This window comes from Lagenorhynchus albirostris, chromosome 2 (assembly GCF_949774975.1).
Source record: "Lagenorhynchus albirostris chromosome 2, mLagAlb1.1, whole genome shotgun sequence".
NCBI lineage: Eukaryota > Metazoa > Chordata > Mammalia > Artiodactyla > Delphinidae > Lagenorhynchus > Lagenorhynchus albirostris.
Genome location: NC_083096.1, coordinates 22,969,814 through 23,107,769, shown reverse-complemented (window position 1 = coordinate 23,107,769; position 137,956 = coordinate 22,969,814). Strand labels below are relative to the sequence as shown.

Genomic DNA, 137,956 nt, shown 5'->3' with positions numbered 1-137,956 from the left:
CACAAGGATCATGTAGGCTTTCTGCCTGGGGATATTTCCCAGACTGCTGTCCTGGAAGAAGAGAGTTTCACTGAGCTGAAGGATGGATTGGTTTCAGGAGGCTATTGGTTTCAGGATGGCTGGAATTTGCAAGGCAGAGTAACAGAGAGAAAGGAGCCCAGAGAAAGAGCCGGTGCAATAAATCTGCACAGATCCCTTTGAGTCTCATGCAGGAGACTAAGCTGTGTATATCTAACATGAGATTCTACAAAGTCAGGCAAAAAATAACCATGAGGAAATGTAAGTTGGACAATTACCAGAGCTCACACTGAGCTGAGAGACGCTTGAGTTCTGTCTTAGTCTGTTCATGCTGCTATAACAAAATGTCATAGATTTGGTGGCTTATAAACAACAGAAATTAGTTTTTCACAGTGCTAGAAGATGGGAAGTCCAAGGTCAATATGCCAGCAGATTCAGTATCTGGTGAGAGCCTGCTTCCTGGCTCACACATGGCTGAATTCTCTCTGTATCCTCACATGGTAGAAGAGGCAGGAGAGCTCTCTAGGGTCTCTTTGACAAGGGCACCAATCCCATTCATGAGAGCTCCACCCTCATGAGCATATCACCCCCCAAAGGCCCCACCTCCAAATACTATCACACTGGGGATTCAGTTTCAACATTTGCATTTGGGGGAGAAGAAACATTCAGTTTATGGCAACTTCCAACCAATCAGAGTGAAAAGTATTGATTAAACACCTAAGATATTTAATAGAGATCCCCAAAAGGTCACACCTTAAGAGTAGAGCTAGGACTTCCCTGGTGGTGCAGTGGTTAAGAATCTGCCTGCCAAAGCAGGGGACATGGGTTCGATCCCTGGTCTAGGATGATCCCACATGCTGCAGAGCAACTAAGCCCATGTACCACAATTACTGAGCCTGAGCTCTAGAGCCTGCAGGCCACAACTACTGAGCCCAAACGCCATAAATACTGAAGCCCACACATGCTAGAGCCTGCACGCTGCAACTACTGAGCCCATGCGCCACAGCTACTGAAGCCGGCACACACTAGGGCCCGTGTGCTGCAACTACTGAAGCCCGCACACCTAGAGCCCGTGCTGCACAACAAGAGAAGCCACCGAAATGAGAAGCCCATGTACTGCAACAAAGAGTAGTCCCCGCTCACCGCTACTAGAGAAAGCCCACATGCAGAAATGAAGACCCAATGCAGCCAAAAATAAATAAATAAATTTAAAAAATAAAAAAGAGTAGAGCTAAAATAGTCCTAGAGCAGTGGTTCTCACCCAGGAGTAATTTTGCTCCCCAGTGGACGTTTCATAATATGTGGAGAAAATTTTTGTTGTCGTGACTAGGAAGTTTCTACTGGTATCTGGAAGGTAGAGGCCAGGGATGCTGCTAAACATCCTACAATACACAGGGCAGTCCCATAATAAAGAATTATTTAATCCAAAATGTCAAAATTACCAAAGTTGAAAAACCCTGCCCTAAAGTAAAATTTCTCTAGAGCCATCCTAATGGAGCTTAAAAATAAGATTTGAAAGGATCAGACGAACCCACAGGTTATATACCTGTTTATTGAAACAAAATTCAGCATTTTTTAAAGGAAAACAAAAACCCATACATTCAGCAATATAATATTTACAATGACCAGCATCCAATAAAAATTACTGGACATGCAAAGAGACAAGAATATGTGACTCATAATCCCTGGAGAAAAATCAGTCAGTAGAAATAGACCCACAAATGACAGAGACAAATGAATTAAACAAGGACATTTAAAAAGCTATTACACATATGTGTAAAGATTTAAAGAGGGGCTTCCCTGGTGGCACAGTGGTTGAGAGTCTGCCTGCTGATGCAGGGGACGTGGGTTCATGCCCCAGTCCGGGAAGATCCCACATGCCGCGGAGCGGCTGGGCCCGTGAGCCGTGCCTGCTGGGCCTGCGCATCCGGAGCCTGTGCTCCACAACAAGAGAGGCCACATTAGTGAGAGGCCTGTGTTCCGCCAAAAAAAAAAAAAAAAAAAAAAAGATTTAAAGAAAAACAGAGACATAATGCAGAGAAAAATGGGAAACATAAAAAGCAACCAATCTAGAGCTCAAAAATGAAATGTCTGCTGAAGAAAATATCAGTTAACTTGAAGACACTATCCAACAAAACTATCCAAATTAAAACACAGAGAGAGAAATAACTGAAAACATGAACAGAAACTTAGTGGCCTCTGTCCCAATATCACACAGTCTAATATACGTATAATTGGAGTCTGAGGTGGAGGGCAGGAAACAAAGTATTTTTTAAAATAGTAGCCAAAACTTTTCCAAATTTACTAAACCATAAACCCAGAGATCCAAAAGGCTCAATGAACCTGAAGCAGGAAAAACACAAATAAACAACATGCCAAAGGACATTATAATCAAATTGCTGAAAACTAGTGATAAAGATCTTAAAAGCAGACAAGAAGAAAAAAGGCATGTTACATATAGAGGAACAAACAGTTTTTAATCAGAAACAAAGCAAGCAAGAAAAAAAAGAATGCCATCTTGAAAGTGCTGAAAGAAAAAACTTCCCAGTCTAATGAAATAAAGGTATTTTCAGATAAGCAAAAGCTGAGAGGGTCATTTCCAGCAGAATTTCATTATTAAGAAATGTTTTTAAAAGAGTGCCTCAGGGTGAAGGAAAATGATACCAAATAGAAAAATCAGAGCTGCACAAAGAAATTAAGAGCAGCTGGGCTTCCCTGGTGGTGCAGTGGTTAAGAATCTGTCTGCCAATGCAGGGGACACAGGTTCAATATCTGGTCCGGGAAGCTCCCACATGCCGTGAAGCAACTAAGCCCATGAGCCACAACTACTGAGCCTGCGCTCTACAGCCCGTGAGATACAACTACTGAGCCTGTGTGCCACAACTACTGAAGCCCATGTGCCTAGAGCCCATGCTCCGCAACAAGAGAAGCCACCACAATGAGAAGCCCATGCATCACAAGGAAGAGTAGCTCCCCACTCACTGCAACCAGAGAAAAGCCTGCGTGTCAACGAAGACCCAACGCAGCCAAAAATAAAATTAAAAAAAATTTTTAAAAAAGAGTGGCTGAAATGGTAAATACATGGATAAATACAAAATACTTTTTAAAATCTTTAAAAGACAATTGATTATTTAAAGAAAAATAAACATATATTTTGGGTTTTAAAAGATATACAGAAATAAAATGTATTACAACAGTAGGCTAAAGGTTGTAGGGGAAAGTGGAGGTATACTATTAAAAGTTACTATATGTAAAGTGGGCTAACAGTATTTAAAGATATGAGGTAAATTAAAGTTTCATATTATAAATCCTAGCGTGAAGTTTTTTAAAACAGAAGAAAAAGAAATAAAAAAGAGGTATAGCTAATAAGTCAATAGAGAAGAAAAAAATGGAACCCTAAAAATAATCAAAAGAGGGCTTCCCTGGTGGCGCAGTGGTTGAGAGTCCGCCTGCCGATGCAGGGGACGCGGGTTCGTGCCCCGGTCCGGGAGGATCCCACATACCGCGGAGTGGCTAGGCCCGTGAGCCATGGCCGCTGAGCCTGCGCGTCCGGAGCCTGTGCTCCGCAACGGGAGAGGCCCGGGTACCGCAAAACAAAAAAAGAGCAAGACCAAGGACTTCCCTGGTGGCACAGTGGCTAAGAATCCACCTGCTAATGCATGGGACATGGGTTTGATCCCTGGTCTGGGAATATCCCACATGCCACGGAGCAACTAAGCCCATGCACCACAACTACTGAGCCCGCACTCTAGAGCCTGCGAGCCACAGCTACTGAAGCCCACGTGCCTAGAGCCCATGCTCCACAACAAGAGAAGCCACCACAGTGAGAAACCCACCCACTGCAACAAGGAGTAACCCCCGCTTGATGCAACTAGAGAAAGCCCGCATGCAGCAGCGAAGACCCAAAGCAGCCAAAAATAAATTTTAAAATTAATTAATTAATTAATTTTAAAAATAATAAAATGAAAGAGCAAGACCAAACTGTACACTGTCTAAAGAAATGTACTTTGACACAGATTAAGAATAAATGAATGAAAAAATACAAACACTAATCATAAGCAATCTAAATTAATATCAGATAAAGTAAACTCCAGAATAAGGAGTACTACCAGAGATTTTTTTTTAATTTTCATAATGGCAAAAAGGACGATTCATCAAGAAGATAAGAATCCTAAGTATGTGTATACTTAGTAAATGAGGTTCAAAATGCAGGAAACCAAATATTACACAACTGAAACGAGAAATAAACAAATCCACAGTTACAGTTGCATACATCAACAATTCTCTCTCAGCAACTGATAGATTAAGTAGAGAGAAAATCAACAGGCGCAGATCTGAACATTATCAGTCAACTTGACCTAACTGTTATTTATAGAACACTCCACCTAACAATTGCAAAATATACATTCTGCTGAAGTGCAAATGTAACATGCAACAAGATAGTCCATATCCTGGGCATAAAACAAGTCTCACATGAAACAATATAGAGTATGTTCTTTGACCCCAAAAGAAGCAGAACGGCAACAACAACAAATCAGAAAAATGACAATACCCTCACCTTCCAGGGTACATCTCATCCAAGTAGACGCTCACGTGACCTTTTCTATCTCAACTCAGTTCAGGCAACCTCACTAGTGTGAAGCATTTCCGTAGTTTAGATCACCAGGTAGAACTAACCATTCTATCTCTTTTGCCTGCACTGTATTTGGTGTGAATGTTTATATATAAATATGAATATGTACCATGCAATAAATATAATGTTGATATTTTATGTACAGAAACACATACGGAATCCTCATTCCATAGTCAACCTCATCTAATCCTTTTATTTTTGATAAAGCACTGACTCTAAAATGAAATTAAGAAAATACCGTAGAGCTTCCCCGGTGGTGCAATGGTTAAGAATCCGCCTACCAATGCAGGGGACACGGGTTCGAGCCCTGATCCGAGAGTTGCTCTGGTCCATGCGCTGCAACTACTGAGGCTGCGCCCTAGAGCCCATGAGCCACAACTACTTAGCCCACGAGCCACAACTGCTGAAGCCCACATGCCTAGAGCCCATGCTCCACAACAGGAGAAGCCACTGCAATGAGAAAGCCATGCACTGCAATGAAGAGTATCCCCTGCTCGCCGCAACTAGAGAAAGCCCGCATGCAGCCAAAAATAGAATAAATAAAAATAAATAAATTAAAAAAATAAAATACGGTAAACTATAATGGAATATAATCTGCAAAAATACTGAGTCACTGTGCTGTACTGCTAAAACTAACACAATACTGTAAATCAACTATACCTTTGTTAAAAAAAAAAACAAAACCAAAATTAGCTAGAAAGAAATGACAATACCAAGTGCTGACAAGGATACAGAGCAATTGGAACCCTCATACATTGCTGGTAGGAACATCAAATGGCATAATCACTTTGGAAAATTATTTGGCAGGTTCTTATAAAGTTAAATGCACACCTATCAGACACTCTACTCCTAGGTATTTACCCAAGAGAAATGAAAACACGTGACCACAAAAAAGACTTGAAAACACATGTTTATGGCAGCTTTTTTCATAATACTCCAAAACTGGAAACAATCCAAATGTGCATCTATGTGCAAATAGATAAGCTAACTGTGGTATATCCATACAATGGAATACTACCCAGCAATAAAAAGGAGCAAATTACCAGTGCATGCAACAACATGGATGAATTTCAGAAACATTATTGCTGAGCTAAATAATCTGGGCTCCCAAAAGTATTCATATATTTATATTTATATATCTATTATATATATACATATCTTTTATATAAAATTCTAGAACAGGTAAAACAACTATATAGTGACAGAAAGCAGATCAGTGGTTGCCTCGCATTGGAAGGGGGTGGGATTGACTGCAAAGGAGTATGAGGGAACTCCTGGGGGAGGCCTCTCACTGTTGTGGCCTCTCCCGCTGCAGAGCACAGGCTCCGGATGCGCAGGCGCAGCGGCCATGGCTCACGGGCCCAGCCGCTCCGCGGCATGTGAGATCCTCCCACACCAGAGCACGAACCCGTGTCCCCTGCATCGGCAGGCGGACTCTCAACCACTGCGCCACCAGGAGAGCCCAGAGGGAACTTTTTAATGATGAAAATGTTGTGTATCTTGGGAATTCCCTGGCGGTCCAGTGGTTAGGGCTCCGCGCTTCTACTGCAGGGGGCATGAGTTCAATCCCTGGTCAGGGAATTAAGATCCTGCATGTGAGCAGCACAGCTGGAAAAAAAAAAAAAAAGAAAATGTTGTGTATCTTAACTTTGATGATGTATACACAGGTGTCAAAATTCAAACTATACACTTAAAATGGGTACATTTTATTATATATAAACTTTACTTCAATAAAGTTGATTTAAAAAGAAAAAAATTGTCAAGATGTTATAAATTTAAGATGTGCATTTTAGTAAATGTATGTTATGCTTCAATTTTTTAAAAAAATCTAAAAATTGGTTGTGATGCAAATTATTCACAGACATAAAAATAAACGCCAACATTCACCCATCAAATAAATTAAGCTGTTCTCATTTTCCTTCTTTGCCTCTCATCCTTCACTCATATGCAGTTTAGTTTAACTACAGTATAGAAATACAGGATAGTGAGGCATTGGGTTGAGAGAAACCCCAGGGCGGGAGTGCAGCCAGGCCTCAGAAGCAAAGAAATGGAAAGAGGCCTGGGAACACGGCTGGTGTTCAATCCCTCTCTTCTCTCTGAGCCTCCTGTGAGTCCACCACTTTCTTTTCTCTGTGGACGGGCTTTTTCTAGCCACAGGACAGAAAACATAGACAGAGAAAAGGACAAATTTGTGCTCTACTGTGTAACCATTTGGAAAGTGACTAAGTCCACTCTTATGGATCCCATTCAGCAATCCCTACAGGAGAGAATCACTGATTCAGTTTCCCATCCTTGAACCAATCACCTGTGGCAAAGTGTGAGAAAGAAAATCTTGGGTAGGAGTTACCTTTGAACCAATCAGCCGTGACCTGCAGGTCCTGGAGGAGCAAGGATATTCGGGACAGAACAGACATGTGCTAACAATGCCTGAAATAAATATTGACAATTTTGATGAGCAACAGTTTTCATTTCTGGCAGCAATGTATATTCTTATCCATGAAAATTACAACAAAATTGGACCTAGAACCAAAATGAATTCTCACTTGAAAGAAAACATTGAGAAAAGACTATTGCACTGAGCCTTAAGTGTCATCGTATTCAACACAGAAAATAAGCTACTGCTACAGCAGAGGTCAGATGCTAAAATTTCCTTTCCAGGTTGTTTTACCAACACTTGTAGTTATCCATTGAGTCATAAAGGAGAACTTGAAGAAAATGATGCAATTGGACTAAGGGCAGCACAGAGGTCTTTAAAAGCTGAATCAGCAATTCCCATGGCACAGGTTTCCCCAGAAGACGTTAATTTTTTAACACAAATTCACTACAAGGCTCAATCTGATGACATTTGGGGTGAAATTGGGTACATTTTGTTTGGGAGGAAGAATGTAGCTTTGGATTCCTATCCCTGTGGGATTAAGAGCTATTGTTACGTGTCCAAGGAAGAACTAGAGGACTCTTGAGAAAAGGAGCCAATGGTGTAATCAAGATAACTTCGTGGTTTAAAATGATCGCACAGACTTTTCTCCTTACATGTTGAGGTAATTTTTTTGAATCAGTTCGTTGAACTGACATGGACATGAAAGTGTGGCTGAATGGTTTTACAAGTACTGAAAAACTGGTCTCTATTAAACTTAGATTAAAAAGAATAAAATCTGAGACTTGACATCCTTTAGATCTTTCAGATCTTTGATGGTGACACAATCTTCACCATCCTCTCCCCCAGGATTTGATTCTGGTTTTGATTTCATATCCTGTGGGGAGAAACAGAGGGTAGTTTCACAGGCTCCACTTACCCTTTTAACCTTCCCCACTACAGTAGCTCTTCTTATCCCACAGGCCAAGGACCCAATGAGGGGGATCCTCTAACTGCCAACTTCTACTCTCAGGGACTGAGGAAATGATCACCAAGTGAGTCCACAGGCCCACTGGACTTACTGGAAGCCAGGACTCCGTTTATGACTTCCTGTCTCTACCCCATATACCCCAACTTTAAAGGAGGTTGATGATGACTTCAGGCCTATGACTATCAAACTCAGATATGTGTTCGATAGTCCTTGAAACATCTGGGTATCCCCCTTTCCTCAGCGTACAGTCACCTGAATATATAGGTCCCTTTGAGGAACAACTAGGAATCATTCCAGTGTACACTTGCCACACTGCTCCAGGGCGCTCCCTCCTAGGGACCTGGCCAGCTCTTCAATCAATGAGTTCCAGATCTGAAATTTGACTCAGGTCTGGGAAATGAGCAAGGCATCAAGGCCTTTCATTAGGGTGACTGCCCTCCCATTCCTACTCCTCCAGTCTTGTCTTGATTGTAGATATTAAGTACCTGCTTTGCTGGCTACCCATCTATTTTGCCCCTAGAGACACCATGTCCTATTAACTATTTCCATTTCCACATGTCCCTGTGGGTCAACTCCCCTTGGCTGTCCCTTCAACCTTGACAATTTTTTTTTTTTTTTGGCGGTACGTAGGCCTCTCACTGTTGGCGGCCTCTCCCGTTGTGGAGCACAGGCTCCGGATGTGCAGGCTCAGTGGCCATGGCTCATGGGCCCCGCCGCTCCGCGGCATGTGGGATCTTCCCGGACCAGGGCACGAACCCGTGTCCCCTGCATCGGCAGGCAGACTCCCAACCCCTGCGCCACCAGGGAAGCCCCAACCTTGCCAATTTTTATGGTAAATGCAGCCCCCTGCTTTCCCATGATTAAGCACTGCCATCTGGCCTCTGTTATTTTCAATAGGCCATGCATCATTCCCATCACTCCTGAGTCAGAAACTTATTGTTTTGTCAGAGAGAAGATTCTGCAGTGTCTTCCTGCATGGGAGGAGTGGTAGCTCTTAAAGGAGGGCTGGACACCTCTGCAACTCTGAAGGTTCCGGAGAGTCTGCAGAGACAGATCCTCAGGGGCATCCCCCTAAAAGTCTCCTTTCCATGTGTCCCTGTCAAAGGACCTCAGGTTTTCTCAACTAGGACTCTAACCTTAGCATAACAAACCTGCCTTGGCAGAGAGATTAAATGTCTCTGAAGCTCAAGCTATTAAGTCCTGCTCTTACCTCTTAGCTGTGTTCACGCTTCAAGGAGGTGACAAAGGCCTCCTTATAAGCTACCAAAGAGGCCCTCTGGCTCTCCACTGAGTGTTTAGGTGTTTGATAACTCTTTTTTTTTTTCATTATCCCTATATAGGACGTCAGTGCAATTTAGTAATAACCAGCCAACTCCACTGTCCTCATAAGCACTATTTTCCCCTTTTCTTTCAATGTCTGAGTCATGGCACCAGCAAAGGTGTGTTCCCCTGCCCTGGGATATTTCCCAGGACACCACAGGTGGAATCTTCAGTCACCATGTGGCAGGCATTACGCTCCACATTCCACTTGGGTTGGGATAGTCCCTGCCAGCCAGGTGATGAGTTATCCAGTTCAAAATCCATTGTACCACCTGCTTTTCCAGACCATTTCCTAATACCTACTGTTCCAGTTCAGATTCTCTGAGAAGCAGATGTCAGGATAGAATCAGATGTGCAGAAGATTTATTTGGGGAAACACTTTTGAAAGATATAGCAGAGAGGGATCATGAGGTTGTGGGGAGAGCCTCAGACCAGATTGCAGGTCTGACACTTATAAAAGAGAAGGGAAAGGAAGGGAAAAGAAGGGAAGGGAAGAGAAGGGAAAGGAAGGGAAAAGAAGGGAAGGGAAGAGAAGGGAAGGGAAGGGAAGGGAAAGGAAGGGAAGGAGCATCTCATAGGAGGAGCTTCCAATTGCAGTGCAGCTCTGAGGATATCTTGGCCAGGCCAGTGGGGAGGCTGTGCTAATTATGCTTTAAACACCTTACATGTTTGATTGCTGAAAGGACTCACAGAACTCCAACGGTTTATACTCATAGTTTTTTGTTTGTGTGTTTTTAGACTTTAATTTTAGTAGCAAAATTGAATGGAAGGGAAGAAGGTTTCTTATATACCCGCGTTTTTGTTTTGTTTTGTTTTGTTTTGTTTTGCAGTACGCGGGCCTCTCACTGTTGTGGCCTCTCCCGTTGCGGAGCACAGGCTCCGGACGCGCAGGCTCAGCGGCCATGGCTCACGGGCCCAGCTGCTCCACGGCATGTGGGATCCTCCCGGACCGGGGCACGAACCCACGTCCCTTGCATCGGCCGGCGGACTCTCAACCACTGCGCCACCAGGGAAGCCCTTCCTGCATTTTTTGTTTGTGTGTTTTTAGACTTTTTTTTAAAGAACAATTTTAGTAGCAAAATTGAATAGAAGGGAAGGAGGTTTCTTATATACACGAGTCCCACAGCACGGCTTCCCGTTTTCAGCGTCCCCCACCAGAGTGGTACATTTGTTACAGCTGATGAACCCACGTGGACACATTGTTATCACCTGAAGTCCACAGTTTACATTAGGCTCCACTCTTAGCACAGAACAGTGTTTCTGTTTGTTTGTTTTACAGGCAAAGGATACAGTAGAGTAACAGCAGGAGAAGTTATGCAAGGAAGGGGGCTGGAGATCTCAGGCACAGGCTTCTTTGTCCTCCCACTGCTGGATCGCACAGGATGCGCTTTGTCTCCAGGTCTCAAACCACCATTGGCTTGTGTACCAAGGAGTCCAAAATTGACTCATTGTGGGAATCTGTTGGAGTGAGCTGACGGTGTAGGCATATTCTAGCTCCACTACCAGCCCCAATCATTGAAATCCCTGAGGCTCCACCAAAGAAACAACTATTAATGCTGACAAGCTGGTATATCCTGCACCCCAAACACAGACCAATGGTCACAGAACATCCTTTATTGTGTTCAACAGTGTTGCCGAGGGTCACATGCTGCAGGCAGCTCTGTACGTAAGCACGCAGCCAATCCAGACCATGCCATGCAGGAGCCCCAGAGCCAAGATTGTACATTATGGGAGGCCCATGTCGAGGACAAATGGCCTGGCGCTAGCAGCTCTGCCATGCTCAGTCACTGGCTAGGAGCAGCAGCCTGGGGAGAGCATGGCATCAGCACAAATGCTGAGCACATCTTAGGGTGCGGCAGCTGGGGCCGTCAACCGACGGCCTGGACATCTGTGAGGCACCTACCTCCATAGCTAGCAAAACCCACTTCAGGAAAAGTTTCTCAAAGCTCCCCCTGACTCTTGTGTGACCCCAGTTTATTTCTCAGGTTTTTCCTCTTGCCATATCTTACTCTCCAGCCATCCTGAGCTACTTAAAGTTCCTGGAATAAAAGTCATTTACATTCTCACCTCTGGGCTTTTGCACATGACCCTCTGCGAATAATACTACTTTCTTCTTCCACTTCCTTTCCCTAACTTCTACTCATTCTTCAGGTCTCAGTTTAGAGACCATTTCCCTGAGAAAACTTTCCTGCTCCCCGCCCCTCCCTACTCTATTCTCTTATAGCATCCTGTCCTCAACCTCAAGGTAGCACTCATCATGCTACTGTAATCTCCTAAAGAATCTGTGTTTTCCATTAGACTGTACAATCTGTAAGGGTAGGCACTATGTCACATTGAATGTTGCCTAATTTATGCCACACAGTAGGTGCTTAATAAATATTTGCTGATCAACTGATGGATAATTTCACTCTGTTGAATTGCTTAGAATCTGGGGGTTAAGAAGAGAAAGCAAAATCAGTGATTATCCAATTCAATGTTTTCTTACATGCCATGGACACATACATGTCCTGAAGGGGCAGTCTTTCCGGGTTGGAATCCATAAATCCACTGCATGAAGCCATCTTTCTGGCTGGGGAGCTTTGATGACAAGGCACTCCTTCTTGGGTAGTCTGGTCTCATGTGCTCCTTAGCTGATGCCCCCCAATTCATTTAGAAAATTCTGGACAATGATGGAGTGTGTTCATTTGTGTGGGGAATATGTCTTTCTACATTCCCTCCCATGGTTTGATCTATTACAACGTTTTCATAGTTTGTTACTAAAGGTACCTGGTGAAAGAGGTTGCTCTTATTCCTTCAAGGAAGTGATGGTTTTCCTTAGGCTTGGCTCCATTTTGCAGACTGAAAAACAGAGGCCTCCTTAAATAACCTGGGATACACCACTAAACTTTGCTGAGCATAATGTCTTTAGAAGCAGTTTCTCAGAAATACAACTAACAACACTTAGTTCCTTCTTGGTACAATTTAGGGAAACAAGACGTAGGAAAGAGTGGCAGGGAGCTGGTGTTTATGTGCTGGGATGTGGGCCAGGTGTTTTACATAAGTGATCTCATTTAATTCGCACTACAGTCCTGGAAACAGGCTTAATAATCCCCTCCTCTGTTGTTGCTGTTGTTGTTTTTTAACCAAATGACACTTTCATCTGGGTCTGAGGAGAAACTGGTGTTTGATGACCCCCCTAAGGTTCATTCTAAAAAACAGGATCTGTCAGGAATTCAGTCTGCACCTTCCTGTAGCCACTTGGGTCCAACAGGAAAAGCAGTTTCTTTCCAGCATAGTTTGCAGAATAGTAAGTAGAATGTTTGGCAGAAAAGACAAAGTGGGAAGGAAAGCAGTTTGATATCAGTCTTTTGTTTGCAGCTATCATTTAAAATTGCCCAGCACAAGATGGTAATAAAGATGCAGACATACTAGAGAATGAACTTGAGGACACGGGCAGGGGGAAGGGTAAGCTGGGACCAAGTGAGAGAGTGGTATGGACATATATATACTACCAAATGTAAAATAGATAGCTAGTGGGAAGCAGCTGCATAGCACAGGGAGGTCAGCTCGGTGCTTTGTGACCACCTAGAGGGGTGGGATAGGGAGGGAGGGAGGGAGATGCAAGAGGGAAGAGATATGGGGATATATGTATATGTATAGCGGATTCACTTTGTTATAAAGCAGAAACTAACACACCATTGTAAAGCAATTATACTCCAATAAAGATGTTTTAAAAAAAAGATAAATTCAGGGCTTCCCTGGTGGCGCAGTGGCTGAGAGTGTGCCTGCCGATGCAGGGGACACGGGTTCGTGCCCCGGTCTGGGAAGATCCCACATGCCGCGGAGCGGCTGGGCCCGTGAGCCATGGCCGCTGAGCCTGCGCGTCCGGAGTCTGTGCTCCGCAACGGGAGAGGCCACAACAGTGACAGGCCCGCGTACCGGAAAAAAAAAAAAAAAGATAAATTCATTTAAAAATATATAAATAAATAAATAAAAATAAAATTGCCCAGCAGAGTGCGGTTGATTTTGCATCTTCATTAAGTGACCAAGAAAAGGATTCTACAAAAAGTGACTACCAAAGATTTTAGATTGAGACAAAACCCAAAAAGTCTAAAAGTAAGATTTTTCACGTAACAGCTTTATTGAGATATAATTCACATAGCATAAAATTCATCCGTTTTAAAATTCAGTGGGTTGTAGTACATGCACAGAGGTGTGCAGCCGTCACTGCAATCAATTTTAGAACACTTTCCTCACTCCAAAAAGAAACACTGTATCATTTAACAGTTACTCCCAACTCTCCCCCCACCTCCCCCACCTCCCAACTCCAGCCCTAGGCAGCAATTAACCTATTGTACTTTCTGTCTCTATGGATTTGCCTGTTCAGGACATTTTATATAAATGGAATCATACAATATGTTGTCTTTTGTGTCTGGCTTCTTTCACTTAGCATAATGTTTTCAAGGTTCATCTAGTCGTAGCATGTATTAGTACTTCATTTCTTTTTACGGCTGAATAATATGCCATTATTATTATTATTATTATTATATTATATACCAATTTTTTCAACAACCACTTTTATTATGAAAGTAACAAAAATCTTACTGTAGAAAAATAATAACTATAGATATAAAGAAAAAAATCACCCATAATCCTACCACCCAGAGACAGCCACCACTGTATATCTTTCGTTCTGGATTTTAGTCTATGCATATATACTTGTAAATGAGATCACATTGTGCGTCCTGTTTGTGCAATGTGTACTTTTTTTTTTTTGGCTGCACTGCGGGCAAGGCTTGTGTGACCTTAGTTCCCCCACCAGGGATCGAACCCGGGCCCTCGGCAGTGAAAGCGCAGAGTCCTAACCACTGGACTGCCAGGACTGTATTTTTTTTATAGTGGTAAAGTATACATAATGTAAAATTAGCCATTTAAACTATTTTTAAATGTACATTTCAGTAGCATTATGTACATTCACACTGTTATGCAAACATTACCATATCCATCTCAGAACTTTATCTTTCCAAAAGAAACTCCATACCCACTAAACGGTAACTGCCCATTTCCCCCTCTCCCAATCCCTGGCAACCACCGTTCTCCTTTCTGTCTCTATGAATGTGACTATTCTAGGTACCTTATGTAAGTGGAATCATACGATATCTGTCTTTTTGTGACTGGCTTATTTTACTTAGTATGATGTCTTTAAAGTTAATCCATATTGTGCATATGTTAGAATTTCCTTCCTTTTTAAGGCTGAGGAATAATATCCCATTGTATGTATATATCACATTTTGTTTATCCATTCACCATTGATGGACACCTGGGTTGCTTCCACCTCTTGACTATTGTGAATAATGCGTCTATGAATATGGTTGTACAAGTATTTCTTCAAGACCCTGCTTTCAATTCTTTTGGCTATATACTCACTCAGAAGTGGAATTGCTAGATCATATGGTTATGCTGTTTAATTTTTTTGAAGAACTGCCATACTATTTCCATAGTAGCTGCACCATTTTACATTCCTACAAGCTATACACAGATTCCAATTTCTCCACTACCTTGTCAACACTTGTTATTATCTGTCTTGTTGATTATAGCCACCCCAGTGGGTGTGAAATGGTATCTCATTGTGGTTTTGATTTGTGTTTCCCTAATGACTAAAGATGTTGAGCATCTTTTCATGTGCTTATTGGCTTTTTTATCTTCTTTGGATTCTTTGCCCATTTTTGAATTGGGTTGTCTTTTTATTAGCAAATTGTAAGATTTCTTTATATATTGTGGCTACAAGTCCCTTATTAGGTATACGATGTGCAAATATTTTCTCCCATTCTGAAGGCTGTCTTTTGCTTTCTTGATAGTGTCCTTTGAAGCACACAAGTTAACACAGAAATAACTCAATATTTGATAAATGGGCCATGGGACTGAAAATGACCAAATAAGTCCCTAAAATGTGGCTATGTTTATTTCCCTTATGATTTATTTTCATGACTTTAGTGACCTTGTCAAAATTTTAGTTTTTTTTTTCTTTAAGCAAACAATGACACATACAATCATGTCATTTTAAATTGGAATACACAATTCGAGGAAATTTAACAACCCTGTGATGGATGTGTTATCCTAACGTCACAGAGGGAGAAACTGAGGCTCTGAGAGGGGCCGGATTCCTGATTCTATCACCCGGTCAATGTTGCCCTTGAACAAGTTACCAGATTGTTGGGAGGATCAAGTAAGCCAAAGATTATAAAAATCTCCCTCATAAATATCCAATAAAGACCCTCACTGAAAATAATAAAGTGCTTTGTTTGCAGTCACACAGCTAATAAGTGGTAGATCTGAGGCTGGGATACAGCTTCAGGCTTCAGAGTGTGAGAAGACTCATTTAGGGTCCTTCTTTAAAATGCAGACGATCAGAGAAATAGCGTAAAAATATCTGTTTAAACAGCAGACCTGCTGTTGTGTGTGTATGAAAACTGCCTTAAGATAAAACCTGGTTTGCCATCAGTTGTTTTTCATCGTCACATAAGATAGATCAGAATGTGATTAGAAGGCACAGGAGGGGTTAAGTTACCTATGAAGGATTACTTTGTAAAATTTAATTTTTCATCCCCCTCTCCTTCACACCCTGCTTCACCTCCAACCTCAGTAAGTGGCGGTACCCAGTTACCCAAGGCACGAAGTTGGCATCCAGTGATACTTCCCATTCCAAAGTGGTGGTGGCAATAGCTAATATTTGAGCCAAAATGTGTTCTAGGAACTATTACAAGGTCTTTATGTTTACCAAGGCATTTATGCTCAAAACAACCCTGTTATTATCTGCCTTTTACACGTGAGAAACTGAGGCACAGAGAATTAATAAACAAACTTGCCTGAGATTATATAACTAGCAGCCAGAATTCCAGCCAAGGCTTGGGGCTTCAGAGTCCATCCTCTGAAACTCTAGGGTGGCTGGTACAGATCTCTCCTCTCCTTTGCCTGCCTGCCCCAACAAGCTTCCTCCTGACTGGTTTCCAGAACTCTCATTTTGTCACACTCCAATTCGTTTCCCACATTTGTGTTCTACAACACAAATGGAAACATGCCAGTCCTATACTTTAAAACCCCACCACCCATTGCTCCAGTGCTCTTAGCAAGTTCAGCTCCTTAGCCTGGGCCGGCCTGTGTGTTCTGCTGTCCTCATCTGTCTACCACCTTTTAACTTTTTAGTTCCTGGAGTTCACCCGTGTTGTACTCTCATTGCTTAACTATCCCCCCCCCGCCCCGCCCGCCCCCTTACATCCCTGGAAAAAAAGGACTGGAGCTCAATAACATTTGTCAGATGAATTGCTGAAAAGCAAGAGTGGTTTATTACTGGACGCTGTTATAGACAGGAATTGTGAAATCTTTCCCTGGGCTTCTTTCAAAACTGGATGAATTCTCATTGTGTTCTCATAACATTTCGATCAGGGTACTTCATCATCTTTAAGTGTCACTCTCGGTTTTTGTTTCTGTAATTCTCTCCCAGCTCACTACATGGTCTAGTGTGAATGGGTGAAAGAGCCGACCTAAATGACTAACTTCATGACCTCTCAAGGTCTCTCCTCCGAGCTCCACGCAACTCCGGTTCCGGCATTCGGGAGGGGTGGCCCAGGCTCCCGAGGGGCTGCGGGCACCGCGAGTCCTGGGCAGGCAAGCTGTGGGGTTGCCGCGGCCTGAGCCCTCCTCCCCGGCCCTCCCCCAGCTCTCCGGAGAAAGGAGGGGATGGAGACGCCGGAGAAACGTGGGCTTGGAGAGCCGCGAAAATTTTACTTCGGGTAGAACCCCCTAGGGAAATGAGGCCGAGAACCTGGGGCTTCTCCCCGCGCCGGGCCCACGGGTGCCGCCTCCCTGCCCCCCTGCCCTCTCCTCAGCCGGCCGGGGCCTCCTTCCCACCTTCCCTCCTTTTCCCCACTCGGAATAAACAGCCTACAGTTCCCGCAGCTGCAGCGCGAGACTCGAAACGCGCGCCGGGAGCGAGCCCCGGAGGGGGCGGGCGGCGCGGACCGGGAGCCGGGCCGGGCGGGACACTGCAGCTCGCGCCGCTCCCCCCGCTCTCCCCGCGCTCCGGCGCCGGGCCCAGGTAGGGGCGGCGCGAGACGGGCCTGGCGGCGCGGCCTCCCTCCCCCTCCCTCCGGCCCGGCCGGGGGCGGGAGCGGAGGGGCGAGGCGCGGCCCCACTCGGCTGCACCCCCTCCCAGGGCAGGCGCGGGCGGAGCCGGGCCCGCCTCAGCCAGCAGCGGCGGGAGTAGCGCCGCGGTGCGCCGCACCGCGGGCAGCGAGCTCCGCATTCGAACCTCCCTCGCAAAGACAGTCTCCGCCCCACAATGCACCGCGGCGGGCAGCCTTTGAAAAAGCGGCGCGGCTCGTTCAAGATGGCGGAGCTCGACCAGTTGCCTGACGAGAGTGAGTAGCACCTCAAAGCACCCCCACTCTTCCCGCCGTCCGCCTGTCCCCGGGTTGCATCCGGCCGGGACGGGCGGCCGTGCCCTCTGCCGGGCAAGTGGGCTGACTGCCAGCCCCGCTGTGGTCCCCTAGTCCTTCCACCCCGGTGTTGCCGCCGCGTCGCCGCCTTTGTTATGGTGTCTGTGTATTGGTTTGTGGGGTTGTGTGAGAGCCAGGGCCGGAAACCGAAAGCCCGGGGGCCCAACCCGGGCGGGGCGGAGGCGGTGGCTGCTCTCCTGGCCCGGCTCGGGCCCCCGGCCGCGGTGGGGGAAGAGCGACCGCCGGCCGCGGGGGCTGTCCTCCCCGCCTGCACCGCTCGCCCGGCGCGGAGAGACGCCTGGCGGGGTTATGTAACTCGCTTTTGGGGGCCGGGAAGGGCTCGGGCTGGGGAGGGGGTGGTCACAGCTCGCCTTCTTGTCCCGGCCTCTGATCCTGTCCTGTGACAGTTCCTGCCGCTGTAGGCACTTATGATCATCACTGCCCTCCCCTCCCTCCTCCGGTGTGTCCACCCCTGGAAGCATTTCCGTGTCAAAGGGCTGACCCCTTCCCCTGGGACCACAGGTGACTGTGGACCTTTCCAGAGATAATCCAGACTGGGTACACAAGTGTTCAGGCAGCCCCCATCCCGCAGACTTTCTTCTCTGCGTATGTGTCTTAGGAATCACGGGGGTACCTTTACGCATGGATGTGACCATCACCACAGGCATATTCAGTACTCTTCCTGACACCCACCCTGTGCATTGCCTCCTTTAACCACGTTTACTCATTCTGCCACCTCAGACGTGGATGCTCACTTGTGTTTAGTAAGTAAAAGCACTAATTCTGTAGTTTAAGCACAATAGAACTTAATTTTGTAATTTACAATATTGTATTGATATAAAGTATAAAAGATAAAGGCACATCTTTCAGTTAATTACAGATGGGTCCTGATGCACACTCACTATTCGGTTTATGTATATATATCATTTGTGAGAGTTTTTAGTGTAATAGAAACAACTGTTAAATTTATCTGTGCAAGACACTTTTAAAGTGAGAACTGAACACAGCCAATTCTGTTTTCCTTGTGGGGTCGTATATTCTTAATGTGCTGTAAGGTTGAAAGTTCAAGTTGCCAGACTGGTGAAAAGTTGTATTAAGAGAGTTTGTGTTTTAAATTTGCTCTAGACCAGCGCGGAATTCCAGTAGAACTTTCTCAGTGATGGAAATGTTGTGTTTTGCGATGTCCAGTAGGGTAGCCACTTAGCCATATGTGGCTATGGAACTCTTAAGATGTGGCCAGAATGACTTTTAAATTTCGTTTGATTTTTGTTAATTTAAGTTTAAATAGTCATGTGTGTCTAGCGGCTACTGTATTGGATAAGGCATAGCCGTAGACCACCAATGAATTTTATTGTTTCTTATTTGGAGAATACAGTCGATTGTGATTTAGGATGCTTCTAAATAAAGGTGGGCCTGCTAAACACAGTGTGCTCGTCATCTGGAAGTCCTTGATCTCTTTGTCGTAAAGATGTTTTATCACCTCTTGGAAGTCTCACCCACTAGATAACTGTCATTTAGAATATTTGCTCATTATCATTAAACTTTTATTGAGGATTTACTCTGGTTCTTTGCAGGCACTTGGGACTCATACTAGGGTTCAAATTACAACTATACTCTCAAGCTATATAAGATAATCACTTATATTGCTTTGTGACATCTCTGGTACACTAGGGTGTGTGTGGGCGTGCACCTTAGCTTGTGCGATATATGTCTTGTTTAGCTTGACCACAGCTGGTTGAAAGCAGGGATTGCTTTACCTGGTTTGTCACACAGTGCCATAAATCAGGTATATATGAATGCTTAATTTATATGGAATTGAATGTAGGGTAAGAGGCATGGTTAATGAAACTGCAGCAGAAGTGATTTCAGTTTGATACCAGAAGTAGCGATATGTCTCTTTGCCAGTTTTAGTCAAGGGGACTAGTTTGTAAGTTATCCAATAGTCAGTATAACATTAACAATAATAAAAGCTACTATCTATTTAGTACTAACTATGAACCAGGTGCTGTGCAAAGCATACTGTATACATTTGCTCATTTAATCCTCATTCCAGTTGAGGTAAGTACTCTTACTAATGAGGTAGCTGAGGCTATCTTCAGCCCAGATCTTTCCTCTGGGCTTCTGTGCTTAATATCTCTTGCCCATTTCACATCTTCTCTCAGATGCCTCAGAGGCCCCTCAGACTTTATGGGTTCAAGATCTACCTCATAATCCTACTGCAGTACAGAGATACTTCCAGTGGTTCCGGTCGTAATGAATGGCTCCGCTGTGCAGTCATCTAAAACCTAGATTGAGGTGGTCTTCCACACTTCCCATAATTAAGCCTTTACTGAATCTTGTAACTTTTACCTTCTAAATGTCTCTCGGTTTTACCTACTTCTCACCTTCATCCTGGTCCAAGCTGTCACCATCTCTTCTGCATTAATCGCTTCAGCCTCCCATCAATCCACCATCCAAACCCTCCCCCCCAACCTACACACAGCCAGAGTGATCCTTTCAGAATGTATGTTATGTCATCCTATTGCTGAAAACACTTTACTAACTACAAGACCCTTTGTGGTCTGGCCATTCCCCACCTCTCCAGCTACATTTTGTACCACTCTTCCTCTCATTCTATCCCTTTGAACTAAATTGGACCTTTTTCATTCCCTATACTCACTAGGCTTTCTTTTTTGCACATGCTGTTCTCTCTACCTGGAATGCTCTTCCTTCCTCTCACTTCCAGTTAAGTGCTGCTTATCCTTTAGATCCCATTTTAAGCTTCTGTCCTCCCTGACAAATAATACATCTTCTTATTAAATCTTTTCACACCACTGTGTAATTTCTTAGTGGCAGCTGTCACAGTTGCAGCTTTATGTTTGTTACTGTGATTGTTTGGTTAGCTTTGGTTAGAAGCCCCACCAGAGAAGGTGCCATTTCTGTTTTTCTTCATGCTTGCGTTCCAGTTCCATGCATGACAACTGGCTTACTTCTCTGTTCTTTCTTTCATAACCACCGTTCTCTTGCCAGTGACTTCCCAAACATAATGCCCCCACCCTTCCTAGAATATTCTAAATGTTCTACCTCGGGGCTTTTTTACCTGCTGTTTCTACCAGCCTGACTCATTGCTTTGCCCCCCTGTCCTCTCATGGCTAGACCTTTTCACATGTTACCTCCTCAGAGAAGCCTTCCCTACCCACCCTGTGTAAAGTTAGTTACTCCCCACGCTGCGATCCCTTGGTTATTTCCTTTACAGCAGCTGCCACCCGTGTAGCTGTCATTTTATATACTTGTTTATTGTATGTCTCCTCCCACTACAGTGTAAACTTCCCTGAGAACAGAGGCCTTGTCTAGCTTTTCCTTCAGTTAACCCCAGTCCCTAGAATAGTGCTGTGGTAGGTATTCAGTGAATATATGTAGAATGAATGAACATACCCAGTTAAAGCAGGAGTCTAACTTAATTGAATTCACCTGCCTGTAAAATACATGTTCTTAACCTAATCTTTTTTTTTTGATTGATCAAAGTAATACAAACAATAAGCATGGTCTAAAAATTAGTCCTGTACTATGTGCATTTTTCTCTAAGCACTTTTACATATACTAACTCATTTAATCCCCATTTTACAAAAGAAGAATAAGTAGCACAGAGAGGTTAAGTAACTTGCTTAAGATAACACAGTAAGACAGTGGCAGAGCCAAGATTCAAACACAGCTAGTCTCCATCTGTGTTCTTAACCACTATGCTATACTATCTCTCAAGAAGGGAAGAAGGTTAAAGGTGGTAGGTCAGAGTCTGCAAGATACAGTCCCTGCCTTCTTGGAGCTGGAATGAATATCCTTACAACTCACACCTCTTCCTTCAGATCTCTGCTCAAATATCACGTTTCAGAGAAGCTAATCATGAGCACCTTATAGAGAAATAGTCTTCCCTCCACCAACTCCCACCCCACATTCCCTATCCTTATTATCCTGCTTTATTTTTTTTCCGGTAGTGCTTATTGTCCCATGGTATGTGTGTGTGTCTATTTCCCCCTCGCTAGAATGTAAAGAGCATCAGGAGCATGGACTTTGTCTGTTTTGCGTGCTGTCCATACCCGCAGTGACTAGAGCAGGGGCCAGGATGCAGGCAGCACTCTACACATATTCACTGAATGAATGAATGAATGGTTACCACTTTTTCTCAAATGAACCATGTTTTTCTTGGTAGCTACACTGACACGTCGTCCCCTGTCTACTACTGCTGCTTTCCCAGTTGTGTTGTATTTTTTGAGGCTTCTTAGCAAGGCTTTATGGGCTCTCTCCCCCACTTTTCCCCCAACAACTTTACTGCCTTTGGTCATTAAACTTCACTTTGCCATACAGAAGCTGTTAACGTGTCCTGTTAACCATTCTCCACATCTAGGCAGGAGAGTAGGGGGAAAGCAAGAGTGGCTTTGATGTTGGTGGGTTGTCCGACAAGCCTCTCATACTGCCTTGCAGAGAAGTCAGTTGAGGTTTAGAGATCTGAGATACATAAAAATGTTTCATAGCCAGAACCATGATACTTTATCTGTTTCTTCTCGTTTAACGCCTGTTGTCCATTTATGTGAGTTGTAAATCATTGCTGCTTTTGTTAAAAACCAAGGAGAATTAATCTGTCGTCTCTGATTTTTGTACTTAGTTCATGTTCTTCTATCTTACTTTATTCCCTGAGATCATCTTTTATTTATTTATTTTTGTGTTTTGTGTAATGTCATACTGGACTGGCTCCTTACAGATGTTGACAGACATTTTTAACAAGCCACTTACAAATCTGTTTTTTCTCAATGTAAGTAAAAGGCTAACCTTTCAAATAACATCACTACTGCCTGGTTTTAGATTATATTTTTTTAAACATAAACGGATGTCAGAGTAACTGAGATGAGAAATAGCTGGTTCTAAAATAAAACAAATTTAAAAATGAGGAATGATAAATAATAATTTGACTATAGTAAAAGAAAAAAAAGGTGTTCTAAACAGTTTTTTAAATTTAAAGAGGGAGATTTTGCTCATTAATAATTATGTGAATAATTTCTATTTTGAAGCATAGAAAGGTTTTTTCCCATTAGTTTATTTTCTTTTATTGAGATATAATTAACATATAACATTGTATTAGTTTTAGGTGTACAGCACAATGATTTGATATTTGTATATGTTGCAAAACAATTGCCACAGTAAGTTTAGTTACTTACTAACTACTAATCATCACACAGTTACAATTTTGTTTTCTTGTGATGAAAACTTTTAAGATGTATTCTTTCAGCAACTTTCAAATATATAATACAGTATTGTTAACTATAGTTATCATGCTTTACATTACATCCCCAGAATTTATTTATCTTATAACTGGAAGTTTGTACCTTTTGACCCCCTTCACCTATTTTGCCTGTCCCCCACCCCCTGCCTCTGACAACCACCAATTTGTTCTCTGTATCTGTGAGTTTGGTGGGGGTTTTTTGTTTTTTTAATTAAAAAAATTTATTATTATTATTATTTTTTGGCCATGCCACGCAGCTTGTGGGATCTTAGTTCCCGACCAGGGATTGAACCCAGGCCCTTGGCAGTGAAAGTGTGGAGTTCTAACCACTGGACTGCCAGGGAATTCCCTTTTATTGCTTTTTTTAAGGTGTCACATGTAAGTGAGAGAGATCATACTTTATTATTTTTCAAATGACTTGAACTTCTTTGCAGTATACCTATGCAATTCTGAGATTTTCAATTTAGTGCTCCCCCTCTCTCATAAAAACTTCTTTCCCTATCAGTTCTCCTACTTCCCCTCACCTATAGATCCAATCCTTTATTTACATCAGAACCTGTAGCCCAGTGTTTCTCGAAATGGGCCTGAGGGGTACCTGCAACAGAATTCCCTGAGGGCCTTTATTAATTGCACAGTTTCTGCATGTATGGGGAGCTTCCTGGTTATTCTAATATGCACTGATGTTTTAGTCAGTGAACCCCTCCGGCTCCCTAATCCAGCTTGGATCTTTAAGTGTTGCACATACCTGCATTCTAGACTTCCAGGGGACTTATTGTCTGCTATGACAGTCCCTGGATCATTTCCATTTTCTGTTTTCTCCGCTCTATTACCACTTCTGATCTTTGCCTCAATAAATGTCAATTCCCTTTCTCTTTTCCTTCTCCAGCACACTTCTGGATGAGAATCCCAAATCACTTTTGTCCCTACTCTTCCTCTTACCTCTCTTTCTACACTTTTCTGTCTTGGGAAGGTTTCCAGTTCTCACAGCTTCAAACAAGACTCCCAAATATCTCCAGTTCTTCCTTACATTGTCTGAGTTTTGGTCAATAGCTTGAATTGTCTACTAGTTATTTCTTTTTCTTTTTTAATAAATTTATTTATTTTAATTAATTTATTTTTGGCTGTGTTGGGTCTTTGTTGCTGTGCACGGGCTTTCTCTAATTGCGGCGAGCGGGGGCTACTCTTCGTTGCAGTGTGCAGCTTCTCATTGTGGTGGCTTCTCTTGTTGCGGAGCACGGGCTCTAGGCACGTGGGCTTCAGTAGTTGCAGCACGTGGGCTCAGTAGTTGTGGTTCGCGGGCTCTAGAGCACAGGCTCAGTAGTTGTGACGCACGGGCTTAGTTGCTCCGTGGCATGTGGGATCTTCCCGGACCAGGGCTCGAACCCATGTCCCCTACATTGCCAGGTGGATTCTCAACCACTGTGCCACCAGGGAAGCCCTACTAGTTATTTCTAATTGCACATTCCACTGTCACTTCAACATTACTAAAACTAAATGGATCACTTTTAACCCTAAACCAAGTTTTTTTTCTCTCACTTTGATTATGAAGTAATACTGATTTGTTTTCATTGTAGGCTCTTCAGCGAAAGCCCTTGTCAGTTTAAAAGGTAAGAATCATAGCGTGATTCTTTTAGGTATGACACAAACTAGGAATTTATTTCATTAAATTTATTTGGATATAGTATTTCTCTTTTCTTTCTAAGTTATGATTCATTATAGCTTTTAAATATTGGTTTTCACTGGTGATAATAAGTTCATATGGGGAATCTGCCCTTGGTTTTCTCCCCCTAGAATTATTGATTAAAGAACTTTCTAACTAAATGTTCCAGACATTTCTTACTAGAGTTAAATCGTTTATTAAACAACTGGGCTAAGCTGTATTTTTACATAATTGTTTGTTTTTTAAGAATCTTGTCTTATAAGTAGTAATGCAAGTCTCTTGAAATAAAAGAATGATAGTATTTTTTTCTGAGAAAAAGTTAGACATGTTCCTTGGTCTTGCTGTTTCTTTGTGTAAGTACGTTAGACCTAACCTTTTAATATAATTTATTTTGAGATTTTACCTCTTGAGCAAGATTCTACTGCATAAGTAAATTTGGAACCAATGTAGATCTTCTCAAAGGTTCATTAGTACTTTCAGTTTCTAAAGCTACCGTATTATACTTTGGATTGGTGATCTACCAAATTAAGTCCTTCTGGCTTGAGAACACTTATCTTCCAGGATTACCCTAATTTATTTGCCTAGCAGGATCAACCCCATCCCATCTCTTTCCTTTTGTACTTATTAAAATGTATGTCTGAAAAAGTATTCCACTAATTTTTTTCTCCCAATATTAAAGCCATTTCTCTTTTTAAAGAAGTGATATAAATTTTTTATACAAAAATTAGAAAATGCTTTCAGGTAATTAGAAGGAAATAAAACTATCTTGTGTATATTCATTCCAGTTTTCTATATCTCTCTCTAAATAAACATATCCTTTTTGTAAACATTAAACTCGCCTTCTTTATTTTCATAACACGCTTAATCGGTAACTTGATCAGATTATTTCTGGTTGCATACAACTCTGAAGACGTTTATTTGAATTAAGGGAAAAACCCCTGCATATTTCATTTTTGGATATCAAGTGTTTTACACGTTGAAGCAGAAATATGTTCTAAATTCAAGGTTAAAGGAGCTTTTCGCATTTTTCCTTGCCTGCTTTCAGTCAGATTGTACTGAGGTAGTTCTTGGCAAGTAAGAATAGAGGAATTATTGAAAAACAAAATGAAATAAGCCACACATGTTTTAATATGAAAATGTAATACTTTGAAGTAGCATTGCCTTGTCAGATTATTTAGCGAGTTTGACAAAAAAATACAGAAAAGATTTTTTTTATTTGTAATAAACTAAAATTATTATGGTCAGTATATTTTTTCCGTATTCGTAAATATTTCAGATATATTGCTGTTATTAAAAAGGCCATGTTTATAGTATGAAATCCGTTGAACTAAACTTAAATATCATTAATAATTATTTATTACAGAGGGAAGCTTATCTAACACATGGAATGAAAAGTACAGCTCTTTACAAAAAACACCTGTTTGGAAAGGCAGGAATACAGGCTCTGCTGTGGAAATGGTAAGGAATTAGTTTTTCTTACTCTTTAGAATATGATAGCTAAATTGTCTGTATTATTGTCACGTGCACATTCTTACAGCACTACAAAAATTTTCCAAGGGTTTTCCCCAACTCCAAGCATTTGTGTCATTAAGTGTCATTGAACAGTATTTGATCATACCTAGATAAATAATCTATAGCCTGTGATAATCTGTTCATCATTAAGCATTTGTTAAGTAATTGTAGTTTCTTTAAGTAGGCAAACCCAAAAAACTCCAGCAACCCGAAATCTTACTTTTAATATAGATTTTTAATAATTTAATAGATTTTTTTAAAATAAAAAGATTGTACCTGGCTCTGGTCCCTACAAAAAGATATATAAATAAGTGGTAGGGTACTGAAATCTTGTGTAAGTCAAGGATAAATGCATTTAGGGCTGGGGAGTAGAGATGAGCATATAATTGGCGTGACTAACAATTTTCGGAGCCTCTCTTCCTCCCCTGCCCAGCCAGGTAGCCAGGAAATTTTAGGGGTCAATCATGAAACAAGCCTGGAGCTAGGTTAGACAGTAGCTGTCAGTAGCCTGGGCAGCTGGCCACAGTGAATGTACAGGACTCTCCACGCTGTTAGCATTTCTGTCAGCATCATTCTCTTCCTCCTCTCTGCCCATGGTCAGAGGAGGGGAGCAGGGTAGAAGGGACTTCCTGTCAGGGCTCTTCAGTGTTGAGACTCTCAGTGGGTTTAATTTCACCGGTCCATACCTCTAGCCTTGACCCAGTTGGATGCTTCCCATACGTTGCTAGCCCGCTGCACCGGCTTCAGTTCTAAGTAAGCATGGAACTGTCTTGAAGGGTGGGAGAAGGATTTGAAAAATGATGTGGGTGCTATTGGGATATTATTTCTGTTGTTCTTCCCTATTAAGCCTCTGAACCTAGGATGGACTGTAAAATTTTTCATATTATAAATCCTTAAGTGTGTGATGTACTTTGGATGCTTAAAATTTTTTAGTTCTGCATGCACTTATTAAGTATCTGTTATAGGTATCTTGTATTTTTATTTGCAAATGGAAATTTGTCAACAGTTTTTGACAGCAGATCTAGTATAATATTATATACATTTAGATTTACTCTCTAAAGTGATCTAGTAACTTTGTCCCAACCCAGCCCTATCCAATAGACCTATCAGGTGAAACACCCAACTGGTTGGTATTAATCCAAGCACCAACATAATGAGAACTAGAATTTCCAGAGCTTAATTTTCCTATCTTCAACATTCAAGACTGCCAGTGTACTATACGAAGAAGACTTGGGTTCTAGTTTTAATTAACAGCTAGGTGTTTCATTTCTAAACAAATTACCTACATATGTATCTTTCTACTTTCTAAAATCTGAAATTATTTGTGTGCTTTTTATTACCCGTTCTTCATCCTTCAATACTGCTGCTAATTCGGAGTTAGCTGTATTTTCGAAGTATAGAATTGTGTTTTGGAACAAAAATGGCAGGTGTTTGGCCTTTTCATTAAATAAAAAAATTTCTATCATAGCCTTTCAGAAATTCGAAACGAAGTCGGCTCTTTTCTGATGAAGATGACAGACAAATAAATACAAGGTCACCTAAAAGAAATCAGAGGGTGGCAATGGTTCCACAGGTATGTGTGTGCTAAAATTTTGCTTCATTGAAAGGAAGTGAGCAATCGCTCAGTATAATAAAGTTTATATTTATTGTTCTATGACATTTTGAGTAACAAGTTCTTTAAATCAGTACTTCAGCTCAGCTCCTATTTTAATTACCTAAAACAGGGCATTATTTTATTGATGGACTTTAAGCCAGTGTAGAAAGCCAGTCCTCAGTCTTAAAGATGCACACTCTTCTTCTTTTTTTTGTTTTTGGCTGCACCACAAGGCATGTGGGATTTTAGTTCCCCGACCAGGGATTGAACCAGGATTTTGTGCCCCCTGCAGTGGAAGCATGGAGTCCTAACCACTGGATCGCCAGGGAATTCCCATGCACACTCTTTTTTTAAGCATGGAGATAGTGGACATTCAGCAAATGGATTTGGCAAATTGGAATCAGCTTGGCGTTTGCATGGAAATCAGAGGGGAAAACTCATTTTACTTTGTCATTGAGTGAAGTATGTTGAAGACTTCCCTTATCCAAAAGAGGAAAATATAGAGCATGAAATCATATCTCCTTTTTCATTTTTGACATCTTTTAAAGAAAAATTATAGTGGACATGTAAGAATCAAAGCAATGAATGAAAATTAGGTAAGGAAATATTAACCTTAAGAATACAATAATTTTCTCCTATGCAATGTATAATTTTTGATATAGTTATTCCCTACTTCCCATTCATTTTTTTTTCAAAAGTGTTATAACATTTTCCAGTAGGATGTATCACAGTAGAGGTAATTTTCTCAACCAAGGATTTGGCATCAAATTAATTAAAGGTATTACCAGCAATATGCCCTTACCAAAAACAAAAACAAAAACAAAAAAAAACCCAAAGAACTTTTACATACCTTTATAATCATTTCAAATAGTAAAATATGTTCGTTCTCTGTAAAATGAACAAAAATATATGAACTTTTTGTTTGTTTGTTTTTTTGTTTTTTGCGGTATGTGGGCCTCTCACTGCTGTGGCCTCTCCCATTGCGGAGCACAGGCTCTGGACGTGCAGGCTCGGCGGCCATGGCTCACGGGCCCAGCCGCTCCGCGGCACTTGGGATCTTCCCGGACCGGGGCACGAACCCGTGTCCCCCGCATCGGCAGGTGGACTCTCAACCACTGCGCCACCAGGGAAGCCCCTGAACTTTTTAGCATCAAGGACAAGTGTGCATAAGCATCTAAAATTCAATTTAAAAATTTGACCCAGTTGAAACTAACACACAGTGTGCATTGCTTGGCTCAGTAGATGTCGGTTACAAGGTTGAATGAATACAAGAATAGTCAACAACTATTTCTTGTATTGATTTTAGAAGAGCTGTGTTATTAGGATAATTTGGATGCTTTAACGCTGTTTAGATTTTTTAAATTTCCAGAGGTGTGGATTTTTTTTTTTTTTTTTTTGGCGGTATGCGGGCCTCTCACTGTTGTGGCCTCTCCCGTTGTGGAGCACAGGCTCCGGATGGGCAGGCTCAGCGGCCATGGCTCACGGGCCCAGCCGCTCCGTGGCATGTGGGATCTTCCCAGACCGGGGCCCAAACACGTGTCCCCTGCATCGGCAGGCGGACTCTCAACCACTGCGCCACCAGGGAAGCCCGTGGATTTTTTTTTAAGTTCTTTTTTTTCCCTCCAACTATTTACTAGGAAAATTTTCAAACATACAGAAAACTCTGATCTTTGTGACTATGAAACCATCCTTCCCTAAGTCTATCCAAAGCCCTCCTCCCCAGGCGCATATCATTCCTTCTGGGACTATTTCACAAAGGCCTTTCTACTTGTGAGCAATAGAGAACAAATATAACGTAGGACAGACATGATATGAGACTTCTTTAACTATGTGAAAAATTTTTATATCCTCTGAGTTTTCTCTTTTCTAGTCTTAACATGCCTAGTTCTTTCAATCTTCAGTTACATGATGTGCGTTGTTCTCTTACTCTCCTAGTCACAGCCTCAAATTTGGTGTATTCTATCTGTGTGTTTGTTTAAAGAGCACTATTCAGAGCTGGAAAATTATTAAAAAACAACGTTTATTCAGTACTTAGCATGTGCCAGATCCTGTTCTAAGCACTTCATATGTATTACTTTGATTTAATCTTCAAACCCCCCATGAGTTAGGTTACTATTTTCTTATTTCCCATTTTTCAGGTGAGAAAACAGACACAGAGAAGGTGTTTTTTGTTTTAATGTATTTATTTTTGGCTGCACTGGGTCTTCGCTGCCGTGTGTGGGCTTTCTTTCTCTAGTTGCAGTGAGCGGGGGCTACTCTATATTGTGGTGCGCAGGCTTCTCACTGTGGTGGCTTCTGTTGTGGCAGAGCATGGGCTGTAGGCCTGTGGGCTTCAGTCGTTGTAGCACGTGGGCTCAGTAGTTGTGGCTCTCGGGCTCTAGAGTGCAGGCTCAGTAGCTGTGGCGCACGGGCTTAGTTGCTCCATGGCATGTGGGATATTCCCGGACCAGGGCTCGAACCCATGTCTCCTGCATTGGCAGGTAGATTCTTAACCACTGCGCCACCAGGGAAGTCCACAGAGAAGTTTCTTGTTCAAGATCACAAAGCTAATAAGTGAAAGCCGATACTAAATGGCAGGCAGCCTGTCTTCAGAGGTCTGCTTTTTTGTTGTAGCTTTATTGAGATACAGTTAACATAGCATACAATTTACCTATTTAAAGCATACAATTCAGTCGTTTTAATATATGCACAGAGGTGTGCAACTATCACCACAACCAATTTTAGGACATTTTCATCATCTTAAAATAAATCAGTAGCAGTCACTGTCCATTTTCCATTTGTTGAATAAACCCTTAGAAGTGTAATTGCTACAAGGGTATTTACACTTAAGCTTTGAAAGATACTACTTAATAACCTATTTATAAAAGTTGTAATAATTTATATTTCCACTAACAGATTGAATATATTTCCTCATACTCAACAGAGGAATCTTTAATACAGTTTTATATGCAATGAGCCACCAATATGCTATTTTAGAATTTGGGTCAATAACTCAGTAGGAATAAAAATAGCACTCTTTCTGATAATAATACTTTATAATAATTTGGTTATTATTTATGCTAAATGACTCATGACATATAATTTTTTTTTACATTAAAAAGTTAATTTTCTAAGTACAATGTGGTATCCTGAATTGGATTCTGGGACAAAAAAAGGACATTAATGGAAAAACTGGAGAAATCCAAGTAAAGTCTGTGGTTTAGTTAATAGTATTATACGAATGTTAATTTCTTGGTTTTGACAAACCATGGTTATATAAGACGTTAACATTAGGGAAAGCTGGATGCAGGGCACGTGGAACCTCTGTATTATCTTTGCAACTTTTCTATAAATCTACAATTTTTCCTAAGTAAAGTTTTATACTAAAAAATAAAAAGTTAATTTTGACCTTCACCCACCCTCCAGACCTGCTTCCCTCTTCCACTGGTAACCAACCACTGTAGTTTGATTATCCTTTTAGATCTTTTTAATACTTCTAAACCTTTATATATGTATTCATAGAAAATATATGGTATTGTTTGGTGTATGTAGTTTTAAAATTACATTAGTAGTATTATTTTCATGATATTGTATCAGGCATCATTCTTTATTTTTTCACTCAAAAGTGTTTTTTTTGTTTTGTTTTGTTTTGGTTTGTTTGTTCTTTTGGGGTTTTTTGCCTCACGGCTTGCAGGGGTCTTAGTTTCCTGACCAGGGATCAAACCCAGGCCCCCTGCAGTGAAATCAAAAGTCTGTTTTTGAGATCTGGCCATGCTGACTGATTTAGTTAGACACGCTTCAATATTTCATTTCTTTTTACTGTTTTGTAGTAGTCAGTCTTATACCATAATTTATTTATTTTATTGGCATTCAAGTGGTTTCTAAGTTTTCATTATTACAAACAATGCTGTAGTGAACATCCCAAACATATTTGTATAAATTTGCAAGTGTTTTTCTAGGGCAGATGGCTCAAATGTGGAATTGCTGGATCACAGGATATGCACATTTAAAGTTTTTAAAGTAGTGCCAAATTATTCTCCAAAGAAATTGTACTGGCTTATACTTTCAACCAGTAATATGTCACAGTGCCTATTTTACCTAATGCTTGCTAACTCAGTATATAACTAAACATCTAGATTTTTGCTAATCTCATAATAGCATCTCACTTGTTTTAGTTGGCATGTCATCTATGAGTGACGGTGAGATACTTTTCATATATGTTTACAAACTTTCTTTCCTTAGCTCAAAACTGTTTGTCTTTCTCCCGTTTTTTATTAGATTGTTGGTCATTTTCTTGTTAGTCTGTAAGAATTTTATATATATTAAGAATATTAGCCCTTTGGCTGTTCATACTGGTTATAATTTTTTTCACAGTTTGTAGTTTGTCTTGTGCTTTGTTTCTATATTTTTCACCATAGAGGACTGAAAAAAATTCTAAGGGTCAAATATAGCTGTGTTTCCTTTTAATGACTTTTTGATTTTATGATTAGAAAGACCTTCCCTAGTCTAACATTTATAGTTTTAGAATTCCCTCTATATTTCTTATTTCATTTTTTAAAAAATATGTTTAAATCTTCAATCCATCTGGAATTTATTTTGGAGTAAAGAATGAGGTAAGACGGCAACTGAATTTTTTTCCTAGAGGACTACTTATTTGTCCTGGGTAACATTTACTGAACAATCCTTCTTTTTTTTTTTTTTTGCGGTACACGGGCCTTTCACTGTTGTGGCCTCTCCCGTTGCGGAGCACAGGCTCCGGACGTGCAGGCTCAGCGGCCATGGCTCACGGGCCCAGCCGCTCCGCGGCATGTGGGATCTTCCCCGACCGGGGCACGAACCCATGTCCCCTGCATCGGCAGGTGGACTCTCAACCACTGCGCCACCAGGGAAGCCCCAATCCATCTTTTATACATTGGTTTATAATGCTGCTGCATGACAAGCTGTATTCCTCTATATATTTGGGATTATTTCTAGACTTTTTTTTTTTAAGAATTCAAATGCGGAAGACCAAGTTACTTTCTTTTTTTTCTTTAAGTTTTTGTTTGTTTGTTATTTTATGGTCGCGTTGGGTCTTTGTTGCTGCACGCAGGCTTTTTCTAGTTGCGGCTACTAGTGGGGGCTACTCTTCATTTTGGTGTGTGAGCTTCTCCTTGCGGTGGCTTGTTGCAGAGCACAGGCTTTGGTAGTTGTGGTACATGGGCCCTAGAGCACGAGGGCTTCAGTAGTTGTGGCACGTGGGCTCAGTAGTTGTGGCATGGGCTTAGTTGCTCTGTGGCATGTGGGATCTTCCTGGACCAGGGATCGAACCCATGTTCCCTGCATTGGCAGGCGGATTCTTAACCACTGAGCCACCAGGGGAACCCCTATTTCTAGACTTTCTATCTCTTTATGTCTAGCATGTCTCTGTATGTGCTTGTGTCAACTTTTTTTTTAAATTTATTTTTTGGCCACATTGGGTCTTCGTTGCTGCGCATGGGCTTTCCACTAGTTGTGGTGAGCGGGGGCTATTCTTCATTGCGACATGTGGACTTCTCATTGTGGTAGCTTCTCGTTGCAGAGCATGGGCTCTAGGGCACACGGGCTTCAGTAGTTGTGGCACATGGGCTCAGTAGTTTTGGCTTGTGGGCTCTAGAGCGCAGGCTCAGTAGTTGTGGCGCACGGGCTTAGTTGTTCCCACGGCATGTGGAATCTTCCCAGACCAGGGATTGAACCCATGTCCCCTGCATTGGCAGGAGGACTCTTAACCACTGCGCCACCAGAGAAGTCCTTCAAATTGTTTTAATGTGACTTTATATTGTGTTTTAATTTCTGATATAACATTATTACTTATCCTTTTTTAAGATTTTCCTAAGTATACTTGAACATTTATTTTTCCATATGAACTTCAGAATCAACTTGACTAGGAAAAAAATTCTGTTGGGATTTTCATTGATGTTGAACTAATACTATAAATTAATTTTGGGGTTATGACGTGTAACATTGGTACTACCCATCCAAGAACTGGTTGTAGTTCTACTTATTCAAGCCTTAGTACCCCTTAGTAGACTTTAACATTTTTTTCCATGTCAATCTTGCACATTTCTTAAGTGTATTCCTAGGTGTTTAATACTTTTTGTTCTTGTTATTTTTGCTGTCATAAACAGGATATTTCTTCTGTTTGATTTGTTCTCATTGATATATAGAAAAGATAATGACTTATTTATCTATCTATTTATTTATCTATTTATTTATTTTTGGCTGTGTTGGGTCTTTGTTGTTGTGCATGGGCTTTCTCTAGTGGCGGCGAGCAGGGGCTACTCTTCGTTGTGGTGTGTGGGCTTCTCGTTGCGGTGTGCGGGCTTCTCATTGTAGTGGCTTCTCTTGTTGGGCATGGGCTCTAGGTGCATGGGTTTCAGTAGTTGTGGCACTCAGGCTCAATAGTTGTGGCTCACAGGCTCTAGAGCTCAGGCTCAGTAGTTGTGGTGCACTGGCATAGTTGCTCTGCTGCATGTGGGCTCTTCCTGGAGCAGGGTTCAAACCTGTGTCACCTACATTGGCAGGTGGATTCTTAAACACTGCACCACCGAGGAAGTCCCGATAATGGGTTTTTTTTTTTTTTGGTTTATTTTCCATTATATTGAAAACTTAAAGTACTGTTGTAGCATCTCTTGTCATCATCAGTGGAAACAAGCCCTGTGATGTACTCTTGCAGGGAGTATACATAACCAATATCCCTTTTGAGGCAGTTTATCTCCTCTTTTGCTTCTTCAGGATCTGGGCTTTAGGGGTTCTGTGGGGCTGATGTTTGTGTAATGACCTTGATATTTCCTGTGTCCTTGGGCCTCTGGTCAGTCTCCTTCAGGCATTGATAATTTGATTTCGTGGCTGTAGGTAGGAGGCCTCAGTTCCTTGCCACATGGATCTCTCCTGAGGGCTGCTTGAGTATCCTCATGACATGGCAGCTGGCTTACCCCAGGATGAATGAGCTGGCACAACGTAGCCATCCCTGGTTTCACATCAACATGATCTCAGGCACAAACCTCCTTGTTTTTCCATTTTGTCTTTAAGTTACTTGTTGAAACAACTGGCCCCGGGGTCCCAAAGACTGTCGCGGCTTCGGCTGGTGGGGCGCCTCCAGAGCCTGCAGCTTCAGTGAGTCCGCCCTCCCCTCAGGCTCTGGGGCAGTTGAGTCGACAATGATTTTTTTTAAATAGAGATTTTTGTATAACAACTTTGTTTTCTCCCACTTTATTAATTTATTCCTTTTAATGGTTATAGTTGATTTTCTTGAGTTTTCTGGGGGAGTCATATCACCTGAAAATAATGGTAATTTTGTCTTCTCCTTTACAATTTTATTCCTTTTGTTTAATTGGCTAATTCCATCAAAACAGTGTCAAAAATAGGGGTATAGGGCTTCCCGGGTGGTGCCGTGGTTGGGAGTCCACCTGCTGATGCAGGGGACATGGGTTCGTGCCCTGGTCTGGGAGGATCCCGCATGCCGCGGAGCGGCTGGGCCCGTGAGCCATGGCCACTGGGCCTGCGCGTCCGGGGCCTGTGCTCTGCGGCGGGAGAGGCCACAGCGGTGAGAGGCCTGCGTACCGCAAAAAAAAAAAAAAAAATAGGGGTATAATCAACATCTTTGTCATATTCCTCACTTTAATGAGAATGTTTTTAGAATTTTAACATTGAATATGATACTGACCTTTTTTAAAAAAATTAATTAATTAATTAATTTTATTTTTGGCTGTGTTGGGTCTTCATTGCTGCACGCGGGCTTTCTCTAGTTGTGGCGAGCGGGGGCTACTCTTCTTTGCAGTGTGCGGGCTTCTCATTGCGGTGGCTTCTCTTGTTGCGGAGCACGGGCTCTAGGCGCACAGGCTTCAGAAGTTGTGGCACGAGGGCTAAGTAGTTATGGCTCGCGGGCTCTAGAGTGCAGGCTCAGTCTTTGTGGCGCATGGGCTTAGTTGCTTCACGGCATGTGGGATCTTCCCGGACCAGGGCTCAAACCCTTGTCCCCTGCATTGGCAGGCGGATTCTTAACCACTGTGCCACCAGGGAAGTCCGATACTGACCTTTTGATTGGAATGGGGAGAAATGTGTTTTGAAGGTTAAGAAAGTGTTCATCTATTTTTATTTTCTTGGTCAGTATTGCTAAAGGTTTGTCAATTTTGTTGATTTTTTCCAAAGAACTTTTGGTTTTATTGATTTTTCTCTCTTGGTTTTCTATTTTTTCTATTATTTATGCTCTAACTTTTATTATTTTCTTCCTCTGCTTTCTTTGAGTTTTCTTCTTTCTCTAGTTTCTTGAGGTGGAAGGATAAGTTATTTATTTGAAATTTTTCCTTTTTTCTAATATAAGCATTTACCCAATGAATTAAATTTCCCTTCAAGTACTACTTTAGTTGTATCATTTAACTTCTGGTATATCATGTTTTTTTAGTCATTTTGTCTACTTTTATATTCCATTAAGTGTTTTTTTTTAATGGATATTGAATTTTATCAAGTGTTTTTAGCATCAGTGGAGGTGATCATATGACTTACTGTTTGATTTATTAATAATGACAGATTACATTAATAGTTTTCTAATACTGACCCATCCTTGTATTCTTGACATGAATGAATTCCACTTGGTTGTGTTGTATTCTTTTGATGTTCTGATGGTGTTTTTTAAGCTTTTTAAAAAATGAAATGTAATTGACAACATTATATTAAGGTATACATGATGATTTCAGTATTTGTATATATTGTGAAATGATCATCACAGTAAGTCTACTATAGTTGACGTCCATTACCATAGTTACAAAAATATTTTTCTTGTAATGAGAACTTTAAACATTTATTCTCTTAGCAACTTTCAGGTATACAGTATGGTATAGTCACCATTCTGTACATTACATCCTCATGACTTATTTATTTTACAACTGGAGGTTTGTATCTTTTGACCTTTCTTTATCCATTTCATTTGCCCCCCTACCCCTGTCTTTGGCAACCACCAGTCTGTTCTCTGTATCTACTGAGTTGGGTTTTTTGTGGGGAGGGAGGTAATTTTTTTTTAGGTCACACATATAAGTAAAATTATATGGTGTTTGTCTTTCTCTGTCTGACTTATTTCACTTAGCATAATGTCCTCAAGGCCTATCCATGTTGTCACAAATGGCAAGATTTCCTTCTTTTTTATGGCTGAATAATATTATATATATATTTATACACCACATTTTCTTCATTCGTCAGTGGATGCATAGGTTGTTTCCATGTCTTGGCTATTGTAAATAATACTGCAACAAACATGGGGCTGCATGTATCTTTTGGAGATAGTTCATTTCCTTTGGATAAACACCCAGACTTAGAATTGCTGGATTATGTGGTACTTCTGTTTTTAATTTTTTGAGGAACCTCCATACTGTTTTGCGTACTGGCTGCACCGATTTACATTTCCAGCAACAGTTCACAGGGTTCTCTTTTCTCCACATGCTCTCCAACACTTGTTATTTCTTGCCTTTTTGATAATAGCCATTCTAACAGGTGTAAGGTTATATCTCACTGTGGCATTTGTCCGATGATTAGTGATGTTGAGCACCTTTTCATGTACCTGTTAGCCATTTGTGTCTTCTTTGGAAAAATGTCTGTTCAGCGTCTCTGCCCGTTTTTTAATCAGGTTGTCTTTTTGTTGTTGAGTTCTATGAGTTTCTTACATACTTTGGGTATTAATTTCTTATCAGATATATGATTTGCAAACATTTTGTCTCATTCTGTAGGCTGCCTTTTCATTTTGTTGATTGTTTCTTTTGCGATGCAGAAGCTTTTTAGTTTGATGTAGTCCCACTTGTTGATTGTTGCTTCTGTTACCTTTGCTTTTGGTATCATCCCCAAAAAATCATTGCCAAGACCAGTGTCAAGGAGACTTTTCCCTATGTTTTCTTCTAGGAATTTTATGGTTTCAGGTCTTACATTTACAGCTTTAATCCATTTTGAGTTAAGTTTTATGAGTGGTGTAAAACAGGAAGCCAGTTTTATTCTTTTGCACATGAAAACCATTTCCCAACACCATTTATCGAAGAGACTGTCTTTTCCTCATTGAGTATTCTTGGTTACCTTGTCAAATATCAGTTAACCATATATGCATACATTTATTTCTGGGCTCAATTCTGTTCCATTGCTCTAGTGTGTCTGTTTTTGTTTGTTTGTTTGTTTGTTTGTTTGTGATACGTGGGCCTCTCACTGTTGTGGCCTCTCCCGTTGCAGAGCACAGGCTCCGGATGTGCAGGCTCAGTGGCCATGGCTCACGGGCCCAGCCGCTCCATGGCATGTGGGATCTTCCTGGACCGGGGCACGAACCCGCGTCCCCTGCATCGGCAGGCGGACTCTCAACCACTGCACCACCAGGGAAACCCTAATGTGTCTGTTTTTATGCTAGTCCCATCGTGTTTTGATTACTGTAGCTTTGTAATATAGTTTATAATCAGGGAGCATGATGCCTCCAGCTTTGTTCTTTTTTCTCAAGATTACTTTGGCTATTCAGGTTTTTTTGTAGTTTCATAATAGTTTTAGTATTGCTTGTTCTATTTCTGTGAAAAATGCCATTGAAATTTTAATAGGGATTGCATTGAATCTGTAGATTGCTTTGGGTATTATGGACATTTTAACAGTATTCTTCCAATCCATGAGTACAGAACATCTTTCTAGACATTTTTAAAGTTCATACAAATGAGTGATATTTTCTTCAGGTTCTTTCTCTCGCTCTCACTCTGTCTCTCACAATAGTGTCAGAGTCCTTACTTGTCTTTTCTGGACCTAGAACTCTAGAAATATTTTTCAAAAGTATCTTCTTCCTACATACCTAAATTGAAATTACACTGTAGTGCAAACGTGGCGGGGCAAATATTTCACCCTCCTTGTCAAAATATGTTATGAAATTGGAGGCTTTAACTTTGTAAGAAATAATCAGAATGTATATTTGTTAAATAATAACAAAAATTTTCATTTTGTATATTGTTGAATCTTTTTGAGTACCTACCATAATCTGGCTTTTTACAAATGTATTCACTGTTATAGATGTTCATTTTTACTTAATGGAACTGTAATTAATCTCTTTTTTTTATTGTACAGAAATTTACAGCAACAATGTCAACACCAGATAAGAAGGCCTCACAGAAGATTGGTTTTCGATTACGTAACTTACTCAAGCTTCCCAAAGCACATAAGTGGTGCATATATGAGTGGTTCTACTCAAATATAGATAAGTATGTATCATGGTTCATATCACAAGTATCATTTAAACCAGAAGTTTAAGATTTTCAAATGTTAAAAGCCTCAACCTGGGCTTCCCTGGTGGCGCAGTGGTTGAGAGTCCGCCTGCCGATGCAGGGGACACGGGTTCGTGCCCCGGTCTGGGAGGATCCCACACGCCGCGGAGCGGCTGGGCGCGTGAGCCATGGCCGCTGAGCCTGTGTGTCCAGAGGCTGTGCTCCGCAACGGGAGAGGCCGCAGCAGTTAGAGGCCCACGTACCGCAAAAAAAAAAAAAAAATCTTTCAAAGCCTCAACCTTTTCTAGAGGTCTATTTTGATTCTATTTTTTTCCTGAATTTCTTTTTCTATTCCTCATTCTAGTTTGATCCATTTCCATTTTTCATAGTTTTCTTCCCTCCTCCCCCTTTTGGGGAAGAAGTTGTTATATGTTTTTCTGAAAAATCGAGTGAAAGTATAATCTCCATATTATAATTTACAAAGACTGTGGAGTGGAGATACCCTAAAAACAAAGCACCATTATTTGCAGTGAATGGAACTTGTTTTATAAATCTCGAGATTTTAAATGCTAGTATAATAGTAGAGAAATAGTTATTAATGGTAAAAGTGATTCAGGAAGATTTTAATGAGTCTTTCTATTTGGGGGATGATATTCATGCATTTTAGTTATATGTAAATGTTTAAGTAGAACATAGAGGTTTGGGTGAAATCCAATTATTCAACAACAGAATTTATTGAGGAAAAATTCTGATTTCTCATCCACCACAATCTAATCTTATCTAATCCATGCCAGTCAGTGGTGCTTCCTTTGCTGACTGCTTATCTTTATTTCCTTTCTCTGCTTTCACCAGTTGCATACTCTGAACCTTGTGAATCTCATGAACATTCATATTTAAGCCCAAGACATTTCATGTGTCATTGCTGAGACTGGTTCCTGGTTTGCCAAACTCATGAATAAAATTGTTTTATTTTTGTCCACAAATATTTTCATAGGCTTAAGACAGCTCTCAGGGTGTCCTAGTATGATCCGAGTCCTCGATTTCCCAAGAACTAATCTAACCCTCTGGAGTCCCCCAGTTTTCTAAAACGAATTTACTCTCAGAGAGAACTCCCTGGTGATGATATTACTTTTGGGACAAAGATACTTTGTAGCTAACATTGTTTATCCTCACCAGATATAATGATAATGCCAAGATAACCTCTGGAAGGATAGACTCCTATAGGAGATTTTTAACAAAAATCAGTGTCTCTTGGAGTCTCAAGCACAGACAGTATTTCTTGAGTAACTTTTACACATTATTTGTTTCATAAATGCAAAGGATCTAGTTTAATTTTAACATTTGGAATTTGTGCCTGTTTTGGGTAGAGGTGAAAGTTTGGCATCTTGTGATTAATATGTTGAAAATTGGAATGCATATTTTGAATTTTATGGCTCTTAAGTAACACATTGTATATTAACTATTAAAATACCATTTCTGTTTTACAGACCACTTTTTGAAGGCGACAATGACTTCTGTGTTTGTCTAAAGGAATCTTTTCCTAATTTGAAAACAAGAAAGTTAACAAGAGTAGAATGGGGAAAAATCAGGCGGCTTATGGGGAAACCACGGAGGTAAAAATAATGTTTTTATTTAAAATAAAATTAATAAATTAGTTGGTAGTATCATTACCATATTGACTTTTTCATCTTCAAAAGGACTAGTACCAAAACACAACTTTCCAGAATAGTTATATGTTAAATATATCCTACTGACCAACATTAATGTAGGCGCTTTTTATACTTATGTATCTTATAATTAAATGCACAATTTCATTTTTGTTTAGGTCACAGGCTTTGAACATAATTTTGTTATATTATCTATGCTCTACTATGTTCCAAAAAATATTTAAGAATGCACTAAAAATCATTTAATGAAGCTATAAGGTTATGCATACATTGTTTTTTTTATCCTTTGAAATTTTAATTTTTTAGTGAAAACAAAGAATTAAACAATTGTGAACTTTATTAACATTTTGTGGTGTGACAAACATAAATACGTTATATAATTTCTAGAAACATGCTATTTCATAGTACAATCTTTTTTTTTTAACATCTTTATTGGAGTATAATTGCTTTACAATGGTGTGTGAGTTTCTGCTTTATAACAAAGTGAATCAGTTATACATATACATATGTTCCCATATCTCTTCCCTCTTGCGTCTCCCTCCCTTCCACCCTCCCCACCCCAACCCTCTAGGTGGTCACAAAGCACCGAGCTGATCTCCCTGTGCTATGCGGCTACTTCCCACTAGCTATCTGTTTTATGTTTGATAGCGTATGTATGTCCATGCCACTCTCTCACTTTGTCACAGCTTACCCTTGCCCCTCCCCATATCCTCAAGTCCATTCTCTAGTAGGTCTGTGTCTTTATTCCTGTCTTACCCCTAGGTTCTTCATGACATTTTTTTTTTCTTAAGTTCCATATATATGTGTCAGCATGCGGTATTTGTCTTTCTCTTTCTGACTTACTTCACTCTGTATGACAGACTCTAGGTCCATCCACTTCATTACAAATAGCTCAATTTCGTTTCTTTAGGTGCAAGGTTAGGTTGTTAGGTTAGGTTGTTTATTTGAGATGTTTCCTGTTTCTTAAGGTAGTATTATATTGCTATAAACTTCCCTCTTAGAACTGCTTTTGCTGCATCCCATAGGTTTTGGGTTGTCATGTCTCCATTGTCATTTGTTTCTAGGTATTTTTTGATTTCCTCTTTGATTTCTTCAGTGATCACTTCGTTATTAAGTAGGGTATTGTTTAGCCTCCATGTGTTTGTATTTTTTACAGATCTTTTCCTGTAATTGATATCTAGTCTGATAGCGTTGTGGTCAGAAAAGATACTTGATACAATTTCAACTTTCTTAAATTTACCAAGGCTTGATTTGTGACCCAAGATATGATCTATCCTGGAGAATGTTCCATGAACACTTGACAAAAATGTGTATTCTGTTGTTTTTGGATGGAATGTCCTATAAATATCAATTAAGTCCATCTTGTTTAATGTATCATTTAAAGCTTGTGTTTCCTTATTTATTTTCATTTTGGATGATCTGTCCATTGGTGAAAGTGGGGTATTAAAGTCCCCTACTATGAATGTGTTACTGTCGATTTCCCCTTTTATGGCTGTTAGTATTTGCCTTATGTATTGAGGTGCTCCTATGTTAGTTGCATAAATATTTACAATTGTTAAATCTTTTTCTTGGATCGATCCCTTGATCATTATGTAGTGTCCTTCTTTGTCTCTTCTAATAGTCTTTATTTTATTTATTATTATTATTTTTTCAGTACGCGGGCCTCTCACCATTGTGGCCTCTCCCGTTGTGGAGCACAGGCTCCAGACGCGCAGGCCCAGCGGCCATGGCTCACAGGCCCAGCCGCTCCGCAGCGTGTGGGATCCTCCCAGACCAGGCATGAACACGTGTCCCCTGCATCGGCAGGCGGACTCCCAACCACTGCGCCACCAGGGAAGCCCTAGCCTTTATTTTAAAGTCTGTTTTGTCTGATATGAGAATTGCTACTCCAGCTTTCTTTTGGTTTCTATTTGCATGGAATATCTTTTTCCATCCCCTCACTTTCAGTCTGTGTCTCTAGGTCTGAAGTGGGTCTCTTGTAGACAGCATATATATGGGTCTTGTTTTTGTATCCATTCAGCCAGTCTGTGTCTTTTGGTGTGAGCATTTAATCCATTTACATTTAAGGTAATTATCAATATGTATGTTCCTATTCCCATTTTCTTAATTGTTTTGGGTTTGTTATTATAGGTCTTTTCCTTAACTTGTGTTTCTTGCCTAGAGAAGATCCTTTAGCATTTGTTGTAAAGCTGGTTTGGTGGTGCTGAACTCTCTCAGCTTTTGCTTGTCTGTAAAGGTTTTAATTTCTCCATCAAATCTGAATGAGATCCTTGCTGGGTAGAGTAATCTTGGTTGTAGGTTTTTCTCCTTCATCACTTTAAATATGTCCTGCCAGTCCCTTCTGGCTTGCAGAGTTTCTGCTGAAAGATCAGCTGTTAACCTTATGGGGATTCCCTTGTGTGTTATTTGTTGTTTTTCCCTTGCTGCTTTTAATGTTTTCTTTGTATTTAATTTTTGACAGTTTGATTAATATGTGTCTTGGCATGTTTCTCCTTGGATTTATCCTGTATGGGACTCTCTGTGCTTCCTGGACTTGATTAACTATTTCCTTTCCCATATTAGGGAAGTTTTCAACTATAATCTCTTCAAATATTTTCTCAGTCCCTTTCTTTTTCTTTTCTTCTGGAACTCCTATAATTCGAATGTTGGTGCATTTAATGTTGTCCCAGAGGTGTCTGAGACTGTCCTCAGTTCTTTTCATTCTTTTTTCTTTATTCTGCTCTGCAGTAGTTATTTCCACTATTTTATCTTCCAGGTCACTTATCTGTTCTTCTGCCTCAGTTATTCTGCTATTGATCCCTTCTAGAGTATTTTTAACTTCATTTATTGTGTTGTTCATCATTGCTTGTTTCATCTTTAGTTCTTCTAGGGCCTTGTTAAATGTTTCTTGCATTTTCTCTATTCTATTTCCAAGATTTTAGATCATCTTTACTATCATTATTCTGAATTCATTTTCAGGTAGACTTTCTATTTCCTCTTCATTTGTTAGGTCTGGTGGGTTTTTATCTTGCTCCTTCCTCTGCTGTGTGTTTTTCTGTCTTCTCATTTTGCTTATCTTACTGTGTTTGGGGTCTCCTTTTTGCAGGCTGCAGATTCGTAGTTCCCGTTGTTTTTGGTGTCTGTCCCCACTGGCTAAAGTTGGTTCAGTGGGTTGTGTAGGCTTCCTGGTGGAGGGGACTAGTGCCTGTGTTCTGGTGGATGAGGCTGGATCTTGTCTTTCTGATGGGCATGTCCACGTCTGGTGGTGTGTTTTGGGGTGTCTGTGGACTTAGTATGATTTTAGGCAGCCTCTCTGCTAATGGGTGGGGTTGTGTTCCTGTCTTGCTAGTTGTCTGGCATAGGGTATCCAGAACTGTAGCTTGCTGGTCGTTGAGTGTAGCTGGGTGTTGGTGTTGAGATGGAGATCTCTGGGAGATTTTTGCTGTTTGATATTACGTGGAGCTGGGAGGTCTCTTGTGGACCAGTGTCCTGAAGTTGGCTCTCCCACCTCATAGGCACAGAACTGACTCCTGGCTGCAGCACCAAGAGCCTTTCATCCACACGGCACAGAATAAAAGGGAGAAAAAGTAGAAAGAAAGAAAGAGGATAAAAGAAAATAAAGTAAGGTAAAATAAAATAAAGTTATTAAAATAAAAAATTATTAAGAAAAAAAATTTTTTAAGTAAAAAAAAAAACGGGTGGATAGAACCCTAGGACAAATGGTGAAAGCAAAGCTATACAGACAGAATCTCACACAGAAGCATACACACTCACAAAAAGAAGAAAAGGGGAAAAAATAATAAATCTTGCTCTCAAAGTCCACCTCCTCAATTTGTTATGATTGGTTGTCTATTCAGGTATTCCACAGATGCAGGGTACATCAGGTTGACTGTGGAGATTTAATCTGTTCCTCCTGAGGCTGCTGGGAGGGATTTCCCTTTCTCTTCTTTGTTCGCACAGCCCCCGGGGCTCAGCTTTGGATTTGGCCCCGCCTCTGCATGTAGGTCGCCGGAGGGCGTCTGTTCTTTGCTCAGACAGGACGGGGTTAAAGGAGCCGCTGATTCGGGGGCTCTGGCTCACTCAGGCTGCAGGGAGGGAGGGGTACGGGGTGCGGGACGAGCCTGCGGCGGCAGAGGCCAGCGTGACGTTGCACCAGCCTGAGGTGCACCGTGCGTTCTCCCGGGGAACTTGTCCCTGGATCCCGGGACCCCGGCAGAGGCGGGCTGCACAGGCTCCCCGGACGGGGGGTGTGGATAGTGACCTGTGCTCGCACACAGGCTTCTTGGTGGCGGCAGCAGCAGCCTTAGCGTCTCATGCCCGTCTCTGGGGTCCGCGCTGTTAGCCGCGGCTCGCGCCCGTGTCTGGAACGCCTTTAAGCAGCGCTCTTAATCCCCTCTCCTCCAGCACCAGGAAACAAAGAGGGAAGAAAAAGTCTCTTGCTTCTTCGGCAGCTCCATTCTCGGACTCCCTCCCGGCTAGCTGTGGCGCACTAGCCCCTTCAGGCTGTGTTCACGCAGCCAGTTCTCTACCTGGGCTCCTACCGAAGCCCGAGCCTCAGCTCCCAGCCCCGCCTGCCCCGGCGGGTGAGCAGACAAGCCTCTCGGGCTGGTGAGTGCTGGTCGGCACCGATCCTCTGTGTGGGAATCTCTCCGCTTTGACCTCCGCACCCCTGTGGCTGCACTCTCCTCTGCGGCCCCGGAGCTCCCTTCCTCCGCCACCCGCAGTCTCCACCCGCAAAGGGGCTTCTAGTGTGTGGAAACCTTTCCTCCTTCACGGCTCCCTCCCACTGGTGCAGGTCCCGTCCCTATTCTTTTGTCTCTGTTTATTCTTTTTTCTTTTGTCCTACCCAGGTTCGTGGGGGAGTTTCTTGCCTCTTGGGAGGTCTGAGGTCTTCTGCCAGCGTTCAGTAGGTGTTCTGTAGGAGTTATTCCACATGTAGATGTATTTCTGATGTATCTTTGGGGAGGACGGTGATCTCTGTGTCTTACCCTTCTGCCATCTTCCCCCTCTCTCCCCACATACATTGTTATTACCTTTTGTAAAACTCTTTTTATCACCTCAAGAGCCTTTCCACAAATGCATGTTTTACTTTATGTAGAAACAAATCAAGTGAATGTATCCAATATGTTACTTCCTGAGAATTACTTTTCGTGTTAAACTGCTTTTCCTTTTCTAGTGTTATCTTGCTTTCTTAACACATCAGAAAACCTTATATTACTTTTGAGAGAAATTTTACAATATACTACATCATTAGTCTCATGTCTGTCTGCCTAGTAAAAGCATGTGTAAGACTTTTTCAGTTTAAATGGTGGGGAAATTCAGAGAAGACTTGGAATTATAAAATGACTTGGACAAGTAGGTATGGAATTTAGTTTTCCTGATTTCTGTAGATAGTAATGAAATTCAAGGAGAACTTTTCATTGAACTGGTAATATTTTATTTTGTCCCATTGTATGGAAAGATGACATTGCTGCTGATGTTTTAAATATTTATATTTATAAGAACAAGTCAAAATGTGATATGTTAGTGTGTTTCATACAGGTAATTTATGGTCTTTGTTAATTACTTTAGGCTTTTTGGGGGCTTTTTGCTGTGACTTTACATGTTTGAGTAAATTAAGCCACACTGTTTCTAATTATTGTCAGAATGAGATATTAGTCACACCTTATTTTATTGTTTAGTTATAATTCTGCAGTTTGTTTGTCATAATATTTCTAATATAATATTTCATAAAATATAATATTTCATAAAATCATAATATTTCTCTTATTAATTTATCCTTTCTTATGTTACCATAACATTGTTGAATTTTATAGTCCTTTACTTCATCAAGGTAAATTAATAGTTGAAATGAAGTCTTTATTTTCAACAGAAGTTTATAGTTTTTCTTTTCTCTGAGGAAGTTGAGGTACACTACAAATTATTGATACAATGTACTTTTCCAAATATCCTAAAAAAAAGTAAAGTAAAATACCAAGAAGGAGCTTAACAGGAAATGTGCAGGATACAAATGAGGAAATGGCAAGACATAGATGATCTTGGATTAGGATACTCAGCATTCTAAAATCAGTCCCAATAAAAATATCAGTAGGCCCCCCCCCCTTTTTTTTACTTTAAACTAGATCAATTAATTCTAAAATTCACATATAAGAAGAGAAATCAAGCAGGAAGATCCAGGAAAATTCTGAAGAAGCAAGGTAATAAAGGGAGACTATGTAGTATCATACATATGTATGTAGTATGTATTATCACCTATTAAAATAGATATAATGTGATCATAATCAAAATGGTGTTGTAGTGGTACATGCATAGAAAGATGAATTAAAAAGGAGAGGAAAAAAAAAGGAGAGAAAGCCCATGAAACTAACACAACATTGTAAATCAACTATACTCCAATAAAATTAAAACTAAAAAAAAAAAAGAGAGAGAAAGTCCAGATAGAATCAGAGATGTCTATAGGAATTTAATACATGATAACAGTGGTTGCATCTCAAGCACATAGGGAGAGAGGGGTTAAATTACTTATTTAATGGATACTGAGACCACTCTGAAGCAATCTAAGAAAACACAAGTTGGTTTCATATCTCATACTTTATACCAGGAAACATTTGAAAAGGATCAGAGATTCACATTTTTAAAATGAAACAGTAAAACCACTAGGGGAACCTGTAGGAGAGTTTTGCTTAATCTTGACTTGGAGAAGATCTTTCTAACAGGCCCCAAAGCTAGGAACCATAAAAGAAAATATCGATAAATTTGACTTCATAAAAATGAAAACATTTTGCATTGAACCCCTACAGAAAATCCATAAACAAAGTCAAAAGACAATAACAGAAATATTTATAATTCTTACAACAAAGGACTAATTTCCAAATATATGAAGAACTATGTATGAATCAATTTAAAAAAGTCAAATAACCTATAATAAAAGTGTCTGTTTATATGACAGTACATAAGAAAGGAAAAAGAAATGGCTCTTCTGAACAGATGAAAACAGTTCAATCTTACTCATAGTGAGAAATATAAAATCAAATATAAAATCAGAATACTGTTTTTAACTATCAGATCAATGGAGTTCATAAAGTTTTAATATGTTGGGTTTGGCAATGGTGTGGTGAAAAAGTCACTATTGGTGGTGAGAGATTAAATTTATATAACCTCTGTGGAGGGCAATTTGGTAATATCTGTCAAATTTTCAAATTTCCATACCCTGTAACCTAGTACTTTTGCGAATTTAGATCACAGAAATACTTGTACATGGGTAAAATGACACGTACAGTAGTATTTGTAGAAGCAAAAGATTGGCAAAAACCTAAGTGTCCATAAATAGAGGAATGATTAATTAAAGTATGGTACCTCAAAATAGTAGAAAACTCTGAAATCATTTAACTTAAAATCAGAGGAAATTGGACTTCCTTGGAGGTCCAGGGGTTAAGACCCTGCGTTTCCATTGCAGCGGTCGCAGTTTCAATCCCTAGTCGGGGAACCAGCATCCCGCATGCTGTGTGGTGTGGCCAAAAAAACCCACCAAAAAACAGAGGAGTTTTCTAATGTACTGATATAGAAGTGATTGCTAAGATACTTTAAGAAAGCAAAATACACAACAGAGCATATTGTAGCTATTTGGGGAAAATAAGAAGGGAACATAAGCAGTTTTTGCTTGTGTATTCCTAAAGTATCAATGAAGGACATGTAGAAAACTTACAGTCATGATCCTCTGGAAGACAGGAAACCGAGGGACAGAGGTATTAGAGTTTTCAGTGCCTTTTGAACCTTTTAAATTAGAAGCCTATGAATGTATTACCTATGCAAAAATACTATTTAAATAAAAATTGATTGCTGAAAGTGTATATTATATCCAGAATGTATGAAGAACTCTGAAAATTCAGTATTAAGAATCAAACGGGGGCTTCCCTGGTGGTGCAGTGGTTGAGAGTCCGCCTGCTGATGCAGGTGACACGGGTTCGTGCCCTGGTCCAGGAAGATCCCACATGCCGCGGAGCGGCTGGGCCCGTGAGCCATGGCCGCTGAGCCTGCGCGTCCGGAGCCTGTGCTCTGCAACGGGAGAGGCCACAACAGTAAGAGGCCCGCGTACTGAAAAAAAAAAAAAAAAAAAAAAAGAATCGGGAATTCCCTGGTGGTCCAGTGATTAGGGCTCCATGCTTCCACTGCAGGGGGCACGGGTTTGATCCCTGGTTGGGGAACTAGAATCCTCATGCTGCACGGCACAGCTGAAAAAAACAAAAATCAAACAGCCCATTTAACAAATTGGCAAAAGATTTGAACAGATGATTCACCAATGATATAAGAATATCAAATAAACCAATGAGAGGATATTCAACATAATTAGTCATTAGAAAAACGCAAATTAAAACCAGTGTTGAAAATTTACTAGACCAAGCCTACCACGTGTTGGTGAGGCTATGGGGAAACTTGAACTCTTGTACACTGCTGATGGGAATATAAAATTGTATAACCACTTTGAAAAAACTGTTTGGCAGTTCCTTTCTTTCTTTTTTAAAAGACTTAATTTTTTAAGAGTCGTTTTAGGTTTACAACAAAATTGAGAGGAAGATACAGAGATTTCCGGTTTACTGCCCCCCCACCCGCCCACATACATAGCCTCCTCCACTATCAGTGTCCTCCGTCAGAGTGGTACATTTGTGACAGCTGATGAGCCTGCACCAACACATCATAACCACCCAAAGTCCATAGCTTCCATTAGAGTTCACTCTTGGTATTATACCTTCTGTGGGTTTTGACAAATGTTTAGTGACATATATCTATCATTATTATATTTTACAGAGTATTTTCATTGCCCTAAAAATCCTCTGTGTTCTACCAATTCACCCCTCTCCGCATCCCCACAACTGCTGGCAACCACTGATATTTTTATTGTCTTCATAGCTTTGCATTTTCCAAAATGTCATGTATTGGGATCACACAGAATGTAACCTTTTCAGATTGGCTTCTTTCACTTGGTAATATGCATTCAGGTTCCTCCATGTCTTTTCATGATTTGATAGCTCATTCTTTTTGGTACTGAATAATACTCCATTCTCTGGATGTACCAGTTTGCTTATTCATTTACCTACTGAAGATTAGTTGATTCCAAGTTTTAGCAATTATGAATAAAGATTCTGTAAACATCTATGCAGATTTTTGTGTGAATATAAGTTTTCAATTCATTTGAGTAAAAACCAAGGAGCGTGATTGTTGGATTTTATGGTAAGAGTATATTTAGTTTTGTAAGAAACTACCAAACTGTCTTCCATTTTGCATTCCACTAGAAATGAATGAATTCCTGTTGTTCCACATCCTCACCAGCATTTGAAGTTGTCCGTGTTCCAGATTTTAGCAATTTAATAAGTGTGTAGTGATATCTCATTTAATTTGCATTTCCCTGGTGGCATATAGTGTGGAGCATCTTTTCATATGCTTATTTGCTAATTGTATATCTTCTTTGGTGATATTTGGATTCTTTGATTTCTTAAAGTGTTAAACACACATTGACCGTATGACCCAGCCCTTCCACTACTTTAATCAAGAGAAATGAAAGCATATGTTTGTACAGAAGCCCACACACAGATGATCATATCAAGTTTGTCGTAATAGCCAAAACCTGGAAATAACCCATAAGTCCACTAACAGGTGAATGGATAAACAAATGGTGCTATATCCATAGAATAGGATGTGTCACAATAGAAAGAAATGAACCACTGATACATACACCAATATGGACAAATCTTAGAATAATTATGCTTAATGAAAGAAGCCTGAAGAAAGAGTATATACTAGATGATTCCATTTATATAAAACTTTAGAAGATATAAACTTAATACAGAAAGCAACTTAGTGATTGCTTGAGAAGTAGGAGTATAGAAATGAGAGGAAGCAAAGGAAGGATAGTAAAGTGGCACAAGGAAACTTTAGGGGGCTGATTAATGTCTTTGTATGTTCATTATCTTGACTGTAGTGACATGGATGTATATTTTGTGGCCTGAAAGCTTTGTTTAAATACCTTTGGTTCATCCTAGAATTTGAAAATAGAAATGTGACAGGCCCTAAAGGTAAGAGTATATTCAGTATTCATACTTCAAGACAGGAAATATGATTAAAAGTTTACACGGTGGCAAGTCTCATCTTTAATTCCTGTACAGATAGGTTCACTGGGTCACAGGGAAAATATCATGTTCTTTTGAATAGAGTATTGAAACTGAACATTGTTCTTAAGAGGAGACCTGGGATCCAGGTGCAGTTTTGTCAAAGGATGGTGAACAAATCCTCCTGCTTTGAGGAAGGAATAATCTAGACTTGCTTATGTATCTTTCAGTCTTGCAAGGTCCTGTTCTTAAAAAGATATAAAGGTAATTTACTTTGAAGAGAAAATTATTATTGCTAAGAACCCATTTTTAAATATAGTACTTAAAAGAATGAGAAGAATAAAGGGAGTAGTGAGATGAATGGTCTGACTTGAAGTTTTTATATAGGACAGTTATCAGTTTATATGATTTTTATAATTTATTCTAGATGTTCTTCTGCATTTTTTGAGGAAGAGAGATCAGCATTAAAACAGAAACGGCAGAAAATAAGGCTCTTACAGCAAAGGAAAGTTGCGGATGTTTCACAGTTCAAGGATCTCCCAGACGAAATTCCTTTGCCCCTGGTTATTGGAACCAAAGTTACAGGTAGGTGAAGATAAGCTTATTACTATTTTGACTTGCAGTTTTTCACCAAGATAACGTTTATTAGACAAATGGCTTTTATATTAGAAAGCTTAAACTATAATTCTATAGCAATATTCTGTAGAGGTTACTGTTTCTTAATCTGTGAAGTCTGTTTTTTAAAGAAATTGGATAAAAGTGTACCTTTTCAAAGCAATGTCTGCCACAACATAAAGTAAAGCAAACTGCCACAAAGATGAAATTTAAAATAAGTATAATGTTTAAATTTTAAACATTTTGAATTCTGTTTTTGCTTCCACTCATTGATTTTCTTTTCTAACCATTTTTACCTGGTTAGTTCACAAACACCATTGTTCTTGTGATCTTTGAGTTTAGAAGTACTCCATTTCTAATGACTGAATAAAACTAAATTATTCAGTAGGTAGTTTTGTCAAGATGTAAATTCTGTCAATTTGTAGGTGGTGATTCTATGTGTTCACTTCAGTTACAACACTGAGGGAAATTACCACCAAAACCTCAAGTTTAAGTTAATCCTTAATAATTTGGTGATCTAAAATTACAATTTATATAATACAAGAAATAACAAGGTGTTAAGTGGGTAGGTAGGGTAGTAATAGTACTGGAAGAGTTTGAAAAATGGTTGGATTAATCAGAGAATATTTTCTGGAGGAAAGGGAACACTGAATTACATATTTATATTATTATTTTCTGGATATAAAAGTGGTACATGTTTCCATTACATTGTAAAAATGGGTAATGAAAGGAAAGGTAGATAATAAGGAAGAGACTGTATCATGCATATAAAATGCATTTGGAAAAGAGAAGAATGCATTTAGTCATAACCTACCATGTATAGAAGTTACAGATGATATTTATGGTCTCTCTCTTTACAAAATTAGTCTGGGAGTGGGGGTGGAGATAGAGTGAGGGAGAGATAGCATTCCTGAAAAAATATATTAGTTCTAAAAACCCCATATAAATAAGTACAAAGTCTACAATATAACTACTAATCAGAGAAATGCTGGCGTGAATAGAGTGACACGTAGACCCAATTAGGAAATCCTTAAAAGTTAAGTGCTGCAGCATTTAAGGATTGGCAGTATTATTTGATAAGACTGAAAATTTTACAGTGTCAGTAAGTAGGTACTCATGTCACAATGCAGAATAGGTGGGACTGGATATGTCAAGATATGAGAAAAGTTTGTAGGAATCAATGACTACAGCTTTTGAAGGTTTCTGTTTGGTTTAGAGGAGGTGTCAGCATACAATAAAAAATTATTAAACCTATGAAGAAACATAAAAACAGGTTCTGTAGTAAAGACCAAAAGCAATCAATAGAAAACAGATGCTGGGATTCTGGAATTAGTTTCAAAATATCTGTTATAAAACATGTTCAAGACATGTAAATATGGTCATAATTAATGGGGATATCACAGTAGATAGATGGAAATTACTTCGATAAAACACATTTAAAATTGAAAAGTATAGTGTCTGAAAAGAAAAATTCTGAATGGGCTTAAAAGCATATTGGAAACAGCAAAACCAAGGGTAAGTGAACTTCAGAATAAATCAGTATAAATGATCCATTGTGAAAGCATGGAGGAAAAAATGGAAAAAACATTAATAGAGCCTCAGAGACCTGTGGGACAATATTATGCAAATAACATACATGTAATTAGTGTTCTTAAAAGGAGAAGAAAGGCACAATGGCATGTGGGAAAAAAAAGACTTGATTTTTTCTTTCAGTTTTTTCGAGATATAGTTGACATACACACTGTAAAGTGTAGGTCATAATGATTTGACTTGCATCCATTACATTTGCCGACCTTGGAGAAGTGGCCTCTTGTGGGAAACCTCCTGTGCTTCCCAGCAGCGCACTCCCCTCTGGTCACCAGAGCTATGTGCTCTAGGGGTGCCCCCCGTGTGGGCTGCCTGGGTCCTTCTGTTGTGGCGGCCTGACTACTGTGGGCAGTCTGATAGGTGTGGCTGGCCCTCCTTCAGGTTGGTTGCTAGGCCCTGCCTTGTGGAAGGCTTCCATCTGTGGGCTGGGGCACAAGGTGGCCGGCTGCAGGAGTGAGTGGGGGGTTCCTGGGACTAGTACTGGCCAGCTGGTGGGTGGAGCTGGGCTCCGAGTGTGTGGTTGCAGGCTGGGGTCCCAGATCTAGTGCTGGTGGGTGCGCTAGTTCCTGGCATGGCTGTCTGTAGGGGCCTGGGATATCCCAAAGCTGGTTATCAGCCCACTGGTTAGTGGAGTTGGGTCCTGAGGCTGCTGGCTGAGGGGCCCAATATGTCTGGTGGCCTGCTGTCAGCCTGCTGGTTGGCAGGCCAGAGCCCCCGCTATTCCCTGGGCTAGTGTCCCATCACTGGTGGACAGGAGCAGTTCCTGGGGCGGCTAGCTGAGGGGCCCAAGGTGTCCCAGAGCTGGCATTAGCCTGCTGGTGGGTGGGACTAGGGCTCAGTGGGTCTTGGAGCTAGTGCTGGCCTGCTGGTCTGTGGGCTGCATCCAGACACAGCAGGCTGTAGGTCTGTGGTGGTCCTGGGGCTGCTGTCCACCCAGTGGTGGGTGGGACAGGGCGCAGGGGATCAGATCCCTGCGCTGGTGCCGGCCCCCTTGTAGGCAGAGCTGGGTCCTGGGTTCTCTAGCCGCAGGGCCTGGTGTCTGCCTACTGGTGGGCAGGGCTGAGGCCCAGGGGATCTCCAAGCTGGTACCCACCCACTGGTGGGTGAGCCCGGGTCCTGGGGCTAGTGCCGGCTCACTGGTGGGTGGAGCCAGTCCCAAAGTCTCTGGCTGCAGGGCCCTGGAACTCCCTGGGTTAGTGCGTTGGTCTCTGTTGTGCTGGGCCAGGACCCAGTGGCTGGTGCCTGCCCAGTGATGGGTGAGGCTGATCCTGGGGCTAATGCTGGCTCACTTGTGAGCAAAGCCAGGTCCCAGGGTCTCTGGTGCAGGGCGCTGGGGACCTGGGACTAGTGAGTCTCGTTGGTGTCCGTGGCCGGTCCTGGGCCCTCTGGTGGATAAGTCCAGGTCCTGAAGCGGCTGTGGGCTCAGGGGCTCCCAGCCAGGCCAGCTGGTGGGTGGGGCTGTGTCCCCGCCCAGCCAGCTACTTGGCCTGAGGTGTCCCATTACTGGTGCAGACAGGCTGCTGGGCGGGGCCGAGTCCCAGCCCTAATAAGCTAGAGGGAGGATTAAAAAATGGCGCTTGCCAGCACCAGTGTCCTCGTGGTTGAACAAGCTCCCAGAAATGGCTGCCACAAGTGTCTCTTTCCCCCCGGTAAGCTCCACCTGGCTCCTGCCTCTCAGGGAGGCTCTCCAAGATCAGCAGGTGGGTCTAACCGAGGCGCCTTTTGAATTACTGCTTCTGCTCTGCATCCTAGAACTTGTAAGATTTTGTGTGCACCCTTTAAGAATGGAGTCTATTTCCCATAGCCCTCTGGCTCTCCCGAATGTAAGCCCTGCTGGCCTTCAAAGGAAGGTGTTCTGGTGTTTGTCGTCCTAGTGCAGGACTTCCAGTTTGGAGAGCCCCACGTGGGGTTCAGATCCCTTGCTCCTTGGGGAGTACCTCTACAATTGTTATTATCCTCCCCTTTGTGGAGGTATTGTTCTTGACTATACTGTGTCTCTGTCCCTCCTACCTGTGCGGTCGTGGTTCCTTTGCATCTTTAGTTGTAGAAGATCATTTTTGCTTGTCTTCTGGTCTTTCTCATCAATAGTTGCTCTGTAAATATTGTAATTTTGGTGTGCCGATGGGAAGAGGTGAGCTCAAGGACTTCCTACTCCGCCATTTTGGCCACCTTCCCCAAACTCGATTTAAAAAAAAAAAAGTACAGATCCACAGTACTCTAAACCTCAAGGCATATAACCCACGTGTATACATAACCCATAATTAGACACAATACAGAAAAAATAACAGAGCAAATCTTGAAAGCATTCATTAGAAAAACAACGTTATATGAGGAACAGTGATACAAACAGCAGCTGACTTCTTACGGGAAAAGAACACTAGATGCTATGTCAAATGAACTTTTCAGATTGAAGGGATATGATACCAGATGGAACCTTGACTACAGAGTAACAGCACCAGAAATAGTAAATATATGTGTAAAATGGAACTGTTGTTTCTTAAATTTGTAGTGAGAGTATACAGTATTAACTGAAGTAGAGTGTAATAAGTAAGGAGTGAATATTATAATCCCTAGAATATTGAGGTTCAGAAACCTTAGTGTGCGTCACATCACCTGGAGGGCTTTAAAAAGACAGATTACTGGCCTCCACTCCAGAGTTTCTGATTCAGAAGGTCAGGGGTAGGGCCTGAGAATTTGCATTTCAAGAAGTTTCCAAGTGGTGTTGCTGCTGGAGTGGGGCCGTACTTTGAGAACTAGTAAAGGAATTACTTTTAAAAAATCTTTTATTGAGATAACGTTGGTTTATAACATCAGTTTCATGTATACGTTATATTTCATCTTCTCTTTACATTACAGCATGCTCACCACCAAAAGTTTAGTTTCTGTCTCTCACCATACAGTTGATCCCCTTTACCCATTTCACCCTCCCCTGTCCCACCCCTTCCCCTCTGGTAATCACTACTCTTTTTTTTACCGTGGAGTAGTATTCCAGTGCGTGTGTGCGTCTGTGTGTGTAGCATATCTTTTTTTTTTGCTGTGTGGTATGTGGGCCGCTCACTGTTGTGGCCTCTCCCGTTGCGGAGCACAGGCTCTGGACACGCAGGCTCAGCAACCATGGCTCACGGGCTCAGCCGCTCCGTGGCATGTGGGATCTTCCCGGACCGGGGCACGAACCTGTGTCCCCTGCATCGGCAGGCGGACTCTCAACCACTGCGCCACCAGGGAAGCCCGTGTGTAGCATATCTTTATCCATTCATTCATTGATAGGCACTTAGATTGTTTTCATATCTTGGCTATTCTAAATAATGTTGCTATGAACATAGGGGTGCATATATCTTTTTGAATTAGTGTTTTTGTATTCTTTGGATGAATACACAGAAGTGGGATAGGTAGATCATGTGGTAGTTCTAGTCTTAATTTGGGGGGAAATCTCCACACTGTTTCTCATAGTAGCTGCACCAATTTACATTCCCACCAACAGTGTATGAGGGTTTCTTTTTCTCCTGTCCTTGCCAACCCTTGTTATTTCTTGCCTTTTTGATAATAGCCAGTCTAACAGATGTGAGGTGATATCTCACTGTGGTTTTTTTTTAATTGAAGTACAGTTGATTTACAATATTGTGTTAGTTTCAGCTGTATAGGAAAGTAATTTAATTATACATATTTTTTTCAGATTATTTTCCATTATAGGTTATTATAAGATATTGAATATAATTCCCTGTGCTGTACAGTAAATCCTTGTTGCTTATCTATTTTATGTGTAGTTTTGTTAATCCCATACTCCTAATTTATACCCCCCACACCTCCCTTTCCCTTTTGGTAACTATAAGTTTGTTTTCTATGTCTATGAGTCTGTTTCTGTATGGTATATAGATTCATTTGTATTACTTTTTAGATTCCACATATAAGTAATATCATATAATATTTATCTTTCTCTGACTTACTTCACTTACTATGATATTCTCTAGGTCCATCCATGTTGTTGTAAATATTTTACTCTTTTTTATGGTTGAGTAATATTCCTGTGTGTTTTATACATATATATAAAATCTCACATCTTCTTAAAGTAATCATCTGTTGCTGGGCACTTGGGTTGTTTCCATGTCCTGGCTATTGTAAATAATGCTGTTATGAACATTGGGGTGCATTATCTTTTCGAATTAGTTTTCATCTTTTCTGGATATATACCCAGGAGTGGGGTTGCTGGAACATATGATAACTCTATTTTTTGTTTTTAAAGGAACGTCCAGACTGTTTTCCATAGTGGCTACACCAATTTACATTCCCACCAATAGTGTATGAGGGTTCCCTTTTCTCCACACCCTCTCCAGCATTTTTTATTGTAGACTTTTGATGATGGCAATTCTGACCCGTGTGAGATGATACCTCATTATAGTTTTGATTTGCATTTCTCTAATAATTAGCAGTGTTGAGCATCTTTTCATGTGCCTGTTGGCCATCTGGATGTCTTCCTTGGAGAAATGTCTATTTAGATCACTTGCCTATTTTTTAAAATTAATTAATTAATTTATTTATTCATTCATTTATTTATTTATTTTTGGCTGAGTTGGGTCTTTGCTGCTGCACATGGACTTTCTCTAGTTGCGGCGAGTGGGGGTTACTCTTTGTTGCAGTGTGCGGGCTTCTCATTGTGGTGCCTTCTCGTTGCGGAGCATGGGTTCTAGGCGTGCGGCCTTCAGTAGTTGTGGCACGCAGGCTCAGTAGTTGTGGCTCAAGGGCTCTAGAGTGCAGGCTTAGTAGTTGTGGCCCATAGGCCCACCTGCTCCATAGCATGTGGGATCCTCCTGGACCAGGGCTCGAACCCGTGTCCCCTGCATTGGCAGGTGGACTCTTAACCACTGTGCCAGGGAAGTCCCCTGCCTGTTTTTTGGTTGGGTTGTTTTGGGGTTTGTTTTGTTTTGTTTTGATAGTGAGTCATTGTGGTTTTGATTTTCATTTTCCTAACAATTAGCGATGAATATCTTTTCATGTGCCTGTTGGCCATCTATATGTCTTCTTTAGAAAATCACCTATTTAGCTCTGCTGCCCATTTTTTAATTGGGTTGTGTGTCTTTTTGTTGTTGAGTTGTATGAGTTCTTTATATATTTGGGATATTAGCCAATTAATGGATATATGATTTGCAAATATCTTCCATTTGTTTCTTCATTTTGCTGATGGTTTCCTTTGCTGTGCAGAAACTTTTTAGTTTTATATAATCCCATTTGTTCAATTTTGCTTTTGTTTCCCTTGGCTGAGGAGACATATCCAGAAAGATATTGCTAAGATCAATGTTACAGAGCATACTGCATATGTTTATTTCTAGGAGTTTTATTGTTTGAGGTCTTGCTTTCAGGTCTTTAGTCCATTTTGAGTTGATTTTTGTATATGATGTGAGGTAGTGGTCTAGTTTCTTCTTTTGCATTTGGCTGTCCAGTTGAAGGAATTACTTGTAAAAAAGTGTTAAGAGGTATACCTAAAAAGCCAGTAGAGGAATTAAATTTGACAAACTAACAAATACTCAGTTAAGTGAAAAGATGACAGGAAAGAAAGAACAGAGGAGTAGAAAATAAATAGCAAGATGGTAGACTTATATCTAGCCCTTTTAAAATTACATTAAATGTCAGTGAACTAAACACTACACTGTAGAGCTTATCAGACTGGATTTTTTTTTTTTTTTTAAAAGGAAGTCAAACTCAACTACAGCTGACCATTGAACAACATGGGTTTGACGGGTTTGAATTGTGTGAGTCCATTTATATGTGGATTTTTTTTTCAATAACACACTGGAAATTTTTTTGGAAATTTGTGACAACTTGAAAGAACTTGCAGATGAATTGCTTAGCCGTGAAATATTGAAAAAAATTAAAAAGTTAGATATGTCATGAATGCACAAGATATATGTAGACAGTCTATTTTATCATTTACTACCATATTTTATGGTAGTAAAATTTATCAAAACTTACTTCCACAAACACAGTCCATACATTTGCCATTGAGAGAAATGTAAGCAAACATAAAGATGCCATATTAAATCATAGCTTCATAAAACTAACTGTAGTATACACTGTACTACTGTAAAAATTTTGTAGCAACCTCCCAATGCTGTTGCAGTGAGCTCAAGTGTTGTGAGTATCTGCTAAAAATGCTGTGTGACAGTAATCATTTCCATGTGATCAGTTCATCTCCAGTAAATTGCATATCGTTGTAAAAAGTGATCTCTTGCAGTTCTCAAGTATTTTTCATTGTGTTTAGTGGAAGACCATAAACCATGGAGCCCATATGAAGTGCCATAGTGATGCTAGAATTGCTCCTAAGAAGCAAAGTCATGACATTACAAGAAAAAGTTGAATTGCTTGATATGTACTGTAGATTAAGGTTTTCATCTGTGATTGTCCACTATTTCAAGATAAATAAATGAATACAGTGTAAGGACCATGGTAAAAAAAAAGAAAAGGAAAATTGGTGAAGCTATAGCTGCAGCTATGCCAGCAGGCATGAATACCTAGCATTTTTTTGAAATATCTTTTTACCTCATAATGAAAATACAGCTTTTATGTGGGTGCAGGATTGATATAAGAAAGGCATACCTATGGACTCCGATATGATTTGAGAAAAAGCAAAGTCATTTATATGACGACAGAGCAAAAGGGAGTGAAAGATCTAAAGCTGGAGAATTTAATGCCAGCAAAGGATGGTTTGATAATTTTAAAAAGAGGTTTGGCTTAAAAAATGTCAGGATCACAGGAGAAGCAGCTTCTGCCAACCGAGAGGCAGCAAACAGCTTCCCAGATGCCATTAAGAAAGTCATGGAGGAGGGCTTCCCTGGTGGCGCAGTGGTTGGGAGTCCGCCTGCTGATGCAGGGGACACGGGTTCGTGCCCCGGTCCGGGAAGATCCCACATGCCGTGGAGCGGCTGGGCCCGTGAGCCATGGCCGCTGAGCCTGTGCGTCCAGAGCCTGTGCTCCGCAACGGGAGAGGTCACAGCAGTGAGAGGCTCGCGTACCGCAAAAAAAAAAAAAAAAAAAAAAAAAGAAAGTCATGGAGGAGAAAGGATATCTACCTGAACAGGTTTTTAATGCAGACATAAGTGCCCTATTCTGGTAAAACAAAACAAAACAAAACAAAAAAGCCTTGTTAGTAAGGAAGTAAAGCAAGCACTAGGATTTAAAGCAGAAAGGGTGGACTTCCCTGGTGGAGCAGTGGTTAAGAACTTGCCTGCCAATGCAGGGCACACAGGTTTGATCCCTGGTCCAGGAAGATCCCACATGCCACAGAGCAGCTAAGCCCGTGTGCTACAACTACTGAGCCTGCACTCTAGAGCCCACGAGCCACAACCATGGAGCCCGCATGCTGCAACTCGTGAAGCCCGTGCACCTAGAGCCCGTGCTCCACAACGAGAGAAGCCACCGCAGTAAGAAGCCCACGCACCGCAATGAAGAATAGCCCCCACTTGCTGCAACCAGAGAAAGCCCTCGTGCAGCAACAAAGACCCAACGCAGCCAAAAATTTAAGAAATAAAAAAATAAAGCAGAAAGAGATAGGCTAACTACTGTTTTGCAAATGCAGTCGGGTTTATGATCAAGACTGCCCTTATGTATAAAGCTGCCAGCCATAAACAACAAGGTCCTACTGTATAGCACAGGGAACTATATTCAATATCCTGTGATAAACCATAATGGAAAAGAATATATATTAAAAAAAAAAGAATGTCTATGTCACTTTGCTGTACAGCAGAGATTGGCACAACATTGTAAATCAACTATACTTCAATAAAAAATTTAACTAAATTAAAAAAAGCTGCTAACCTTGGACCCTTGAAGGGAAAAAATAAACACCAGCTGCCCATCTTTTGGTTGTACAGCAAGAAGACCTGGGCAACAAAAATTCTTTTTCTGGATCGGTTCCATTGATGGTTTGTCCCTGAAGTCCGGAAGTACCTTGGCAGTAAGGAACTGCCTTTTAAAGTTCTTTTGATATTGGACAATGCCCCTGGCTACCCAGAACCCCATGAGTTTGACTCCAAAGGCATTGAAGTGGTCTGCTTACCCCCAGACACAACATCTATAATTCAGCCTGTAGCCTTAAGTACCTTTAAGGCTCATTACACATGGTACTCTATGGAAAGGATTGTCAATGCTATGGAAGAGAACTCTAATAGAGAAAACATCATGAAAATCTGGAAGGATTATATCACTGAAGATGTCACTGTTGTTATAGAAAAAGCCTGAAAGAGCCAGTAAAGGAAAGAGATTGTAGAGGTGGAGGAAAAAAAAAGAGGTTGGAGGTAAAGGGCTTCAAGACACGGCTATTTTCAAGAGCTAATAGACACCACACCAGAGGAATTAACAACACAACTTGATGGAGATGAGTGCTTCTGAATCAGTGCCAGCCAATAAAGAAGGAGACATAGAAGATGCAGTGTCAGAAAACAAATTGACATTAGACAGTTGGGGAGAAGACTTTCAATTTTCAAGACTGCTTTTGCTTTTTTTTATAGCATAGACCCTTCTATGATAGGGTCACTTAAACTAAAGCAAATAGTGGAAGAAGGATTGGTACCATATAGAAACATTTTTAGAGAAATGAAAAAGCAAAAAGTCAAGTAGAAATTATGATGTATTTCCATAAATTCACAGTAAGTGTGCCTGACTGTCTTCCCTCCCCTTCCACCTCTTCCACCTCTGCCACCCCTGAGACAGCAAGAGCAACTTCTCTTCCTTCTTCTCCTCAGCCTACTCAACATGAAAATGGTGAGGATGAAGACCTTTATGATGATTCATTTCCACTTAGTGAATAGTAAATAATCATCATTCCATACAGTTAATAAACTTATCTATTGTGTAGGTGTGTGAGTGTCTTCCTCTGAAAATCTAATCACTGCATGGCAAGAACTGTATGAGATGTATTTGTGTCATCATCATCATGACCTAAGTATTATTCATCATGTGGAATATTGTGTGCAGGACTTATATTGAATCAGTCTGCCAAGGCAATAGAAACAAAAGCAAAAATAAGCAAATGGGACCTCATCAAACTTACAAGCTTTTACACAGCAAAGGAAACCATAAACAAAACAAAAAGACAACCTACAGAATGGGAGAAAATATTTGCAAATGATGTGACCTACAAGGGCTTAATTTCCAAAATATTCAAACAGCCCATACAACTCAACAACAAAAAAACAACCCAATAGAAAAATGGGTAGAAGACCTAAATAGACATTTCTCCAAAGAAGGCATCCAGATGACCAACAGGCACATCAAAAGATGTTCAACATTGCTAATTATTAGAGAAATGCAAATCAAAAGTACAATGAGGTACCACCTCATCCCAGTCAGAATGGCCATCATTAAAAAATCTACAAATAACAAATGCTGTAGAGGGTGTGGAGAAAGGGGAACCTTCCTACACTGTTGGTGGGAGTGTAAGTTGGTACAGCCACTATGGAAAACAATATGGAGGTTCCTCAGAAAACTAAAAGTAGAGTTGCCATATGATCCAACAATCCCACTCCAGGGCATATATCTGGACAAAACTATAATTCAAAAAGATACATTCACCCCTATGTTCATAGCAGCACTATTCACAATAGCCAAGGAAACAACCTAAATGTCCGTCAACAGATGAATGGATAAAGAAGATGTGGTACATATATACAATGGACTACTACACAGCAATAAAAAAGAATGAAATAATGCCATTTGCAGCAACATGGATGGACTTAGAGATTACCGTACTAAGTGAGGGAAGTCAGAAAGAGAAAGACAAATACCATATGATATCACTTATATGTGGAATCTAAAGTATGACACAAATGAACCTATCTACAAAACAGTAACAGACTCACAGACATAGAGATCAGACTTGTGGTTGCCAAGGGGATGGGGTTGGGGGAAGGATGGATTGGGAGTTTGGGATTAGCAGATGCAAACTATTACATACAGAGTGGATAAACAACAAGGTCCTACTGTATAGCACTAGGAACTATATTCAATATCTGTTGTAAACCATAATGGCAAAGAATATAAAAAAGAATGTGTGTGTGTGTGTGTGTGTGTATATATATATATATATATATATATATATATATATACACACACACACATATAACTGAATCACTTTCCTGTACAGTAGAAACTAACACAACATTGTAAATCAACTATACTTCAATTAAAAAAAAAAAAAAGACTTGTATTGAAGGAAGACCCTGAGCTCACCTCCTCTCATGGGCACACCAGAATTACAACTATTTGCAGAACAACTGTTGATGAGAAAGACTGGAAACTACCAGAAAGAATCACAGTGAGATGGATAAGAGGTGTGGAGTTGCTTTATAATCATTATACATAGCCCCAGGGTGGGCAACCCACAAATGAGAATAATTACGATTGTAGGGGTTCACCCCATGGAGCAAGGACAGCCAGTGGATCACTGAAGAAACCAAAGAAGAAATCAAAAGATACCTGGAGACAAGTGAAAACAAAAATATAACAATCCAAAATCTATGGGTCGTAGCAAAAGAGAGAAGTTTATAGCGATGCTAACCAACCTCAGGAAACAAGAAAAATCTCAAATAAACAACCTAACCTTACACCTAAAGGAACTTAAAAAGAACAAACAAAATCCAAAGTTATTAGAAGGAAAGAAATCATAAAGGCCAGAGCAGAAATAAATGGAATAGAGACTTAAAAAAGAAAATATTAATGAAACTAAGAGCTGGTTCTTTGAAAAGATAAACAAAATTGATAACCTTTAGTCAAACTCGCCCAGAAAAAAAGAGGGCCAGAAAGAAGGAGAAGTCAGAACTGACACTGGAGGATCATAAAAGAATACTACAAACAACTATATGCCCCAAAAATGGACAACCTAGAAAAAAATGGACAAATTCCTAGAACTGTACAATCTCCCAAGACCAAACCAGGAAGAAATAGGAAATATGAACAGACCAGTTACCAGTGATGAAATTGAGTCAGTAATTTAAAGGAAAACAAAACAAAAAAACACCCCAAAACTCCCAACAGACAAAAGTTCAGGACTAGATGACTTTATATGTGAATTCTGCCAAACATTTAGAGAAGAGTTAACACCTATCCTTCTCAAACTATTCCAAAAAATTGCAGAGAAAAGAAGACTTCAAGACTCATTTTACAAGGCCACCATCACCCAGATACCAAAACCAGAGAAAGATACCACAAAAATAGAAAATTACAGGCCAATATCACTAATGAACATAGATGTAAAAATCCTCAACAAAATATTAACAATCAAATCTAACAATACATTAAAAGGATAATACATCATAATCAAGTGGGATTTATCCCAGTTGATGCAAGGACGGTTCAATAACCACAAATTAATCAATGTGATACACCACATTAATAAATTAAAGAATAAAAAATCATGCAGTTGTCTACATAGATGCAGAAAAAGCTTTTGACAAAATTCATTCATTTATGATAAAAACTCTTCACAAAGTGGGTATAGAGGGAACATACTTCATAATAAATGCCATATATGATAAGCCCACAACTAACATCATATTCAACAATAGAAAGCTGAAAGCATTTTCTCTAAGATCAGGGACAAGACAAAGGTGCCCACTCTTGCCACTTCTATTCAACATAATATTGGAAGTCCTGGCCACAGCAATCAGACAAGAAAAAGAAATAATATAACCCAAATTGGAAAGGAAGAAGTAAAACTGTCGCTGTGTCACTGTCTACAGATGACATGATACAATATATAGAAAATCCTGAAGACACCACCAAAAAACTACTAGAGCTCATCAGTGAATTCAGTAAAGTTACAGAATACAAAATTAACATACAGAAATCTCTTGCATTTCTATACATTGACACTGAACTATTAGAAAGAGAAATTAATGAAACAATCCCATTTACAATTGTATCAAAAAGGATAAAATACCTAGGAATAAATCTAACCTAGGAGGTAAAGACATGTACTCCAAAAACTATAAGACGCTGATGAAAGAAATCGAAGATGAGACAAACAGATGGAAAGATATACCATGTTCTTGGATTGGAAGAATTAATATTGTTAAAATGACGATACTACCCAAGATAATCTAGAGATTCAATCCATCCCTATCAAAATACGAATGGCATTTTTCACAGAACTAGAACAAATCATTTTAAAATTTGTATGGAAACACAAAAGACCCTGAATAGCCAAAACAATCTTGAGAAAGAAGAACAGAACAGAGGTATCACACTCCCTGATTTCAGAGTATACTACAAAGCTACAGTAATCACAGCAGTATGGTACTGGCAAAAAAACAGACACATAGATTAATGGAACAGACTAGAGAGCCCAGAAGTAAACTGACACACTTATGGTCGATTAATCTACAACAAAGGAGGCAAGAATATACAGTGGAGAAAAGACAGTTTCTTCAATAAGTGAGTTTCTTCAATAAGTGGTGCTGGGAAAACTGGACAGCTACATGTAAAAGAATGAAATTAGAACATTTTCTCACACCACATACGGAAATAAACTCAAAATGGTTTAAAGACTTAAATGTAAGACCAGAAACCAAAAAACTGCTAGAAGAAAACATAGGCAGGGCCTTCCCTGGTGGTCTAGTGGTTAGGACTCCATGCTTCCAGTGCAGGCGGTGCGGGTTTGATCCCAGGTCACAGAACTAGGATCCCACATGCTGCGCAGCCAAAAAAAAGTCGAGATCCCTTGACTTCTGTAACTATCCAAAAATAAATAAATAAATATTTTTAAAAATGAAGTTTTAAATAAATTAAACTACTCTAAAGAAAAAAAACAGGCCCACCTCACCTGCGTGTCACGTGCCCTGCGCCACTTGCCGGCATCTGAGCGCTGATCCCAGGTGTCGTGGGTCTTTGAGGTGAAAGGGGCAGTGCCCATGGGCCAGTTTAACAGCGGCGGAAGCAGGCGGAGGACATTGACTGGGGTCAGCCCGCCGAGCTTCCCTGCTCAAGGTGTCTAAACCCTCCGTTTCTCGGCGCACGACAGGGACCTGCTGAGACCTTGACCAGAACGATGCATGGTTTTGCGGCCTTGGTCTGGGAGCCGGGCGGCACCTCATGGCGGGGCGTGAAAGCCCCAGCTGGCTTCCACCCCTCCCCCACAACCCGAGCGCCGGTCCCCGCACTCGGAAGGCCCTGCTTCCCGCCGGCCGTGCTCCTGCCGCGGGTCGCTCGGTTCGCTGAGGCCTGGTTGGCTCTCAAGAGTTGGGCAAATCTTTGGTCCCTGCGTGGGCACGGTGGGAGTAGGTCTCGAGCTTTATGTTGGAGGATTCTTGGCACATCTCGGGTTTGCCTTGCATTAGATGGGTATGCATGTGTTCACACTGGCGAGTTGATCTGGGATATGACCGGAAATTGAGTGTTTGGCTTGACGGCTGAAGTTTAAGTGGACGCCCACACCAGAATATTTTACTTCAAATAAAGAACATGGTGAAACTAATTCACACATTAGCGGATCATGATGATGATGTCAACTGCTGTGCCTTCTCCTCTTCCCTCTTGGCCACTTGCTCCTTGGACAAACCAATTCGCCTGTACTCCCTGAGTGACTTCAGTGAATTGCCACACCCTCCATTGAAGTTTCACACCTCTGCTGTCCACTGCTGCTGTTTCTCTGCTTCAGGGCATATTTTGGCTTCATTTTCAACAAATGGTACCACTGTCTTATGGGATACTCAAAACGGACAGACTTTGGCAGTGATGGAACAGCCCAGTGGTAGCCCCATGAGGGTTTGCCGGTCTTCCCCAGACTCCACTTGTTTGATATCAGGGGAAGCTGATGGAACTGTTGTTTTGTGGAATGCACAGTCATACAAGTTATATAGATGTGCTAGTGTTAAGGATGGCTCCTTGGTGGCCTGTGCATTTTCTCCTAATGAAAACCTCTTTGTCACTGGCTCCTCGTGTGGGGATTTAACAGTGTGGGATGATAAAATGAGGTGTCTGCATAGTGAAAAAGCACATGATCTTGGAATTACCTGCTGCGATTTTTCTTCACAGCCAGTTTCTGGTGGAGAACAAGGTCTTCAGTTCTTTCGACTGGCATCATGTGGTCAGGATTGCCAGATCAAAATTTGGGTTATTTCCTTCACCCATACCTTAGATCAGTGGATAAGTCTGTCATAGTGTGTGATACTAATACTGAGAATATACTTCACACCTTGACTCAGCACACCAGGTATGTCACAACTTGTGCCTTTGCACCCAATATCCTTTTACTTGCTACTGGTTCAATGGACAAAACAGTGAATATCTGGCAGTTTGACCTGGAAACACCTTGCCAAGCAAGGATCGCAGAAGATCAACCAAAGCAATTTACTGAAGATTGGTCAGAGGACGATGATGTCTCAAACTGGCTTTGTGCACAAGATTTAAAAGACCTTGTTGGTATTTTCAAAATGAATAACATTGATGGGCGAGAACTGTTGAATCTTACAAAAGAAAGTCTAGCTGATGATTTGAAAATTGGATCTCTAGGGCTGTGTAGTAAAGTTCTGCAGAAAATTGAAGAGCTCAGGACAAAGATGAAAACCCTTTCTTCTGGAATTCCTGATGAATTTATATGTCCAATAACTAGGGAGCTTATGAAAGATCCTGTCATTGCATCAGATGGCTATTCATACAAAAAGGAAGCAATGGAAAATTGGATCAGCAAAAAGAAACGAACAAGTCCCATGACAAATCTTGTTCTTCTTATACCAAATAGGACTCTGAAAATGGCCATTGATCGATGGCTGGAGACACATCAAAAATAAAACTGTTTATTTTATATTGCAAAAAAAAGAAAAGAAAACAGAGGCAGGACACAGTTTGTTATAAATCATAGCCATATTTCTTTGGATCTGTCTCCTAAGGCAAGGGAAACAAGCAAAAAATAAACAAATGGGACCTCATTAAACTTAAACGCTTTTGCACAACAAAGGAAACCATTGGCAAAATGAAAAGACAACCTACTGAATGGGAGAAAATATTTTCAAATGATATGACTGATAAGGGGTTAATATCCAAAATATATAAATAGTTCATACAACTCAATATTGAAAAAACTACCTGATTTTAAAAAATGGGCAGAAGACCTGAATATTTTTCCAAAGAAGACATACATATGGCCAACAGGCACATGAAAAGATACCCAACATCACTAATCATCAGAGAAATGCAAATCAAAACCACAATGAGATATCACCTCACACCTGTCAGAATGAATGTCATCAGAAAGACCACCATTAACAAATGTTGGTAAGGATGTGGAGAAAAGGGAGTGCTTGTACATTGCTGGCAGGAATGTAAGTTGGTATATCCACTGTGGAAAGCAGTATGGAGGTGCCTCAAAAAAGTAAAAACAGAACTACCGTATGATCCATCAATTCCATTCCTGGGTGTACATCCAGGAAAGATGAAAACTCTAATTTGAAAAGATACATGCAACCCAATGTTCACAGCAGCATTATTTACAATAGCCAAGATATGGAAGTAACCTATGTTGCTAATAAAACAGAAACAGACTCACAGATGTAGAGAACAAACTAGTGGTTACCAGTGAGGAGCGGGGTAGGGGAGGGGAAAGATAGGGGTAAGTGATTAAGAGGTACAAACTACTAAGTATAAAATAAATAAGCTACATGGATGTATTGTACAGCACAGTGAATATAGCCAATATTTTGTGATAAATTTAAATAAAGTATAAGCTATAAAATTTTGAATCACTGTGTTGTATACCTGAAACTAATATTGTAATTCAACTATACCTCAATTTTTTAAAAATGAAAGTGTTTTAATACTGTATTATGAATATGACAGTAAAACTGTATGCCATAAAATTTTTATAATGATTCATTCATTAATGTATATGCCAGGCTACCATGAAGCCATCATATTGATTACACTAGACTACTATAAAGCAATTTGTATTGCTTTTTCTTCATTATCAATGCATGAATCATTGTACCTGTAAATAAAGATGAATTTCTTTTTCACATTATCTTTTTTTTGATATCTAGTTTTAGTAATATGCGCAACATGTAAAGCATTTTGTAAGATCATATAAGACAATATTGATGTAGGTACTGAGACATGATTCATCTTGTAAACAGGCGATGTAAACTTATGGTATTGATAAAAATATACAGTACTATAAATGTATTTCTCTTCTTTATGATTTTCTTAATAACTTTTTTTATCCCTGGCTTACTTTTTTCTAAGAATACAGTGTATAGTACATATAACTTACAAAATACATGTTAATTGCCGTTTATGTTATCTGTAAGGCTTGCAGTCAACAGTAGGCTATTAGTAGTTAAGTTTTGGGTTATACTCTTGAGTTAAAAGTTATACACAGATTTTCAACTGCTCAGGTGATATCACCACTCCTAATCCCCATGTTGTTAAAGGGTCAACTGTATGTGCTGTCTTCAAGAGTTGTACTTGAATTTTAAAAATCACAGACAGGTTAAAAGCAAAAGAATGAAAAAGATATGCCAATCAAATATTAACAATAGGAAGCTGAAGTGGCTATGTTAACATCAGACAAAATAGAATTCAAGACAAAGAGTATTACCAGAGAGAGGAGATACTTGATAATGATTGAAAGAGCACTTCATTAGAAGAACACAACAAATCCTAATATATATTTATTAGTAGGCCCCTAATAACAGAAGTTCAAAATACTTAAAGCAAAAAGTAAGACAACTAAAAAAAAAAAAAAAAAAAAAAAAAGTAAGACAACTAAAGGAAGAAATATACAGGTCGACAATTATAGTTGTAGATTTTAACAACTCTCTACCAGTAATTGAGAACAGGAAAAAAAAAATCAGTACAACTATAGAGAATTAGAATAGCACTACTTGGCTTCCCTGGTAGCATAGTGGTTACGAATCTGCCTGCCAATGCAGGGGACATGGGGTTGAGCTCTGGTCTGCGAAGATCCTACGTGGCACAGAGCAACTAAGCCCGTGTGCCACAACTACTGAACTTGTGCTCTAGAACCCGCAGGACACAACTACTGAAGCCCGCATGCCTAGACCCCGTGCTCTGCAACAAGAGAAGCCACCGCAATGAGAAGCCCGCACACTGCAATGAAGAGTAGCCCCTGCTCACTGCAACTAGAGAAAGCCCACATGCAGCAATGAAGACCCAATGCAACCAAAAATAAAATAAATTAATTAAAAAAAAAAGAATAGCACTACCAATCATGATATCTAATTGATATTTTTAAAACAGTGTACCCCAAAACTGCAGAATATATAATCTTTGCACGTGCTTAGGCTTTGTCAACATAAATCATATGCTGGCCTATTAACACATGTCAGTAAATTTTGAAAGATTGAAATCATATACAGTGTACAGAATTTCTCTGAGCACAACAGAATTTAATCAGAAATTGAAACAGTAAGATCTCTGAAAACAAACAAGTATTTGGGAATGAAACATCATACTTTAAATAATTCATAAGTAAAAGGAGAAAATCTCAAGAGAAAATCGCAAATATTTTAAATTGAAAGATAATAAATATACCAAATATAAATATTTGTGGGGTGCAGCTAAAGAAGTATATAGAGGAAACTTTTACATTTTTAAATACTTACATCAGAAGAAAATGCTTATATATATTTTAAAAAGGTATAAATTTCTATTTTTACCTTAAGAAGCTAAAGAACAAGCCCACAGCTAACAGCATACTCAACAGGGAAAGAGTGAAAGCTTTTTCTCTAAAGATCAAGAACAAGACAAGTGTGACAATATAGTGCTGAAAGTCCAAACCAGAGCAGTCAGGCAAGGAAAAAGAAGGTGTCAAATCGAAAAGGAAGAAGTAAAATTATCTCTGTTTGCAGATGACATGATCTTATATAGAGAAGACCCTAAAGACTCTACAAAAAACTATAAGAACTGGTAAATGAATTCAGTAAAGCCAGGATATGAAACCAACATACAATAATCGGTTGTGTTTCTATACACTAAAGACAAAATATCTGAAAAAGAAAATAAGGAAACAGTCTCATTCACGATGGCTCCAAAAGCAATGGAATACTTAGGAATAATTTTAACCAAGGATGTAAAACATCTGTACACTGAAAATTACAAGACATCCCATGTTCATGGATTGGAAAACTTAATATTGTTTTAACAATTCATACTTCCTAAAGCCATTTATAGATTCAGTGCAATCCCTATGAAAATTCCAGTGGCATTGTTTACAGATATAGAACAATCAGTCCTAAAATTTATGTGGTACCACAAAAGACCTGACTAACCAAGGCAATCTTGAGAAAGAGGAACAAAGAACACTCAAATGTCTTGATTTCAAGCTATATTACAAAACTATAGTAATCAAAATAGTATGAGACTGGCATAAAATAGACACATAAACAAATGGAACAGAATTGAACCCCCCCAAAAAAAACCCATGAATATATGGTCAACTGATATTTGACAAGGCAACCAAGAATACTCAATGGGGAAAAGACAGACTCTTCGATAAATGGTCTCAGGAAAACTAGATATTCACATGCAGAAGAATAAAACTGGCCTCCTGTCTTACATCTCTCACAAAAATTAACTCAAAGTGGAATAAAGTCTTAAATGTAAGACCTGAAACTATTAAATTACTAGAAGAAAACACAGAGGAAAAGCTCCTTGACATTGGTCTTAGCAATGATTTTTTTTTTTTTTTTGGAGATGACACCAAAAGCAAAGGAATAGAAGCAACAATCAACAAGTAGGACTACATCAAACTATAAAAAGCTTCTACACAGCCAAAGAAACAATCAACAAAATAAAAAGGCAACCTACGGAATGGGAGAAAAGATTTGCAAATCATATATCTGATAAGAAGTTAATATTCAAAATATGTAAGGAACTCATACAACTCAACAACAAAAAGACGACCTGATTAGAAAATGGGCAGAGGAGCTGAATAGACATTTTTCCAAACATGACACATAGATGGCGAACAGGTACATAAAAAGATGCTCAACATCACTAATCATCAGGGAAATGCCACAGTGAGATGGCACCTCACACCTGTTAGAATGGCTATTATCAAAAAGGCAAGAAATAACAAGTGTTGGAAAGCATGTGGAGAAAAGAGAACCCTGTGGATTGGTAGTGGAAATGTAAATCAGTGCAGCCACTATGTAAAACAGTAAGGAAGGTCCTCAAAAAATTAAAAATAGAAATACCACGTGATCCAGCAATTCCACTTCTGGGTGTTTATCCAAAGGAAACAAACTATCTCCATAAGATACATGCACCCCGATGTTCGTTGCAGCATTATTTACAATAACTAAGGCATGGAAACAGCCTAAGTGTCCACTGACAGATGAATGGAGAAAGAAAATATGGTGTATACAGTTGACCCTTGAACAATGCGGGGAGTAGGGGTGCTGATCTCCCGTGCAGTCTAAAATTCACAAACATTCAGCCCTCCATATCTGCAGTTACATATCTGCAGGTTCAACCAACCATGGATCATGCAGTACAGTAGTATTTACAACTGAAAAAAATCTGTGTGTAAGTGGACCCCTGAAGTTCAAACTTGTGCTGTTTAAGGGTCAACTGTATATACAATGGAATATTATTTGGCCGTAAAAAAGGAGAAAATCCTACCATTTGCAACAACATGGATGAATCTTGAGGGCATTGATAAGTGAAATGTCAGAAAAAAACAAGTACCCTGTGATTCCACTTATATGAGCTGCTTACAATAGAAACAGTCGTAGAGACAGAAAGTAGAATGGTGGTTGCCAGGGGCTGGGGGGGGAGGGATGAATGGGGAGTTACTGTAATGGGTGTAGAGTTTCAGTTTTACAAGATGAAAAGGGTTATAGATATGAGTGATGATTGAACAATGTTATTAATATTTAATACCACTGAACTCTACACTTAAGAATGGTTAAGATGATAACTTTTTAGTGTATTTTACTACAACAAAATAATTGAAAAAATAATGTCAAGAGAATGAGAAGAGAAGCCACAGACTGGGGCAAAATATATGCAAAGGACATATCTGATAAAGGACTGTTATCCAGAATATGCAAAGGACTCTTAAAACTTAATAAATAGGAAAGCTAACAACCTGATTAAAAAATGGAGAAATGATCTGACCAGGTACCTCACCAAAGAAGACATACTCTCATACTGTTGGTGGGAATATAAATTGGTGCAGCCACTATGGCAAAAAGTACAGAGATTCCTGAAAAAATTAAGAATAGAACTATAACACACACACAAAAAAGAACTATCATATGATCCAGCTATTTAACTTTTGAGTATTTATTCAAAGAATACAAAAACACCAAATCAAAAAGTTACATACACCCCTATGTTCATCACAGCATTATTTATAATAGCCAAGATATGGAAACAACCTAAGTGCCCATTGTTGGATAAATGGATAAAGATGTGTGTGTGTGTGTGTGTGTGTATATAAAATATACAGTGGACTACTACTCAGCCATGAAAAAATGAAATCTTGCCATTTGTGAGAATATGGATGGATCTTGAGGGTATTATGCAAAGTGAAATAAGTCAAAGAAAGACAAATATCATATGATTTCACTTGTATGTAGAATATTAATAAACAAAATGAAAACAAACATAAATACAGAGAACAGAGTAGTATGGTTACCAGAGCAGAAGGAGTTGGGAGAAGGGCAAAATGAGTAAAGGGCGTCTGTTGTATGGTGACGGATGGAAACTAAACTTTTGGTGATGAGCATGCTGTAATATATATAGAAGTCAAAATATAATGTACACCTGAAACTTATATGATCTTATAAATTAATGTCACCTCAGTTTTTAAAAAAAGAAAAGATATACAAGTGGCAAATAGGCACATGAAAAGATATGCCACATCATATGTCATCAGGGAAATGCAAATTAAAACAATGAAATACCATTATACACCTATTAGAATAGCCAAAATCAAGAACTTGACAACACCAAACGAGAATGTGGAGCACAGGAACTTATATATTACTGGTGGGAATGCAAGATGGTGTGGCCACTTTGGAAAACAGTTTGGCAATTTTTTACAAAATTAAACATATTCTTACCACACAGTCCATCAGTCACACTCCTTGGGGTTTACCCAAATGAGTTCAAAACTTACTTCTTCACAAAAACCTGCACATGGATGTTTATAGCAGCTTTATTCATAATTGTCAAAAGTTGGAAGGAACCACTATGTCCTTCATTAGATGAATAAACTGATACATCCAGACATGGAATATTATTTGAAGCTAAAATGAAATGAGAGGGAATTCCCTGGTGGTCAAGTTGTTAGTACTCTGCGCTTCCACTGCTGGGGGCCTGGGTTCGATCCCTGGTTGGGTGACTAAGATCCCACAAGCTGTGTGGCATGGCCTAAAAATAATAATAATAACAAAATTCCGTGAAAAGAGATGGAGGAACCTGAAGTGCATATTACTAGGCGAATGAAGCCAATCTGAAAAGGTTACATACTGAATGATTCCAACTGTATGATATTTTAGAAAAGGTAAAACTATGGAGACCGTTGAAAGATGAGTTATTACCAGGGGCTAGTGGGAAGAGGGATTAATAAGTGGAGGACAGAGGATTTTTAGGGCAGTGAGACTTCTCTGAGTGATACTGTAATGATGGGCAGGTACATGCCCTTATATGTTTGTCAAAACTTATAGAATGTGCAATGCCAAGAGTGAACCCTAATGTAAACTATAAACTTTGGGTGATAATAATGTTTCAGTGTAGGTTCATCAGCTAACAAAATGTACCACTCTGGTGTGGGATGTTGATAGTGGGAGAGCCTGTTGGGTGTGTCAGGCAGGAGCTATATGGGTTGATAGTAGGGGAAGCTCTTAGGGAGAGTAAAGGTAGGGCATGTATGGGAACTCTGTACTTTCCTCTAAATTTTGCTTTGTGTTTAAAACTGCTCCTAAAAAGAAAGTCTGTTTTTAAAAATCAACTAATGTAATTCCCCATATTTAGTAGCATAAAGTGGAAAAACCACATGGTCCTATCAATAGATAACAAAAAGTCATTTGACAGTATTAATGCCCACTCATGATAAAACTCTCAAAAACTAGAAGTAAAAGGGAACTTCCTCAACCTGACAAAGTTAATATATGAAAAAATCTATGTGCAACTACATACTTAATGGTGAAATTTTGAATGCTTTGCCACTAAGACAGGGAACAATACAAGGATACACTTAGGATCTGTATACAGTATTCTGCTAGATACAGTGAAATAATACAAGAAAAAAAACAGAAATCATAAAGTTTGGAAGAAGTAAAACTGTCTCTTTTCACAGATGACATGATTACCCATATGAAAATCCTAAGGAATCCACAAATCAAGGACTAGAATTAATGAGATGAATTTTTTTGCAAGGTCTTTGGATATAAAATCAATATGAAAATTAGTTGTATTTCTGTATAATAAAGCAACAACTGGAAAATGACATTTTAAAAAATGACACTATTGACAATAGCATAAAAAACCTAAATAATTAGAGAGATAAAACATGTCATGGATTGGAAAACTCAGTATTGTTAAAAATGTCAGCTCTGCCAAGACTGATCTTAGAGGTAAACAGTCTAAATCACAGCAGCCCTTTTCTTTTTCTTTCTCTTTTTCTTTTCCTTTTTTTTTGAAATTGTCATGCTTATTCTAATGTCTGTGAAAATGGGAAGGATAGTTTAATCCAGAAATAGATCCACACATATGTCCAGTTGACTTTCTGAAGGTACCAAAACATTTCAATGGAAAGGAAGGGCATTTCAATAAATAATGATTGATCAACTAGGTATATATTTGGAAATAAAATGAACCTTGACCTTTCCTCATGCTATACAAAAAACTTAATCTAAGATGGACCAAAGGGCTAAACATAAAAGCCAAAACTATAAAGCTTCTATAAGTAAACACAGGAAAATATCTTGTGATCTGTAAGTAGGCAGAGATTTCTTGGATCTGACAAAAAATTATCAAAAAAGAAAAATAAAGGTGATTTTTAGGTTTAACTTAAATTTAAAACTTCTGCCCACTAAAAGCCAACATTAAGAAAATAAATAGGCAAGCCATATACTGGGAAAAAAATATTTCCAAATCATATATCTGAAAAGGGACTATATCTAGAAAACATAAAGAACTCTATTATTTAGTAATAAAAACATAAGTAATCCAATTCAAAAAATAGACAAAACACTTGAGTAGAGACTTCCCAGAGGAAGATGTATGAATGACCAATAAGCACATGAAAAAGCACTCAACGTCAGTAGTCATCAAGGAAGTGCAAATTAAAATCATAATGAAATACCACTACACACACCAGAATGGCTAAAATTGAAACTACTGATAACATCAAATGTTGACAAGGATGTGGAGCTACCATAATTCATATACATTGTTGATAGGATGGTATACCACTTTGGAGTAAAGCATGACAGTTTTTAATAAAATTAAACTTATGTGTGTCCTGTGATCCAGCAGTTCTGCTCCAAGATATTTAAGTAAGAGAAATGAAAATTGCTGTTCACAGAAGGATATATACAAGAATGTTTATGGCATCTTTGTTTTAATTTTATAGTCAGAACCTGGAATCAACCCAACAACAGGCGAATGGATAAACATAACATGATATTTTCTTACATTGGGATATAAATTGACAATAAAAAGGAGCTAACTACTGACATATAGATTAACTTCAGGTAGTATGACGAGCAAAAGAAGCTGAAAACTAATGAATGCATATTGTATGGTTCCGTTTATATGAAGTTGTAGAATAGGCAAAATTAATTTATGGTAGAAAAATATCATCAGAAAAGAGGTTGCTCCTGAAGAAAGGATTGCCTAGGAAGGGGGAACTTTCTGGGATAATAAGAATATTCCGTGACTTTAAAGATGGATGATTTCATTTGTCAAAACTTACAGGATCATACACTTAAATTTTCATTTTACTGTATGTAAATTTTACCTAGAAAAGAAAAGTATATAAACAAACAAAATTCCACATTCCTTTCTGGGAAGAAATTTTTTAGTAAAGAAGGAGTAGTAGACTTTTCCTCAATAACAACAACAAAGGAATTTTTTAAGTAACTATATTTAAGATTTTGCAGTAGGCGCAAAGAAGACAGGTAAAAAGTGACGACAAGTGATTCTTAGTTACAGAGTTAAGAACGCAAGTGTTTTGACAAACACCAAAATGATGGAAAATTTGAATAGTGGAAAAGTCTTGGGGAAACGTCTGGACATGATACTTTAACCACATTGTACAGGAAGTTGTTCATCAGGTGTCTATTGCTGTGAATAGTTCTAGAACTCTGTGTAGTCAGAGAAGTCAGGGTATAAAAAGAGATTTTAAAATCATTGGTTTGTTAAGAAATTGTAAAATTCAGAACTGTCCTAAAAGTAATGTAGTTTATCTAAGTAGTTTATCTAAGTCAAAGGGTTATGGGAAAGGAAGTCATCAAGGACAATATGGAAGATGTGATTTGGAAGATATGGAAGATGTGATTTATAGAAGTAAATGTAGAGTTAAGATTTGACAGCTGCTGGTTAACCCCAATTCTGAATCCTGGCCCAAAGCTGAGGCTCTGACCAATAATATTTAAAGTTGTCCCTTGATGTTTATTTATAATGAAATTACTTTCTAAACTTGGATTTTTGGATGCCATTAGGTATGTTCACCAGATTCCCAGCAAACCTTCTGTTGTGCTTGAAAAATTGTCTTTTTTTGCATTGCGTATTTGACCTTATAAACGGTCAAAGAAGTAGAGTGACCATATAATTTATCACCCAAGTAAGCATCTTCTGAAAGTATAATAGGAGGTGCTGTTAATAACTGAAGTAGGATAACAGGTGTAAATGGACATTGTCCCGAGATAATCAGCTAATAGGATTTATGGATTAATAGGATTTACCCTACCTAAATGATGTTTTTGAATTTTTTTCTTATTATAAAATATTCTCAGAGCCTTAGGATAATGCTGATAACCACAACAGCATTTTTTTCTTACTTTCCTGAACTTGGCATTCTGACCGAGAACCTGCTTTTCATCCCTTAGTGACCATGTATACTAACTTAGGTTGCTGCTTTTGTTTTTTTAGCTTTGCATTGTCAGCACCAGTAATCTGGAAATGGCTGTTAAGGAGAGGGCTGCCTTAGAGACAAAAGTTTAAGTATTTTTAAAAGTCTTTGAGCCAGTTAAGTAAAACTGGATAGAATGTAGCCATCACTTGAACAGATAGATACTCCTGTAATAATAGGGGAGCCTGACTTCAAATATTGATCTGTGGTAGAGGGACATAAATGACATCCATATAAAAATATGGAAATATCTTCTTTTCTTGATTTATAAAGGCAATGCATTCTCAAAAAAAGAAGAAGAAAAAAACACAGAAGTGTAGAAAGTGAGTTTCCCCTAAAGTTTTATAAATCTCCCTCTAAAGTTTGATGTATGTAAGTATACAGTATATGCCAGAACATAAGATGTTCCTCCCTCCAAATTATATTTGAGTTCTTATACTTTTCGTATTATAAGTATTCTCTCAGTTTATTTTGCATAACCAAGCCTGCTTGGTGAAGACTCACTGATTTCTGATTTCATTTTGTTGCGGTTGGAGAAAGCACTTTGTATGATTTTACTTCTTTTAAAGTTGTTGAGACTTGTTTTATGACCTAACATTTGGTCTGTCTTAGAGAATGCCCCATGTATGTTTCAAAAGACTATTTTGCTGTTGGGTTGAGCATTGTGTATATGTTAGTTAGGTCAAATTGGTTGATAGTGTTGTACATGTCTTCCATATTCTTATTGATTTTCTGTTTTATTGTTGTATCAATTACTGAAAGATTAATATTAAAATCTCTAACTATAATTGTTGAACTCTTTACCATTTCATCAGATTTTGCTTCAGGTATTTTGGTGCTCTGTTAAGGTGCATATATATTTATATTTGTCATATTTTCCTGATACATTGACCCTGTTATCATTGTGAAATGTCCCTCTTTGTTTCCAGTAGTATCCCTTATTTTAAATTTTCATTAATATAGCCATTCCAGTACTCTGTTGTTACTGTGGTAAATCTTTTTCCATCCTTTACTTTCAACCTATTTGAATCTATGAATCTAAAGTGTGTCTCAGACACATGTAGAAATATATGAACAGCTTATAGATGAGTCTTGTTCTATTGAAGTCAGTCTGAAAACCTCTGCCTTTTTAAAAATTTAAGAAATTTTTATCTAATTGTATTTTTTATTGAGGTATAATTGACATTAACATCGTATTAGTTTCAGCTGTACAACGTAATGATTCAATATTTGTATATATTGTGAAATGATCACCACAGTAAGTCTAGTTAATATCCATTACCACACATAGTTACCAAAAATGTTACAACTTTTAAGATCTACTTTTTTAGCAACTTTCAGATACAGGATCCAGTATTATTAACTATAGTCACCATGTTGTACATTACCTCCCCATGACGTTTTTTGTTTGTTTATTGTACACTTACAATTAAAAAATTTTTTTTATTGAAATATAGTTGATTTACAATGTGTTAGTTTCAGGTGTACAGCATAGTGATTCAGTTATATGTGTATACGTGTGTGTGTGTGTGTGTATATACATATACTTCTCCATTATAGGTTATTACAAGATATTGAGTGTAGTTCTCTATGCTGTACAGTAGGTCCTTATTGGTTATGTATTTTATATAGACTTACTTATTTTATAACTAGAAGTTTGTACCTTTTGACCCCTTTCACCCTCTGCTTTTTGATCAGTGGTTAGTCTATTCACATTTTATGTAATAATTGATATGCTTGCATTTATGCCTGTCGTTGTGCTATTTGTTTACAATATGTCACATATCCGTTATTTTCCTTTACCTCCTTTCCTGCATTCTTTTGTGTTAAACAAATACTGTTTAGGATACAATTAGTATACAAATTTTACTTATTATAGTTATATAGTTAGTATTTGTATATTAGTATACAAATGTAGTATACAATTTTAATTTCTCTGTTATTTTTACGTATTTTTTGAGGGTTTTGTGTGTATGTGTGTGTTAGTTGCTCTGGGAAGTACAATATGCAGTTTTAACATATCACAATCTAATTAAGATTAATACTGAATTAATTCTGATAAAATATAGCAGAATTACTCCAATATAGCTCCGTTTTCTCCTACTTCCTTTTTACTGTCATCAAACGTGTTACATTAATATCTATGATAAACCTGAGAATATAGTATTATAATTATTGCTTTAAATAATCTTACTTTTTAAAAATGAAATGAAAAGAATAGAAAAAAAGTGTGTGTTTGTGTGTATTTTGTACACACCATTTTTTATATGCACCCACATATTTACCATTTCTGGTGTTTTTCTTTTCTTGCTGTGGATTTTAGTTACTGTCTGGTATTATTTACCTTTATCACAAAGAATGTGTTTTAGTATTTCTTCCTAACGTGTCTAGTAGCAACAGATCCTCTCTGTTTTTATCTGAGAATGTTTCCATTTCTCCTGCCTTTGTGAAAAATAGTTTCACAGGATATAGAATTCTTGCTTGATGTTTTTTTCTTGTTAGCACACTGAATATGTCACTCTGTTGCCTTCTGACCTTCATAGTTTCTGATGAGATGTACCTGTTAATTGTGTTCTCTTCTCCTACATGTGATGAGTCATTTTTCTCTGGAAGCTTTTCTCTTGAATATTCTCTCTTTATCCTTGGATTTTGGAAATTTCACTATGATGTGTCTAGGTTTGATACTCTTTATATTTATCCTATTTGGGGTTTATTGAGTTTCATGGGTTAGTAGCTTAATTTTTTAAATCAAATATGAGAGATTTTTAGCCATAATTTCTTCCAATTTCCTTTTCACCTTCTCTCTCTCCTTCCTTTGGGTCTCTCATTACAAATATGTTGGTGCACTTAACATCTTCCTACAGCTCTCTGAGGCTCCCTTCATTTTTCTTCAATCTTTTGTTCTCTGTGTTCTTTGGATTGGATAATTTCTGTTGATCTCTCTCTCTTTTTTTTTTTTTTTTTTGCAGTATGCGGGTCTCTCACTGTTGTGGCCTCTCCCGTTGTGGAGCACAGGCTCAGCGGCCATGGCTCACGGGCCCACCCAGCCGCTCCGCGGTATGTGGGATCTTCCCGGACCAGGGCACGAACCCGCGTCCCCTGCATTGGCAGGCGGACTCTCAACCACTGCGCCACCAGGGAAGCCCTGATCTCTCTTTAATAGATCAGAATCCAGACTTGCTACAATATATTATCTAAAATATTCCCTGATTCTTTTCTTCAGATCTTCTCTTTAACTCTAAAGTTTCTATTTGGTTCTTTTGTATAGTTTCTTGAAATTCCCTGTTGAGTCATTGTCTTTAATTCTCTGAACATATTTATAAAATCTACTTTTGAAGACTTTGCTAATGTATCATCTGTGTCAGTTTCTACTTACTGTACTTTTATCCTGAGTAAGAATCATGCTTTTTTATTTCATTACATATCTAGTAATTTTTGGTTGAAAACTAGATATTTTAGATAATATATTGTAGCAACTCTGTAATTTTTTTGAGAATTGTTTTTACTTTAGTAACTTCCTATGCAACCACTGATGTCTCTGCTCAGTTTTTTTTTACTCTTTTATTTATTTTTAAGCTTGCTTCCTAGGGAATGTTCCTGCGTCTGCATAACTTAGTGGCCAACCAGTGACTTAGGCAGAGATTGTACTCAAACATCTTAATCCAGAAAGGCCTCAGACTGATCTCTGTGTGGACTTGGGAAACACATACAAAGTTGCTGTCCGTTTTCAGGTCATCCTTAGCTTTTACTTTTTACCAGACTTTCTTAGGTCTTTCCCACCCAATCACATAGTTTTCCACTTAGGCAAGAATTTATGGAGAGTTTATTTCAGTCTTTTTATGGCTCTCTAGTTTCCAGGATCTCCCTGTTAAATTCCTAGCTATTCTGCCAGTCACCTCAGACAGGACTACCTCTTAGGCTTGCAGAGTTGTGGGGTTTTCTTATTCTTTCCTGATCGAGTTTGCCACTCTTAACTAGCACAGTCACAGGTTTTTACCCACTGGTCCACATCCTGTCTGCCCCTCTGGCAACAAACAACACTGTTTCCATGACCAACCATACACTAGAAAAACTCTTTTTACCAGCCAAGCTATTGGTGGTGGTAGAGTGTGAATAGCCTCTTGCAGAAAGGCCACTGAGTTCACTTGTCCTTAACTGAAGCTCTAGCAGTTTTTCAACAGTAATCATTTCTTAATTGTTTTCTGCATTTGGCCCATTTCTAGTACCCTGAAATGGTTGTCTTTTGACAATCTTGTACAGGTTTATACAAGTCTTTTGCAGAGAAGAATCACCAACCTCTTCACGCTGCCATAACTGGAGGTCCTTTTCTATATTTACATTTGTTTATTCAACTTTATTACTCGTATCTTCTGTATACCTGTTTACTTTTCCTTTAATTGGTCTGTCAAAGACTGAGAATGATATTTTTTTTAACTTTTTATTTTTTATTGGAGTATAGCTGATTAACAATTGTTGTGACAGTTTCAGATGCACAGCAAAGCAACCCAGCCATACATATACATGTATCCATTCTCCCTCAGACTCCCCTCCCATCCAGGCTGCCACATAACATTGAGCAGAGTTCCCTGTGCTATACAGTGGGTCCTTGTTGCTTATCCATTTTAAATATAGCCATGTGTACATGTCAATCCCAAACTCCCTAACTATCCCTTCCCTCCACCCTTCCCCCCTGGTAAACATAAGAGAATGATATTTTAGTCTTCTACAATTGAGTTTTTATCAGTTGATCCTTTTAAACAGTTTTGCATTGAATATTTGTATTTTATTTAAATGATATCATTGGAACTTTCCTGGCAGTCCAGTGGTTAAGACTCCACATTTCCAATGCAGGGGCACAGGTTCGATCCCTGGTTGGGGAACTAAGATCCCACATGGCACACACTATGGCCAAAAAAAATTAAAAAATAAATACTATTTTTGTGTGTATGAAATGTGTCACTTTGCCTAGTTTAATGCCTTAAATGCTACTGCTCTTATATTTTTCACTCATGTTGGATGTTTGCTTGGATTTTCCTTATGTTACTTCAGACTGGATTTAAATAGTGACACAAGAATTCATCTGTGTGAGGGATCCCCAAGACCACCTCCAGGTTTGGTTTGGTGATTCACTAGAAAGACTCAGAGTACTTGGCAGATAGTTGTACTCATGGCCATGGCTTATCTCAGAAAAGGATATAAAGCAAAATAAGCAAAGGGAAAAGTACATGGAGCCAAAGTCCAGAGGAAAACAGGTGCAAGCTTCCAAGAGTCCCTTCCCTGTAGTGTCACACAAAACTTGCATAATTCCTTCAGCAGCAAGTTGTAGCAACACTTGTGAAATGTTGTCTAGCAGGGAAACTCATTAGAAACTCAATGCCCAAGGTTTTTACAGGGGGCCGGTTACGTAGGCACCTTCTGCCCAACACATACAAGAATTGGAAAGCAGGTAACCACATTGTTTGCACAGTCTAGGCACAGTAAACCACTCTTTCTTAGTATGCGAACAATGGGAACACTCCCAAAATTCAAGTACCCAGAAGTCAACATTATAGGCAACCCTTTCTAAAGTTAGCAGTCTGAAACCTAGTAAATCTTTTCTGCATAGCACCCTTGTCTTTCTTTTCTTTTTTCTTTTTTTTTTCAGTTGAACTACTAGTGTTTCATTCATGAGTATAATGACCAAATTTGTTGACTTTTTTTTTTTTTTGGCAATTCGAGGTTTAAAGCAATGATATGATGTTAAAGTATTTTCCCCTTAGTTTAGTAGATATATGATTTCATTCATATGTCAAATTAGGGATCACCATTTATAGTTTTGTTTTCTGTTTCAAAAAATTTTTTTGTTGTTCCTTTAAGCCTAAAATAAAGTACATGCTTTTTTTGAAACTTTAATAGACAACAGTACTGTACTTTCTCCACTTTGAATTACATGCTTGGAGCAGTTTTGTATGTAACAGTTTTTTGTATCTCCTAAATATCATAATGCCTTTTTGTTTCTTTTTTCAGCACGATTACGTGGTGTTCATGATGGTCTGTTCACTGGACAGATAGATGCTGTGGATACTCTTAATGCTACTTATAGAGTAACTTTTGATAGGGCAGGGCTTGGAACTCATACTATCCCTGACTATGAAGTTCTTGTAAGTATTGTTTCATAATACACGTGTTTTATGCCTATTAAATATGTGTTGTAAAGTTTTCTTAGGGGTTGTATTTATGATAGAATCAGAATTTCACGTCACAGAGGAAGAGATCTTTAGGGGTTTCCAGCCCTGCTTACTAGACTCCTGGAGCAGAACTAAAGTCTTCCACATTTTCTAGAAGCTAGCATCTGTCTACCTAATTTAGTGTGACACAACTGATCACTCTTGACTAACTAATCTTAGGGAATAAGCTACACAACACTTTCATTTCAGCTCTTGGTATAGTCCTCTTGCAAAATGACTTTAAAAGTATGTTAACATCTTGCACTTCAAAAAAAAAAAAAATATATATATATATATATTTTTTTTTTTTTTTTTTGCGGTACACGGGCCTCTCACTGTTGTGGCCTCTCCCGCCGCAGAGCACAGGCTCCAGACACGCAGGCTCAGCGGCCATGGCTCACGGGCCCAGCCGCTCCGCAGCATGTGGGATCCTCCCGGACCGGGGCACGAACCCGTGTCCCCTGCATCGGCAGGTGGTTGAGAAACCACTGCGCCACCAGGGAAGCCCCTAAAATATATATTTTTATATGTTCCTATTTCATCCTCAGAGTATGCAGGGTGGTTGTTAATTACCCCCACTTTTTGCATGATGAAATTGAGACATAAGTATGTTAGGTAATTCATTCAAGGCTTTCAAGCTGGATTCTTGCCCTATTGAGACTGGAATCCACATCGTTTGAACTTCTGATATAGTCCATTAAACTACTGGACCATTATTTCATGATCATGCTTGATTTAGCAATGTCATGGAAATTATATACCTTTCTAATAAGTTAAAATATAAAGGATAAATATAACTCTAATAGTTTTTTTTTAATGAGTAATGAACTTTTTATAACAAAACTGTTTGCCTCTAAGCATTATGGAAATTAAATTGTTCACATTTAGCCTCCCCTTTTTCCATTTCTTTGTTATAAACTTGATTTTTAAGGGTTGTGAACTTACAATTAAAAATCAAAATTACTTTATTTCCTTAGTGCAAAAATAGAAGAATCTTTTTTTTCTGATCTATACTTCTTAAAAAACTGTGACTCTCTGCTTATTGTAAGGGTTTCCTTATCAAATGTACTTTTAGAGAGGAGTAGGAGAGAAAGGAAATTTGGACTAAGTGTAGAGCAAGGTATACCAGTCTTAGTTTTTTTCATTAAAGGAGGAAATCTTTAAACCTCCCATTTCAAAAAAGAAAAATTACTTTTCTGTTTCATTAATGTAATTTCCTTTATGAGATCACCCAAACATTTCTTCCTGGCCAGATAAGAATTGCCTTTAATTACAGTGGGTAATATTCAGATAGTCTTTAACACAGAGACAACCAAGGGTGGCCATAGATCACTTTCCTTTCTTTCAATAGATCACTTTCTTCTGTTTTATGAATTCAACCTCTTAGTAACAGAGTAGTATCCATACTCTGACTTAAGTTCTAGCCCTTTGATCTTTGTAGGTTAATACATTTTATGATAAAATAGAACTGTTATAAAGCTAAAATGATTGGTAAAGTTCTTCAAGTTTTGGGGACTATTTTCTTTTCCCAAAGAGTAATGAGCCTCATGAGACGATGCCTATTGCTGCCTTTGGACAAAAACAGCGACCTTCTCGATTTTTTATGACTCCACCACGGTTACATTATACTCCTCCTCTCCAGTCACCAATTACGGTAAGTAATATTTTTTAGATGTCACCAGTAGTTTAAATGATTATTATGAATGTAAACTATGTTCTTATGAAATACACATCTATTACAATAACTTCAGGAGGTGCCCACATTATTTTGAGTTATCAGATATTAAATAAAAAGTTAATAAAGTAAATAAAAAGTTAATAAAGTAAATAAAATAGTTGCTTGAACTCTGGAAATATTTTCCTTTTTGTAGAATTTTTAATAGAATAGTAATTATAATAGAATTTGTTCTTTATTTAAGAATAAGATACTTCCTTCCTACTGTATAGCACAGAGAACTATATTCAATATCCTGTGATAAACCGTAATGGAAAAGAATATGAAAAAAAAAGTATATATATGCATAACTGAATCACTTTGCTGTACAGCAGAAATTAGTACAACATTGTAAATCAACTATACTTCAATACAATAATTTTTTTTAAAAAAAGGATACTTCTGGGACCTCCCTGGTGGCACAGTGGTTAAGAATCCACCTGCCAATGCAGGGGACGCAGGTTCGTTCCCTGGTCCAGGAAGGTCCCACACGCCACGGAGCACCTAAGCCCGTGCACCACAACTACTGAGCCTGTGCTCTAGAGCTGGCGAGCCACAACTACTGAGCGCGTATGCCACAACTTCTGAAGCCCGCGCACCTAGGGCCTGTGCTCCGCAGCAAGAGAAGCCACCACAATGAGAAGCCTGCACACCACAACGAAGAGCAACCCCCACTCGCCGCAACTAGAGAAGGCCTGCACGCAGCAACGAAGACCCAACACAGCCAAAAATAAATAAATTAATTAATTAGTTAAAAAAATAGATACTTCCTTTTGAAAAGTCAATGGTTAAATAATTCCCTTTTATTCCCACAGGATAATGACCCCTTATTAGGACAGTCACCTTGGAGAAGTAAAATTTCTGGCTCTGACACAGAAACGTTAGGTGGTTTTCCAGTAGAGTTCCTTATCCAAGTGGTAAGAATTGCTCTGCATATTTTGTTTATTTGTTAAAAAAAACTCAATGACTTTTGTGTTATTAAAGTTGAAAATTTTTCTAGGACCAAATATTTTTATACTTTTAAAAATCATTGTGTTAGTTTTAAGAACTCTGTTATTTTCCAGCAAGCTTGAAAATAAGTTATAATAGCAAAAAAAGACTTACAGATCTATTTTTGTTGGGCTTTTCTTGGGTTTGGTTCTTATTATTTTTCTGTGTTAAGGACTCTAACCTTCTAGTATATGCTCTGTGAAACTGAATGGTTAACTGTTCATAAATTGTATAAGTATAAAGGTTTTTATTTAGTAATCTCAGTGCATCCTGCCATTACCAGTCACCTCAGCAATTGTGATGTGTTGGCCAGCTCTCTGGTTAGGAGGAACTTTCTTTTCTGAGACTAGGAATAGCTTTTCATTTGCTAAGTACTTATTGATTAGGCACAAAGAAATCTAAGGCTAAATCGAAACAAGTATAGAATTATTATATAGAACAATTTTCTTGAATAGCCTGACTCTTAAGAATATAATGTGCTGTTGTTTTGAAAATTAGATTAAATAAATTATTTAGTTTGGTTTTTTATCAGTAATTTAATGTTTTATTTTCTTTTATTTAGTTTGAATCATAGTCTAATAATGTTTGATTTTTTTTGTTTGTTTGAAAAGAAAAACTACTTGGCTTGGGATAGAGTCTATAAATAAAAACGTTTATAGCGTAATCCATTAAAATATTCACAGTGTTACCTTTTACAATTAATGTTATTTTGAGTAAAAGTCTTGTCATTTGTGTGTATGTGTATAGCATTTTTTATTCCTTACTTGTATGTTGTTAATTATCCTTGGAATACAGAATTACACCTTTTAACTTCCAAAGGTAGATAAGATACTTTTATATGAAAAGTTAAAAATATGAAAAGAGCCAAGGCTTATCATTTTCACACATAGGACACTTCTGTTTTAAAGAAATTCTTTCTTTTAAATAGTGGAAGTAAAAACAGAGCCAATATGTCATATATGGGCAAGTGTGTGTAGGGGGAGATGGGGGGAAGAACCAGGGGTCAGGGAGTGGGAGAGAGGGGTTGGGGGGGAGAGAGAGAGAGAGAGAGAGAGAGAGAGAGAGAGAGAGAGAGAGAGAGAGAGAGAGATCCACTGATACACCAGCAGAGGGAGTCAGAGGCTAAATACTAGTACGCTACTTCTAAAGTATTGATGTTTTTATTGATGCTTAGATGTTTAATTGCAGTGCTTAATTTTAACTTCAAAATCTATGTGTAAAAGCCTAGTTAAAACACTACTTTCATTTTTTAAGCTATCTAGCTGATAAAAATAAAAGTCCTTTTATGTACTTGTCTTTTGTAATATGTGAAGTTTTATGAAACTCAGATTTGCTCTTGTTAAGCTGTGAGATATGTTTTTGTCTTTTTCTATTACTGTTTTCTTTCTTATAACAAAATAAACATCATCACTTTTTTGCAAGTTTTATAATTCATAGTTTACAATGAATTTTCTTAGTGAGGAAACTTTTTCTTTCCTGGGGTTAGGGATTTTGAGGAATCTAAAAGACTGATCCACTTCTTAGAGAGGACTCAGTTTTGAAAAGAATGAAAAGGAAACAGCGTGATTTTCTATCAAAAACAAGCAAGAAGGGACTTCCCTGGTGGCGCAGTGGTTAAGAGTCTGCCTGCCAATGCAGGGGACACGGGTTCGAGCCGTGATCCGGGAAGATCCCACATGCCGCGAAGCAGCTAAGCCCGTGTGCCACAACTACTGAGCCCGTGAGCCACAATTACTGAAGCCTGAGCACCTAGAGCCTGTGCTCCACAACAAAGAAGCTACCACAATGAGAAGCCCACGCACTGCAACAATGAGTAGCCCCGCTCACCACAACTAGAGAAAGCCCGCGCACAGCAACGAAGACCCAAGGCAGCCAGAAATTAATTAATTAATTAATTTTTAAAAAAAGAAGAAACAGAACTGAAAATGGGAGAGAGACTGTTGCCTTCACCCCATCTTTTATTGCTTCTGACTCTGAAGAATCACACAAATTTCCATAAAACCCCAACAACTAGAGACAGGGCACCAGTCCAGAGCTCTGGAGATACTAATGAGGGTCTGTGTGAATAAGTATGTAACATATCTCACCAGGCTCTCCCTCTGCCTGTATCAACTTAGGTCAAGTTTTTAGATTTTTTTTAATTATCAAAAGTTTAATGCATATAAAATCAGACAGGGGACTTCCCTGGTGGCACAGTGGTTAAGAATCCACCTGTCAATGCAGGGTTCACGGGCTCGAGCCCTGGTCCAGGAAGATCCCACATGCCACAGAGCAGCTAAGCCCGTGCACCACAACTACTGAGCCTGTGCTCTAGAGCCCGTGAGCCACATCTACTGAGCCCACGTGCCACAACTACTGAAGCCCGTGCACCTAGAGCCCGTGCTCCACAACTAGAGAAGCCACCGCAATGAGAAGCCTGTGCACCGCAACGAAGAGCAACCCCCACTCGCCACAGCTAGAGAAAGCCCGTGTGTAACAACAAAGACCCAACACAGAAATAAATAAAATTAATTAATTAGAAAAGAAAAAAGCAGACAGTTGTATAATGCACCTCTAGGTACCCATTATCTAGCTATAACAGTTATCAACAACTCCTGGCCAGTTCAGTTTCAGCTATACTCCCACCCACATTCTCTGTTTTGAGAAATCAGACGTCATATCATTTATCTGTAAATATTTCGTTATATACCTTTAAGTGGTAAGGGCCCTTTTTTTTTAAGAGACATAACTATATTATCATTATTACATCTAAAAAGTTAACAAAAAAGTCTTAATATCGTCACATATCCAGTCAGCATTCCAGTTCTCCAGTTGTCTCTTAAATGTTGACTGTACTTTTTCCCCATTAACTTATTTGTTGAAGAAACTAGATTATTTGTCCATAGAGTCTCCCACAGTCTGGATTTTGCTGACTGAATCCTTGTGATAACATCCAACATATTCTTTTGTCTTTTATATTTCATGTAAATTGCTCATTGAATATAAAGGTTTGATTTGATTTGGGTTTTTTATTTGATTGGTGTACTTGTTTTTATGTGACTACTTTTATGTGTGGTTTTGTGTTCTAATAGGATACCCATATTATTTTATCTCTTTTTTTATATAATGTTGGCTGGTACTAATTATCACTGCATAGGTCAATTCATTCATTAGGATTGCAAAATGGTGCTATTCTTGTTCTTTGTTTAGTAGCTGAAATAGTTCTATAAGGAAAAACTTCCCCTAATCTATTATTTGGTTACCTAATGGCATATAGTTTGTATAGTATAGGCAGGATAAATACTTGACTCTTTGTCTTTGTTTCCAGTTTATGAGTATGGTCACTAGTATTCTCCAACAATGGTTAATTTTGTTTAAGTATCAGTCTGAACTCATGGATTTTAATGTATTTGTGCTTCAGTTAACTGTAGTTATTATTATGATTGGTCCACACATTGTTCCGTATTGGACCAGTGAAAGCTTATTCAGGTTGACTCCTTAATCGTTTTGACATATCCTGGTTACAGTGGATTTTAAAATATCTTCTTCTCAGCCAGTCTGACTTATAAAATAGTGTCTGTGCTATATTTATATTGAAACACTAAAATCTGCTAAAATATCTTGGTGAAAACTTAGAAATTTGACATCTACATGATATACTTAAGTGCCTGTGTTTATTCCAAAACATCTCTTCTTCATTGTCTATAGACCAGATTATCAAAAATTCTCATGATTAAAAAGGAACATATCAAGAAATTAAGGGAAATGAACACAGAAGCAGAAAAACTGGTAAGGATATTTTTTTTTCTTTGTCTCATTTTAAAATGGTGGGCAGCTTCTATATCTAAAGATTTTAAAATATTTTGTGGAAGAAAACCTTGAGATAAATGTTACTTTTAAATCCTGATTTGCTCTCGCTATCTCTTGTTATACTGAACATATACGCTAAGTAAATTAGCAATGCAATATAGTTCATTATCCCAGACCTCCTTATGCCATTGAATAGGATTAATGGATATATATTAGGTTCTTTGACAGTTTGCGTGAGTGTAGAATTCCTAGCATTGGTGCCTCTGACTAAGGAAGTCATATTAGCAGAGGTTATTAAAAGTGATTCAGGATAAATAAATCAGGAAATACATAGGCTGGTATCTTCAGGTTATCTTGATGGAGCTTATATCCTATTTTATTAATCTAATGAGAACAAAAATATGAGTCAATTTTATGCATAGGAGAGAATTATCAGAGTTTCTTAAAATGTAGAAAATACTAAGGAAGTTTTTTAATTGTATTGAAAGTCATAACTTGCTTGTGGATTTATAGGATGGTGAGTAGATTTTATCTCAAGTACCATCTCCAATTGATAGAAAATGGTTGCAAGGATGTATGAAAGTAAGAGAGAGCTCAGTGATTGGGCTTGGGGGCCAAAGGCTGTAGCTAATTACCAATGTCTGTCATGAATGCAGGAATAGGGAGTTGTCGTAACATTAGTCATCTCTTGTATGGAATGGTGTGAGGGGTAGGTGTGGGTAAATAGCTGGACAAGTAGTTACCTAACTGAATGAGGAACAATCCTTTTAGGATTATGGAATTTTTTAATCTGAACATGACTTTGAATTATCTAATTTGAACCCATCATTTTTATGGAATTGAAAACTGAAGACCAAAGATATCAAGGGATTTTGGACTAAGATTATGCTGCTATTTAGTGGTACAGGTACCAGAACAGGCTTCGTAGTTCCAGTTTAACTCATTTAGGCATGATATAAAATTAGTATTGTCAGATACACAGGCTATCAAAGATTGAAAAAAAATAGCCGTAACATATTGCCATTATATATTCTAAATGTAAAAATATTATGTGTTTGCTTCTTTCCTACTGGACTCTAATTCTTATCTTGGTTTCCATCAGTTCTACTTCTACCCTTTATTCTATGCCTTTTCAATGCTCCCCCACTACATTTCCTCTGATCATTTTATCATCTCTTCCACCTTGATGCATAATCCAATTATTTAACTTTCATATCACTAGCTAGGACTTTTCCCTGTATCTAGGTTTCACACCTTAAAGTACTGGACTTGCCTTAGCCTAGTTAGCGTTACGTACTTTTTAAAAAAGGCCTGTTTTGATGTTGGTTTGACTTCTTGGTATGTGGGATCTCTGTAGAAATCTAACTGGCTTGATAGGCTGTATAATTTATTTATGCTTAGAAATAATTACCATTATAAAAATTGAAATACTGTAAAACTAGTATATGATATAAATGTTTTTATGCTTAGCATATGGATTTCTTCTTCTATGCATATACTTTCATATGTTTTGTTTTTTGAAGTACAGTTGATTTACAGTTTTGTCTTAGTTTCAGGTATACAGCATATTGATTTAGTATTTTTGTCAGATTGTATTCCGTTATAGGTTATTACAAGATACTGGGCATAATTCCCAGTGCTATACAGTGTATTCTTGTTGCTTATCTACTTTTTATATGATAATTTGTATCTGTTAATCCCATGTCGCTAATTTATCCCTTCCTGCTTTCCTCTCCCCTTTGGTAACCCCTAGTTTGTTTTCTATATCTGTGAGTCTATTTCTGTTTTGCATACACATTCATTTGTATTGCATTTTAGCTTCCACATATAAGTGATATTATACAGTATTTGTCTTCCTCTGTCTGACTTATTTCACTAAGCATAACATTCTCTAGGTCCATCCATGTTTCTGCAAATGGCTTTTTTTCATTGTTTTTTATGACCAACTAATACTCCATTTGTGGAGTATTTACATGCCCACCAATTTACATGCCCACCAACAGTGTATGAGGGTTCCCTTTTCTCCACATCCTCTCTAACATTTGTCTTTTGTAGACTTTTTGATGATAACTATTCTGACCGGTGTGATGTGATACCTCATTGTGGTTTTGATTTGCATTTCTCTAATAATTAGTGATGTTGAGCATCTTTTCACGTGCCTGTTAGCCAACTGCATGTCTTCTTTGGGAAAATGTCTATTCAGATCCTATGCCCACTTTTGGATTGAACTGTTTGCTTGTTTTTTTTTGATACTGAGTTGTATGAGCTGTTCATATATTTTGGATATGAACCCCTTGTCAGCCGCATCATTTGCCAATATTTTCTTTCATTCCATAGTTCGTCTTTTTCTTTTGTCAGTGGTTTCTTTTGCTATGCAAATCTTTAAGTTTAATTAGGCCCCATTTGTTTATTTTTGCTCTTATTTCTTTCACCTTAGGAGGCTGATCTAAGAAAATATTGCTACAATTTCTGTCAAAGAGTGCTCTGCCTCTGTTCTCTTCTAGGAGTGTTATGGTTTTGGGGCTTACATTTAAACTGTTTTGAGGGTTTGTTTTGTTTTGTTTTGTTTTTGTGTATATGGTGTGAAAGGGAATGTTCTACTCTTACTGTTTTACATGTGGCTGTCCATTTTCCTAGCACTACTTGTTGAAGACACTGTCATTTCTCCATTGTATAGGCTTACCTCTTTTGTCGTAGATTAATTTATCGCAGGTGCTTGGGTTTATTTCTGGACTGTATTCTGTTCCGTTGATCTATGTGTCTATTTTTGTGCCAATACCATGCAGTTCTGCTTACTATAGTTTAGTATAGTGTGACATCTGGGAGGGTTATACATCCAGCTTTGTTCCTTTTTCTCAGGATTGCTCTGGCAATTAAGGGTCTTTTGTGACTTCATATAAATTTTAGGATAATTTGTTCTAGTTCTGTGAAAAATGTCCTGGGTATTTTGATAGGGATTGCATTAAATCTATAGATTGATTTGGCTAATATGTCCATTTTAATAATGTTAATTCTTCCAACCCAGTAGCACGGAATATTTTTCCATTTCTTCGAATCATCTTCCTCAATGTTTTATAGTTTTCAGAGTATAGGTCTTTCACCTCCTTGGTGAAGTTTATTCCTAGAGTTTGTTTGTTTGTTTTTGGTGCAATTTTAAACAGGATTGTTTTTTACTTTCTGATATTTCATTATTAGTATATAGAACCGCAGCATATTTCTGTATATTAGTCTTGTATCCTGTAGCCTTTCTGAATTCATCTATTAGTTCTAATAGTTTTTGGGCCTAGACTTTAGGGTTCTCTATAGAGTATCATGTCATCTGCAGATAATGACAGTTTTAGCTCTTCACTTGCAATTTGTGTACCTTTTATTTCTTTTTGTTTTTGATTGCTGTGTCTAGGACTTCCAGTACTATTTCCTGAATTTAGCGGGAAGGCTTTCAGCATTTCACTTTTGAGTATTATGTTGGCTGTGGGTTTGTCATATATGTTGAGATTTGTTCCCTCTATATCCACTTTGATGAACATTTTTATCATGAATGGATGTTGAATTTCTCAAATGCATTTTCTGCGTCTGTTGAGATAATCATGTGATTTTCATTTTTTGTTTGTTTAAGTGGTATGTCACATTGGCTAATTTGCGTATGTTGAACCATACTTGTGACCCTGGGATAAATCCAACTTGATCATGGTGTATGATCCATTTTATGCATCATTGGATTAGGTTTGCTTATATTTTGTTGAGGATTTTTGCATCTCTATCAAACAAAGATATTGGCCTGTAATTTTCCTTTTTTGTAGAGTCTTTGTGTGATTTTGGTATCAGGGTAATGGTGGGGCCTCCTAAAATGAATTTGGGAGCGTTCCCCCCTCTTCAGATTTTTGGAATAGTTTGAGAAGGATAGGTATAAGTTCGTTCTTCTTTACATGTTTGGTTGTCTGGTCCTGGACTTTTGTTTGCTGGGAGTATTTTAATTGTAGATTCAATTTCACTCCTAGTGATTAGTCTTCAAATTATCTGTTTCTTCTTGACTCAGTCTTGGCAAGCTGTATCTTTCTAGAAATTTGTCTGTGTCATCTAGGTTATCCAGTTTGTTGGCATATAACTATTCATAGTATTCTCTGTCATTTTGTTTGTTTGTTTCTCTGTAGTATTGTGTTTATTTGGGTCCTCTCTCTTTTCTTCTTAGTGAGAGCCTGGCTAAAGTTTATCAATTTTATTTGTCTTTATAAATAACCAGGTCTTGGTTTCATTGATATTCTCTGTTGATTTTTTGGTCTCTATTTTATTTATTCTCTCTGATCTTTTTTATTTCCTTCCTTCTGCTGACTTTGGACTTTGTTTTTCTTTTTCTAATTCTTTTAGGTGGTATGTTAAGTTGTTTATTTGAGATTTTTCTTATTCTTGAGGAAGGCCTATATCACTATGAACTTCTCTCTGAGAACTATTTTTGCTGTATCCCATAGATTTTGGAAAACTGTGTTTTCATCTTCATTTGTCCTGAGGTATTTTCTAATTTCCTTTTTGATTTCATCATTGACCCTTTTTTTTTTTTAGTAGCATATTGTTTAGTCTCAGTGTGTTTGTTCTTTCCTGGTTTTTTTTCTGTAGTTCATTTATAGTTTCATACTGTTGTGCTTGGGAGAAATGCTTGATATAATTTCTATCCTCTTACATTTCTTGAGACTTGTTTTGTGACCTAGTATGTGATCTATCCTGGAGAACGTTCCATGTGCCCTTGAAAAGAATGTATATGTATTCTGCTATTTTTGGATGTTATTTCCTGTAGCTATCAATTAAGTCCAACTGGTCTAATGTGTCAATTAAGACTACTGTTTGCCTGTTGATTTTCTGTCTGGATTATCTGTCCATCGATGTAAATGGGGTGTTAAAGTCCTCTACTGTTATTATATTTTTGTCAATTTCTCCCTTTATGTCTGTTAATATTTGCTTTATATATTTAGATGCGCCTATATTAGGTGCATGTATGTTCACAAATGTTATATCCTGTCTTGTTTTGATCCCTTTATCATTATATAATGCCCTTTGCTACCTTTTGTTATAACCTTTGAAAGTCTATTTTGTCTGGTATGAGTATTGCTACCCCTGCTTTCTTGTCATTTTTGTTTGCATGAAATATTTTTTTATCCAATCACTTTCAGTCTGTATGTGTCTTTTACCCTGAAGTGAGTTTATTAGGCAGTTTATTGAAGGGTTTTGTTTTTTTAATCCAGTCAGCCATGCTGTCTTTTGGAGAGTTTAGTCCATTGGCATTTAAAGTAATTATTGATATGTACTCATTGCCATTTTAATCCTTGTTTTCCAATTGTTTTTGTAGTTCTTCTTCATTCATTTCTTCTTTTTGTTTCTTCTGTACTGGTTTGATGATTTTCTTTTTTAGTATGCTTGAGTTCCTTTCTTTTTGGTTTTTGTGTATCTACTGTAGGTTTTTGATTTGTAGTTACAATGGGGTTCATATATGTTGACCTATAATTATGTCTACTTGCTTTAAACTGATAAACATTTAAGTTCAAACACATTCTGAAAAGTTCTACAGTTTTCACTCCCCTCCTTCATATATATATATATATATATATATATATATATATATATAAAATATATGTCATATATATAATATATAAATACATATTTTTTCCCACACACACACACACTGCACGGGTTGTGGGATCTTAGTACCCTGACCAGGGATCAAACCTGGGGCCCTGGCAGTGACAGCACTGAGTCCTAACCACTGGACCACCAGGGAATTCCCCTTCATATGTTGTTTTTTGATGTCATATTTTACATTCATGCTTATCCCTTTACTGTTTATTGTAGTTATAGTTGCTTTTATAATTTCTTTTTTTTTAATCTAGATACTGTCTTATTTAAGTGATCTTCAATCCTTACTATTTGCCTTTTCTATTGGGATTTCCCCTTTCCTATAGACTGTTAACTTCTTTTCCATTTAGAGAAGACCCTCCAACATTTCTGTTAGGCTAGGTTTAGTAACGGTGAATTCTTTTAGTTTTTGCTTGTCTGAGAAGTTCTTTATCTCTCCTTCTATTCTAAATGATAATCTTGCTGGGTAGAGTATCCTAGGTTGCAGGTTTTTCCCTGTTAGGACTTTGAATATGTCATGCCACTCCCTTCTGGCCTTCAGAATTTCTGCAGAGAAATCAGTTGATAGGCTTTTAGACATTCCCTTATATATGACTCTGTTTTTCTCTTGCTGCCTTTAGAATTTTCTATTTATCTTTAACTTTTGCCATTTTAATTATGATATGTTTTGGTGTGGGTCTGTTTGGATTCACCTCGTTTGGGGCCCTATGTGCTTCCTGTACCTGGATATCTGTTTACTTCTTTAGATTTGGGAAATTTCCAGCCGTAATTTCTTTAAATACAGTTTCTCTCTATCTTCTCCTTCTGAAAACCCCATAATGTGAATGTTGGCACGTTTTATATTATCCCAAAGATCTCACATGTTGCTTTTGTTTTTTTTGTTGTTTGTTTGTTTGTTTTTTGGTTTGTTTATTTTCATTTGTCTTTCTGTCTGCTGTTCTGATTGGGTGATTTCCATTATTCTGTCTTCCAGATCACTTATGTGTTCTTCTGTCATTTAGTCTGCTATTCATTGCTTCTAGAGTGCTTTTATCTCAGGAATTGAATGACCTATTTTTGATTGGGTCTTATTTATAGTTTCTAGTTCCTTGTTAAAATGATCTGTGCTTATAGATCATTTCTCTTAATTCAGTTAGCATTTTTATTACCAAATTTTTTTTTTTTTGGCCACACCACGCAAACTAAGATCCCATTCTTGCAGGATCTTAGTTCCCTTACCAGGGATCGAACCTGGGCCCCTGGCAGTGAGAACGCCAAGTCCTAACCACTGGACCGCCAGGGAATTCCCATATTACCAAATTGTTTAGTTCATTGTCTGATAGACTGATTATCTCTGTTTCATTATTTTTTTTCAGGGGTTTTCTCTTGCTTTTTCAATTGAGAGTAGTTCCTTTGCCTTTTCATTTTACTTTCTCTGTCTCTGTGAATTTGGGTGAAACGGTTATCTGTTGTGGTCTTGAAGGGGTGTTTTTACGTGGGAGTGTCCCTTTGTAGACTGCATGTGCCCAGTGTCTTTGGTTTGAAGGCTAAATTTTATGTGGATGACAGCCACATCTTTCCTGAGGGTGTACTGGCCACTGTCACCTTGATAGGAAGTGTGACTGCTGTTGGAGGAGCTAAAGCCTGCGCGCAGAGTGCGAGGCAGAACTTCCTCCCTGCTCAGTGGCCATTGCCACCCTGACAGGTCAGAGTCTGTTTCCGAGTTGCTTTGAAAATTATTTTCTAACAAAAATGAAATTATATATTAACTTATCTCAGTCTCTTAAAATTTCTGTATTATACCATAATTTAAATAATATATTAATTGATATTTAAGTTATTTCCATGATTATACTAAAATACTGCTACAGTAAATGTCCTTGTCTGTATAGTTTTGTGCATTTGTTTGTGTCCATTTGTAAGATAAATTCATGGAGTCAGATCTACCCACCACCAGTCCCTCCCATCAGGAAACTTGCACAAGCCTCTTAGATAGCCTCATCCACCAGAGGGCAGAGAGCAGAAGCAAGAAGAACTACAGTCCTGCAGCCTGTGGAACAAAAACCACATTCACAGAAAGATAGACAAGATGAAAAGGCAGAGGGCTATGTACCAGATGAAGGAACAAGATAAAACCCCAGAAAAACAACTCAATGAAGTGGAGATAGGCAACCTTCCAGAAAAAGAATTCAGAATAATGATAGTGAAGAGGATCCAGGACCTCGGAAAAAGAATGGAGGCAAAGATAGAGAAGATGCAAGAAATGTTTAACGAAGACCTGGAAGAATTAAAGAACAAACAAACAGAGATGAACAATACAATAACTGAAATGAAAACTACACTAGAAGGAATCAACAGCAGAATAACTGAGGCAGAAGAACGGATAAGTGACCTGGAAGACAGAATGGTGGAATTCACTGCTGCAGAACAGAATAAAGAATAAAGAATGAAGAGAAATGAAGACAGCCTAAGAGACCTCTGGGACAACATTAAATGCACCAACATTTGCATTATAGGGGTCCCAGAAGGAGAAGAGAGAGAGAAAGGACCAGAGAAAATACTTGAAGAGATTATAGTCAAAAACTTCCCTAACAAGGGAAAAGAAATAGCCACCGAAGTCCGGGAAGTACAGAGAGTCCCATACAGGATAAACCCAAGGAGAAACACACCGAGACACATAGTAATCAAATTGGCAAAAGTTAAAGACAAAGAAAAATTATGGAAAGCAGCAAGGGAAAAATGACAAATAACCTACAAGGGAACACCCATAAGGTTAACAGCTGCTTTCTCAGCAGAAACTCTACGAGCCAGAAGGGAGTGGCATGATATACTTAAAGTAATGAAAAGGAAAAACCTACAACCAAGATTACTCTACCATGCAAGGATCTCATTCAGATTCGATGGAGAAATCTAAAGCTTTACAGACAAGCAAAAGCTAAGAGGATTCAGCACCACCAAACCAGCTCTACAACAAATGCTAAAGGAACTTCTCTAAGTGGGAAACACAAGAGAAGAAAAGGACCTACAAAAACCAACCCAAAACAATTAAGAAAATGGTCATAGGAACATACATATGTATAATTATCTCAAACATGAATGGATTAAATGCTCCAACCAAAAGACACAGGCTTGCTGAATGGATACAAAAACAAGACCCATATATATGCTATGTACAAGAGACCCACTTCAGACCTAGGCACACATACAAACTGAAAGTGAGGGGATGGAAAAAGATATTCCATGCAAATGGAAATCAAAAGAAAGCTGGAGTAGCAATACTCATATCAGATAAAATAGACTTTAAAATAAAGAATGTTACAAGAGACAAGGAAGGACACTACATAATGATCAAGGGATCAATCCAAGAAGAAGATATAACAATTATAAATATATATGCACACAACATAGGAGCACCTCAATACATAAGGCAACTGCTAACAGCTGTAAAAGAGGCAATCGACAGTAACACAATAATAGTGGGAGACTTTAACACCTCACTTAACACCAATGGACAGATCATCCAAAATGAAAATAAATAAGGAAACAGAAGCTTTAAGTGACACAATAGACCAGATAGATTTAATTGATATTTATAGGACATTCCATCCAAAGACAGCAGATTACACTTTCTTCTCAAGTGCGCACAGAGCATTCTCCAGGATAGATCACATCTTGGGTCACAAATCAAGCCTCAGTAAATTTAAGAAAATTGAAATCATATCAAGCATCTTTTCTGACCACAACGCTATGAGATTAGAAATCAATTACAGGGGAAAAAAACGTAAAAAACACAAACACATGGAGGATAAACAATATGTTACTAAATAACCAAGAGATCACTGGAGAAATCAAAGAGGAAATCAAAGAATACCTAGAGACAAATGACAATGAAAACACGATGATCCAAAGCCTATGGGATGCAGCAAAAGCAGTTCTAAGAGGGAAGTTTATAGCTATACAAGCCTACCTCAAGAAACAAGAAAAATCTCAAATAAACAATCTAACCTTACACCTAAAGGAACTAGAGAAAGAAGACCAAACAAAACCCAAAGTTAGCAGAAGGAAAGAAATCATAAAGATCAGAGCAGAAATAAACGAAACAGAAACAAAGAAAACAATAGTAAAGATCAGTAAAACTAAAAGCTGGTTCTTTGAGAAGATGAACAAAATTGATAAACCATTAGCCAGACTCATCAAGAAAAAGAGGGAGAGGACTCAAATCAATAAAATTAGAAATGAAAAAGGAGAAGTTACAACAGACACTGCAGAAATACAAAGCATCCTAAGATATTACTGCAAGCAACTCTATGACAATAAAATGGGCAACCTGGAAGAAATGGACAAATTTTTAGAAAGGTATAACCTTCCAAGACTGAACCAGGAAGAAATAGAAAATATGAACAGACCAATTACAAGTAATGAAATTGAAACTGTGATTAAAAATCTTCCAACAAACAAAAGTCCAGGACCAGATGGCTTCACAGGTGAATTCTATCAAACATTTAGAAAAGAGCTAACACCCATCCTTCTCAAACTCTTCCAAAAAATTGCAGAGGAAGGAACACTCCCAAACTCATTCTGTGAGGCCACCATCACCCTGATACCAAAACCAGACCAAGATACTACAAAAAAAGAAAATTACAGACCAATATCACTGATGAATATAGATGCAAAAATCCTCAACAAAATACTAGCAAACAGAATCAAACAACACATTAAAAGGTTGATACACCACGATCAAGTGGGATTTATCCCAGGGATGCAAGGATTCTTCAATATATGGAAATCAATCAATGTGCACCATATTAACAAACTGAAGAAAAACCATATGATCATCTCAATAGATGCAGAAAAGGCTTTTGACAAAATTCAACACCCATTTATGCTAAAAACTCTCCAGAAAGTGGGCATAGAGGGCACCTACCTCAACATAATAAAGGCTGTATACAACAAACCCACAGCAAACATCATTCTCAGTAGTGAAAAACTGAAAGCATTTCCTCTAAGATCAGGAACAAGGCAAGGATGTCCACTCTCACCACTATTATTCAACATAGTTTTGGAAGTCCCAGCCACGGCAATCAGAGAAGAAAAAGAAATAAAAGGAATACAAATTGGAAAAGAAGAAGTAAAACTATCACTGTTTGCAGATGACATGATACTATACATAGAGAATCCTAAAAATGCCACCAGAAAGCTACTAGAGCTAATCAATGAATTTGGTGAAGCTGCAGGATACAAAATTAATGCACAGAAATCTCTTGCATTCCTATACACTAATGATGAAAAATCTGAAAGAGAAATTAAGGCAACACTCCCATTTACCACTGCAACAAAAAGTATAAAATACCTAGGAAAAAACCTACCTAGGGAGACAAAAGACCTGTATGCAGAAAGCTATAAGACACTGATGAAAGAAATTAAAAATGATGCCAACAGATGGAGAGATATACCATGTTCTTGGATTGGAAGAATCAATATTGTGAAAATGACTCTACTACCCAAAGCAATCTACAGATTCGATGCAATCCCTATCAAATTACCAATGGCATTTTTTACGGAACTACAACAAAAAATCTTAAAATTTGTATGGAGACACAGAATACCCCAAATAGCCAAAGCAGTCTTCAGGGGAAAAAACGGAGCTGGAGGAATCAGACTCCCTGGCTTCAGACTATACTACAAAGCTACAGTAATCGAGACAATATGGTACTGGCACAAAAACAGAAATATAGATCAATGGAACAAGATAGAAAGCCCAGAGATAAACCCACACCCCTATGGTCAACTAATCTATGAGAAAGGAGTCAAGGGACTACAGTGGAGAAGAGACAGTCTCTTCAATAAGTGGTGCTGGGAAAAGTGGACGGCTACACGTAAAAGAATGAAATTAGAATGCTCCCTAACACCATACACAAAAGTAAACTCAAAATGGATTAGAGACCTAAATGTAAGACCAGACACTATAAAACTCTTAGAGGAAAACATAGGAAGAGCACTCTTTGACATAAATCACAGCAAGATCTTTTTTGATCCACCTCCTAGAGTAATGGAAATAAAAACAAAAATAAACAAATGGGACCTAATGAAACTTAAACGGTTTTGTCACAGCAAAGGAAACCATAAACAAGACCAAAAGACAACCCTCAGAATGGGAGAAAATATTTGCAAACGAATCAACGGACAAAGGATTAATCCCCAAAATATATAAACAGCTCATGCATCTCAATATTAAAAAAACAACCCAATCCAAAAATGGGCAGAAGACCTAAATAGACATTTCTCCAAAGAAGACATACAGATGGCCACGAAGCCCATGAAAAGCTGCTCAACATCACTAATTATTAGAGAAATGCAAGTCAAAACTACAATGAGGTATCACCTCACACCAGTTAGAATGGGCATCATCAGAAAATCTACAAACAACAAATGCTGGAGAGGGTGTGGAGAAAAGGGAACCCTCTTGCACTGTTGGTGGGAATGTAAATTGATACAGCCACTATGGAGAACAGTATGGAGGTTCCTTAAAGAACTAAAAATAGAATTATCATATGATCCAGCAATCCCACTACTGGACATATACCCAGAGAAAACCATAATTCAAAAAGACACATGCATCTCAATGTTCATTGCAGCACTATTTACTATAGCCAGGTCATGGAAGCAACCTAAATGCCCATTGACAGATGAATGGATAAAGAAGGTGTGGTATGTATTTACAATGGAATATTACTCAGCCATAAAAAGGAATGAAATTGGGTCATTGTTCAGATGTGGGTGGATGTAGAGACTGTCATACAGAGTGAAGTAAGTCAGAAAGAGAAAAACAAATATCGTATATTAATGCATATATGTGGAACCTAGAAAAATGGTACAGATGAAACAGTTTGCAGGGCAGAAATTGAGACACAGATGTAGAGAACAAATGTATGGACACCAAGGGGGGAAAGCAGCGGGTTGGTGGTGGTGGTGATGTGATGAATTGGGTGATTGGGATTGACATATATACACTGATATGTATAAAATTGATGACTAATAAGAACCTGCTCTATAAAAAAATAAAATAAAAATTAAAAAAATAGATAAATTCTTAGAAAGTACAATGGCAGGGTCAAAATGTATGAGCATTTTAAAGATTTAATTGTACTTCTGATTTAGGATGGTAGACTGAACATGTGTTTTCTTCCTATCCCTTACAATTCCATGCAAAATAAGAAGTACAAAAAAAAGTAGATAGAATACATGGAAACAGACTGCTTAACAATGTCTGAAAGATTTTTAAAATTTTTCTTATATGTTGTTGGATGAAATAAAAACCTTGGCTAAAAGAGTCTGCATGTTGGAACCCTGAAGAGACTCCAGGCCAATAGTTGCAAATATGATAGAGGAATTCAAAAGTGAGATGCAGTACTTTAAAATGAATTCATTCCATTTCTGTTTCCACATTCCCCTCTTCATCCCAATGACACAATGTAAATGTGGTATTTACCCAAGTTAAAGGGAGAGAAAGTAACAGACACTTCTCTAAAGAATTTCAACATACTGCTTGGGAAAAGTTAATGCTGCTTCTGCTTTTGATAATGGTAGACTAGGTAATTTGGGTTAGTCTTCCTAATCCAGATAGTTCAGAATAGCTATTTTCTCTGTAATAAAATATGAAAATAAGCTGTTTGAAGAAACTGGAGCATTAATAAGGTATTAAAGAATTATAGGGATAGAATCTAGGAAAAGAAGTAAACTCAGAAGGGGGGACCTGTCATTTAGGATTCCTTTTTCCTTAGGGGCTTCTTGCAAGTTGCAGAAAAGGTGGCTGAGAAACTGAGTGGTGTTCTCAAAAGTCTTACAAGGGTGGGGAGGACAAAAATTAGAGTCCAGAGAACTAGCAAGGGTTGAGGGAAGCTGGTGAACCTTCCATGTTCTGGGTTGGAACCCCAAAAGTTTACACTGGCCCAGCTTCAAATAATCTTACCTTTGAAATTGAATTAAGATGATTATGGAACACTAGGACCCCAAGCAGCCCACTAGAAGTAAATATAAATCCTCTTAGAGGAATATAATATCATACTAGACCTGAAATTATTTCTACAGTTTTTAACATACAGTGTCTAATGCTCAATTTTAAATCCCAGACACAATAGCAGACAAGATAACCCTAACAAAAATCAAAAGAAAATATGAACAGTGGGCAAATTACAGAGATTGGTATTTTTAGACATAGATTTTAAATGCTTGTTCTGTTTAAAGAGATGAGACAAAAATGGAGAATTTTAGAAGAGAACTGGAAACAGCAACAACAAAAAGGACCAAATGAAACTCTAGATATAAACTACAATAATCAAAATTAAGAACTCAGTTGGGGCTTCCCTGGTGGCACAGTGGTTGAGAATCTGCCTGCTAATGCAGTGGACACGGGTTCGAGCCCTGGTCTGGGAGGATCCCACATGCCGTGGAGCAACTAGGCCCATGAGCCACAACTACTGAGCCTGCGCATCTGGAGCCTGTGCTCCGCAACAAGAGAGGTGGCGATAGAGGCCCGCGCACCGTGATGAATAGTGGCCCCCGCTTGCCACAACTAGAGAAAGCCCTCTCACAGAAACGAAGACCCAACACAGCAAAAATAAGTAAAGTACTAAACTCCTACCCCCAGCATCTTAAAAAAAAAAATCAAAAACTCAGTTGGTAGATATAACCAGGGCAGATTAGGAACAGCTGAAGAGAGAACTAGTAATTGAAAACAGATCAGAAGAAAATATCCAGACTTAAGCAAGGAGAGAAAGATGGATAGAAAATTCAGAAGAGAGGATAAGATAAATAAGGGATATAGTGGGGAGTCTAATATGTCTACTAGAGTAACAGAAGGAGAAGAGAAAGAGAATGGGACAGAAGGAATATTTTAAGAGCTGAGAACATTCCAAAACTGTTGAAAGACAACAGGCCACAAATTCAAGAACCCCCATGAATCCTAATGGGATAAATAAAAACGTAATGACTCCTAGACACATCATAGTAAAACTGCTGAAAACTAAACACAAAGTGAAAAGTATTTAAAGTACCCAGAGTAGAATGGAAGAGAGGAAGTACCTTCAAAAGAGTAACAATTTGTTTGACAGGTGACTTCTCCATAGAAACCACAGAGGATGGAAGAGAATGGAATGACGTCTTTATAGGGCAGAAACAAAATTACTGCCAACCTAGTTCTATATCCAGTGAACATTCCTTTAAGGGTAAAGTTAATATAAGGACATTTGCAGACAAATTATAGAATTTGTTACCAGAATACCTATACTTAAGAAAGTAATAAAGGTTTTCTTCAAGCAGGAAAGAAAAACTTATTTTTTTAAGATACTTGAAGTTTCAAAAAGGAATGAAAAACAACAAAAAGGATAAATATGTAGATTAGTCTAAGTGACACCATATAAAATGATAAAATAGTATCTTGTGGCATTTAAAATATAAAGGTTTAAAAGTACAACAGTTGTCTTTTGGTCAGAGTAAGGGGTGTGTATACATATAGACTTTGATAAATCAAGGATGTACATTTTAATCTCTAAGGTACCTATTAAAATAATAGTAAAAGTTGAATAACTACCAAACTAATCAGGGGAAGGTGGGTGAGGGAATGGAACAATAAAATGTTCATTCAGTCTAAGAGAAGGCAAGGAGAGAAAGAAAAAAATGACACCTAACAGGTGGGACATATAGAAGGAAAATAGTAAGATGGTAGATTTAAGTCTAAATATATTGATAAATAGTATTGAGTATAAGTAGACTAAATTTCCTGAATAAAAGGCAAAGATTGCCAGACTGGAGGAAGAATAAAACCCAACTCCTACCATATGATCCAGCAATACCACTCCTGGTTATATATTCAAAGAAAACAAAAACAATAATTCAAAAAGATACATGCATTCCAATGTTCATAGCAGCATTATTTGCAATAACCAAGATACAGAAGCAACCTAAGTGTCCATCAACAGATGAATGGATAAAGAAGATGTAGTCCGTATGTATGTGTGTACACATATACGTGCGCGTGCGCACACACGCACAATGGAATATTACTTGGCGCACACACACGCACAATGGAATATTACTTGGAATATTACATGTCACATGCTGCGGAGCAACTAAGCCCATGTGCCGCAGCGACTGAGCCTGCGTGCCACAACTACTGAGGCCCGTGTGCCTAGAGCCTGTGCTCTGCAACAACAGAAGCCACCACAGTGAGAAGCCTGCGCACCATAACAAAGAGTAACCCCCATTCACCACAACTAGAGAAAGCCCGCACACAGCAACGAAGACCCAACATAGCCAAAAATAAAATAAATAAATAAAAATTTTTTAAAAAGAACATAAACTTGAAAAACACAGTTAACAAACTTGATCTCATTAGCATATATAGACAATTATACCTGCCAACTTCAGGATACCTATTATTTTCAAGCCCGCATGGAATATTTACAAAAATTAATTGTAGGGCTTCCCTTGTGGCGCAGTGGTTGAGAGTCCGCCTGCCGATGCAGGGGACGCAGGTTCGTGCCCCGGTCCAGGAAGGTCCCACATGCCGTGGAGTGGCTGGGCGCATGAGCCATGGCCGCTGAGCCTGCACGTCCGGAGCCTGTGCTCCACAACGGGAGAGGCCACAACAGTGAGAGGCCCGCGTACAGCAAAAAAAAAAAAAAAAACAAATTAATTGTATGCTGGTCCTAAATTAAATTTCAAGAAATTGCAAAATGATTAGAATTATCCAGAATGAGTTCTCTGATCACAGTGCAAATAAGCTTAGAAGTTAATAACAAAAGGATACCAAGAAAAAAACTCATGCTTGAAAATTACAGAATGCAGTGCTAAATAAACCATAGATCAAAGAATGAATTATCAGGAAATAGAAAATGTTTTTAATTTAGTGGTATTGAAAATTATATATCAAAATCTTGGTGTGCAGCCATGCCTATTTTAGAATAAAAAACATGTTTAAATTGAAGAAAGACTGGAAAATCAGTAAATTAAGCACCTATCTCAAGACATTAGAATAAGAACAACAAATTAAATCCAAAGAGAAAAATAATGAAATAGAAAACAAACCTAGGGACTTCCCTGGTGGGACAGTGGTTATTTCTCCTGCCAATGCAGGGGACACAGGTTCGATCCCTGGTCTGGGAAGATCCCACATGCCGCAGAGCAGCTAAGCCCGTGTGCCACAACTACTGAGCCTGTGCTCTAGAGCCTGCAAGTCACAAGTACTGAGCCCGCATGCCACAACTACTGAAGCCCACGTGCCTAGAGCCCATGCTCCACAACAAGAGAAGCCACCGCAATGAGAAGCCTGCTCACCGCAACGAAGAGTAGCCCCCGCTCACTGCAACTAGAGAAAGCCCGCTTGCTGCAACTAGAGAAAGCCCACATGCAGCAACAAAGACCCAACACAGCCAAAAATAAATAAATAAATTTTTTTTTTAAGAAAAAGGAAAACAAATCTAAAATAGGACTGGACTTCCCTGGTGTTGCAGTGGTTAAGAATCCACCTGCCAATGCAGGGGACATGGGTTTGAGCCCTGGTCCAGGAAGATCCCACATGCAGCAGAGCAACTAAGCCCGTGCGCCACAACTACTGAGCCTGCGCTCTAGAGCCCGCGAGCCACAACTATTGAAGCCCATGCACCTAGAGCCCATGCTCCGCAAGAGAAGCCACCACAATGAGAAGCCCGCGCACCGCAACGAAGAGTAGCCCGCGCTCGCCACAACTAGAGAAAAGCCCGCACACAGCAATGAAGACCCAGCGCAGCCAAAAATAAATAAATTAATTTTTAAAAAAAAACGGAAGAAAGAAAGAGGGGACATCACAATATCACCTACAGACATGAATAAGATCTTGAGAGGATACTGTGTTATTGAATTTTGTGTGATTGAATTTTGTCCCCTCCAAATTCAGAAGTTGATGCCTTAAGCCCAATATGACTGTATTTAGAGATGGGGCCTTTAAGGAGGTAATTTGGGTTAAATGAGGCCATAGGTTGGGGCTCAGATTAATAGGACTGGTGTCCTTATAAGAAGAGGGGAAGAGACACCAGAGATTTCTCATGTGTGCACAGAAGGAAGGCCATCTGAGGGCACAATGAGAAAACAGCCATCTACAAGCCAGGAAGAAAGTTCTCATCAGAAACCATCCCTGCCAGCACCTTGATCTTGAACTTACAGCCTTCAGAACTACAAAAAAATTTACTTCTGTTACTTAAGCCACCCAGTCCATGGTGTTCTGTTATAGCAGCCTGAGCAGACTAATACATATTATAAACAGCTACCTGTAAATATGTTTGAAAATTGAGATGGAGACAAATTCCTAGAAAAATACAACTTGCTAACATTGATATAATAAGAACTAGAAAGTCTGAATAAGCCTATCACTACCTTATAAATGAATCTGTAATTTAAAACTTGACCACAAAGATCCTACAACCCCAGATGAATTCTTCCATACCAGTGAATTCAACCAGGTGTTTACCATTACCATCAACTTTCAAAAACTTTTTCTAGAGAATAGGAAAAAAACAAGGAGCCTTTTCCAATTCATTTTGTAATGCTTGAATAATTTGATATCAGAACTTAACAAAGATACGACAAAAGAGAATAACTACTAGCCAATCTCATTCATGAATGTAGGTGACAGAATCCTAAACAAAATATTAAAAAATGGGAATTTGTTAGTATGATTAAAAAGGTACATCAGGGCTTCCCTGGTGGCGCAGTGGTTGAGAGTCCGCCTGCCGATGCAGGGGACACGGGTTCGTGCCCCGGTCCAGGAAGATCCCACATGCCGCGGAGCGGCTGGGCCCGTGAGCCGTGGCCGCTGAGCCTGCGCGTCCGGAGCCTGTGCTCCGCAACGGGAGAGGCCACAACAGTGAGAGGCCCACGTAACGCAAAAAAACAAAACAAAACAAAACAAATGGTGGAGAAGGATGGATTTCTATTCAGAGTAGCTCCTTTGTATAACATGCAATAAACATGATAATTATTTTGTTCGTAAGCTTTGTTTAACAAACCATACCCTTAAGTTTAAGTGGAATCATCAAAAAGGAAATAGGTGTATGGTATGTGATTTGAGATTAGTTTTAAAAAGTAAATAAAGTGTGGAAAGTATCTTCAGAGACTATGCCATTTCTATTATGTTGATGTAATATATGTACAGCCTTGTAGAGGTAGTAAAAATCAAGTTATATCCTTTAATCTTAACATACCTATTATTTATTCTGTTTTGTATATTATTTGTGAGTTGGAATTTTGCAGAGTATTTCAGGGACAAATACAGATTATTCAATTAGTTTAATTCCTTCTTTGCAGAAGGAAGACTCCCAGGTATTGTAAGGAGATTTTGTTTTTAATATATCCAGAACTATTATTTTAAAAAACCTTCAGAAGTATAGCAATTCTTTCAGATTTATGGATTACAGATTTTCTTGGTATACATTTTTTCCTAATTTTCTGTGATACATCAGGTTAGTGACATTGAACTAATTTAATATTTACATTAATCCCAAGTGATTTTAGCACTGACTAGGAGTAATTTTATCTACCCTGTCCCTACCCAGCCTCTGCCCTAACAAATATTTAATTTTATTTAATTAATTTAACTTAATTTTGAAGCTGATAGCTAATTTCTGTTCTGTTTTTACCAAAAGACCTGAGTAGTTCACTATTTTTCATCTCAAAGAACTGGACATACTACTTTGTCCAGTATATTTTCTGATGGAATTTATTTAAAAAATGGAACATTGGTCTGATAAAGTCTCCTTTAATTTTGGAAAACTTAATTGTTTATCTAATACATTACTCAGCAAAAGCAAACTACAGCCACAGTTGTCAAAATATGAAATTAGATGTTCAGACTTTCAATTTGTAAAGCAAAGGGAGGAAAATGATTTTAAAATACTTTAGTCACTTTTATGAAACAACAAGGACAAATTTCTCAGCCATACACCTGAGAAGTTTTTATCAAGTTCATTCAGAGTTAAAGCTTTGAACTACCTTTTCTTGTCCAGATTACGTAGTATGTTAAAGTCAGTGAAAGTTTGTCTAAGCTTATTGACTTCAATATGCCTTTTCTATTTTGGATTATTAAAATATTTTTAAAATACATATACAAAGCATCCACATAGAAATTAATAGTGCATGTGGAATTTATTAAAATAGATTTGAATTGCCTCAACACTATTAGATATTGAACTAGCAGTCTCAGTCTCTAATAATTGCTTTTCCACTTTGGAAATTTGACTTGTCATACATGGACATTAATAATAATTCAAGAGTGGAAAAGGGGATATCCCTGAGAGTTCTGTCTTAACCATTTTTAAAACCATGTATTAGTGGCTTTGGAAAACTCTGAATACTATGTTCTCTGTACTCCTTCCCTCTCTCCATCCACCACTGTGAAAGTTGGTGTTTTCTTGCCCTGAATATGTTGTCAGAATTGTCATATCATGTTTGTTAGTCCTCTTTTATTTTTGAGATTATGCATCTCTGCAGAAATCTCCTTACTAGTTAACTAGTCCTGAAAGTAGAATACATCCAAGAAAAAAAAAAAAAGTCCATTTTGTGTGCCACATTCAACCTGTATGTGACAACCTAAAGCAGCGGTCCCCAACCTTTTTGGCACCAGGGACTGGTTTTGTGGAAGACAGTTTTTCCCTGGACCAGGGGTGGGGGGCGGGGGATGGTCTCAGGATGATTCAAGCACGTTACATTTATTGTACACTTTTTCTATTATTATTACATTGTAATAGATAATTAAATAATTATACAGCTCACCATAATGCAGAATCAGTGGGAGCCCTGAGCTTGATTTCACTTGCCACTCACTGATAGGGTTTTGATATGAGTCTGCAATCAACTGATTTATTATGGTCTCTGTGCAGTCAAACCTCTCTGCTAATGATGATCTGTATTTGCAGCCGCTCCCCAGCACTGGCATCACCACCTCAGCTCCACCTCGGATCATCAGGCATTAGATTCTCATAAGCAGTGTGCAACCTAGATCCCTTGCGCACAGAGTTCACAGTAGGGTTTGCACTCCTATGAGAATCTAACACTGTCACTGATCTGACAGGAGGCGGAGCTCAGGCGGTAATGTGAGCAATAGGGAGCGGCTGTAAATACAGATGAAGCTTGGCTCGCTAGCCTGCCACTCACCACTGCTGTGCAGCCTGGTTCCTAACAGGCCACAGACCAGTACCAGTCCATGGCCTGGGGGTTGGGGACCCCTGACCTAAAGCACATTAGCTGATTATATAGGAGGGATTGATAGGAAACCACGCTTAATTATAGTAACTTATTTAAAAGGGCAGGTTTTTAAAATAACAGCCTTATTGAGGTATTATTCACATACCATACAATTCACCCATTTACAGTAAGTGGACAGTTCCGTGGTGTTTAGTTTACAGTTCAGTTCACAGGTTGTGCAGGCATCATCATAATCAATTTAAAAACATTTTCCTTATCCCAAAAAAGAAACCCTGTATTTTTTCCTCATTTCACCTCTAACCACCCCCCACCCCAAACCTAGGCAATCTCTAATCTAATTTCTGTCCCCCTATTCTGGACATTTAATGTAAATGTGATCAGTTGTGACTGTATTCTTTTACATAGCATAATGTTTTGAAGGCTCATCCATGTTGTAACATGTATTAGTACTTTTTTTTTTTTTATTGGCTGTGCAGCTTGTGGGTGGGATGTTAGTTCTCTAACCAGGGATCGAACCCAGCTCCTGACAGTGGAAGCATGAAGTCCTAACCACTGGATGACCAGGGAATTCCCAGTACTTCTTTTTATTACCAAATAATGTTACATTGTATGGATATACCACATTTTATTTATTTATTCATCATTGAGGGACATTTGGATTGCTTCCACACTGGCTATTATGAATAAGGTGACTATGAACATTCAGGTACAGGGTTTTTGTTTGTGTGTTTGTTTGGCTGTTGGGTCTTTGTTGCTGCTCGCGGGCTTTCTCTAGTTGTGGCGAGCAGGGGCTACTCTTCGTTGTGGTGTGCAGGCTTCTCGTTGCGGTGGCTTCTCTTGTTGTGGAGCACGGGCTCTAGGCACGCGAGCTTCAGTAGTTATGGCTCGCAAGCTCTAGAGCACAGGCTCAGAAGTTGTGGTGCATGGGCTTAGTTGCTCTGCAGCGCGTGGGATCTTCCCGGACCAGGGCTCGAACCCGTGTCCCCTGCATTAGCAGGCAGATTCTTAACCACTGCACCACCAGGGAATTCCCAATATCATACTTATTAGTGAGTGGTTAAAACCTTCTCTTTAAGATTGGGAATGAGATAAGGAGGCCTACTATCGCAGTTTTTATTCAGTAGTACACAGGAGGGCCTAGCCAGTGTAACAAAGCAAGAAAATGACGTAAGAGCTATAAAGATTGGAAAGGAAGAAATAAAACCGTTTTATCCACAGATAATGTGGTTGTGTACCTAGAAAATGTAAAAGAATCTGCAGATAAATTATTAGAATTAATAAGTGAGTTTAGCAAAGTTGCTACATTAAAGGTCAGTTTTTTTATTTAAGCAGTTGTGTTTCTATATATGAGCAATAAGCAGTTATAAAATGAAATTTCAAAAATACCATTTAAAACTACATACCTTGATATAAATATAGCGTAAGATATATTAAACTTCTATATAGAAAACTATTAAATGTTGAGAGAAATTAAAGAAGACCTAAATAAAAAGCGAGATATTCATATTCATGATTTCAGACACTATCTTTTGTAAAGGGGTCAGTTTCCACCAAATTTATCCATAGATTGAATGTAATCTCAATCAAAATCCCACCTGTGTGTGTGTGTGTGTGTGTGTGTGTGTGTGTATAAGTGCATTCAAATTGACAAGCTGATTCTAAAATTTATGTGGAACTGCAATAAGGTAGGATGACTTACTCTTGGATATCAAGACTTATTACAAAACTAGAGTTATTGAAGACTGTGTGCTACTGGCACAACATGGGCAAAAAGACCATGGAACAGAATACAGAGCCCAGTAATAGACTTGCACGTGTACAGACACTTGATCTCTGACAAAGGTGGTTCTGCAGAACAGTGAAGAAAGAAAGGCCTTTGAAATAATGGTGCTGGATCAGTTGGTTATCAGTATGGGGAGAGGGTAAATCTCATAACATAGCCAGACGACTGGCATTTTAGATCTAAATGTGAAAGGCAAAACTATAAAGCTTCTAGAGATAATATAGGGGAATATTTTTAAGACCTTGGGATAAGAATTTTTTTAATGAAATAAATAAAATATAGAAAACAATAACCGTAAAAGAAAAGATTGGTAAATTGAACTACATTAAAATTAAAAACCTTTGTTCATCAAAAGATACAACTACAAGAAAAGGCAAGCCACAAAATGGAAGAAAATATTTACAGCACATATAATTGATAAAAAGCTTGTATCCAGAATATATAAAGAACTCTAAGTCAATAAGAAAAATATATGCAGCCCAATAGAAGACAGGAAAGAAAATTGAACAGATATTTTTAAAAAGAGGATATTCAAATTAGCAAAAATTTTTTTGAAAAGTAGTAACCTCAGTAGTAATCAGAGAAATGCAGATTAATACCACAGTGAGATACCACTCACACCCTCTGAAGTGGCTAATATTCAAAGACTACAGTATTAAAGATTGGTGAAGATATGAAGCAGCCAGAACTTTCTTATTCCATCACTTTGGGAAACTATTTAGATCTATCTACTAAAATTGAACAAAGTACAAAATGTCATAGCTGCACTATTCACATTGACCAAAACCTAGAAGCAGGCCAAATGCCCAACAACAAATAGAACAGTAGAATGGGTGAATATATCATATTTCTACAAAGGTGTAATATACAGCAATGAATGAACTAACTACAGATATACACAACAGTGTGGATGAATGTCACAAACTTAATGTTAACCGAAAGAAGCCAGTAACAAAAGACTGCATATATTGTATGATTGTATTTTATATAAAGTTCAAAAACTCAACTATAATGTTTGATGTCAGGATAATGGTTACTTTGGAGAGAGATGAAAGAGAATTGATTGTAAGGTGACACATGGAGGGTTTCTGGGGTGCTAGCAATGTTCTGTTGTTTGATCTGGGTAGCTTTTTCCCATTATCATTTTGTTGAGGTATCACTGATGTACAATAAACTATACCTGTTTAAAATGTACAATTTGATGGGATATATTTGTGTGTGTATACATAGACATATGCGTCCATGAAACCATCACCACAAGCTAGATAACAAATATTTCTATGTTCTCCCTTCCCCCCACCAAATTTCCCAAGCCCTTTGTAATCCATCCCTCCCTCTACTTCAGGCTCCAGCAACTACTGATCTAATTTCTATCATTATAAATTCATTTGTATTTTCTAGAATTTTATATAAATGGAATCATACAGTATGTATTCTTTTTTTGCCTGGCTCTTTTCAGTCAGTATAATGAGTTTTGATTCACCCTCTTGGTTGCACGTTTCAAAGTTTGCACAATATTGTTCCTTTTTATTGCTAAGTAGTATCTCATTGTATGGCTGTAGCACAATTTGTTTATCCATCTGTCAATGGACATTTGGATTGTTTACTGTTTTTAGTTATTGCAAATGAACATTCATGTGCATATGCACAAAGGTGTGCATACAAGAATGTTTATTGCAGCATTGCTTGTAATAGCAAAAAAAAAAAGGTAGAAACAATATGTCCATCTAAACAGGAGTGGTTAAATAAATCATGGGACAGCCATTCTTCTGGAGCACTATGTAGTTCCTTTTTTTTTTTTTTTTTAATATTATTTATTTATTTTTTGGCTGTGTTGGGTCTTCGTTGCTATGCACGGGCTTTCTCTAGTTGCAGTGAACAGAGGCTACTCTTTGTTGCAGTGTGCGGGCTTCCCATTGCGGTGGCTTCTCTTTGTTGTGAGCACAGGCTCTAGGCACGCAGGCTGCAGTAGTTGTGGCATGCGGGTTCAGTAGTTGCGGTTCGCAGGCTCTAGAGCAGAGGCTCAGTAGTTGTGGCACACGGGCTTAGTTGCTCCATGGCATGTGGGATCTTCCTGGACCAGGGCTCGAACCCGTGTCCCATGCATTGGCAGACAGATTCTTAACCACTGCACCACCAGGGAAGTCCCACACTATGTAGTTCTTAAAAGCAACAAGCTAGATCTGTCTATATCAACATGGAAAGCTCTCTAAGACACATTAAGTAATTGGACAAATTGTGGAATAATATTTATAGTAGGATCTCATTTTTATAAAAAGCTATACAGGGCTTCCCTGGTGGTGCAGCAGTTGAGAGTCTGCCCACCGATGCAGGGGACACGAGTTCTTGCCCCGGTCTCGGAAGATCCCACATGCCACGGAGCGGCTGGGCCCGTGAGCCATGGCCGCTGAGCCTGCGCGTCCAGAGCCTGTGCTCCACAACGGGAGAGGCCACAACAGTGAGAGGCCCGCGTACCGTAAAACAAAAACAAAAACAGAAAAAAAAAAACAAAAAAAAGCTATACATATATGTGTATAAAATGCCTTGAGAAAGTGACTGGAAAGCTGCAGACCAAACTATTAATAATACTGTACTGCACATTAGAAAGTTGCTAAGAGAGTAAATCTTAAAAGTTCTCATCACAAGAAAAAAATTCTGTAACTGGTGATGGATGCTAACTGACTTATTGTAGTGATCATTTTGCAATATATACAAATATAGAATCGTTATGTTGTACACATGAAACTAATAGAATGTTGTATGTCAATTGTACCTCAGCTTAAAAAATAATTACAAAATAAAAAATTTTTTATTTATTTATTTTTTTTTTTTGCGGTACGCGGGCCTCTCACTGTTGTGGCCTCTCCTGTCGCGGAGCACAGGCTCCAAACGCGCAGGCTCAGCAGCCATGGGTCACGGGCCCAGCCGCTCCACGGCATGTGGGATCTTCCTGACGCCCCCATGTCCCCTGCATCGGCAGGCGGACTCCCAACCACTGCACCACCAGGGAAGCCCCCAAAATAATTAATTTTTTAAATGACTTATCCCTTCCCTAATCTCCTTCTGACATTCTTTCCCTTCCTTCTCTTTCACTGCATCAGACCCAGTGGCGGAGGGATTTTTTTTTTTTTTTAACATCTTTATTGGAGTATAATTGCTTTACAATGGTGTGTTAGTTTCTGCTTTATAACAAAGTGAATCAGTTATACATATACATATGTTCCCATATCTCTTCCCACTTGTGTCTCCCTTCCTCCCACCCTCCCTATCCCACCCCTCTAGGTGGTCACAAAGCACTGAGCTGATCTCCCTGTGCTATACGGCTGCTTCCCACTAGCTATCTATTTTATGTTTGGTAGTGTATATATGTCCATGCCACTCTCTCACTTTGTCACAGCTTACCCTTGCCCCTCCCCATATCCTCAAGTCCATTCTCTAGTAGGTCTATGTCTTTGTTCCTGTCTTACCCCTAGGTTCTTCATGACATTTTTTTTTCTTAGATTCCATATATATGTGTTAGCATACGGTATTTGTCTTTCTCTTTCTGACTTAGTTCACTCTGTATGAAAGTCTCTACATCCATCCACCTCACTACAAATAACTCAATTTCGTTTCTTTTTATGGCTGAGTAATATTCCATTGTATATATGTGCCACATCTTCTTTATGCATTCATCCAATGATGGACACTTAGGTTGCTTCCATCTCCTGGCTATTGTAAATAGAGCTGCAGTGAACATTGTGGTACATTAGTCTTTTTGAATTATGGTTTTCTCAGGGTATATGCCCAGTAGTGGGGTTGCTGCGTTGTATGGTAGTTCTATTTGTAGTTTTTTAGGAACCTCCATACTGTTCTCCATAGTGGCTGTACCAATTCACATCCCCACCAGCAGTGCAAGAGTGTTCCCTTTTCTCCACATCCTCTCCAGCATTTATTGTTTCTAGATTTTTTGATGATGGCCATTCTGACTGGTGTGAGATGATACCTCATTGTAGTTTTTTTATTTATTTATTTATTTTGCGGTACGCGGGCCTCTCACTGTCGTGGCCTCTCCCGTTGCAGAGCACAGGCTCCGGACGCACAGGCTTAGCGGCCATGGCTCACGGGCCCAGCCGCTCCGCGGCACGTGGGATCTTCCCAGAATAGGGCACAAACCCGTTTCCCCTGCATCGGCAGGTGGACTCTCAACCACTGCGCCACCAGGGAAGCCCTCTCATTGTAGTTTTGATTTGCATTTCTCTAATGATTAATGATGTTGAGCATTCTTTCATATGTTTGTTGGCAATCTGTATATCTTCTTTGGAGAAATGTCTGTTTAGGTCTTCTGCCCATTTTTGGATTGGGTTGTTTGTTTTTTTGTTATTGAGCTGCATGAGCTGCTTGTAAATTTTGGAGATTAATCCTTTGTCAGTTGCTTCATTTTCAAATATTTTCTCCCATTCTGAGGGTTGTCTTTTGGTCTTGTTTATGGTTTCCTTTGCTGTGCAAAAGCTTTTAAGTTTCATTAGGTCCCATTTGTTTATCTTTGTTTTTATTTCCACTTCTATACTGCAAAGCGACAGTAATCAAGACAGTGGTACTGGCACAAAAACAGAAACATAGATCAGTGGAACAGGACAGAAAGCCCAGAGATAAAACCACACCCCTATGGTCAACTAATCTATGAGAAAGGAGGCAGGAATATACAGTGGAGAAAAGACAGCCTCTTCAGTAAGTGGTGCTGGGAAAACTAGACAGCTACATGTAAAAGTATGAGATTAGAACACTCCCTAGCACCATACACAAAAATAAGCTCAATATGGATTAAAGCCCTAAATGTAAGGCCAGAAACTATCAAACTATTAGAGGAAAACATAGGCAGAACACTGACATAAATCACAGCAAGATCCTTTTTGACCCACCTCTTAGAGAAGTGCCGGAGGTATTCTGACTGATGCAGTCTAGCTTCAGATCCAGTGTGCTTACCACTTATTGGCTCTGGTACATGGACGTCAGATTCCTCCATATGTAAAATGGGAATAATTATAGTACCCTTCTCATGGGATGGTTGTAAGGATTCAGTGAGATTCTGTTAAACGCTAGAACAGTGCCTGGTACATTATTAATAGTGTGTGCTGTTAAGCAAAGCATTTAACTTTCCTGGACTTCAGTTTTCTCATCTGTAAAATGACAAGGCTGAACAAGATGATCTCTAAGGTTTCTGTTAGCTTAAACAATTATAATACTGTGATTTAGTGCTAGTGTAAGTAATTTATCCCTATCAGTCTAGGTATACTTTTCCCTTCTTAACTGTACTTGTTTCCCTGGTACGTGATGATCTGCTTTCTCAGAAATCCTCTGAAAAAAGAAGTGTGGTTAAACTTGGCTTGACTGAAGACGTCTCATTGCAGCATTTGTAGCTGGAGCAGAATGGATAGTGTAGTTTATTGGAGGTGTTATGAAGAGAGGAAAGAAAATGGAATCCAAGTCCATTTACACTTACTGGTAGGAAGCAAATATGAAATGATAGCAGTAATGATAAGAGTTAATATTTACTGAACATTTTCTATGTGGAAGGCAATATAGTGGCATATATTATTTCATTTAATCTTTACCATAATCTCATTAGGTAGATGTTCTTGTATCCCCATTTTGAAGATGAGGAAACAGGGGCACAGAGAAATTAAGGGACTTGCTTAAGGTCACACAGCTAGTACATAATGGAGTTGGAATTTGAACATATAATCTGATTCTAGCACCCATGCTTTTATCCATTGTGCTATATTGAATAGATTCCAGGTGGAGAATCAATTGAGATTTAGTAACTAGAACACTTCAAATGAATATATATAATTTTTTACCAACTTTTTATTTTTAAAAATGATAAAGTTATAAAAAAGTTGAAAGATTTATATAACATATATGGAGATTCAACAATTTTGCTTCATTTAATCTCTCTCGTGCTCGCTCTCTCTCTCTCTCTCTCTCTCTCTCTCTCTATATATATATATATATATATATATATATATATGTGTGTGTATATAGACACACACACACACACGATCTCTGTTTTTTAAAAGGTAAATGACAGGGACTTCCCTGGTGGCGCAGTGGTTAAGAATCCACCTGCCAATGCAGGGGACACGGATTTGATCCCTGGTCTGGGAAGATCTCACATGCCGCGGGGCAGCTAAGCCCATGTGCCACAACTACTGAGCCTGCATGCCACAACTACTGAAGCCTGCACGCCTAGAGCCCATGCTCCGCAACAAGAGAAGCCACTGCAGTGAGAAGCCCACGCACCACAACAAAGAGTAGCCCCCGCTCGCCGCAATTAGAGAAAGCCCGCGCACAGCAACAAGGACCCAACGCAGCCAAAAATAAATAAATACATATATTTTTTTAAAAAAAGAGTAAATGACAGGCATCATGACACTCCTAAGAACCATCTTCTAAATAGCAATAATACCATTATCACATTTAAGAAGTATAACATTGAGTACAGACTGTTTTAATTACTTTTAGTCTATTTTGAGTAAGTCCAATGTCCTGTTAGAAATTGAAATCACATTGTTAAAAAAAAATTTATCAAAATCTGACTTTTTTTTTTCTTCTCAGAAATCATATTCCATGCCCATTGGCATTGAATTTCAGCGGAGATATGCAACAATTGTTCTAGAGCTTGAACAACTGAACAAGGACCTAAACAAAGTTTTGCATAAAGTTCAACAGTACTGCTATGAGGTAGGTAATTTGTATGAATTTCCCTTGAGGAGATTGTGACCTCCAGTCTTTTTTTTTTTTTTTCCACTCTTATCTGAAGCTTAATACTGTTACATCACATTTTAGAAAATCCAAATTAAGCCAAGATCCTGTAGCAGAACCATATTTTATATATATTTCTATTCCTTACAGCATCAGTATTGAAGAGTGCTTTATACACAGTGAGCTATCAATTCTGTTGGTTTTCTGTTTGTTTGAATTACAAATGATTATATTATAGCTCTCCTGAAATTTAGAAACATCCAGAAAAATAATTTCTTTTAATTCCACTACCCCAAAGACTATATTTTGGTTTACTTCCTCCTAATTTTTTTTTTTTACCATACATGCTTTTTCTCACAAAGTTATGATCATGCTGTGTATATAATTTTGTTTGTTCCTTTTTAAACTTTATATTTGGGAATTCCCTGGTTCAAACTCCGTGTTTTCACTGCCGAGGGCCCAGGTTCAATCCCTGGTCAGGGAACTAAGATCCCGCAAGCCATGCGGCGTGGCCAAAACAATTTAAAAAATAAATAAAAATTAAAAAAATAAACTTTACATTGAACTATAGATTCTTGAAGTTCAGTCACATAGATTATAGGGTTATTTGTGAATTATCATTATTGTTATCATTATCATGCACATATAATTACATATATGAAGGTGGTTCAACAGGTTCACCTAAAATTTGAGTTTCTTACTGAAAGGTAAGAATTAGATGATTGTGATGAGTTTAGTGTGCTCCTGCCTTTGCTTTCTTAGAGGCTGTATATTTCCAATAAAGCCACTCTTATTTTTTTTTCAAGTATAGTTGATTTACAGTGTTTCAGGTGTACAGCACAGTAATTCAGATACATATATATATGTATCTGAATTTTATATATTTATTATATATATAATTATATATATTCTTTTTCAGATTCTTTTCCATTATAGGTTATTACAAGATATTGACTGTAGTTCCCTGTGCTATACAGTAGGTCCTTACTGTTTATCTGTTTTATATATGGTAGTGTATATCTATTAATCCCAAATTCCTAATTTATCCTTCCCCCACCCCTTGGGAAACCCTTTGGTAACCCTTTATATGTCCCCTTTTCTGTGTCTGTGAGTCTATTTCTGTTTTGTAAATAAGTTTATTTATATCATTTTTTAATCTTTTTTTGGTATCATTTTTTTAGATTCCATGTTTAAGTGATATCATATGATCTTTGTCTTTATCTGTCTGACTTACTTCACTTATGATTATCTCTAGGTCCATCCATGTTGCTGCAAATGGCATTATTGCATTCTTTTTTATGGCTGAGTTATATTCCATTGTATGTATGTACCACATCTTCTTGTTTTGTTCTGTTTTGTTTTTTTCTTATATTATACCACATCTTCTTTATCCATTCATCTGCTGATGGACATTTAGGTTGTTTCCATGTCTTGGCTGTTGTAAATAGTGCTGCTGTGAACATTGGGGTGCATGTATCTTTTTGAATTAGAGTTTTCATCTTTTCTGGTTATAAGCCCAGGAGTGGGATTGCTGGATCAAAATGGTAACTCTATTTTTAGTTTTTTAAGGAACCTCCATACCATTCTCCATACTAGCTGTACCAATTTATATTCTCACCAACAGTGTCTGAGGGTACCCCTTTCTCCACACCCGCTCCAGCACTTATTATTTATAGAATTTTTGATGATGGCCATTCTGACCAGTGTGAGGTGATACCTCATTGTAGTTTTGATTTGCATTTCTCTAATAATTAGAAATATGGAGCATCTTTTCATGTTCCTGTTGGCCATCTGAATGTCGTCTTTGGAGAAATGTCTCTTTAGATCTTCTGCCCATGTTTTTATTGGGTTGTTTGCTTTTCGATATTGAGCTGTATAAGCTGTTTGTATATTTCGGAAATTAATCCCTTGTTGGTTGCATTGTTTGCAAATATTTTCTCCCATTCAGTAGGTTCTTTTTGTTTTATTTAGTTTCTTTTGCTGTGCAAAAGCTCTTAAGTTTAATTAGGTCCCATTTGTTTATTTTGCTTTTGTTTCCATTACTGTAGGAGGATCCAAAAAAATATTGCTGCAATTTATGTCAAAGAGTGTTCTGCCTATGTTTTCCTCTAGGAGTTTTACAGTATCTGGTCTTACATTTAGGTCTTTAATTCATTTTGAGTTTATTTTTGTATATGGTGTTAGAGAATGTTCTAATTTCGTTATTTTACATGTAGCTGTCTGTCCATTTTTCCCAGCACCATTTATTGAAGAGACTGCCTTTTCTCAATTGTATATTCTTGCCTCTTTGTTGTAAATTAATTGACCATAAGTGCATGGGTTTATTTAAAGCCATCTCTATTTGTGATATCAGATTCTTAAATAGTTTTTTATGACACTAGCCTCATAGATAAGTCCCAAAGATCTGCCATTGGTGATGTTATCAATCCACTTGAATAGAACTGAGGGAAATGAACTGTGATTACCTGTATCTAAACTCTGAGTATATTTTGCTCATTCCTTTAGCCATCCATTATCATTTATTTTTATTTTCCGGGTAATTGTCATTTACCTACATAGCAATATGTGTGTCCTAACAAATAGAGTTCTCCCCATGGACTAGCAACCATCCACAAGAGGTGCAAACCAAGCAGTCCAAGATAACATATAACAAAACATGCAGAAGTGGATTGCTCACCAGTCTTTTTGTATCTCATTATGTACGCAAGGCCATATGTGATAGGCTCATTTCCTAATGGAGTAAAATGATTTAATTTTCACAAAGTTCTTACGGAAGTACAATATTGATTTTAAAATAAGAACAAGCAAGTCTACTTCTAAATATATACCAAATATATGTGAACATGTATTTACCAAAAGATATACACTAGAATATACATAGCGTCACTGTTCATTATAGCCAGAAATTAGTAATTACCCAAATACCCATCAATACTAGAATGAATCAGTAAACTGACATATAATATACAATGGAATTCTCAGCAATAAGAATGAATGAACTCTGGGACTTCCCTGGCGGTTCAGTGGTTAAGACTTTGCCTTCCAGTGCAGGGGGTGCAGGTTCGACCCCTGGTCAGGGAGCTAAGATCCCACGTGCCTTGCAGCCAAAAAACCAAAACATAAAACAAAAGCAATACTGTAACAGACTCAATAAAGACTTCTTTAAAAAAATAGTCCACATCAAAAAAAAATCTGAGAAAAAAAAATGAATGAATGAACTCAACTACTCACAACACTATGGATGAACTCACACATATGTGAACATATTTGTTCATATGCAAATATTGAACGGATAAAGTCAGACACAAAAGAATATATAATGCATGATTCCATTTATGTAAAAGTCAAAAGCCAGCAAAAGCCAACATACAATACTAGAAGTCAGGATGGTGGTTACCCTTGGAGTATTGTACTGGAAGATGACAGGTGGTCTCTGAGGGGCTGGTGATGTTCCATTTTAATCTCGATGCTGATTTCTCATGTTTGATCTGTGAAAATTCATTAACCCATACATTTTAGGATTTGTATCCTTTTATATGTTTATGTATACTTCAATTTAAAAAAACTTTTAAGTGTTAGAAGACAAGGTTCTTCACTGCAGTGTTACTGATAATCGCAAAATATTAGAAAAAACCTAAATGCCCATACATAGGGAGTTGGCTAAACTTATGGCACGTCCCATGGTGGAGCAGTGTGCTGCTCTAAGAATGATCAAGGAAGCTCTCTGGGATGATTAGGAGGCACATGGCTACCTTAACCGAGGCGACCAGAGATAACAGCAGCAGTAGTGGCACAGATAAACATCATGTGCCTCCTGATCGCCATGCACTGACAAGAACTCAACATCACTTTCGTGGTGTTCCTGCCAAAGGTGCATAACCTTAGTCTAATCAAAAGGAAACAGACAGACCCACACTGAGGGATATTATGCAAAATAATTGGCTGGTGCTGTTCAAAAATATCAAGGTCATGAAAGACCGAGGAACTGTTCCAGAGTAAAGAAGTCTAGAGAAACAGGACAAGCAAACGTTTTCAGGGGGAAAACTAGCTATGTGTTGGGACAGTTGATGAAATCTGAATACAGACTGTTAGAAAATGGCATTATAAATAGTGCTAAATTCCTGATTGTGATCACTGCACTGTGATTATGTAAGAGAATATCCTTGGACTTAGGAAATACAAACTGGAGTATTTAGGGGTAAAGAGGCACAGTGTTTGCAACTTATTCTCAAATAGTTAAGAGAAAAAAAATTATATACAGACAGAGAAAGATCAAATGTTAAGTCAAACAGTAAACCATAAGCAGTTAGTGAATCTGGGTAAAAGGTTATCAAGAGTTTTTTGTTCTGTTCTTTTTTAGAAGTTTTAAAGTATCTCAAAATTAAAAGTTACCAAAAATATAAAACAAATCAGAAAAAAAATACAGTTAGAGGAGAAAAAACCTCTAAGGTAAGAGTGAGCATCATTTTTGTTATAAATGCTAGATTTATAAAAATCTTAACCTGAAAACAGGGCACAAACACACAGAAGTTATCATGGCCTTATGAATGTACATTTTATGTTTTAATCATCTGTATTCAGCTTGCTCCAGACCAAGGGCTCCAGCCTGCAGATCAGCCGACAGATATGAGACGAAGGTGTGAGGAAGAAGCACAGGAAATTGTTCGGCATGCAAATTCCTCTACAGGACAGCCCTGTGTTGAAAATGAAAATCTGACAGACTTAATCTCCAGGCTTACAGCTATTTTATTACAAATTAAGGTAAATTTCGGAGAACTTTTCGGAGAAAATATTAAGAATATTTTCTTAATTTTGACACCTAAACAAAGTATGCTAATTTGTTGCTAAAAAATTAAACTGTATATTAGAGCAGGGTGTTTGTCTGTATCTGAACTATAATTCAATTAAATTTTGAAATATTTTTTCCTTTAGTGTCTGGCAGAAGGAGGAGACCTGAATTCCTTTGAATTTAAATCACTTACAGATTCATTAAATGATATCAAGAGTACAATAGATGCTTCTAATATCAGGTAATTCATTAGATGTATTCTAATTATTTTTATATTAAATTCATAGTGATTTCCAGTATAAGCTTTAAGACTTTTACATATTTATGAAGTATTCATATGATTTTTATCCTTGAAATAAATTGTAAACAAGCTTTTCGGTTATATCCAGTCTATTGACAGAGTAGAATTTTCAGATGGATTTTTTTATACAAAGGAATCAGAAGACATATAATATTTAGGTTTGGGTTTAGCATGGATTTCAACTTAGAAGTCTTCCCCAAAGAGAGATTCGTCCTCCCTTTCCAGTACTCCTGTGGCTTCTTTGCTTCTTTCAAATATACTTTTTCAATTACTACTGAAGTAGAATTATGGCTAATGTAAAGGGAAGATTTCTTACTTACCTGGGGTCATTATCTTAGCTATTTCCTAACAGCAATTCAGCTCTACCTTTTTTAAAAATTGTTTTTCTTCATTTTGTGAGATAATGTAGTTAACCATGTTTCTTCTTTCTTTAGTTGCTTTCAGAATAATGTAGAAATTCATGTTGCACATATTCAGAGTGGCCTGAGCCAGATGGGAAACTTACATGCCTTTGCAGCAAATAACACCAACAGAGACTGAATAGAAGATTTAATTATTCCAACTGCATAGGACATTGTTTTTGAGAAGTTCTCTTCCTTTATATAGGCTTCCAACACCAAATAACCTAACTGCTGGAAAACAAGGGAAATTTAAATCTCCAAATAAGGCATTTTAATATACTGTACTGCTTCTTAAACCAGCATTGCTGACCAGCATTATATTTATTTTTCTTTTATTATTCAGCTGCAGTAGCACTGCTTATGTTATATATGTTTATTAGCAAGTACTTTTAAACTGAAAATGTCTGAACATAATATAATTTCATGGAAGAATATGTTGACCATCTTTTTAACGTGCATGAATTCAACCCAACCCATGCAGACACCTACTGCAATGGAGAACGTGAAGAAACATGGTCTTTTTGTGCATTATGCATGGCAATGTGGAAATTCCATCTAGAAAATTACAACTCCAGTTCATTTAGTTGATCACCACCTCAGTCTTCAAAAGATAACATCATGAGATATGGGAAGTCCTCATTTTTAGGAAGCCACTGGAATATAGGTGGGAAATATGGACTTTACAAGTATATATGATATATACTTGCAATGTGACATGGTTCTATAGATCATTTTATAATAATAAATATTTTAATTTATCATAATTTATAAAAGAAACCTTTGTTGTTTGTCTGTTGAAAGAAAATGAAGGAGCAGGAAAGAAACATTACTGCAAGATGCTTAATTTCAGCAAATGGATTTGGCATGTCTCTTCCCGTCAATTCAGGGGAAGATGTGCTGTTGTTATGGGATTTATTTTTTAAAAGGAAAAGACTGATAACACACTATTTTCATATTTTTTGTTTATTTGCACAACTCTTGAACCAGATTACTGGTTAAAATCCAACAGTTACACAATTTTTAAAGTAAAAAGATTTTATAAGGAAAACAAATATAATAGCCAGTGCTAGGAAGAGGAGAAAAAGGTTTGTATTTGGTTGTGGGCTTTTTTGGTTTTTGGTTTTTTAAGGAAAACCCTGCCTAAGATGTTAATCTTGTAAAAAGTGTGTATTTGGAATTTTCTCTGTTTTAATATAGAATATTATAAAGTCAAAATAAAATGAATTGTTTTCAGATTTGGAGTTTAAGATATAGCTGTAGAAGTGGCTTTGATTCTTTTAGATGTCTCATAAAATGAGACTTTTTATATGTTAATGTATAATAAAACTGAAACAAGATTATTTTCCATTTGAAATTTTTGTATAGTTTAAAAATGCTTCCATATTCTTTGTTGGTATTGTGCCACTGCAGAACTTTAGTGCAGAGTTTATATTTAGCTAAACTGTTATGTTAATTAAGAAATGCATAAATCTTTTATTCTTAATATTTGTAATTCTAAATAAATTGATCTATGAAAATTAATATGATCTACATTTTCATTTAATTAATACAAGTTGATAAGTATTCCATTTAAAAAGTTTTTAAAAATTATCATTTCCACTAAATTATATTTTTAGGAAAAACGGTACAGATTAATTACCAAGTCATTTTGAATTAAAATATCATTAGGGTTTTCTTTCCCATCACTGTGGAAAACACTAAGCAAGTAAGTTACTTGGCTTACTATATAGACCTAGAGAAGGGTTTATTTTTATTTTTATTTTTATTTTTTTGCGGTACACGGGCCTCTCACCTTTGTGGCCTCTCCCGTTGCGGAGCACAGGCTCCGGACGCACAGGCTCAGCGGCCATGGCTTACAGGCCCAGCCGCCCTGCGGCACGTGGGATCTTCCCGGACCGGGGCACGAACCCGTGTCCCCTGCATCGGCAGGCAGACTCTCAGCCACTGCGCCACCAGGGAAGCCCAAGGGTTTCTTTTTAATATATTCTGCCTAGACTTAGGTAAACATTTTTTACATTTTTTCTTTTACATTTCTTAAGGCTAACTTGTCACACTTAAATTATACCTCGTCATTGTAAAGCAATTATACTCCAATAAAGATGTTAAAAAAATAATAAAATAAAATAAATTATACATGGTTTTGCACATATTTAATTAAGCATTGTCCGTGTCTTTCAGTGCCATCATGTGTTGATGGCAAGAACTGTGCCTAAGAATATATTTGAATTTTATTTTTGTGTAAGGAAGAAGAAATCTATATAATTCAAAGTAGTCATTTGGGGTCAGCTGTACATTCATTTAAATGATGCTGCCACTGCCTAACACATTTTTGGAGCTCCAAAGAAAACTATCAAAGCCAGATTGAGTGAGCAAGCAAGCATATCAGGTGTTAACGCAGATTTGGTTCTGAATTACTGTTAGTTCCAAAAATCAGATTCACTTGCTACCGTTGAGAATCTACAAAACAACTTGCCAATTAAAAATTTTTTTCCCTTGAATTCATGCACTTCTCTCCATCTACACTATCACCAGTACTCTTAGCCCAGCTGCCATCATCACTAGCCTGGAACACAGCAGTCATTTCCTGACTTATCTCCCAGTATCCACTCAGCTCTCCTCAGATGCAGCCAGAGCGATACTCTTAGAACGCAGGACTGGTCACGTTATCCCCATCTGAAGTCTTACAGCTCTCGGGACAATTTCAGAACTCTCTTACAAGACCTACACAGCCAGGCATGATCTAGCCTCCCCTACAATTTCTCCATCCTGCTCCTTACTCCACAGGGCCTTTGCACACTCAGTGACCTCTGTGTTCCCTCTTCTTTTACCTTGGTAACTCCTGATCATCCTACAGATCTTACCTTCAGCATCACTTTCTTAGGGAAGCTTCATTTGACCACAACACATCATCTACAGGTCTTCGTGTACCCCTCCTTCCAGCACTTTGTCACATTTGCAATTTTATATTTCTTCTTTTGTCTCCATCCTAGCCTCTTTGGTCCATGAGGGGAGGGACCGTTGCTGGTTTTGCTTACCATTTTATTTCCAGGCCCCGATAAAGTACCTTTTGTAGGCACCAAATATTTGTGGAACAAATGAACAAATAAGAGTCTCAAAAGAGCTCTAAGCAACGTTAGTGTCACTGGAGTAAAAGTATCGTCCTCCATGATGATTGCTTTGAAAGATGAGACAGTACGCACTTGGGTGTACAAATTCTGCTTAAGGAGTTGCCTTTAAACCTGTCACGTTATCATTAGTCCTAACTAAAAAGGCCAGGCCAATACAGCAGGCATTAGATGGTGGTGAATAAAATGGTGGACTGAGTTAGTCCTAGATTTGTGTCCAGGCCGTCATTTATTAGCTGTGTGATTTGTCAACCACTACTTAAAATTCGTAGTCTTTGAAACAATAATAGTCCCTACCTTATATGGCAGTTGTGAGGAATAAACATATAGTGCCTATAATAGATACATTTAGCAGTTAGGGTCTCCTAAGAGCCTGAGAGGGGTACAAATCACTGTTCTTAGAGGATCCCACATTAAAAATTGTGGCAATATTTAAATATTTGTAGATTTTCTAAACTCTTCACTGGGGAAAGCAGAACATAACACAATGTAAATGCAATGATAAAGTTAATAAGCTAATTACCAAGTTTCCTTTAAATGTGATCCTTAGTGGACTGCAAGTTTTGTTTTTTTTTTAAGTCATTTGCTTATCTTTATTTGAGAACATCCAGGAAAAGTAAGAACGGAAAGAAAATAAAGACCGAATGTTTTAAGTTTTTCATGTAAAATGTGTTGAAATTGTCTTTCTAGCTTTTTAAAATTTATATTTAGTATTTATAATTAAAGTGATTCAAAATTCAGGAATGTTTATGCCAGTGATTTAAGTAATCATTTATGATGAAATAAAAATATCCTGACACACGAATGTTTAAGTGAAATAAAGTAGTGTAAATGTTTTTTTATATGGTTTCTTTCCCTAACAACAAAAAAAACAACAACAAAAATCTTCACATTGCCTATAGATAAGAAAGAAGTGGTTTGTACTTCACTAACTTTAGTAGGAGTGTTTCTATTACTTTTTAAAATAAAGCAATTAGTTGCTGATGTAACTGAAAAGTTAATCTGGTGCTGGGACAGTTTGACAGACAGACAAATGAGACTTGCCCCCCACCTGACACCATATTCAGAAGTCAAGTCCAGGTGGACTGAAAGCCTAAACGGGAAAGGCCACTGTAGGACGACAACCCAGGAAAATACCTTTATAATCCAGGAGCAGGAAAGATGTCTTCAACTGGATGCACAACGTGCTAACAATAAAGGAAAAGTCTGATACACAGTTGACCCTTGAACATGGTGTGGGGAGGGCGTTTAGGGGCCAACCCTCCCTGCCATGGGAAATCCCTGTGTAACTTCACAGTCATCCCTCCTATATGTAGTTCCTCCTTGTCTGTGGTTCCACATCTTCAGATTCAGCCATCCAGAGATGGTGCAGTACTGTAGTATTTTCTGGTGCAAGTGGGGAAACAGACATGGACAGGAGGCGACGCGCACCCACTTAGCTGCAGACCCAAGCTTTGGGGAGGACGGGGCCCCTGCCCTGTGCTTCCCCCAGCGGTCGTCTCTCCCCAGTAGGGGACTGTAAGTTAATTATTGTATGTCTCTCAGTTGTGAATGTATGTCGTCTCATTTGGCCTTGTCACAAGTCTAAATGCAAAGGAAGGGCTCTGTGATTGTGAGACTTCCTGGCCACCCCGGGGGCAGGCCCCAAGCACGATGTTTGGCACATAACAAGCACTGAAAATGGTAAGAGCTAATGTTTATCATTTCATTTTTGGTTTCAGACAGCTTCTAAGGGTTCAGAAGGCAAGTCTGCTACTAAAGCCTGAACTATGTCCTGGTTGCCTTTTTTTTTTTTTTTTTTTGCGGTACGTGGGCCTCTGTTGTGGCCTCTCCCGTTGCGGAGCACAGGCTCCGGACGCACAGGCTCAGCGGCCATGGCTCACAGGCCCAGCCACTCCGCGGCATGTGGGATCTTCCTGGACCAGGGCACGAACCCGTGTCCCCCGCATCGGCAGGCGGACTCTCAACCACTGCGCCACCAGGGAAGCCCATGTCCTGGTTGCTTTTAATAGTGGATTTGCTACTCTGAAAAGTGCAAGCCATTTAACACCTCTATGAATATCAGGGTAGCTGGCATGTATGATCTCTGAGACATTCAGCATAGCTCTGACTCTTCTAGGAATCATCAAGACCTGAGTCCTGGGGAATTCCCTGGCGGTCCGGTGGTTAGGACTCCACACTTTCACTGCCAAGGGCCCGGGTTCAATCGCTGTTCGGGGAACTAACATCCTGCAAGTCGCGTGGCATAGCCAAAAGAAAAACAAAAATCCATTACAAAAAAAAAAAAAAAAGACAAACCTGAGTCCTGGCCCCAGCCATGGCTTCTCATGAGCTGCCTCCAAAGCACAGTTTACAGAGAAACCTCACCTATGATTACCTCATATACAAACAGTTTCCTTTGTCCTTAGGAGTTTGAAAACCCTCAAAACCTCGAAGCAATAATTTATCCTGGGCTAACTTAGTAATTTACATACATTCTTATCATATAAATTGGGAAAGAGAAATCTCCTGAAACCAGAAGACTCATGTTACTAAACTTTGAACAAGCTGGATAGACTTTTAACCAAGTTAAATTCCTCAGCACAGTGGCCTGCTGATACCATGATTTCTGGCTTTATAAACTACATTTGCAGAAACTTTTCTTTTAGAAATGTTTCTCATGACCACAAAATATGTACTGAGCAGTTATGGAGTGAAGCGCTGTACTAAGTGCTATCTAAAGGACAGAACTCATTTAAATAGAATTACAATGAAACATTTGTGGAAAACATTTAATAATAATAAACTGAAGTTGCACAGAAGTACAATAACAAGTGCTAAGGGTAATGCTGCAGTGATTGAAGTACCAGGTACAAAATGAGGATTAGAGAAAGTTACAGCCTTCAGAAGGAGGGAGGTCTAGAGTGTTTTGAAAGACACAGGTTATTCATTTGGTTCTAAAACTGAAAGGAGTGGCTTTGAGACAGAGGCATATATATATCGTGGATGGGTGACCCTAAGAAGATGCGCATAATGGTCCTGTAGGCTATCAATGTCCGTTATCCGGAAGGGTAACCAAAACGTTTTTATAATTTGGTAGCAGTTGGAGGCTACTACAGATTTCTAGAGTAGTTTTTTAAAAGCTGAGAAACTTGAGGCAGGGGGCTCTTGCAGAATCACCGGAGCTACGAATGAGCATAAAGATGTCAGGCCAAATTTAAAAAGTAGTAAATCTTGATGATAGGATGAGGATTGAAGGAGCTGGGTTAACATGAGTCTACGGGTATAAGCCTTGGAGGAGCCATATGAAGACAGCAGCTGTTAAGCACAAGGGGAAACTGAGTCGAACCAAGGCGTTCTTGTGAAGATAGTTCTGAAAAACTAGTTCAAAAAAATACCAACAGGACTGGTAGGAAAGAGCAGGTATGCAGACCAAAATGAAAGTGCAGATTTGGAGATGCACTGGTAAAAAATGCCAGAACTCCTAGGGGGTGTGTACTATAAAGAAAGAACAGGCCATGGGCAAAAGTTCATGGGCAAAAGGGGAAGAAGCTTCACAGGTGAGAGATGACCCAAAACCATTACCAAGGTTAACATGGATGAGTCCTTAACATGGAAGCCAGAAAGGATGGTATTCTGATGTGTGTCTCCCTGGCTGTCAGTCATGGTTCCTCTGAACTTATCCTGAATTCTCCCAGACTCCTCAAGAGTTACCAAAGGCAGAAAAGATGTGTTCCTCCCATGAGTCCAGCTTTGAACCAATGTCTTCAGAGAGGGGAGAATAGGTTTCAAAATTCTGAGCTTGGGAGCTAGGGTTGGAGATGTCTCCTCCAACCTTGTTGGGATCCGGCAGGCAGTTCACATCTACCTCCAGAGGCAGCTGGGGCTTCAAATATTCTGCTTCAGTTTCACAAGCAGAGTGATGGAGGAAGAGCTCTGGCCTGGCTGAAGGCTGAAAGGATTTCCCGCTCTGACGACGCGACTTGGCGCGCCTGTTCTGGAACCACACCTGGAAGCGGGGAGAGAGAAAGTGCTTTTGCTTGGAGTCCTCATGCTACTATTACACCTTCATAGTTCATTATAAATTCCAGTTTAACATGCCCTGGCTCCCTGCTCCTGAACCTTATGGTTTTCACAGAACACTTCACAAATCAGAGCACCTAGCTTTCTCGGCCTCACCATTCCCAGATGCAAAATTGGAGTAATACCTAGTTCTAACTATACTTTATATAGGGACATCTGCAATGAAAAATGAGGCCACAGAAATAGCAGCACTTAAGAATTTTAGGAAAAAAATGCTACTATGCTTAAAGATGATAGCCCTTAAAAGAATTTGGAAAATTAGGGCTTTTTTTGTTTTTTTTCTTTAGCGGTACGCGGGCCTCTCACTGTTGTGGCCTCTCCCGTTGCGGAGCACAGGCTCCGGACGCGCAGGCTCAGCGGCCATGGCTCAGGGGCCCAGCCGCTCCGCGGCATGTGGGATCTTCCCAGACCGGGGCACAAACCCGTGTCCTCTGCATCGGCAGGCGGACTCTCAACCACTGCGCCACCAGGGAAGCCCCAGAATATTAGGTTTTGAAAGTGTACTCCCTTGTCAAATTATTTAAGGAGGCATTTTGCTCAGTGGACTTCATTCACTTATATGAATAAATTTTTCAGCTCACTATTTCCCACAAATACCGAGGAACCTGTCTTTATTACTTTAGGCAACAAACGCACCTGGCGCTAGATTTTTCAAACTCTGACGAGAAGCTCCACATGCTTCAGGCTTTACCCCAAGACGTTACATCCTTTACAACCCACATTGCAGACCGAATACCTGCCAAGAAAGTGGCCTAGGGGCCCAGGGGGCAACTTGGTGAGCCAGCAGGAGGAAACACCAACTGTGCCTCATCTGTCCCTTCTTCCTGGATAAGGAAAAAGTGTGAAAATACTTCCTATTACCTTCCTGCTGAGGATTTACTTTCTGACCATTTCAAAGAGACCAGCTAGCCTCCTCGGAGGGGCCCTTATTATCCTCAGCAATGAGAGGCAGAAGTCATTGAGCGTGCAGCTGAATTATTTCATTTAAGCCTCACAATCACCGTAGGCAAGTACTGGTTTTACAGCCTAGGACACCGAGGCTGTGTCGGTGTCTTGCCCAACGTCAAGCAAGTGGCACCGGCGAACGTGCCGTCCCGCCGCGGCCGCTCACCTGGATCCTGGACTCCGGGAGCAAAGTGAGCGCGGCCAGGCGCTCACGCAGGTGGATGTCGGGGTACATGGTCCGGCGGAAGACGAGCTCCAGCAGCTGCAGCTGCTCGGGTCTGAACGACGTGCGCTTTCGGCGCTGCGACGCCGACGGGACGGCCGCGCCTTTAGGGGGCGCAGGCGGGCCCAGGGCGGCGGAGGGCGGCGCCGCGGGCCCGGGACCCCTACCGAGAAAGCCGGCGAAGGCCACCGGGGCGCCGCGCTCCGGACCGGGGCCCGAGGGACGCGCGGGGAGCAGAGCAGCCGCGGGGTTCGGGGGCGGCAGGAACGCCCCGCCGGGGTGGGCGGGCCGGTAGGCGGGGGGCGCGGCGATCTCCCCGAACTGGAGCTGGCTGGGCTCAGCTGCGGCCATCGCTGCCGGACCCCAGTGCGCCGCCGGGAGGGGCACGGCCTCTAGTTATACCGGCCCCGGGGCTGAGGGAGGGGGCCCAGTGTGGCGGCGCGATCAAAGGGGTGGACGCGGGGAGGCCCGTGTCCCTTCGGGGTGCGAGCCCGCCCCCCGCCCCGCCAGACGCCGGTGGGGAATAATCGCTTCCGCTGCCCGTGGGATGGAGGGAGGAAGGCGTGAACTTGGGCCTGGGCCCCCTCCGACCCCTCCCCCGTTCATCCGCCCCGCCAGCCCCGCCACCGCCACCGCAATCCACATCCCCCAGAGCAGGTCTGCCCCGGGAGCGCGGCGGCCAGGGGCCCCTCGAGTGCGTGGGCGGAGTGCGGGCGGAACCGCCCTCCTCTGGGGTCAGGTCACCCGCTCAGGGCGGCGAGGGTCGGGGGCCGCCTCTCTCTCGCATGGCCAGGTCAGTGAGCCTTTGCCCGCTGCCCCGTCTGTCGTCAGCAAAGGTATTTATTTACCCCCCCCTGCTATGTGCTAGACCCTGTACCAGGTTGGTCAAACAGCCCAGCCCCTGTCCTCCGCAAGCCTCCCTAAACAAATCCTGAATCAGAAGAAGGCGGTGCAGATAAAGAGACCTTAAAGAGAGGCAGTAAACTCACCTTGGAGGGGAGGAGACCTTTTGTCTGGAATGTCCCTGTAGGCCTAGGAATAAGGGTACCCTAGGCACAGCAGGGTTGAGAATGTGCCTTTCTAGACTCATTTATTGACTCCTGATCTGGCCTTTCTGCAGATAGCCAACAATGCTCAAGACGCGTCTGAGCTGGAAGGGAGGAGATGAAAGGGGCACCACCAAGTTTCCACTCTCTCTTGCCTCTGCCCTTTGGTCCTCATTTAAGGTTCCCGTTTTACCCAGATTGGTACTGTGGTTACGGTTTATGTATCTGCTTCCCCTCCTAGATTGTAAAGACTTAACAGGAACCACTTCTCTCGTTCAGGTCTTGAGTGTCTGCTTTGTACATCTACTATGCATAAGGCGCTATGCATAAGGCACCAATTAACATCTGTTGAATTGGATGCCACTGAATTCACTTTATAGAAACTCATGGTCCAGTATGGGAACTGCTCCACCAGAGTGCACATCCTCAGGAGAGGAACCCAAAGGCCTGGGTCTTCTTGCTCCCAGAACCTGAGCCCTGATTTCACCAGGACCATTTACTGTCACTGACTCAGAGAGGGCTCTGAGTTGGGAGGGTCTCTTAGGCTACAGTACCCCCCTGTCTCTATCCATTCTAGAATGCTACAAGACAGCCTCAGGAAGACCTTGGATACTTTCGTCCTGGATGGACTTTCCAGGTGTCAAAGCAAAAAGGATTCTTGGGGCAGCTGCAAAGAGGAGCCCTGTGCTTGATTCTCTCCCTGTGGGGAGAGGGGATAGGGTCGGGGACCGTGTCCCAGAGCCCTTGCGCAGCCCCCGAGGCTCTTGTAGGCAGTCTGACCATTCTCACATCTGCACCCACCCCTTACCCCGTCTTTCTCTTTCTCCCTTCTCCTCCCTTCCTCCCTTATTCCTTAGCCAGGTCATTGGGGTTTTTAGGCAGAGGATGTATGGGATGGGAGGTCAGACCCTCTTATTTTACTATGCTCCTTCATTCATTAATTCAAAAAACATTTTTATAGTGTCACTGTACTAGGCTGTGCTTTACTTATGTACCTATGAAGTAGGTATTCCTATCCCAGTTTTACAGATCAAGAAACACTCCACAATCTAGACGAGGCCCAAATGACTCCAAAGGCACTGTGCCGAGCTGGTCTCCAGACATGACCCCCGGGGGCCCTGCTGAGCTCCCCTGCCAGCCTCAGAGGAGGGTGAAGCCCCCTGGCCCTCTCCAGTCTCGGGGTTGTTCTCTTCCAGGCACATTGGGCCCATTGGGTTCCCAGTCATAGGTAGAGGTGATGGAGCCAGATCCACGCAGACCCCGAGTTCCACTGCTGTCGCTCTGAGATCAGGAGGCCAACCACGCAAGGAAAGCAGAGGTTTGCCGGCTGCTGGCTGCCGGCTGAGGTTTAAGAGCCAGATGGCCCAGCAACCCAGAAACTCTGCCCAGGGGTCAAGAGTCATCAGCATTCTCCGGCCTGTGTGGAAATACCCCCCCCAAGTCCTTTGTCCAAGCCTCTTTCCTCTGCTGCTATCTGCTCACTTGTGAGGGGCCCCCCAAACCGGCCTGTTTTGCAGTTTTGCCAGGAAAATGGACCTGCAGACACGAATGGAGTGCCTGGTGACGATTTGATGAAGGAATCTAAACACGTAAGACAGTCTTTTCTCTGTCTTTTAAACTGGTGGTAAGAAATTGCAGTGCTCAATTTGCAACTTGATAATCCTCCAAACTGACTAAATGAGCATTATCTCCTGATGACTTTTCCTGAGAGTCTGTGTGGAATTATAATCCTCTATGTTGAAATAAGATTTCATCCTTTCCCTTTCTCTCCTCCTTTCACTCTAAAATGAAGTTTTAATGGTGTGTGCTTGCATATACCTAAAAAAATAACCTCGCTGAGGAGACAGTAGAAACCCAGGGTTGGAATTTGGAGTGAAGTGTTATAGCTGGAGACTTTGTTTTATACCCTTCGGTGTGCTTTATTATTTTTTAATTATGTGCCTGTATTACTGTTATAAGTTCATTTTTAAAACCTAGTTTCTTGATGACTGAATGCAATGTGGTATTCTGAGTTGGATCCTTGGAAAAGGAAAAAGAACATTCGTGGAAAAACTGGTAAAATCTGAATTTAAAAAAAAAAACTAATTTTTTAAAACTGAAGCAAAGAATGCAATGTAATGTATCTGAAAAGAGGTGTTACTGCACAGTAGGAACAGTGTTCCTAGTTCTCTTGGGCTTTTCATTGACTAAGGTGAGCAATCTGTAAGCCTCTACAGGGTCTCTAGGGAGTACGTTCACGCTAAAGTTATTTTCTGCTTCTCTTTTGCTTGACAAACACCTAAAAAATCATAAGTGGTTTTCACTAAATCCAAGTTCTAGATTCCTTACTCATTTACCCTGCTGCGAATGCACAACGAACATTTTTTCATTCTTCTATACCTGTTTCTCCAAATGCAAAATGGAAAGAGCCCGATCCTTGTCAATATCTTAAAAAATAATTATTGTGAGTTCTTTCCCCAAATAGATAATCTGTGAAATTTAAGTACCTTTTACATAAGCTCTGTAAAGTACTTTCTTCTACCAAAGCAAGTCAGTTTACCAGCTACAGAATAGCAAAGCAAAGTTCAGGGTTAGCGGAAGACAAGGATCACTGAGGTCAGGGGTCTGATTCCCCCTCATAACACGTGGGCTCTGCTTCTCACCACTTGATTTGCTGAGCGCTTTTGTCCATTACTTATATTTGGTCTGTCAGTAACGCCCATTGAAATAGACACAAAGGAAGGGCAAGGTGAAATAGATGACAGTTTTCAGAGATGCTTCCTGTATAATGGGGGGGAGAGCTGGTAAATACAAGTAAAAACGCAGGAGAAAAACGACACATAAAGAAAACATTATTCTCTGGAGCCAAGACTGGCTCTGTAACAGCCCAGGCTGGGGAGGATGGAGCCATCTGGGGTCACCATCCTGTTCTGCTTCCTCCACATTTCCCACCACGGTTCCTGTCACTGACTCCCC

General features: G+C 39.1%; 3 protein-coding genes and 1 pseudogene across 4 annotated transcripts; 3 read left to right on the top strand and 1 right to left on the bottom strand.

Moving 5' to 3' along the window:
- The first annotated feature begins 7,056 nt into the window (after positions 1-7,056).
- Positions 7,057-7,688, top strand: LOC132515374 (isopentenyl-diphosphate Delta-isomerase 1-like; annotated as a pseudogene).
- A 9,944-nt stretch (positions 7,689-17,632) lies between these two features.
- On the top strand, positions 17,633-126,997 carry LIN9 (lin-9 DREAM MuvB core complex component). Of its 2 annotated transcripts, XM_060142062.1 has the most exons (15): positions 17,633-17,711; positions 24,618-24,650; positions 26,067-26,161; positions 27,684-27,788; positions 38,874-39,007; positions 40,498-40,623; positions 51,187-51,344; positions 84,055-84,188; positions 85,789-85,908; positions 86,784-86,885; positions 90,646-90,726; positions 119,963-120,088; positions 124,691-124,870; positions 125,042-125,139; positions 125,634-126,997. In XM_060142062.1, the coding sequence occupies exons 1-15, from the start codon at positions 17,633-17,635 to the stop codon at positions 125,737-125,739; spliced, it is 1,677 nt and encodes a 558-aa protein (XP_059998045.1). In that variant the 3' UTR covers positions 125,740-126,997. The 2 variants fall into 2 exon arrangements, with proteins under 2 accessions (XP_059998045.1, XP_059998046.1); XM_060142063.1 differs by lacking the exon at positions 86,784-86,885.
- On the top strand, positions 66,408-67,735 carry LOC132515704 (WD repeat, SAM and U-box domain-containing protein 1-like). The gene is given in 2 exon segments (XM_060142061.1): positions 66,408-67,080; positions 67,083-67,735. Coding segments are annotated over 2 exon segments (1,326 nt in total).
- A 5,410-nt stretch (positions 126,998-132,407) lies between the features above and the next one.
- Positions 132,408-134,306, bottom strand: MIXL1 (Mix paired-like homeobox). The gene is made up of 2 exons (XM_060141820.1): positions 133,899-134,306; positions 132,408-132,713 (listed from the first exon to the last, which is right to left on the bottom strand). The coding sequence occupies exons 1-2, from the start codon at positions 134,304-134,306 to the stop codon at positions 132,408-132,410; spliced, it is 714 nt and encodes a 237-aa protein (XP_059997803.1).
- Positions 134,307-137,956: the final 3,650 nt, after the last annotated feature.

Coding starts and splice junctions, on each gene's coding strand:
- LIN9 (XM_060142062.1), top strand. CDS start 17,633: ATGCACCGCGGCGGGCAGCCTTTGAAAAAGCGGCGCGGCTCGTTCAAG. Junction 84,189..85,788: donor TCCCTGACTATGAAGTTCTT/GTAAGTATTGTT, acceptor CTTTTCCCAAAG/AGTAATGAGCCTCATGAGAC. Junction 90,727..119,962: donor ACACAGAAGCAGAAAAACTG/GTAAGGATATTT, acceptor TTTTCTTCTCAG/AAATCATATTCCATGCCCAT.
- MIXL1 (XM_060141820.1), bottom strand. CDS start 134,306: ATGGCCGCAGCTGAGCCCAGCCAGCTCCAGTTCGGGGAGATCGCCGCG. Junction 132,714..133,898: donor TCCCGGAGTCCAGGATCCAG/GTGAGCGGCCGC, acceptor CCCCGCTTCCAG/GTGTGGTTCCAGAACAGGCG.